At 40.7% G+C, this 144,179-nt stretch overlaps 1 long non-coding RNA gene across 1 annotated transcript; it reads right to left on the bottom strand.

Annotated features, from left to right (window-relative positions):
* Positions 1-23,611: 23,611 nt before the first annotated feature.
* On the bottom strand, positions 23,612-134,837 carry LOC124168215. The gene is made up of 3 exons (XR_006866870.1): positions 134,490-134,837; positions 85,421-85,514; positions 23,612-23,771 (listed from the first exon to the last, which is right to left on the bottom strand). It is a non-coding gene; the product is annotated as an uncharacterized LOC124168215 (long non-coding RNA).
* Positions 134,838-144,179: the final 9,342 nt, after the last annotated feature.

Below are 144,179 nucleotides of genomic sequence, written 5' to 3'. Positions count from 1 at the left end.
TCATAAGAATAGATAGTCTTTTAAGACTGTGCAATGGGACGTTTATGAATGAATGTGAATGCATTTTGAAGTGTAAAAATATTTTGAATGAATTGCCAATTAAATGATTAAATTATATAAATTGCTAGGAAGAATTAGGCTCTATTACAAAGTACCCAGGAAATAAAAGCTGAGAAAATGGAAGGCAAAATAAGACACGCGTGAGCCAGACCTATTCTTAGAGAGCTATTGGAGAATAGCATGCTTCGAGGAAGGTTCAAGAATCTCTCTATCCTCTAGCAACCGTGCTCCTACTGCCTAGACATCTGCTTCGTCGGTCATCGAACCCTTCCACATTATCCGAGTGCATCCTTCCGGCTGGAGCCCAGAAATATTCCAGAAAACAACAACTGCTACCGACACCTTGAGCTGGGGGAATAATAACCTCTAACCACCTTTGCCAAAGCCCACCTCGTCCCCAACCCTGTCGGCAAGGAAAATTTCCTTCGCGAAGAAAAGGGAAAGGGTTTCCTGGACCAGACGAACCCTAACTTAACGCTATCAGGTCAGCCCTACTCTTAGCACCCTGTTTTCACGAACCTTTTCACCAAAGATAGGACCCAGCTGTTACCGCGGTGTAAAAGAGAACCCTTTTCTGGCATGATGGAAAAGCCTTGAAGGAGGTTTTTGCGCAGGGGTGTCTGTCATCTTGCGAAAAACAAAATCTGCTCGAGTCTTGTCCACATCTCCCACCTGAGGTTGCTGACCCCGAGCCGGCTGTGAAGGAAAGGGTTCTCCCAAGACTTATGAGAGAATCTCAGATTTTACCTGGCCGAAGGGTTATCCTATTCTTCAACGGCCTCACCTTCTTGCCCGGGTAGGGCAGGTGGAAGATTAGTGTGCAAACCTTTAAGACGAGGCCTTTCTCACGAACCCTTCCCATCAGTAATGGGAGCATACGGGTTGAAAGATTCGGCTGGACTGAATGGCATTATTTTTCTGCCGTGGAAAAGGAGATTTCCTTCCACCTTGAGGGATGGAGACGTCTTCAAGGCATCCTATACCTTACGTTGGAGTGAGGAAAGGCTGGTCACCACCGAAGTGTCCTCATGTGGGTTGGGAGGTCGGGGGTATGATGACGGGTGTCTTATCCCGAAGAACCTTCCCACGAGAAAATAAGAAGAGGGCGTAAATGCGGGCGAGATAGAATTATAACAGAGTAGGTTTCGGCATCCGCATAAAGGCCGTATCACACTAGCGACTGCGACCGCCGCTGCGACCGCGACTGCGGCTGCGACTACACCCCATCACACATTGCGGCCGACGCCACGATCGCGCATGCGCACGTATGAACGTTTCTGCTTGTGGATTGTTTGTTTACGAAAGCCCAAAGAATGGATGGAGAGCAGCAATTGTTGAAATTGTTCCTAAAATATGTTAAAACGTACTTCATTTTCATTCACCTGTGTACTCGGGTGCAATATCCAATATACTGGGCTTCCATCTTCACTTTAAAAATCCGAAATTATCTCAGCGTTATCTTATAACCTTCTTGAACTTCCCTCGCTACGGTAACCAAAACAAACAAACACGTCTGCCGCCAGCGCGCGAGATTGAAATGGAGCTCTCTGATTGGCTGCGACTGCGACTGCGACTCTGAAGAATAGCCGGTCGGCTATTCTTCGGAGTCGCAGTCGCAGCGTCGACTGCCTCGCTCTGATTGGTCGACGGGCCAGTCGCAGTCGCGGTCGCAGCCGCAGCGCCGGCCGCAGTCGCTAGTGTGATACGGCCTTAAGACCTTGTGCATTGGCTTGCTTGAGAAACGCCAGGCATCAAATTTGCCACGGTGAGACTAAAAGTGTATTTATAATTTCTTTTAAGCGATAAAAGATGAAAAAGGACAAAAAAACTTGAGGAGAAGAAGGATTAAGGCGGTGCCGCAAAAGAGACACAGGATTGTTTAATTATTTCTTAAATCGTAATCCCGGACGAAAAGATTCATTTTCCTTGACTATTTCACGCTACCGTTTTTATAGCTACATGAAGTATCAGCTAAGGTACAGTAAAAATAAAATAAAAAATATACTTGAATCATTAGAAAAAAATATGACGTGTTTTCAAAGCAAAATTTACCACGCCTGCCCGTTTAGCAGACGCAAGCCACAGTCAACCGACAATGATGCGATTCTAATTATTCGCGCATCTTAGTACTAATTTTCCCTACTCCAATGGCGAGATTTTTCACTGATTTCCCTGACCTGTAACAACCCCATAGAAGCTCACGTTCTGGGTCGAAGGCGAAGATACGGAGGGAGACAAATGAATGGCGTGGAACGCCCCACAGGAGACAGAGGCGCCACTTTTTCGGCGAGGAGGTGGCGGAAAATCGTACTGGTACCCTCGTCCGTTAAAAAAAATCGCAACCCCTTCGCTCATCCCCTTAATGGATGACAAGACTTCCATTTCTTCCCACCCATTCGGGGCATCTGAAGGGGAGCGTGTGGGCAGGTTCTTATGGGAAAGAGAGGGGAGGATGGAAATTCATTCCATTTTTTTTCTCAACCATGGAAGAACCCCTTACGTTCTTTTCCCCGTCGGCTTGTCTGAAAGAATAAGTAAGAGACAGAAAGAGGGAGGTGACGTTGAAGGCGTGGTTTTTCACGTTTTGCGGAGGCGAAGGAGGCGTAATTGAAGGACCTCGCGAAAGCTGGCAAGCGGAAAAAAGGGAGTTGAGAATAGAAAAAAAATCGCGAACCTTCGCGCGTGCATTTTTTTATTCATCTTTTTTTTTCATTCTTGTTTTTCCGACTCCTCACCGAATCTCTTAACACCACGCCCACAGGGATAGGTGAGTGGCTAACTGGGCGGACGAGTAAGGGAGGAAAAGAGGGTTGGGAAGTGAAGAAGACAAAGCTCTCTTGGAAGAGACATAGCGTATGAGAGAGATGTAGAGTGCATTTTAATTTTTTCAAAAAAAAAATTAACTCTCCTGAAAGATTGCGCGAAAGAATCTTTTTTGAAGGCACGTGGATGGACGACAATGAACGACCAAGGGGTTGGATAAGACGAACTAAAATCAAAGGATTTTCATGAAGGGAAGTGTGCATCCCGCATAATCACCGGAGCTCATTGGCCACAGTATAGTTGATGGAAGAAACACCCTCGGATGATGCTTAAGAAACGAGCAAAGACAGTTTCTCCTGACTGCTTGACCTCGAGATGCAGGTGATACTTTTCCCCCGTGAACACCGCTTTTAGTCTCTAAGAAAGAAGGCTTGATTGAAATTGCACATAATCATAAGTACGCAGGTGCACTAGTTTAACATGCACGGAAAGGTGGATTTATGACAAAAATTCATTCCAAACGTGATACCTTCACAGTTATTTATACAGTATAACGAGTTCAAAATAAGTAATAGATGTTAAAATTGTAGACTCCTCATCTGAATTATCATATATAAAATTACAAATTTACACAACACTTTTATTTCCTGTGAAGAGATCATTCGCGGCCCGTGTCACATTAATAAAATACTTCTCACAAGTGGTCTCACTACTTGTCAATGGTAACAACATGATGAAGTTATTCATTCTCATAGTTAATTAATTGATAATTGCACTTAATAGTTAGTCCACTATATGACTATTACATGTGCATACATTCTGTGTGAAGAGGTCAGGAAAGATTAAATTCTGCTGCTTTCATCGGGAAAATTGAAGTGGCTTTTCAAATATTACATGGACTGAATACCTTCGTAAACAAGAGTGAGATAAAAGAGACATTTAGAGACTCAAGCAACAAATTTTAGAGCTATATTTTTCAGCTGTTTTTAATCCCCAAAGAAATTCTTCCGCCGGTAAAATTAGCTGTCATTATAAATAACTAATATTGGAATTTAAGATATATTTAAGGACTTAAGTTACAAATTTAAGAAAGCTTTCTTCAGGTGTTTTTACACCCCAAAGAAATTTTCGTGACGTGGAATTAGCACTCACAATATCCCCCTTCTCAACCAAGCATTCTTGGAACTTGCTTTTTTTAGCTCATTCCTGGTATGCTTGAAATGCCTTAAGAACTTCTCCAAGGCTGCTACTTAAAATTCTCACGTCCCGCCATTCACGTCTCTTCAAGAAGCGCGACCGGAATTCTCCTCTCAATTTAAGCCAGCCTCCTTCACGCCGCCTCCCTAATTTCTTGGGCATTTACCCGCGACCCTTCCGAACTCCACAACGCCCACCAGTCAGCCAGCCTCTCTGCACCCCACGCAGTTACCCGCGAAAAGGACGTGATGTTGAGAAAAAATATGAAAACGCCGCAGTACCTTCTACAGCCCACACCCTCTGGACTCCTGCAGAGCTCTTGCAACCCAAAAAAAATTCGTCTCACACGCTGATTACTTGCTGAGTTCGCCACGATGGAGAAAGGAAATGTCTTAATTGCCAGGAGGGAAGAGAGATAATTAAGAATTCCCCTCGAGACTCCTTGGGAAGGTTTTCCACGTAAGCTACATTTTATTTCACGAAAAATCAAGCCTTGTTACTTAAAGGATGTTAATTACTTAAAGACGTTAATTGAAAAAAAATCGCTCCGCCCTCCTCCAGCCCCTTAAGAGGTGGTACTCTTGGGTTTTCACCCAAGCAATATTTTAGGCAGGAAAACGTTGAGTAGTTTTGACTTAATTTGAATTCTAGTGGCAAGGAGAATTTTTATCCTCAAAGAAAACGTAATCCCAAGAACATTTTTGAGGAAATGAGGGGCTGAATTGCTTCACAGAAACAATTGGGTGTATGAGCAAAGACCCTTTCTATTGCTTTCGACGCCATCTTGTAATTATAAGTGGCGTTAATTTACAAGAATTGCCTCTTCAACTCGGAATTTCTACCTCCTTAAGCTTCATAAATAAATCCTAAGACATTTATGTAACTGTAAGACTGATTATTTTCATGAAAAAGAAACCAGGCTGGCAACAACATAACGAGGCCATTCGTAAAGTTAATTAAATACAAGACGAGGAAAAGTTATAAAAAAAGGATTTTTTTGTTTATACTATTAACTAGACATTTAGCTCAACATTTTGACGAAGACGTTATACATTTGATCAAAATATTTCTTCTTAGTTATATTATATCTTTGAAGTATTAATTTTGAAAACTAACATGTGCTTCTTTTTAAGTCAAGGAAATAAAAAATTACTTAAGAGGCTTTTATCGGATGTGAAAGTGAACCACATGAATAAAAACTTTTTCATAAATAAACACAGGAACTAGGTGACTTTTTCATTACAAGAATCCGAATTCATAGGTGAAGGACTGGTAGTATCTCAGAGATGTGAGTCTTGTAAATGCCTTAATGAAAATTTGCATTGGGTTTCTCACTAAATTTCCAGTACAGAAATTCATTTCTATAATCATCTTCGTCCCCCTCCTTATTTCACTAAAAGAGGTCACATTTCCAGGTTGCAGAGTTCTAATTAAGTCGTCAGCCGCTCTTAATTCTGAGACATCATCTCAGGAGGCTTTGTACGGCACGTTGACTTGAGGGTTAAAAAAATACGAGACTAGTCCCTCTGAAAAATCAAGATAAGTTACGTGGCCATTAGTAGCGACCCCAAGCGGTCACGAATAACCCTTAAACTCTCAAACCTTTTCAGTAAATACACTGAGGTCGTAATGAAACGATATTTCCGAGCGAACGCTTGAAGCTTAATGTCCATGTTGAAAAAAATATGTATTCGTATGACTGACGATATTCGCTTTCTTCAGTCGGGAAAACTCCTTACAGGAGGAAATTGCGTGTTTATTTATTTTTCATGCAGATTGAAGGGAATTTGTTTTTAATTCGGATTTCGCCCTTTTCTTCCCTCCAACGGCAAGAGGTTCAAACCTTAATGCTGGAGGTGAAAAAAGAGCACTTTCTTTTTCGTATTTTGTCCCCCTCTGGGTTGCGCAAATGCGGATAACTTGGGAGGAATATTTCTCGATCCCCTACCTCGTTGCCCACCTGAAAGGTTGAAAAAAATAAAGTGTTCTCACTGAGAAGCGCAGGGTGGAAAGGAGTAGATGTCTTTTTTTATTTTTACTTGAACTTTAACAAGACTAATTTTCTCGGTTTCGCAAAGTAACGCTGTGGTGGGAATGTGGACGCGAAGCGGGGGTGAGACGGGCTCTTTTTCCCAAGGCAAGGGTTCGCGGAGAAGCTGGATGACTTCGAATAAAACTCCGCCCGCATTATTTTTTTTCCTTCCGCGCTAGACGTCGGGTCGTTTTCTTGGAGAACACTTGACTCACGTCCCTAATTGGACACGAGAGCGACCACGCAGGGACGTGGTTGAAACGTACGGAAAGCTATTTGGCGGATTTAAAACCTCGAGGTAGGGTTCTGCGATCTATTACAAGATTCTAGGAGCTAGGGGAAGTGCGTTAATCCGATTGCATCGTGGATTACGCTTTGTGCAGTGAAAATTAAAATAGAGCATTTTTCTCATGGGAATAGGCATGGAAAGATGTTTTGCTGATCGGAAAGCTCCAATCATGCACCCCCCCCATTGAGGTCTAGAATGCACGCTTTGCAGAAATATTTCCAAAATAGGAGACGGCAACAAGGTAAAAACGAGATTTTGTATAGGAAATACCTAAAAAGAATAATCACCTCGAAGATTAAAAAAAAAAAAATAACTTAAAAATTTACAGCATTATATGTAAACATTTTTGAACGTACACTAACTACCAATCCGTCCAAAGCTACGCATATTGTGAGGATTGAAGTTAGTAAAAACTTGGATCAATTTTAGTGGATACCACATGTAACTTTAGGCCAAAAAATGCGAGATATTTCTAAGAAACAAGGAAAATAGCAATAAAATTCGAATGATTGCAATCAACACCATCCAAAAGTATTTAGTTTTTCAAAATTATCCATCTTATTTCTGGTCTCTTCAAATTACTGCCACGATAAAGTGAATAGGTTGGCAGAGGAAACACTAAATTAATAATATAACAGGTATTTGAAGCAGAGTTCCAGTCTAAAGAAACCTAATGGGGCACTTGAAAAACGAATACAATCTTGGAAGGCGTGCACATTTTAGACTTGGAGAGCTGAATAAGCCTGCGACGAAACGCCAGGGGGAGGAATTCATGACGAGTGCACATGCTCATTGGACAAGAGTGAGTGAAAATGATGGTTACTTAGGAAAAAAATGATTTTTTTAACCTCTCCTGGAGATTTGCCCGTTATGACCGCGGTGCTAAGAGGTTCGTCTCTCCTCTTGGTACTTTTTGGGGCGCATAATCAGCGCTAATTGCTGCGAGCCCTTTACCCCCCTCCTGAGTCTAGCGGAGTGGCCTTTAAGAAATAAGCTGGGATTGGTACGGAGATTGGTGGGGGTAATGAGAAGGGAATCCAGTGACATAAGGGGTGGGTTGAACGAGACATACCTACCATCAAAACAGTGGAAGAACCCCTCCCGTAGTGGTAAACGAACGGGAAATTCGTGCTCGTTTTTCTCTCTCTCTCTCTCTGACTCCCTCGATATGGCAATGCTTACATGCCTCCTTCCAGGACTGCGATAATTACCGCTTGACGATCAAAGGCACGGGGGAAGAAAAGTGTGCACGTTTGTAGGTAACTCCATCTCCCGACGAGTTTGGTAAAAATTAAGGATGGAGACGGATTGCTGGTCTTTCAATTTTTTTATTTCGCAAAAGGCGCGGATAAGTTCCTCTCAGATGTATCTGAACGGATTGAAATTCTGGAATAAATAAAAAATAAGGCGACAAAGGTGTAAGGAAGGTCGAAATCCACAACCGAGGGCTCAGAAAAGGTTATTTTCTGCCCGGAAATTTTGCGAGAGCAAGATTTTTAATGGGACTAGAACGTGTTTTCTGTGGTTTGTTTTGAAAAAAGGTTACGAATTCCCCAAGTTATACCTTCGGCAGGTCGACTTCGTGGGTATTAGTGAAGGAAAAATAATCATAGCATGATTTTTAAATCATCCTTTGATCATCAACTGCCGTCTTTGGTCAGAACGTATCCCGAAATATTTCGGAAGAAGGCCTGAATATCCTCAGAAGAGATATTACATGTAATGCCACTCAATGGCAAGTTACAGGAAAACTGTACTGCTTCATAAATAGTATATATGTGTAAATATCACTGATTAAGCTAATCGCAACACTCCATTTATGAGTGAGACACCTTAATGTCAGCTTAGAATCAAACTTGGGTTGCACCAGAACTTACGCAGAGGTAAGCTGAGTCACGGGCAGAAAAAATGTTGGCTAGTTAGAACCACAAAAAAATGGTCTGAAAGTTCTTTGGACAAGCCAGCAGACAGAACCGCTGGCCTCGTGTCATGTGGTTAGGCGTCGTGAATTAACTATGGACCCAGGAGACAAAGAAGATACCAAAAGAGAGCGAAAGCTTCTCTCTAACGCAGAAATAATAGATTGGCGAAGAAACAGGATAGGGTCGAACTGAAGTACATTGTTCCGAGGCGGACAAAAGGGAAGTCTGGTAAGGGCCGAGGAAATCGATAGGCAAGAATAAGCCGGCGGAGTTGTTTTTAAGTCTCTGGGATGGCATAGGTTGCTATTTTGGAAAGGCAATTTAGTTTGGTCTATGCCAGCGGTCAACCTAACCTTCGCCAGGAGACATCGGCTTGGGTGAGGAAGGTTAGCCGTGGCAAGAGGTCGAATTATCTTTGGTGAGTCCACGCCAAAACAAAGTGAGAGTCAAATTACATCCAAGGGATCGCAGATGGCCTCTGCTTGCGTGTCTTATATGCAGCGGCGTAAAGCAGTTAACCACGAAGATAGAGTTAATTAACTATCAACACTATGAATAACACGTGAAAAAAATAAAGATTTTTTTTCGCATACTTTCAACCAATCTAAATATAAGACAAAGCGCTTTATGGATCTCTTTCAATTATTTAAACTGGATTAAAATTGCTGTTTTTGATTTAATCAAGTAACTCCTGCAATTTAATCCAGAAAGATGCTATTTTATGCCGAATCTCTGGTAGTTCATGAATTGATTAATCGTGAAGAAAAGTTTTTAGAAAGAGAGAGAAAAATACACAAATAATAAAATATACGAAAATTATGCGTATTGCAAACAAAAAATGAATGAAAAAAACATCGAAGATACTCCAAAAATTTCAAGCTGGCGTTGATTCACAAGAGCAACAGCTGCTTGCAGGTGACAGCCGCACTCGTATTTGAGGACAGATATTAAAGTTGTGAGCAGTAAGTGAAAGACACGCAAGGAGTGCGTAGAACGTGGGAAAATATCAGATCGTGACCCGTGAGAAAAGTTCATCAAAGCAAGTCTTCAAGGGTTCCGTGCCGTATGGCCAGCGAAAGGAAGCCACGTAACCAGAACGACACCTTGACCTCTGATTCCCTTAGCCGTCAGGGAGCCTTGTTCTTGTACGCGCCACTAGTGATACAATCGGGCTTTGACAATAAGAAACAGGTGTTCTTGCGGTGCCCTATTGTCTTCAGCACTTCCCCTGCGAAAAGTTCTGCCGCTTCCAATCAGAAAGACTCCGTGCATTGCTCCCCAAGTCAGCACATGGCGCGGCATCTACCGGAAGCAAAAAGGAGCTAAACTCACGCAAAGGATTCTGAAAGCGAGAGACTTAGGGAAGTGAAAAAAAATATAGGAAGCGAGGGTGGCCGAGCGTTATCGTGCTGAGGAATCGACTGTGAATAAAGCTTAAATAGCAGACGCGAAGAGTTTGTGGAGACTTTTTTCGGTGGGGGAGAAGAGGGGTACGAAATGCGTTGGAAGATAGCTGTCGGGGGAGGATAAAACCATAAGGACACAAGAAGGAAAAGGTGATAGACTGTTCCCCTTTTCCGTTGAGATCGCTGAAGCATTGACGGCAAAAATTGCCGGGAGATTGAGGATGTTACCCGAGAGTCAGCTGTTCGCTAATGCCCGAGCATTCGACGTAGTTGTTCCTTTTTTTTTGACGGTGCTCAAACTGTTCCCTGACGCGGGAGAAATTGAAAGCTGGCGGGAAAAAATTAGGGTTGCCCCTCTAATTCGTTTCGCTATCACTCAATCCACCCCCGCATGCAATTAATAATGAGATTTATGGTGAAGAGGTTAAGTATCGAGTGAGAGTAGGATTACCGGTCGTCTTTCGAACTTCCTAATGGCATGTAAATCCAAAAAAATTTAAGAGTTACGAGGGAATTTTCTACGAGTTGATTTCAGTTCCACCAAGCGTACTTCCCTACGATTTTCTAAAAGTTTTTTAAGCGGAGGAATCCTCGGAATCATATAAGTGTACATACTACCCCACAAGCCACCTCAATAAACGTGTGGCGGGGAAATATTAGAAAATCAGCCATTTACACGCAAAAAGGAGTTGCTCATAGCCTGATGACGCCTAGTACATTAAAGTCTGTTATCATGCCGGGGAAAAATAGGGTTAGATTTACCTAAAAGTAATGTAAGTTAACCTGGAGGATGTGCTAGTTTTAATATGGGATAATCGCCGCAAGGATGCCTTCACGTTTCAACTTGATGTGATAACTTCATCATAAAAACGAGTAGAATGCAAATATTACACTTTGAGTTCATACCTCTCATTCATTTGAATCTCGACGAGTATTTAGAGAAATTCCAATGCATATTTTTTAAAATTTAAGAATTGAAAAATAATTTTAATTTTAATTAAGTCCTTCCAGGTGGCTTATTATCCGCCTAAATACCATTGACTTTATTAGTAGTATTTCGTAGTCCGAAATATCTCTACAGTATGTCCGTAAAATTTTTAATAACTCCGTGCGTTATTGAGAAAAATTCGCTTACCGAGGCCAGCAGATTTACCTTCCTCATCAGCAAAAATGACCTTAGTTGACGGTCGCTTCCTATATGCCATCACTAAACAGACGCTAGTAGTGATACAAGGTGGGAGAGTACGTAGCTGTAGGTATGTTACGGGGTAGGAAAGAGTGAATTTCAGGCGAGGTGGCATGGGCACGGTTCCGTGCGAGGCGGTCCTCGTGAAACCGGAAGTGAGGAAGTCCTCGGAGGCGGAAAGGAGGGGCGGGGGGGTGAGGGGGCATCCCTCAAAAATTCACCACCCTCCCTCCACTGGCAACACACCCCCGCTTCCCTTAACCACGCGGCCCACCCTCTTGGAGTGGAGCAGCGAAAGGGACGACACAATGAGAAGTAGTTCCGGTGTGTCGTCACGGACCGGAGGACATCGTCCCATAGGGCACGCAGACGGGAGGATGGGGCGCTAGAGGAAGGTGCGTAGAAACTGACGCAGTTGGGGAGTAATGAATAAGTACACCACGCACCACAAATAAGTACATCATATGAGGATAATACCGCGGATAAAATACTCGCCAATAAGAAATGTTTACCAACCGTGCGTAATATTTATTTGTTTATTTATTCCCATACCGCCGAAAACAGCACGTGTTGGATTTTTACATCAAATTTAACTAAATATTTCAATAATTACACGTGCGCTAACAACCATGCCCTAGATAGGAGGAACCTGCCTAGACGGGACTCGAACCTGCAACCTCGTGATTGGCAGGCGAGGACTTCCCCCCACCGCCAACCGAATATTACATTTTTGCGTGATGGAATTCTGGTGACATTTTGTCTGCAGTCAAAAAATCTTAGCTTAAATAACGGAGAGGTTTGTTTCAGAGAACTTAAACAAATAACTATGTCATTATTTAATATTACTAGGTAAAACGGCGACAAAAAAACGAAATTGTGTACTAAGTATGAAGGATTGGTAACTATAGATAAAACTAAGAAAAGCATGAAACATATGCAACGTATTTTAAGGATAAAAAACCAAGAAAGGCTTAAGGGAACTATAAAACAGGAATATATGATAAAAATAAGGCTGAAGAACAAAATTGAATGTTTAGTATTTGTGATTAAATATTTAGCATAAAAGTCGGCATGGCGTTTCTAACGCAGTGGGAATCCGGGGAGAAATTTATACATCTAGTAATATACCTGTATGAAACAAATATGATAGAAATTGCTCAAGTACATCCGCAGTTAATATTATCTCTTCGTTGCATTTTATAATACTCCGCTAAGTAAAAAAAAACCACCAACCTCCGCCTCCGTGAACTGCGGCAGCTGTTAATCCAAGGAAAAATATAGATACGATCATCGTTACGAGACACCTGAATTGTTGAGAAAACGTAAATGTATCAATCTGCCACCTCAATAGGGTCTGCAGCTCAACAAGATGTCAAACATACTCTAAAAGCACGCGACAACGGTCTTGATATCGAAAAAGGGAAAAATGGGAAGCAAGGATAGGGGAATGAAAGAGATATTAATCGAAGCATTCTCTACTCTTTCCACATCACATGTCGAAATGCTTTACTCTCATACGAGGACGAACCTTATCGAAAGAGCATGGGGAAAAAAATACAAAGACTGATCTAAAAAAATATGTATTGAAAGAAAAGAAACCGCAGACGCAATGAAACTTGCCTTTTTTTCTAAGCGGTCCCGCCACAATGAAGAAACTCCCATCTTTCAGAACGCTTCGCTACCGAAACCGCCCCCATTGAGGCAGGCGAATGAATACCTTTGCAAGGGCCATAACGTTCCTATTCACGTAATCTCCTTTGGAGAACACCCACGCATATTCTTCATCCAGGTGAAACGATTCCGTTGGCAGACACGAGCCAGCAAAGGATGAGATACAAAAAAAATACATATTGTATCCGTCCATTTTGTGACCACTTTTCAATTTTTTTTCTCTCCCTGTTCGCGTGGTGGGGAGTGTATTTTTTTACGTTTCCCTTGACGGGCAAAAGAACGCCATAAGGTGCATATAAGAGTGCAGACGCGTGCTTTATGTCATAGTTCACCGACGAAGGACGTTTTTGACGATCGAGTGAGGTTAAGGTGAAATTTTCTCCACACACAGCCACGTGAAACAAATTTTTTTCCGTCACGGAAAGATGGAAGGAAATTAGGTTGAAGAGAAATACCAGCAGGCGGTAGAGGGGAGCAGGGAAAACGGCACGAAACGCCAGCTCCGATGATCCATTTTTTTTTTGCCTTTGCGTTGAGGGTGGCTTTCTTGAAACGGTGCGCTCACTTCGCTCAGTCGCCGGTGTCGTATCGTTTACGACCGGTGAATTATGGTTAAATTGGCGGGAAAGAGGCTGAGAGGCCGAGAAAAAATTCAAGAATGAACGAGGAACTGAAAATGTCGTTAGACACTTTTCAAAAGAGCATCCTTAACGGTCAACACCTTCCTGCAGATAACGACAAAATTTTAGGCTACACCTTTCCATAATCGCAGAAAATGATATGAAAGGTATAAACAGAATAATGAAACATGTCAAGCTCGAAATTACTTTTTAAATATAATAGCGAAACTTATAAGCTTTAGATACTAATACACACGTTTTATACCCAAAATACAGGAGGATATATATTAAATTTGATCAGCGAGAAATCCTTCGTAGCAAAAGGCTCGTAATAAGTATTGCCAATCCAAGCAGTGAAATCTACCGGCTTGAGTATATTATTCGCAGAAAATTAAGTCTTAAAAATAGTGATTCCACATAAATTCCCTAATAATTCCGTGATGGAAAACACTCGGGTTTCCCATTGGATGGTCTTGACATCACTGCCCATGTTTCGGAAACCGATTCGATTCCAATCTTCCGGACAAATTAACACCACTTGATTACCTTATCCCTGAAGGAGGCAACAAACTCAGTTTACGAAACGTCGGATGCAATATCAAAAATTACCCGGTGGAAAACCATACCTAGTAGCTTTCAATGACGTTGTGCGCTGTAAAAATACGAGAGACTACTTCATTACCTTGATAATGATAGAAAAGTATCGGTACCGAAGTAGGTTTTAATAAATTTTAAGCGGGAACATATTCAGTGATCTTAATTTCCTCAAAAAGGGGAAGCATCGAACGATTTTGGCGCGAAAATAACTAGCGCTAGACACCCACGAAGATGACGGAGTACTTCTGTCTCAGCACAACGCGCGCAGTGGCAGGGTTAGAGGGGAGAATAGGACGGAGTAATTTCCAGCGATGATAGTGAATTTCATTAAACCCGTACCCATCGCCTCCCAACCCTTCCGCCTCACAATACCCTTTCAATTCCTGTCAACCCACACCCGCACTCCGTCGCTTCCTTTTGACGGCGGAAGACACCAGAGGACGAATGGCCGCACGGCACGAGCCGGGATAAACACCCGGCCCCCCCACGCAGGGGAAAGGGGCTGCCCCCCTAGGAAAACGCATGCAAAAAAAACAAACGAATTACAAAGGCGCACAGAGCCTTTTTTTCCTAGACACTTCCACAGTTCACAAGTTTTCAACTTCGTCCCCTGCCCATAGATGAGTTCCAATACGCTTTGGAGTAGTCTTCGAAAATTTAAAAGAATTGGTGCTTAAAGACGATAATGATGCAAGAGGCCGAGCAATCAATATCAGAAATATCTCACCTTAATTAAATTCCAGCAGTTTAGGCTGATTTGGGTCTAATATATACTCAGGAGGACGAAGATTGTTCAGCCAAAACTCTCAATAAGTAGGTATCTACGGAAAATTTAATGTAGTCCCACAAATACGCACAAAATTGTGAGCAGCTATTAAAATAACCAACTGCTGTGGCCATAAGAAAATACATAGGAGAGCCTGGCAAGGCCAAATTCGTCCCGAATAATCTAACATAAAAGACGAGGAAAGTGATGAATTTATTAACCACCTGTCTGCCATATTCATCTGGAGGCAATGTAATCAACGTATTTAATTTTAATTTAAATAATTTATACAGATTTAAATTTTTATTAGAATAGAGGGCAACAAGGATGAATCTTCTGAGAGTGTTACTGTAGATCTCAAATAAATTTTTCGAATCTAACTTGAATTTTCAATTAAAACAGAGATCAAGTTCACTTAAAGAATAATAATTCGTAGCATAATTTCAATGATGTATTTGTTCACTAGCTCATAGCTCCAAGTTATGTACTAATATCACCATTGAATGGGAAGATATATCTCAAACCAGATACGAAAACGATTTTGTGTTTGACTTCCCGCACGACTGTAAATGTGTTCGGCTTGATCGTATAGAAACAACGAAGAACACGATCAAGCGTCTGCGTCTGGGCTGTCGAGTCAAGTCGGCGCCAGAAGGTGCCACTAATGGAATCAACAAGACTCGTACAAGAGGGTCTGGAATCGGCGGCAAGGAGACACGGCCTTCTTTGAAGAACACTTCTGAATGAGAAAAAAAAATATATACACCAAACCCCTCTTTCCCCCACTACTTATATCACTCGCAGAAATAAAAAATTAACGAAAGTGAACCGCAAGGGAGTCCGTGAAGGGGGGGGGGGGGGAGTGGAAACAATCGAAATACGATTGCGGAGAGTGAAGTACGCACGTATTCTTCCCGCGAAACTCCTTCCTCATACCCAGCATGCACGCCGAAACCATTCTGATCACTCATCTTCTTCCCTAAAATACTCCCCTTTCACATTATAAAAAAAATCAACCCTTCCCTTACGCCTTGGCACACGGTATAGCTGTAAAAAAAACAACAACATCAACCCTCTTTTCCCACACCCTTGCATATATCTTCCGCAATCCTTTTCCCCATCTTTTTCTCTGTTGCGAATCGTCTCCCGCTAAAAACCTTCCCGTTTCTTCAATCCCGAAAAATAAACCCTTTTCTCGTATGAAAAAAGAACACGAACGAAAAGACAGGAGATACCATCAAACCCCCCCCCCCAAAGCTCGGTACAGATCTCAAGCACACCCTCACCCCTCCACAATAGCAATCCAAAAAAGTCGTTTCCTCTCCAACAAATTCATAATAATCACTCCCGGTTCCTATTAAAAAAAAACCTCATACCGGCGCCGCAGATGCATTCGATACATCTTCGATCAATTTTTACCCCTTTTTTTCATCCACCCGATCAAACACAAGTCTTCATACACCCTCGCTCACACCATAAACCGTCTCCCCCCTAGCGTTCAAACCCCGATATGCCCTCAAAAGTCTTCCGCTATATCGTCTTTTCTCCCAATTCAGCACCAAATTCCTTCATTCCCGTGAGACGGCTTCTCCGCATTTTCTTCATCTTTCTTTTATTTTCGTTCGTATCGATCATTTGGATGCGTTTTTTTCTCCTTCAAAGTGAGTAGTATCCTTAAAGGTAAAACGCACGTTATTGGATAAATGTTAAAAAAAAAAGAAAATAATGCCTTGTAGCTCTTTGATACATCGTAAATACCGCATACTTAAGCGCTCGACTCCCCTTGCTATACCGTAGCGATTCGTTTGGCTTTACAAAGGTGTATTCTCTGTGATACTTCAGCTTAATTACAAGTTTGCCAGCTCAATTGTATTCACCACAAAAGAATAATTCAATTCCCAAAGGAAAATTTTCATGCATATATATACTCTGAATAACATATCTAAAATGGTAATGATATGATGCCTACAAATGAGAGAAAACACAAACACTACAAAATGGAACTAATTCGTTTGAATTGCAGCAACAGCATATGAAGAGTAACTAAGTTTAGCGTATTTAAAAGCAAATTTCAAGAGGCAAAACTGCGTCACTACAACCCAGCCAAGGTATAAATAAATAATACATAGAATATTGGAGAAATTTCTGAGAATTTTTCTGGTCTACCGCGTTTCATCTAAGAAAACTGAACTATTCTCAGTCACGCGAGAAGCGAATATACAAACTAAGATCATTGAAAATCATAAGAAAATCATTGTTATCATTGTAACCGCAATATATAAAGATTTGAATGACATTTGCAAAAAGTATAATTATTTGATTTTTATACATATAAAAGCAAGTTTAAGGTTTTCTTGATTCAATCCTGCCTTGATGTTTTTTCCGCACGAAAAGAAATAGAAATAAATATTAACCTCGCGTATTAAAGGGGAAAAAAGTGACGCACGAGCATCCCCTACCTTGATTGAAACCCCCGCAAGCTTCCATTCGAAAACACCCTTTTTCAAAGAAAATGCGAAGCTTTCAGGAAATTTCTCCAGATACCGATTCCTTCCCCACGAAAACCACTCTCTTTTCTCGGCGATGCGATCAGGGATTGTGACAATGAGACGTTTTAAGACGTTTCCCCTCCCCGAACGTCAATCACTTCAGGAGAAGATGTGTATGAGGGGAAAAAAACGAGACAATAATGCGGAAAAAGATTCGAAACAAATCGAAAACACGTTCGCATCCGTGCGAGATGAAGGAGGATCTTTAGTGAGGGGAAAGGAGTGAAAAAAATGATAAACAAGTAAAAGCCATTGGGCGGAACTGAAATCCTTGGCGGAACACCCTGTATATATCCCTTCTCATCCCAAAACGATGCCGGCAAAGACAACCCCATCTCCCTTGCCAAGAGCACTGAGTCCGTACGTCACAATTACAAAAAAATAAAGAAGTGAGCCTTCGCATAAAAACCCGTTCACTCTTGCTAAGACCATCTTTCTCCCTTTCTCTATACATCCTACCAAACCACCAACCTTTTCCCTTCAGCGATGAAGGAAAAAAAAAACAGACAATAATACGTTCGGACGAAAAATAATCAAATACATACACTTTTCCCTCCCCCCTCACAGAATCTCAACCCCTTGCCTTGCCTGGAAGGGGTGGGAAAAAAACCAGCGCCAAGGGAGGAAGATTGAAAGACGGAGAAGATGGGAACAAAAGACGAGCGATTTCCGCCATAAAGAGCGTGCGATCGTGAGGATGTTTACACCGGGACCCAAATCGCTCTAGCCAAAATTGCTCGGAAAGATCTTTGAGATGGGGTTTACGGATGCCTTTACCTGTAAGCGAACCGCCTTCTTTTCCTTAACACTTTCGAAATGGCCGCATTGTGACACCGATCGAGAGACAGACGACACTCATTAGAAAACCCAGTCGACACAACGCAGACGTAATGCGTTCACATAGACAATGTTTGAATCAATAGTTATCCCATTTGAGGAATGGTAATATGGAGAAAAATATATATCAATAGTCGCGTATCAGAGGAAGGATGGCGTTATTGCTCACCATTGGCGAAATTATACAGCTACTAGCATAAATAATAATGATAAAAATGTTAATTTGTTCATTAGGATGCTCAGGTAAGACAATATAATCAAAATTGAAATAGAATGTCATTGTGTCGTTCACAAAAAACGCTGTCGTTATGACCGTTACAAAAATCTTATGACGGAACGTTAAGCATCTCATAGAAATTGCAAACAAATTGGTTAACGTGAAACTCCTAGGATACCAGTTGTAAAGGATGAAACGATTTCAGGGTTATCATATTCACTCCCTACCCCTATAATTTATGCATACTAAAAATAACAGTTACTACGCAAGCTTATTCAAATGAAAGAGGACTACGACACAGCTCATGTATACATCATCACGGATCGCAGATAATTATGTGACAGCTGCACTCCAATGATCTTAGCGGTAGCCGAGAGTAATATGGAAAGCACACCTCTTTGCATTGGAAGCCTGGATCCAGAGAATACTCCTGTATTTAATCCAGTCGATGAGGCAAAGATGAGATGTATCGGACCAAGGATGACGCGATACCAATTCGCGAGCTTGCCGCCGCGGCTTAGGCCGAGTTCACATGTCAAGAACAAATGAATGCGACGTGAAATAACAGAAAAAAATACAAGGGCGCTGTCTTCCTTATTTCGAGACCCGAGTATCGCTGGTGAAATTCCCCAAGCTCGAGTGCTCGAACATGAAACCTACAAAACTTGAATTTTTTTGCGTTCCATCTCGGCGTCAATTCATCTTCGATAACGCGTCGCATTTTCGAGCAATTCGAACGCGCTAAAGTTTCTGCTCTCGATATTAATACTTGGCTGTGTTTGAAAGCAGGGCGAGGTATGATTTTTTTATGGAAAAGGTAAGTTTTGAGAGGTGCTGTAGGTGGAAGGCATTAGAGTATCACCGGCTCCATCGGCACCAGTAATTTCTTTCCAACATTGATTCAGGAGCTCTTTCAATCAACGAAATGCCTACGTCATTATCGAGAAAGAAAGAGAAATTTCGAAGAAATGGTAAATGGAACAAGTATTTTTTTAAATAAGAATTCAGTCAAATTCTTTACCTAAGAGTCTCATTACTTATGAATCATTTCACTTTTGAATACATAGCAGCGTAACAGGGGCAAAAGAAAAGACGTGGGTATTTACGGCTTAATGAGGATTACAACGACCAAAGAGAAATAGTCATATTTAGCCAAGCATCGATATTATCCATTTAAAGTACACAATTATTTAAAGAGATATTACGGAAAATGCCTATTTTAGGAAATATTTGACAAAGATAATGTCCTGAAAACAATATATATGATCGCAACCAACATGCACACGAAGGGAAAATACATTCGAAAGAATAAATAACTAAACTGCCATTGTGTATCTACTAAGCTAATGTGCATCCCTGTTTCTTAGGCAAGGAAGTCCAAGAATCAACTTGGGTAGAATAAAAGAGTAGGACAGATTGAAGCGTGAAGTGACTTCGACGTGCGAAAAAAAAGACTCCATGAAATATAAAACATCGGAAAGTAACACACTCCCGCATCTTTCCGCTCAATGTTCTCGGACAAATGTTTTCCTTCGGACGCGAGGAAAAATACAAATTTCCCAACACCCTTAAACACTTGAAAAATCAGAGCGCTATCCGAGATGAGGCTACGATGAGGGGGAAGGCTTAGTAAAACGCGCATGACGCTAACCTAGTTCCTTTCGGGAAGGAATAACTTGAAAATGAAAAACTTTTCCCTCGTTTCCCCTAAATACTTTAACTCAAGCAAAAACCACCACACGTACCCCACTCTACCGCACGTAACGTACATACATTCCGGCGTCCGCGAGGATTACATATTTCTTTTTTATCATCCCCGTCAACACTCTTTATTCCTTTCTTCGGAGAGGCGTCGAAAATCTGCAAGGCACGTCCGTTGTGCGCGCCGCGAAGCCTTCTCATTGCACGGGATTCTCCGACGGTCTCGCCGGCGATAGTGTGCGCGCGCTCAAAACCTTAGAGTGATTGAGCTGGGAGTGTCGATTCAATCTTTGGCGAGGCGTGCTTTTAGCCCGACGCCTCCGTTGTCATTGCGCTGCTCGAGAAAGAGGCTGTGGGTAGAGGGGTTGGGGCGGGTAAAAAGGGTGGTGACAAGGGAGAATAGGGACAGATAAGTCCCTGGCACGATGGTGATGGGAGGGGGTGTTGGGTTGAGGGATGGGAACGACTGATGAGTGTAAATGTGAGCTCTTACCTCTGTTTTTTCCCACGACAATGTCACCGACTGACGTGTCTCGGTAAAAGTGTTCGGCAAGGGTGTTGCGTTATTATTTTTTTCAAAAATTATTTTAGTCGAAGCGTCACATTTCTCTGTGGCCTACCTCACGTGCTTTTAATCTACCAGGATATGAGATTCTTCAGTTTTTTCCGATCTTATATTTATTAGTAACGAAAGATGATGAAACGTGTGACGGAAAATGAAGACGGGAAGTTAAGTTCTGGAGGAGAGGAGCTATATGCTGCTGCGCAACGACATGTTGCAGTAATTTACGCTGACTTCAAGGAGTAATTTTACTTTGAGATGGGTGGAAATATTGTATTGTAAGAGTAGATTATTAAATAAAAAATAGAAATTCAAATAGACATTATCATTCAGGCATACAGGTGATGCATTTCTGCGTACATGCATATAAGAAAAATGGATATCGTGATTCTGATTAAAGAAATAGATGGAATTTCTCCACGTGCCGAAATGATAAAATGGTGAATAAAACGCAATTACTTTTACAATGGCAAGTTATTACTATACCTCTATTTCTCGTATAAAACAATGGAAAAATTACGAAATAATTGAGGAAAAAGGCTCCTATAAAAAGGCTTGACGGCTACAATCAATTTCATTGCACGTAATTGGTGGAAATCAAAGCTTTGAAGTCAAAAGTAATGTAAAGTCTTTAAATCTCTGAACAAGGAGGAAGGAATACTTCATTCCAAGTCTAAGATTTCTGGTAGTATATGATTGCTCTCCAATGAACATTACGATTCCCACCATGAACCTGGGGTCTTTCCGGAGGCACGCGTTAATATTCTACGAATATGAACACAAAATTTGTTCCCCATACCTCATCATCGCCCCCATACCATCATCAGGAGATTGATGATAGATATTAAATCCCTTCATTCCTTAAAAAAAATGATTCCGGAAGACAGGCATTGTACGAGATCCGGAGATGGAGAATCCGAATGGACGGAGATTCAGGAATTGCGTGTGAGATGATTTGAAGACGTCACACAGAGATGCATTTTCAAGCTGCAACCCAAGTCAGTCGTGCATGGCTTTAGTCATTTAATATCTCATTTCCTGACATTTTTCCCACACCCCATTCATATTCTTCGCAAGGAATTCCCGGGGCCTTCCTCGAGGGCGTAAGGAAACATTAAAATCGCTCGTTTCGATTGTATGCATCGTTCACTTCATTTTCTCACCAATCTCAACTCTCACGAAGTATGAAATCTCCGCAATTTCATTCTTAATACTGCCACGTCGCATCTTTTTCCACCTCAAAATTGAGAAATCGGTAGCGTTACCTATTTCGCCATTGCGGAGGACTTCAGTTATCAGATTTTCAAAACGAAGTTCAGATAGGCAAAAGAGATTCATAAAGAATTTTTCATTTAAGGCATTCTATCCTTCTTTTTTTGTAATTATACAGAGAAAATAGGATTAAAACCTAATTGTAAAATATAACTGACCTTTAAAGAGGAATATTTACCTCAATTGTACTATGGTAACGGTGTCTTTATATACTTTTTGTGTGCATTTAAGCGTTTCGAATGATAAAAGTTTTCTAAAAGGATCACAGAAAGTCTTAGGAGGAATAAATTTTTAAACTCGAATTGAAACAAAATAATCGTAGATAAAAAGGGGAGAAAACAAGGTCTCAATTTATAAAAAAATGAAATAAGATTGTTAGATAAATGTAAACAGTAAGACCGATTTAAATTATATTCATGGTACACCTGCTAAGAACTCTTCCACATTTATCGGAAAATATCTTACGGGTAAAAATGAACGCCTTAATTCTAGAATGGCAAAATTCCTTCGCCGTCAAGCTGAGAATTAACATTACTGCGTGGATCCGAATAAATATTCGGAGGCTGGAAGAGTTTGCGAAAAGCAAAGAGCTGAGAGATAGAGACACAAAAACCCCTTGGAGACGACACATTGTTATATGACGCGACCTGACGACTACGACGTCACAACTAACGCACGCGTTCTCTTGATGAAAAAAATCCCTTTTATAACACGCCAACTTTCTCGGGCATTCGCCCGAATAATAATGAAAAGGACTGCAAAGGAAGGGAACGAAAGATAGCGGGGAGATACAGAGCGGGGGTGGTTCCAGACAACAGCAGCTCCGAACCGGAATATAATTAAAATTTTTCGGAAAAAAAATCGTTCCGCGAACACGTAAATACGTAAGAAACAAAGGAGAAATGAACTGGATAGTGATGCGACGAGATCTGAGACAAAGAGGAGCGCCTGGAGAATGACGGGGGAGGCTTAAAATTATTCCCGAAGGAGGAGATAATGGCTGAGAGATAGTTTCGTTACGTTCGTGCGACGAGGCCGCTCCTGACGAGCCCATCGAGGAGAAAAACAAATGCGAAACGACGGATTTTTAAGAAGAGGATAAAAAAAAATCACGTCGGAGTAGACGTGCTTTTCGGTTTGATGCTCCGTGTGCGATGTTGCTTTATATTTTTCCCTCCATCCCGTGAGTAATATATGATGCGTAGGCGCGCTTGGGTACCGAGAAAGGAGAGGAAACTGAAAGAGGCAGAAAAACGCAAGGAGAAGTACGTGTAGGTGGTCGAGGACAAGTCACCGGATAACTTGCTCCCACAGTTATCATGCACTCAAAAAAATCCTTGAATATATAACGTATAAAGGTGTCATCTGTCGTTGGGAATAAAAACTAACTCCAACACTCACCTTGTTCACAGGGCGACGGTGGACGAACCAAACTTCTCAGCGCATGAATAAACATAATTATAAGTATGAGAATGGCATGCATCGGAGCGCGAAAACTTACACAGGGTTGTCATTTGTGCCCAGCGCGGAGGAAGTAAACGTCAGCGTTGTGACGAATGAAAGGCAAGTTGGTCGATGGGGATGATTCTTTATGAGCAAAAGGCGACACGTAGAATATATAAAAAATGAAGATAACGTATCGAGATGCAGAAAACGAAAGTCTACTTCCTCTCACGAATATTGAGATATAAAAGCAAAGTTGACACGTGACCGACTGTAAGAATATGTTTAGATTCAGAACCTCATATTTAATCAGGTTAGGTAGATTTTTCAGCTATTTCCAGTGACTGACTGCTCCCATCTATAGAAACTTTGTGTCTTACCACATTTATTGCGTCTTAATCAAGAATAATTTCATTTGGTTAAGCAAACGAAGTCAAAATACCTATCAATATGTGAAAAGCAATTAATGACATTCGATGAATTGACTGGACATTGAAAATTAGACCAAAGATGTTTTAGGATGATTTGCAGCGGACGGAATACAAACTGCGCATAGAAATTGGCAGTGACAGCAAACAGGCATGCAGTTATTATTTTAAAGTGAGAGTTTTACACGCTACACAGAGATATGAGACTTACCAGAAAATAATAGTTGATTCCTCCCTCCTCAATCGCCATGAACTGTGAAAGAAGGAAAATGAAAAAATTAGGGCGAGTTTGTGATATTTAAGCATAGAAGTCAATTAAAACAATTGATGATCAGATTATGGCCCAAGAATTTTTTTATTCGAATTAGATAAATATCATACTCAAAAACTCATGTTTTATCATTTTTGCCTGACTTGCAAAGTCAGATTTTTAAGTGCCAAAGTCTAATTTGAGAAGAAAAAACTCCTTATTTTCATACAGTTTATGCATTATTTGTTTACAGGGAATGTAATTCACTCAACTTAATGCGAAATAAATCACACTGAAAGCCCATTCTTGAGGGAAGAGAATATTCAGGTATAATTTGACACATCCCAGTCTCAAAGAAAAAAGTAATTTGGGGGATTACTCACAAATCTGAAATCAAAGCACCTAAGCCCAAAGGTGCACCTTACATGCTAATTTGCGACGAGTCTCGAGACCCAAGCGGCTTAAAGGAATGGGAGAACATTTCTCTACTACCCCCGTGCACTGGAAACAGGGGTGCTACGAGACTTTGGGGAGATTGGGCCTTAAGCGGTATTTGCAACACCAAACTACTTAATCGACTCGACAAACTTTGCACAGGTACCAAGTGGAATCCATGCCTGAGAAAAACCATTAAATGAAAATGTTTTAACAAGAGATTTCACAAAAAAATTAAAATATATTTTAAATAAAACGATTTGGACATTTCAAAACTTCAAACAATATCCATTCGAAATTAATTGTGCAATCAATTTATTCTTAATTGAGACACATGTAAAAAACCGGTGATATATTTCGTCTTAAATATGTATTAATCATAGCTTTTAGAATTATATCCATTGTTCGTATTGTCAGTTAATTTTTTCTGGTGATTATCAGAACTACAATTAAGAGATACTTGTGGGACACTGCAGCAATCGACAATATTAGAGAAAAAGCTGGTTAGGATAAGGATAGATCCTAAGATGCCACTGCAATAAAGACGACGGTGAGATTCTTGATACCTCACACATCAAAGTTTGAGCTATCAATCATGCTTCAGGACAAAGGGAAAGAGTCAAGATTCACGCCACAAAGTTCCTACGAAGTTCATCCATCTCGCGAGAGTTTATGAGAGGGTTATTGCATAGTTCAAGTAAACTGAGAATTTCACAAGAATGGCAATCTTACCTTAATTTTCAGCGCAAACATACAATGCAAATTTGTAGTGGAGTGCTAATGCTGGTTGTCTAAAGATTTCTTTTTTGCAAAAAGTACTCTCTCGTGAGCAATAAGATCGGAAAGTAATTCCGCAACGGTAATTATTGCAAAGTTTATGTGAATTGAGAAACTCATAAGAATTACAATCGTACCTAAATCTTCAGCGCATGTATATAAGGAAAATTTGAAACGGAGTGGTGATGCTGGTGGTTTAAAAACTTTTTTCGTAAAGTACTTTCACGTGAATAATAAGATCGGCAAGTAATTCAACCATGATACTCGGCACTGCTCCTCGTAGCAGGCTTATGGGAATGTCGCAAAAGGGGTCCACACGGTTTTTGAAGGAGTATGAAAGTTGAGAAGAGGGCAGAGGCTAAAAGGTTTGGGGAAACGTCACTGGCTGGGTTGGAGGATATTCCAAAACTCCTTTAACGAGGGTTGGGGGAAGGAACAATGGGAAAACTTGTTCTGCATCATCACCGTCAACTCCTCCGCCATAATATCGGGCAGATACTAAGTACCCTAATCTCTCGAAGGTTTGGTCTACTTCCCACCTATCTCTATTCAGCCTTAATACCCCCTTCCCAAACTTTCTTCCCTCACTATTATCCATGCATAATGGTCTGATTCCTTTCCATGGTCTTGTGTTCCAACTTTTATGAGCTCGGAAAACAACATTCCGCCACGCCTTTACATGCTATACTTGAAAAGTCATTCATATTCCTAGCATCAGCGCGAGCTATCGAAAAAGACTTCCTCATTATTAAATGAGATTTTAATAAATCAACTCCGAAAACTTTATAAAAGATGTCTTTGAATATATTAACAAATATTCCACACAGGAATCTTCATGATTCATTTAGAAGATGAGTTACACTTAAGTCAAATAAACCTTTAGCTGAGTAAGTATTTTTAATCTTTCAGTGATAATATTGTTCTTAAAAATACATTTGAACCTGTGAAAGAATGAGAAAGGAAATTCAGCGTAACATTAGGACTTTTTTTACCCTAATTTAGTAAAATATTATTTACTTATCTCCTAATGTGCCAATTATAGTCTACAAAGGACTGAAAAAACATTTTTAAACCTTCTGCGATGCACGCAAAAAAGTACGATGCGTTACTCGGTGCACGTGTTATTTTTATAAAAAATACAGTATTCTCAGAAAAAATACATACGCCAACACCTCTAAGGAGCTTTGACAACAGATTTATACTCGCCACAAATTCCACGGTAGTATTCGTTAGCATCTCCGAAAACATTCCTCCCGTGTGACTTCTCAAACGGCACGTTATTCTCCTTGTAATGTCGAATATAATCTCAAGCACGCTTCCAAGTTGAGACCTGAAAATGAAACCTGAGACAGGAGTCAAATGGAGAGTGAGGACTTGAATGCAGCGACAGATTAAGGTCCTTTGGAATGATAATGCGGCATACGATTCCCTAAGACGCCGAAAACCTCGCATGGGAAGATGAGAGGGCACGGTGGCAGATGAGTATAAGATGACAAGGAAGGTAACCCTTTTGGAAATGCAAACAAGATAACAAGTGACGTTACAATAACTCGACTCAAGTCAAGGTTCGCCTCCACTCCCCACCCTTATGTGGTTCTTGCCACGATAAAGCCGCCCTCTGCGTATCTCATTACCTTAATCTCGCGAGGATATCAAGGGTTACTTAAAGAGAACGACGCTTAGGTGGCAAAAACACGATTCAACCAAAGTTTCGAGCAAGATGGGTGACGCAACGGTGCCGTTTTCACGTCTCCGAATGTATGTTGGCTAATTGTGCGGTTGGATTTCAGGGAAATTCGCATGCAAGTTCCTTCTTTCCTTCATCATGCAAATCTTATCCCTGGTAACTGGAGAGACATAGATATGCATCGTTGGCTGGATGCACGCTCGCAATGTGATGAGGATATCAGAAGATGATTATCCCGGTGGACAAAATGATGCACATAGGCAGAGGGATAATAATAAACTATTTAAAAAATTACATTCAAACCTTCGCACCTTAAGGGCACTTGTTTGAACACGAAAAATATAAAAATCGCTTCGAGAAGAAAAGTACATCGAAATAAATCAAAATTCACTCACTCAATGATTCAATCCGGGGGTTGGCAACGGTTGTGTGAGAGTAGAGCTCACCTCAGGTTAAGCTTTAGGCGTGTGAATATCATACATATTCCATAAATAAATCTGATCATGGAAAACATTTAGATGGGACTTCGACGAGATACTTAAAAAAGTAGACGCGATGGCATAATCGCCATTCATGGTTGCAGTTGAATTATACTGACACGGATTCGGATACCAAAACTACTTCCGATTTCGGAATTACAGAAGAATTTCTGGCATCGCATTTACAAAATCTTGAACCATACTCCGGAACATATTTTCTTTAACGAGTATACTTGTCTGCATCTATTCCTAATTCAAACACTCCTATCTTTTAGAACAGTCAAATGAAAAGTTAGCACAGGGAATGATGAAGTTAACAATTGTTATTCCTCTCGGTCGCCACTTCTCAGAAAGAGCAATGAGCATGACCAAGGAGTAGAAAAATGACGATTCATCCAGTATTTCCGGTTACAATACGGCCATACTCGTATCTGGCTGGAATGGTAAGTTTGTGCCTAATGGGCGTAATACGCCCAAGATGCATGTGACCGGATAAGAAGTATTTCTGCGCCCAAGGGCAAAGGGGAAAAGAGGGCGCAGGACCGAGGGACGTGCGACCTACTGGGCCAAGTTTTAGGGCTGGCGAACATCATATAGGGCTTTTGAAATGAGGGCGAAACTTCCTATCAGTGGAGGCGACCCTTCCTCCGGCCGGATATCTTCTCCTCGCTCCACTGACTCCAACGCCGAAGTTTCTCCTCTAGGGGCGCTTAAGATTTGCCGGCTCACGAGGGAACAGTGGCTCAAGACTCCATCCTAAACGATTTTTTACAATAAGTCTTCATAAAAATGGGCTGACCATGAGATGTGTAAAAAACTAACTACAATTTATGGAACTGACAAAAACCTCCCAAATTCGCTTGATTAGGAGGTCTTGCCTAAACATAGAACATACAGAATACTGTAACATTGTATCCCCTAATTTAACAGACTACCATGAAATTCCGATGAATTATTTCTCAAATTAAACATCACCATTTAAATACATGAAACTGCAATAATATATAACTACCGCAGTTATAATATCAATTTATTTTAAGAATCTTCATTCGATAAGAAGTACCTTTCAAGAGTTCCTATCAATAAAAAGCTCATTAAACGCAAATGCGGTTAGATAAGCTAAAAACTAAAGTTGTAGTGGATTATTTGAAAGCATACCTAAAGAAAAGAAAGTTGAAAAAATATAAGGGGGAGATTATAGTTCAGTTATGTGATACAATGAGAGTAAATGGAATAATCATTCACTTTCAGCAGTTTTTCTTTAAGTCGGCTTGAACAATTGTCTGATTATGCAAGATGTCGTAAAGATAAAAGGAAACCTTTCTACTCTTGTTTCCTGGTGTTACAGGTCGTTTCCTTGCATTAAAGCCAAGACAGAGGTGGGGAGTCAAGAGGCAAGGTCTTTTCGGATTGCAACGAGGGTGAATAAATATTCTCCAACCCTTGCGTGAGATAAGATGAAACAAACCCGCAGGCCATACCCCTCTCCAAACAACTGAAAGGAGAGGGATTGAGTGTGAGAGGAGGGCATGAACGTAAGCGAAGGCGTCGGATGACGAAACAATAAAAATATCTCGAAACAAAACACGAGTGAAATGGAAAAAAATGAGCATCTCGCTCACCAACAAGGGTTAAGGGGAACGGCTTGGAAGAAGGGTTGAACCCTTTACGACGCCACCCTTACAGCACTTTACCCTTAGAGCAAGGACGGTGATTTTTTTAAAGACCCACCACCTTTTTTAATCCCACGACCTTCCCATGGATTTCAAACAGAAAAATTTTCTCCTCCATCATCTAATGTACCCACATCTTAAACACCAGCCTTCGCGCAAAGGAAGACATGTTCCACACGATTGCCCAACCTTATAACACCATCTCAGGAGCGGTGGTGGAATTGATGAAAAAAAGAAAACACAAGCAAGTGCTCTCCTTCATCTGAATAAAATTGCTGGAGCAATTTTCTTTTACTCCAGACCTTTTAACCATCTGAACTTTACAAGCGCAATCATTTTACGAAAAACCCTAAGGAGAATCTTCGAAGATTGCACAAACTCCCGGCAGGCAAAAAAGGGTTTGGACGTTTCAAAAGATCCTTTTCAAAGACCGCCGCTCCTTGTCTCAGGATCCTTTCTTCCATTGTTCCGAGAATAAGAACAATCTTCCCTGAAGATTCCACTGCATACTTCTTCGTTCTAATCCACTGGGAAACCTTTCCTGACTTATCTCTGGGTCCCCCCACAAGATTCTGCTAAAAAAATGAGAATAAGAAAAGCAGATTTTTTTCACTCCTTCATCTGCATTCAAAAAGCAAGTAAAAAAATGAGACCGGGGATTCTCCTAAAGAACCAAGCCTTAAGGGGGAAAAGAATAATGAAAAATCTCTTATAAATATCTTGCTGAGGGTAAAATCTTTGAATATGTACGGAGATTTAAGGAAAAAGTGTGGATGAAAGGATAAGAAAAGGAGATCTTTTTAAATTGCCATACCTTGAGTAGGAGAGATAATTATTTACAATCCTTATCCCCTCAAAAAGAACCTTGCTGCCGGTAAAATCTGAATACGGTTGGAGATTTAAGGAAAAAACAATCTCAGTAGATGCAAAAAATGAGACACTTTCAACCACCAACAACCGTACCTTGAGAGTTGTGATAATTAAGTTCATTCTTTTCTCTCCCTCAAATATAAAATAAAGGACCTTCCAGAGTATAAATCTTTGAATGCGTGACGAGATGCAAGGGTTATGTGTAATAAAGAAATCGAGAAAAATGCGGCGTAAAAATTATTTTTCTTTTCCCACACGGCGTAAAAAATTTTCTACCACCCTTTCAAAAGATTTTCTTGAGAAATTCTTCCCTTCCGTTGGGAACGCGTGAGAGTTATTCAAGAATTTCCTTCTCTCTCCCCCTTTCTTTCCTTTTCAGGGGAGCAAATGAGATGAGATATTCCCCCATACTCCGCGGTTATTTTTCTCCATCGGCCACACCCCTTACACCGAACTCAGGAAAGCTTTCCGGCTTCTTTTTCGCTCGAGTTACGCCGGGGAAGATGGAGCAACAGGTTGAGGGAGCGCTCCAAAGGGGTGGTTTTCAGATCCCAACCCCATTCCCTCTCTTAAGATTTACCCTCCACAATCTTTTCGTGTTTCTTCCAGATGGAAAGAGGGTGCGACCAGTGACGGGGGAGGGTTGAAAACGGCAAAGAGGGTTGAAAAAGGGGATGTTGTGAGAAATGACCCTTCTTTCACCCCATTTTCCACGTAAACGACTTCAACCTTCTTCTCCATCTTCCCCCAACTCGCTTTTCTTGCAAAGTTTTCTTACATTTTTTCCTTTGCCGCACCCCTTCAAGATATATCCGTGTTCTTTATCGGCTCAGAGGGTAATCACATATTTCATAAGCCCCTTACACTTCTCCTTTCAACCTTTTCCACCCCTTAAGATCGTTCATAATTTCTTCACTTGAGAAAATGACTCCCATGGGTGCTATAATTATATTAACTAGTGTTTCTTCAGTGATCTATCTTATATAAATTCTCACCAACAAAGAAATATACATTGGAAGAAGGATTAAATTCCTAAAGAACTTAGTACGACGGAAACGAACGTGCATCGTAGAAAAATATATCAAAATATATAATCTTGAAATACTATTTTCTTTCGTAAGAAATACAGCGATAGATCAAACCTTAATCGATCAATACAGTTTTTAGTTAATTTTAATCTACTGCTACCTAATTTTTAACAGAATTTATGTGAATTATACTCACCTAAACTCTAGTTGGAAGCATGTTAATTTAAAATGAGGAGAATAAGATATATTACCAGTGGTATCAATTATACAGCTTATGTTAGAATGTTTAAGGTAATGGAAGAAAAACTTCGAATGAATGAAAAATTCTAAGCTCTTTAAAAATGATTCATATCCTACAATATTGATCATAATCTGCCCAATATTGAATATTTAAAATCGATAACCGTCTAAAATCTCTAACTTACTCGCGATGAATTGTGGATACAGGTTTTAAATATAAGCAAATAGTCTTTTAATCAAAAAAACAACCAAAAATTTCAGGGATCTATCAGTTTACGAGTACACAAATTTTTGCGCAAGAAGACATATTGTCCCTACGATCTAAATATTGGTACTGCCTCCTTTAGAAATTGAGACACTGAATGCGGAAGCCCTCAACTCTCTGCAGTAACCACTCATAGCCGGATTCTTAGGCGAAAATTGACCCTCTTGGTCGAGTCAACACTCTAATTTGCCTCCTTGACAAGCCGACATCCTTCAACCCCTCCAATCCCTAACGAGGGAAGCATTTTGCGGCCCCTCCAAGACTTCCGTGAACCTCCGTGGGGAAGATTGGCCAGAAGAAAGCAGAAGTACGGGGATAGCGTCTTAATTACTTTCAGGAAAGCCACCGAGGCTAGTAAAGGGGGAAAACCACATCCCCGCCCCTTCAAGGCGCCACTTACACCAACAGTCCGTTGTGTTTTCTCCCTCCCCCATAACCTCAGGCAGAACGAACACCCCGTTTCCTCGCAAGACGGCGTAAGAGCAACCGGTGGCTGCTTTAGCACCGCTTTCGGAATGTCTTGAGGGATGGGAGATAGAGAAGTTGGGAGAAGGGTGCCATACAGCGGGGGGATGAGATAAGTTTGGCTTTCTTCCTCCTCAGTCGTTTGCGGAGAAGGGTAAAATTTGCTATGAGGAGGGGAGAAAGCTTGTAAGGTTAAGAAGTCGGCTATAGGCGAGAAAATCCTCCGGGACATGGAAACATCGTTAAGGGTTGGCACTTTGTGGGGTGAAGATGAGGGTCTTCGTTATCCCACTTAAGGAAGTGATTCATCAACTCGTCCTTCCATCGAAAACTGACGTTCGATTTTGTACTGAAGAGATTATGAAGATAATGAATTTCGTATTAAAGAGTAAAAAGATTATTCTCGCCCTTATTTTTCTACAAGGGAGTGAAATAAAATGTAAATCGTCACCTTCTATCCTTTGAAAAATGCTTGGAAAGGATACGATTCCATTACAATTCTATGCAAAGAATATGCAATATTGCGGAATTAGAGATTCATATTTTTTTAAATGTTTTTTTTTTATGGTCCAGAGAAAGGTCAGATACATTTATTCAATATTACGGAAAGAGGATATGCTAGCTGAAAAACGATTATTCGAATAAAAGAAATTTTCTGCGGATTTAAAATTTAGCTATAAAACGGAAATGAATAATAAAAAAATATGATATGCATATGCCATATGGCTATTCAAAAATTATGCCATGGATCAGTTTGGTGAGGTTTGGAGAAAATTTACTTTTAGATCTTTATCGTATACTTAGAGATTACTATAACATTTTACTTTCCCTCGACGTTATTTCAACTACAGCCAATTTCAGCTCAGCATGAGTATTTCAAGTCGAACAATAAAATTAAAAGCCAGACGAAATGCATCACTTGGCCATAACTATTGAGATATTCTGCACTCTGAAAAGGTCACTAGCCTAACCCACCGCTCAAGTGCCGATAAGCAAAACGCACAGGTAATCCACCACACCCCTCCCCTTATACTGAAGTCACCCTACCGCATGCTTATTCCCGCTTCCCTAAACACGCTTGTGGAAAGCCCCCCCCCCCCCCCTCACAAGCTAATGTCATGCCACGACCGGGTTTCTGACTTGGAAGACCCCGCGACACGTGTTGCCTGTTGCAGCCTGTTTGCCACGGATGGCACCTGGTGGACGCTCACCCCGTGCATTGACGAAAGGGGTAGGTACGCGGTAGGCGGGAAAAGTCTGCAGGGGGTATAGAGGAAAAGAATGCACCTTCGGGGGTTTCTTTATCAATTCAACAATATGCAAAACTATTCTTTGCTTGCGTTATATGATTCCGATGGTCCCAAATTTCATATTACATGAAAAAAACAGTAAAAAGCTTGAGCAGGTTTAAAGAGCTTGGATGGTGTTATTTGGGACGATAATAAATGTTTTTCCACTCAATAAGAAATAAAAGAGAAATCAACTTGACCCCAACCAAGCGCAGAACAACGAAGACTGCCAATGAAGCTCTCCGAATAAATGCAATACTTTCAGGGTTACTACAAATAGAAACGAATGAATTTTATAGGAAAACGACTTTGAAAACATATGTTAAACAGAAGTGGTTTCCATTACCTCATACTACATATTATCTCCTTAATCTAGGCCCAAAACCTATTCCCGAAAGGAGTGGTAAAAGTATATCTTCAATAGCTCTTACAGAAAAATTGGCTATGATAACAATTTTTACTGACAGAAATATTAGCTACACCTGTTATCGAACAATTCACTTCGTTTTAGTTATGCAGACTGATAATCTTCACAATAAACGCGAAAATAAAACCTCTTGAAGTTCATAATTAACTTGCGCCCTAAAAAAATGTCTGCCTCAATAGACGCCAGTCGAGAAAAATAAAAACCACCATTTATGGGATTCATAGAATGAAATTTATAGCCCTAAATTGTTGGCGGCCCATAAAAACACGTCGAGGAAATATATTTTGATGATCTTTCAGCAAACTAAACTACGTTCGTTAAACGCTCGAAGGAGACAGAAGGTTCAAAAGATTTGGGTTTTAGGCGAGAAATAAGCAATAATTTTTATGCTTTTCGGACGGTAATTATAGTGGTGAGGCCAAGGTGGTGTCGTGGAGTGTGCTTGCCGAAGGGAAAGAGGATGAATCTGTAAACTATGAAGCGTGACGTACAGAAGGCACGCTTCTGGCGGCAGTCGCCCGGGGCACAAGAACGATTTCAGTGGTCCGTAAAATGAACGCGGAGCGGCGAATTTTGGGGTTGGTTTGTCGTGGAGGCACAAGTCTACTTTACGGTTTTACTTGAGGGGGAGCGCGGAGAATTAAGTATATACACATCGCTGTATTTCGGCAGTGGGAGGAGGAAACAGCTGAAGGCAGATATGCGGGCGCACGCGTCTTTCTTCCCACCCACCTACTCCCACCCAACACACACAAAACCAAAAAGGCCCTCCAACATCAATGGTATGACTATCCACACGCCTTGGCAGAAAACCACCCTCACATTTCCCTTATGAATCCGACGGACGAAAGAGCAGTCACGTGCCCAGAACTGCTTACCGATCCCACTTTTTTTTAAACGCTTTTCATCTCTCACACCAATCATCTTGGGGTTTCGCACACGAGAGCTATCCTGGTTACGACAGTTCAACGAAGGTATTTTCTTTTTTATTTAGGAGGCATGAAGTTTCAAAGATTTTTTTCTTCCTCCGTCGTAAAATTTTATATGCAGCTTCTTCTTAAAAATTACGATCATGTCTTCACTAGGTGAGAGAATTTAACGATGACAATTATCGGGGCGGGGATCGTAAATGCCAGCTTTTTTGTTCAAAATCCAACCCTTGACACCGTAAGGGATCATCAAAATCCTATCGCCTTTTCATTTCGGCAAACTCACTGAAATACACGAGGCTACAGCTTTAAGTGCATTCTTTTTTTTACTTGAGTTATCTTAATTTGAAATATAAATGTCATATTCTACGTCTAAATCCAGCTTTCTTATGAAAGGAAAGCGATAAATTCTTTGTGAAGGCTAAAATGAACTGTTTTGCGATCCAGATGAACACCCTTGGCTATGACGACTTAAGTAAAATAGTAAAGTACATTCATAGAAATTCATTTTATGAGTAGATACCTCAAGTTAAGAACGGATTTTAAAAAAATATTTTTGAACTGTACTATTACTCAGAGGCATTTGAGAGGGGAAAAAATCCAACATAATTCAGTTCACCCGAGTACGTTACGATTACTAATAATAAATAATATCTAATGAATAAGTAATATGGATGATTATTAAACTTTTCCATAACGTAGACGTATTTAAGAGGAAAATAAATCGAAATTAGTTCAATTCACCCGACTAACGGTGATACTTTCTAATATAAAATCAATATTATTGCTTCCTGATTTTATCCAAATCCTAATCCGGCCTTGTCCAATTAAAAGCAACTACTGATTTCACATACAGATACATTGAACTGATAACTGAGAGCGCAACACATACAAGATAATTCGTGCGCGCGTTGGGGAGGGAATTTACGATCACAACGAAGCAACAAATCCACTTACTCTTTACTATTTCCTTCCACACCTCTTCATCCCATCTTCGCCAGTCGTCAACACCAGCACCCACACATTCATTTCCTACCATATCCAACGATTTCTGAGCGACCAGGTTCCAAGCATCCACAGGATAAACCACGACGCCAACCATATACGTTCCCGTGTCTGATGACCTGCGGCATTTATCCATCGAAGGGAAGCGTGCCGCCAGTCCCCTTATTAACGCGCCCATCCCGGCCCAGGGAAACGCACGCGACCGCCGAGAGGAGTCGAGAAAAGCATTTCTCCTCATAGCTTCGACCCCACACTCCGACAAGACTTGCAGACACCCTCATCCTAGGACTTCCCCCCTGGTCGTACTTCCCTGGCGTCGGGACGCGGGGGTACCCCACCTTTTTCCCCCCTGCACAGCACATTGGGGAAGTTAACAAAGAGAAAGCCTCTTTCCCCTCAGGCGCACCTGGCTAAAAATGAAAGAAAAAAATGCATGTGTTCTGCGCTCATGCTTGTGTGTGTGTTGCTGTGTGGTGCCGGTGAGTGTCTATGACTGGGGTGGGACGTGGAATTGTTGGGGTACTGTACACTTCCGTGGAGAAAGTGGATTGTTTCCGGAGGTACTAGCAAAATTCAGGGATGCAAGCTATGTGACGTGCTGAGATGAGATTGAACCGTATCCCATAACTTAGCATCCGCGCCGCTATCTAGCTGTGCAGCGTTCGCATTATTATCGAGATAGCTTTCATTGTGAAAAAATTTCATAGCGAATGCAAAAAATGTCAAAGGTATCTTTCCAAAATTAGCTTAGGTACTTTCTGCGACCGCGGGTTATTCGCATGCCAATGTTCAACAGGGTATCAACCTTATCAGTTATTACAAACTGTAAAAAATGAATAAGATTAGGATAAAATTAATTTTTTTAAATATTTATCAGGATTTGATGAGACCTGCGGTTTTCTTAAAATAATATTCGACGTCATTTCATTCAGAGAAAAATAATGTCAACAATAGATGACTAACCGCTCAAGCGCATTTGGATTAGGTTTGAATAAAACCCTCAAATATTTCACTTTTGTAAGAACGTAGAAAGATTACTTACATATTAGACGAATGTGGACTTAAATAAGCAATCTAAGCCTTCGGATAATATGAGCCATAGAGATCCGCAAAAGTGATGAGGAAATGTCCCACCAGATTCGGGTTAGCGGGGGAAAAAGAGGAAAAACGCCATAAGCAGGCCAGAAAATAGCCCATGGCATCTTCTCATACTCATAAAAAGAGGAAAATAAGAAATCATGAGAAGAAATAACAAGAAAAGCCCTCGGTCCATTGAATTCAATTCAGAAATCTGAGGAGGCATTTTTTTCTGGGACGCCATCTTATCACCATCGCTCTTCCTTATTCGCTGGCGTGAATGTGAAGAAAAAAATAAAACATTGGCCTTTTTTTCGTCGAGATATTCGCCCCTTATCCACACATCCATACTCATGCTTGGGGAGCTTCGTCCAGCAATCCTTTCTCTTGCCTTGCCATGGAAAAACTCCTACGTTCCGGAGAAATAAAAAATCTCTTTCGCGTGACTTATTCCGGGGGTAACAATGGGGTCTTTTGGGGATCTCCCGGACAAGAGGGAAAAGGAGTAGCAGAGAAGGAGAAGAAAGAGGAATTGTTTAAAGCAGAGGAGGTCTGGGACAATAGTTTCGGTGTCGAGCAAGTCCGAAATCTCTGGGGGAAACAATGCATGAATTGATGAAAGGAAAGAGAATGGAGAAAGATGTCGCTGGACGAAAATATGGGAGGCCTACAAGAAGGTATATGCAAGATGAGACGGCGTCTGGAAGAGTTGATGGGGGATATAAGATGCTTTTGCGGGTATATGGGGTACATTAATTAATATTCAGATCGCTGCTGTTGTAAGATTATCCTAAAAACATATTGTCTTGGCCATTAGGTAATTGCAAAAAAAAAAACTCTTGCAAAATAGAATTTCCTATGGTTTGTATCGTATAAAACAAAGACTAACTCAGGATGAGGATGGCATTATAGCAGTAATTATAAAAACGATTTTAATCCATACGAATAAAAAAATAATAAGCTTTTTACAGCATTAAAGTGGATTCATCTATCTTTTCTTCTAATCGATTTTTTACAGCGTGCATATTATTTATGAGCTTATATTTATCTTCCTATAAAGTATTTAGAAGATTCTTAACGTATGCATACTTTCTTATAAATTATTAAGAAGATTATTGACTTACATATCCTTGTATGATTGATCATAATTAATTTTCAGCGAAGGAAGCCAATCATTAACATCTGCCTTCAAGAAAGATAGAAGGAGGAAGAAACGGTAGGAATGAATATCAAAGTTGCTGAATAATGCGGTGTAAACGGTCGGCTATCAGGAAACGATCATGATATCCATCGGCGCTTGTGTTGGCGCACCTTCACCATCAAAAACATTCTTCAAAGGATATAATGTGAAAAAATAGTCACATCACCGACACCTGAAAACCACACTAGCCAAACCATCGTCAATTAAATCCTATTGAAACCCATTCCTTGCGGTCGGGTAGCACACAAGCTGCACCCTTTGACTTTCAATGCGCCCTACCCCCGTCCGTGAATCAAGTTTGAAGAGAGAAAATGAAGTATGGAGATGGATTGAAGAAAAATACAAGAAGACACGAGGTTGGGGATGACTTCTCATTCTCAGGGGTCTTGGTCGGGTAAAGTAAAGGGGTCAAATTCACCGTGGAAGGCGGTGGAAGGATTGGGAGGGTTGTTTTAGCTGAGGGCATAAGAGCAGTGGGTGAAGCAGGAATTTTTGAGCGGAGGGGATGTAAGAAAGGGTGGTCCGTCTCCCTAGGGAGAGGGTAGATGTTGACTGAAAAGAAAAGAGGACGAACAATAGTGGGGGAGGGGGCAGATGGGTATATCCACACCCATTCTTTTTCCCCAGCCCTGGACCAGGGAGGCTGGAACTTTTTGACCCCTCCGAGCCAGATGAATGAGGGTATCTTGGGCACGTCTTCTGTCGAGTACCCCCGCAGCAGCAGCAGACCTCTCCCCCCTCCCCGTGGTTGTCATTCTGGATATCACGCCAAGGCCATTGAGTCACGAAACGAAGCGAGGCCCGTGCGGAAAACGAGGATATGATCAATTGTTAAACCCTGGACACGCTCACCCTCGAGGTGCACGTTCTGGAGGGCTGAAATAATTGGTTTGACTCCTCGCTTCCTGAGACTAATGCGGAGTGCCAGAAATAATGCCTTCGAGAAGCGAGAACGAAGTAATAAATAATGGCAAACGCGAGGAAAAATTATGGAACAGACCTGATGTCAAAGGGTGCTACCACGCGTAATATATATTCTGGATACTTGCTTCGAATTATCTAACATTGTTTTCGTTTGTCCCTCATTTAAAGTAGGTCATAATCTGTATAACTAATGACTATATTGGGCTTGAAAACATATTTCCAATGAAAAATTACTAATTAGGGGTTTATTCAAAAGATCTACGAATTTATATCCACATTGAGTATGAGAGAAGGATACAAAAACCATGCACCATTTGCGCAGAGTGGGATCGATAGATAGTAGGTTAATAAATCTTAGGCACAGGCACATCACCAAAGATGCATTTGCTTCCCATTTCAAGACTCTCCGATAAGTTAAATACGGAAAATTATAACGCAAGGAGTACTAATGAGATGAGAGGAACAGTGATATCAAGCATGTAGATGAGATGACGCGGATTACCTTATATTTTGTATGCACAATGTCACTGGGGGGAAGTTTGGTTGAACGAAAAAGTATTGGCTTGTCAGGGAAAGTAATTCAATGGGTAAACTGATGTATTAGCTTGTAGAATGAGGATAGAAATATTCTCCTAGATCCAAGAAAAGAAAAGGAGAGACCTACATAAGTCGTCTTCGCAAGGCGATAAGAGGGGAGAGACCCCTGCTGGAAAAACTATGGTTTTCCTGGAGAGGGCAAGAGGTTTATCCACTCCCCGGTTGACTTCCCAGGAGAGGGACATCCGCCAGCCTTGCAAGTCCACGACCGCTGTCTTAATGTTCCCTCTGGATTTCCCCCTACCATCGCAGGACTTGGAAGGCGGAGAGGGCAGCTGTTTACACACGCGAGGGGACATCCTCTGCCTCACCCTCCCATAGTCACTATTCGGGTGCATCATTCTTTGCCTCCTGCCTCGCTTACAGCAGCGGGGTCACACTGTGCGCATGGCATCTCAGGAGGCCGGGTTCGACAAGGGAGTTAAACATCCCGTTGACTGACTACTTTAGGGAATCATCGCAAGATGACTTATTCTGTGGCTATGTTTGGGTGAGATATAGGCATCAGATAATAGACAAAGGTCATGTTTTGGGTAGCACTAATTTTATGGAAAAAATCGACCAAATTCAGAGGTTTCACAAATTATCCGAAAATAACAAATTGTAATGGTGTAAGATTTCAAAAAAGTACCTAAAATACGCCAATTACTCCATTTTTCAATTTAAAATTGCTAACATCTTAATTGGTTTGATAATTACTCCAATTACTTCCAACAATAAATCGGTGAATGGCCCAAAACAAATAGTATTACAAGTTAGAGACTGACATCAAAATTATTGTCCACTCCTTTTTTCCAATTCGTCTCATCTTCATCTTCCTTCCCAACATTTCTCGTCTTCTTTTCGCTCCCCACGTCCTTTCCCTTCCCAGAATTCCCTGCGCTTCGCTCTCTTCCTATCTCTTTCTCTCAAGGGTCCGCTGCTGCTCGCAAAGATTTGATGGACGTGTCCTTTATCTCGCGCGCAGCATTGTGGGAGACTTAATCAGTGGGAGGGGTTTTTCCTCGACCGTCTCCCTCCAAGCGGAAAGCGTTTCCTCCTCGTGTTTACTTAACGTTATTGCGTGGAGATTCACCACGGACGCATCGGCAGGCGCAGTTTCTTCTTTCCAAGGGCTCATGCTCATTTCTTCTCATTGCCTCCTCTCCTCAGTCTAAGAGCATTCGCGTGGAGATGAGTACGTCTTTTGAGACTCATCGGACAGATTCCACAACGAGTTCTAATTTGTCTCATGTTAATGTGCATAAATATTTGTCTAAGGTGCCCGAGAGATGCTGATTAAGTTTCGAAAAAGCCTTATTTTTTTCTCCAAGCAGCGGATTGGAGAGCGTTTTTCTAGCCTGGAAAACTGCTTTCTTTTCACCAATCACAACAATCCCGAATCGTAAGTTTTCATTCTTAAAATTTGCTCATTGATCCGAAAAGAAATTAATACATCGGCGTTCCTCATTAATTTGTCAGAAAAGAAAAAGAGAAACTGTTATTGCGGAGAAGAAAAGGAAATTAGGTACACTTTATGAAAATAACGTAAAAATAATGACTTGAAAGAAGTGATTCATCATTAGTAGTTATGAGGTTAACTATGAGGTTTTTAAATGCTGTTTTAAGAATTTTACGAGAGAAATCTCATACACAAAATACGAGGAATGAGTGTTACGGTATTTTTATCCCGACATTAAATACAACTGAGATAAGTGAAAAAGGAGAATAATACATTAGCCATCATAAAGCCACTCTTTCGCGCTCAGAATCTTTGACATTGTCCACACGGATAAAATACAAAACAATCTTGAATAAGAGGTGTTGTGTTAAGCTATCGTCTCAAGTGTGCCTCATGAAAAGGGGGCCATTTTTAAATCCCCACCTCCTCAAGAACGACTGTGACGTAACTTTTAAAGGGATAAAGTCACTTATGATGCACACTGTGTGGTTGTTTACGATGAATGGTGACACCCACCATGCTCAAAAGATTTTCAACCCGCCTGGTTGAAAGGAAGGGAAGTTAAGAGAACAGGGGAGGTAAGGTTAGTGAGGCTAAGGAAGCAAAGGCAGTCGAAGACATGAATGGAACTCGTAAGGTGGGTTTTTCCATGCTATCTCGAGCGCAAGGATGAGAAAAACCTTTTTCTTCCAACAAAGCCACGCGCACGCCTTACTACGTGTCCCCCTATCCCACCATTTCCTTTTAAATGACTTCTCCTCTTCCTTCTTTCCTCTCAACCTTCCCCAACTCCCTCACATTCGCGAACAAAAGCACGCATCTTACATCACATAACCTCAAGCTTCCTTCCCTCGGAGACACAAAAGAGAATGCTTTCCATGCCGAAAAAAACTAAACTTTCCCTACCTCAACCCTGGTTTCTCTGAGCTAGTCATCTCTGCATCCCCGGCTTTACTAGCCTAAGTCGCTTCTTTTAACATTTTCCACCCGCTTTTTCTCATTCTGAAATTATCCAGACCGTTACCCGCTTCTTGCACGCATATAAAAAAATTGGTGACTCAGTAGGCCTCGGCAACTCTTGGAGGAAGAGCTTGAACATGCCATAAAGCGTACTTTCCTTTTTTTTACATGGTGAAATTAGGGTTAATTTTAAGGTTTTAAAATGGATGCATTGGCTTTGGATAACTTTGATAAAACAACAGATGTGCATATTTAGGGAAAATCTCAATTTTGCGATATATGTTCGTTTAATTGAACCCTATGCGAAGCACGTAAATAACTTATTGTAAAGCTGTTACCAAATGCAGGCATTAAGAAGGTAAATGTACCTTGTATATAAGTTCCACACTGTAGCTTATTTAGGGATGTTGCTAATGTGGATTTGACTACTTAAAAACGTCGAAAGATAATAAAGATCCCTTTAATGCTATGAAATTACTCCACGCTAATATTGCTTGCAAATAATGAATACATGCTTATAGTCCAAAGATTTTATGCAATGGCAGTAAAAAAAACTACAGCCTAACACGAAATTTCGAAAATAGCAAACCTAAGTTTTCCCTCGGATTCACCAACGATACCCTATTTCTTGCTTGCTCATCCTAGGATGAAACTTGTGAGATGAGGATTCTTTATTCGACCGAAAACGACAGGGTTGACCTCAATCCCATTCGTAAAGAAATAGGATTTGGGTTACACTCATGGGCACGCGAGCAAAGGTTCTGTGACCTACTTTGGTGCACACATAAGGCAGCATGTGGCTAACTCATCGGAACCCTGTTCCTATGTCTTCGAATGATTTAATGGACATGAACGTGAAGAAAATGATTCTGGGTTTCTTTTTTTTCAGCCAGAAGCTACCAGCATACATATTTTCTGCAATTCACTCCCGTTATATATTTTCAGAAAAAAGAAAAGCCTAATTAACCCAAACACAATTTATCACTGTTTTCTAGGGAAACCTGGACGAACAGGAAGTAAACAGGAAAGATGTCTAACGGCTTTAGACATATGCTTGACTGGTAGGGGTATCTATCTGCTAAACGCACACAAGGGTACTGTGGCTTAGGCAATGTAACATAGTATGATATAAAATACGTAGGAACTATTCTTTGATTGTGATATAATCGTGAATCCATTATTCAAATTATAAAGGAGAAATTTATCATGTAACATTATAATGTACATACGCAACCAGAAATACGTTTTAAACAGGAGCCGAAAAGGCACGTGGGTTCTCATAAATAAATTAGAGGATAAGTAATTATCATATTGTCCATTTTTTCCTTTTGACTAATTAGATAGTTATATTAGCTGATAAAAACTACGCCCATTTGGAAGGATGACCTCGTAGCCACATGATTTTACACACATTAGAATCATTTCAATTTAACGAGTAAGTAGATATCTATGCTCAATATAATTTAGTTAACTAGTAATTTAGAGCGAGATGTGTTTGTAAATTCTAATTCTAGACAAAACCTCAAAGCTGAGGGGTTTGAGGTAAATATTTCTGGCAAGACCCAATGTCCAAGGCGTCAAATTAGTGTTTAAGTGATATGGACGCTTGAGGCAATAGCTAAAGAATCCATGTCGTCCCATGTTCTTGGACGAGATTTGGGAATAACTCACCACCACTCAAGAGAACGCACCGGCCCACTTTGCGTAGAGATTTGAACCTAAACATCACCTATCTTCACGTGCAACAAAAAAAAACTTAAAAGAGAGCGTAGCTCAATCTAAAACTCCCTCGAGGAGAACTTCACACCATTCCAAAGGCTTATCTCCATCGATGTAAGGCACTGTGCTTCCCCTTGGCTCGAAAAGACAGCTGATCGCTTACCCAAACCCAAACCAAATCTTAACCACTTAGACTTCTCCCGAGAGCCCTCATAATAAAAAAAACCTTTCCTCCTCCCAGACCCCGATCAGCTGGGTGCGTAGGAGTCCCTCCCCAAACAAGGATATGGGGGAAGAGAAAAAAAAACTGAAGGAGCAGATGCGCTTTCTCAGTAGGCACGCACCCCCGTAGACTTCATTCCTTACTTTACGGCGGCACGCTTCAACCTTGCCGCAGACTTCCTCCTCCCCCTTCTCCTCACACCCCCGTCTCCTTGAGAACCTTGAGAGGGGGCGGGCAGGGGTCTTTTCGGTGTCGGAGGATCAAAACACCTGTAGTTCGGTCAGGTAGGAGGAGCTGCCAAATTTTTTTCCTCCCTTCTCCCGACCGTATCCTCAAGCAACGCTGCACCCCCTCGCTACGGAAGACCTCCAACCTCTCCGCAGTTTTCAAAACGACCCTTAAACAACCCTCGGAGCAGCCCAAACCTCACACCCATGTAACACACCCACCCAAGACCATGCGTGCCTGGCCCAATTTCCTTTCGGGGCCTTTAAAAATTCTGTTCGCAAGCCAACAAGACCCTTTTTTTTTTCTTGCGGGAGGGCTTCCAAGAACTGGGTTGTCTTATGACTTGAAAGTCCTACCCCTCTTCAAGAAAGGGTTACAGATTTTGCCCGAGGACCTTAATTATTATGGAAGGAGATAGTTAAAATCACCTTGACTGTAACGCGGGGGGTTATGGGTGTTTCTCACCTCGCTGATATGCAATTATGCAGCACTCATCATATATAATTTTCCAATAAAATGGGAAACGAATAGATTCATGATAAGTGGCTTGTTTCATGTAAAAAAGGTAACGTAAGCAAAAAGGTGAAGATTGCCTCTGGGCCTTTAACTTTACTGCTTAACCTTCCTCAAACCTAACTTAAAACCTAAAACTTAACTTTCCTACCAATGAAAAACATTTTAGAGTCCAACTTAAAATGTAAAACGATCAAAATTTCGTTTAAGGAAAAGACTTCTAGCTGCCAATTCCACATTTTAAGTTAGCAAAACGCGGAGCGAACTAAGAGCGAAATGATGAAATGAATGAAATCCGAATGATGGCTCGGATAATGCCATTTAAAAGCTTGAAAACACGAAAAAATTGAGTGCGGGGAAAAAGGCTCCCTTTTTATACATTTGTCGGCCTCGCGACGAAATTAAATTAATTTGGCCGGATCGATGAAAAAGTCATCGGAATTCTAAAAATAATAAAATATGCAAGAGGGGAAGCGAGAATATTCCTTCCAATTAATTGGAATTACGCATATTTATTCATTAACTGATGCCGTGAATCACGAATCAGAGGAGAAAAAAAACTCGTTAATAAAAAAGGCATATGGAGTTTATCCCAAATTCAGCGACCCATTGTTTTTTCCGTTTTTTTGGGGGGAACTTATTAAGAACGGACTGGAAATGCAGAAAAAATATATTTTAATTGCTGCAATTGTAGTCGAGACTTTCCATCTTGATCATATATTTTCTTTTCGGTAACGAAAATGAAAACTTTCCAGAGATTAGGAAAAGCAAGAATTAAACTTTCTCCCCCGAATATAGGAAATAATTTCCACAATGAGAATCACTGTGACATTTTCCGAATGCGTTCGCTTTCTGTAAATAATAGGCGGACGTGAGCATTCATATCAGAGTAATTATTGTGATATTGTAACGATCGATGATCTGTTATCCATGCGAAGAATGTTTGATTTTTCTTCCGTAGCAGAAAAATGAAAGTACCCACGACCGTGATGAAAAAATTATGCCGAAAATAGTTGTCAACAATGGAATCAAATAGCGATAACACGGGGTATAGTGGATCGGATTTCGATAATTAGTTTGAAAAACTCCGGCCATTCTTAACGGATGTTCCTTGTTTCCTTACCTTTCCGATCATTTTATTTGAATACGAAAGTCTGGGGAGTGAAACTTAGTTTGGGAAGGAAAGAAAACTCCATCACAATAAAAACCTTTTGGATAATATATTATTCTTGGAGAAATTGTTTCGCTTTCTTTTGTTCGGCTGATTTAAATCTGAGCCAAGATTCATCAAGATGGAAGTAAAACTGCTTCAAATACCGATATAATTGACAGGAAAAACTAATTAGCCGGAAACGAGGGGATAACTTAGAACGAATCTTAAACTTTCACGGCATTGTTAACGTCGGCATTCATAGCGTATATCGATTGGCTCCCTGCTTCGGGAAACATAACTTCCCTAGCAGAACACAAAAGAAACAAAAATCATTGGAATGCGTCTTTGTAGAACAGCACAATGCTGCGAAAACTTGAGCAAATATTTTACACGACAAAACAACTGCTCAACTTCGCCATTCACCAACGGTGCTCACTCGTCTTTCGATTTTTTTCAAGCTATCATTCTTTTCTCTCTTCCAAACAGGAATTACCCCACGGCCCATTAAAACCTCTGCCGAGTTTCTCCAAAAACGTCCTTTCCAAAATATCCGAATTCTCAAAACATGTGAACAAAACACCTCGCATAATAGTGTCCATCTTTTTCAGCAGAACTTTGATACATCCATATTGTAAACGGAGTTGCAAAAATAACCTCGGGCTCCTCCTGAGTTAGGCAAAGAATTCATCGCAGTAAGCTACGTACAATGGAAACAGGGGTAAAAATATTGCATTGCAGATGGAGCAAGGATCCAATTTGCCCTTCAAGACAGCATATCAAGTAAATAGTAGCTGCTAATTCTTTCTTAAATGATGATGATTTCCGTATGTTTTATTCCCGTTTATTTAAAGAGCCGCTCCAAGGTTAGATGTAAGAAAATGCATTACTTTTCAACGAAGCCAGTATTTTCAGCTGTCACATCCGATAAAAAAAGTAAATGTGTTTTTCCTCGATAAATTCTTCGAAACTTTTTAGTCGGCTAATCCTATTAGAATTTGGATTTCCCCATTCGGTAACAGTCATAACTCCATATTTTAAGGGAATAAATTGTATGAATATGTCAATAATTACCATTTTTTCTCTTATTGGTTTCCTATATGAGTTAGACAATAGAAGAAGAAAGTAAGCGACTTGAGTTTATGTAGAGTGGAGTGCTTTCAAACTCATTAAAATTTATTTTCTGCATTTTGAAAGACGCAAATGAAAAAAGTGAAGAAGAGTTTGGGCTGGAGGGACATGATAATGGAGGAAAGAAGTCGAGACTTCTCGTAAGTGGCCCCTGGGTCTTAAAAGGAAAGAGAAAGGGGCTGGGCACTCATGCAAGGGATGAGAATGTAAAGAGGGCTTAGGTCATCCGTCTTGAATCTTAATGAAGACGAATGGGAATGCTAAAAATGACAAACTAACTCTCGGCGTATGATCCGATGAGCAATGAAAAGAGAGATGGGGGCACATTCCAAGAAAATGCTCAAATGTTTGAAAGGACCGAGATAATGACAAGAATCTTCGTAATAGAGTGAAAAACTTAAGAAAAAGTACACAAAATATCAGAAAGAGATTATGAGACATTTAAGTGAGGCTAACATCACATTTCTCTCACCGATGAGTATGAGACAGACCTCATCAACCTTTTTGGTTAGTACTGAATATTATTTAACATAGCTGCTGTAACTTATGTAGAAAAGGACATGATATAAAACCAACTTAAAGGTCAGCTTTCATAACTACCACGAAGTTGATAAAAAAAACATTCAAATCCCAATATTAAAGGCTAGAACTAAAGAAATAAGAGTTCTGCGATTCTGCAATGGAGCTTTCTTACGTACTTATTATCTTCGACCAAGATAATGGTTTCAGCTAAATAAGCTAGCCTCAATGAAAATAAATTTCTAGGTGAACATTTGATGGTCTAAAATAAAACTAGCAATTTCCGGTACGACTAAATAAGAACTTTTTTTTTAATTCTTCAGTTTTACAAATATGACGCTGAATTTACTCGTCCGTTACCTACATCTTTATTTACATACTGAGTTGAGGATTTAAGTTAGGTATGTATTTCGAGTGAATCGTCTCGTTCTTTGAGGCACGTGGACTGCACTTAGCTCCATGGAGAGCATTTCACTTTTGTGACGTAAAAATGAAGATGGAAAGCGAAGCGAGTTGGTGGAGAAGGAAAAACGGTGGCCTAAAACACCGCTCCCACACCTTAACACTATTCCACGATCCTCAACCGCCCATCTGAAAGAGATGCAACACCAGAAGCCGGCAAGTGATATCACAAAAGGAAGGCCATCCTGCCCCTGCAAGCAATTGACACCACTTTATTTCCTCGCGGACGAAACGTGAGATTTCAGGGACAGAAAGCTCACTCACCACTCCAACGCTTGCTACAGAATATTAAGAAAAGTGTACACTCAGTTTGCCGGCAAGGAGTCATTCGCGGACAAAATATCCCTTTCCCCAACCCACCGCATCCGTAAAATCTCTGCCGCTTCGCCAAAAGATGAGGATGAAAATACCACGGGAACAAAAAATAAAACTCGCGACCGGACCTGAAGAGACAAAGAGGATCTAAAATGCTTGCATTATTTTGCATGTCAACATTTTCCGTGCAAAACTCTCGCGACCGTGGAAGAAAAAGCTCTAAAAATGAGGGAAAGAGCATCGAGAAACCCTGTGATATTTTCCGCTCGGGGGGCATTAAAATAAGTAAAGGAATCGTCCAACGTTAGGGCAATCCAGAAAATAGAAGCCCACACGGATCGTTTCTGCGCTCTACTAACATACGGTAAGAGCTACAGTAAGATGTGCACGTGACTAAGATTCCATTGCAGAGCATGAAAAAACATACGTGCATCAAACACCCCGGCCAGATTAAAATGAAAATCCATTATTTTATCCCATAATCCGATCGTTTGTTGCACCTTTTGATGCTTTATCTAGCTCTCCGCCCCATCGTCACCGGAATGCCGCAAGGACACCCAAAAGCTCACAGATCCCGTGAATCAAGGGTCTTTCCCTTTTATTCCCTCCACTCGTCGTATCCCGAACCCTGTTCGCTGCATGCACCCCGTCCGAAAAAACCTTTTTTCTCACTCACGTACCCTTGACGACACCCTTCAGAATCCGAGATAGGAGATCGCGCGACAAAAACACACCCACTGCTCCATACAGGGTTCCTCTGACGGGCTGATGTGTCATCTTGTCGTGGATTGATCGAGAATGAAGCGAAAAAAATAATGTAAACGGCATCACAAGGGAGCCGCAAACTGCCGATGCACCGGATGGAAGTGATGCATTCTGGGGGGAAATAATACGAGTGAGTATGGTAACGTGTTCGGTTTACAATCGGCAGGAACATACGCGATTCCAAGAGGGCAGCTCTTAAACACCCGTCTAACGACTTGCGCGTATAGCGTGGACCAGAGGCAGAACGCGGTGGTCCTTGTCTACCGTCACACTCCAACCCAACGTTCACACCCCCGCACTATCCCTTACCGTGAAACAGTAGCGGCTTGACATAGAGAGCGACAGAGGACGTAAGTTCCCTCAAACATCCCTGCCGCTACATTTTAAACCCCGTCCGACAGACCGGTACACCCTTGAAGCACTCTTCTCGAGAGAGTCCACTTCAACAACTTCGCGGCTTCGACACAAAGTCTCCCAAACCCCATTCCAACACCTCTTTGATATTTTTCATGTTTTTTTTTGTTTCTCCCAGCCATATAGGCGCAGGAAATTTTATTGAGCATGTATGGACGAGAAAGCTGAACGTTTGAAATTTCGAAGGCGTTAAATGGAGAACTTGCTGAGGAAATTAAGTGGGTGGAAGAGATAATCCACCGGGTAAATGGCCCCTGATCCGTTTCCTTTCAATCGTTTCAGCAATATTCACAGATGTGCATCCATTCAAATCCCGGGAAAATGCTTTCCTTCGGTCACAATTGAATTTTCTACTTGGGTACTAATTCTAGGCTTCTAGAAAAAGGGTAAGTCAGGTAATAGTCATTGTTGCGAGTCCATGATTGATGTGTTGATTGATGCGTTCATGTATGAAACTGCAAATGACTTATGAAAGGAGCTCTAAATAAAATAATAAAGAGCAAACTTGCGATGATAATCAAGACGCTAAGAGTTAGATGATATTAAATTTCATGTAAGAAAATATTTAATTTCTTTAGTACCTGAATGAGGTGGCATAATAATATATTTCGTACGATCTCCAAGAACTGAGTATGGAATGAAAACCAAAATTCAATTAAAAAAATATATATTTCGCTTCGTTGCAGACAAACGCGTTTAAAACTAGCGCCATGCAGCGGTATAAAACCAGTGGTATTTGGGTTTTACTTAAATATGTAAGCATGAATTTTCACGTGTTAAATTTCCTACTTGCAACGTTAAGTAAGAAAGTGTCCGGAATATTGTGTAGCTACGAAAGTAGGAATGAAGGTTTGATAAATAAAACAAATTCTCATCAATCGAGAATTCACTCTGTCCGTTACATTTCTAAAGAGTAACCTATCCTTAAGTATGGCCAAGCTCTTCCATAATGACTTCGTGAACCCCCTTAGGTCCTTTCTTATCTGCCATGCTCCCTCCAGCGACAAGACACTACCGAGCGTCCATACATTATGGCTCAGAGTATATATTTTTTACTTCCAAGTTCCGAGGGATGGAAACATTGTCTCCGTTTTCCGAATCCTTCTTTTTTGAAATGCATCAACCACCAATCGATTTTTCTGGCGACCAGTCCCCAAACCAACCCCCTATCGATGCCCTAAGTGTAATAAAAAAATAAACCCTTTTTCCATCCTTCTCCGCATTACATGAATTCGTGATGCAAAAAAAAAATGACGCGGATCCCTCACAAAAACGTAAATATATATGTATTTATACTCACGCCCCCTATTTTTTCACACCTCCTCACAATGATCTCCGGTATAAAAAAAATATCCTCACCCCTTTTTTCACACCCTTTGGCGTGAATATTCACACCCCAGGCCGAGAGTGACTCGTCGCCATTCGCGGCATGGGGACACTCAATTCCGCCCAACCCGACCCCCTACCAACGCATTACTTTACACCCTTGGCGAATGGTGGAGGAAAATAACAATGAAGTGATCTGACGCTCTTCAGGGCAGAAGAAAAAAAGAAGATCAGTGAGCGAAAAAAATATATAAATACATACAGACAAACACTGCGGACTAGTAGAAGGGTATGTGTTCGACTCTTCCCAAAACCCTTTTTTGCCGTACTTCCACCCAGAACCTCACATTCTTTTATGTCCATCTCCGTCACGTCTTCCCAAACCCCGACAAACAGACCCTGCCATGCTCCCAACCCTACCTCGCAAAAATACGTCGTCTTTCCCCTTCCCACCCTCCACACTCGAAGCGTTCAGGGTGTGATTTTCGGTATCATTTTTTTAATATATTTTTTCTTTCAAAAAAAACCGACTCGTCTACCTCTTTTCGCGAAAATGAGAAAAAAAAGTTCTACTCTGCTGTTTTGGGAGAGGGTGTAACGGTTGCTTTTGATCCAAGTCTCTTTTTTCTCCGGGAACACTTTACCGGTGGACTTCTCATCAAAACCTACAGCAGTCTTTCCTCCAACTCAGCCAAATGTCCCAACGCTTTCCTTCGAGTTCAGAGGCATTTGTAGATAACATAGCTAAAAACAACTTGCGGGAGATTTGTAGTCGAAGAAAGTAAATTACTCAAACTTATTACTTCCATATTCTGGGTACGTTCAAAGAAAGTTGTAACTTTATTTGACTTATGCAAATGAAATAAAATATAATAAATCCTTTCCTTACATCTAATGACAATGTTATGTCTTTTCAATGTGGTGAATCTACGAGAATTCGTCCCAACTAAACTTTAGGCAATAATATTACTCAAACTTTTCAATTCCATATTCTCGGAATGGTCCAGAGCAATTTGTTACTGCAAATGGCCTTGAATACAATTAAAACAAAATATAATCATTTCGCTACATTTCTCAAATATGTATTGCCTGATTAATCTGGTGAATCTATGGAAATATTCAACAAATCTATACAAGCAACTAAATTTTCGGGAAATATTTCCCAATGTGAAACTAATATGAATTTCAACGGCAATAAAATAATACGTTCCACGAAAATATTTTAAAATGCAAGGTTGGATCCTAAATGGAAGGCAGTCAGTTTATACAAAGCCTTTAATTAAGAAAATGAGGGAGAAAAAGATATTGATGCAATTATCAATCCTTTCAGCGAGAATGATACATAAGAATATTACGCATTATAACGCTTTTCCTTGAGGGCGTTTCTCCCACTAAACAGGTGATGTGGAGACGTACCGCACGGGCCAACCCATAAAGTTCGATCATTACTTATTCTAAACCCAACCCTTTCCATAAAAAGAACCAAATTTTTATCCCTTTTCTTAAGTGCGGACGATATTCACACCTTTAGGCCCATCCCACGCCTCGATCCCCAGCCTCAAACAATCAAAGCCGATAGGAACTAGGAGGGAAGCGAAACCCCAAAAGGGCCGACCTATAATCTCAATCAATCGGAAAATTCCTTTCATTACCAACAGATGGTGGGCGGCTCGTGCTCTTATAGCCGCGGAGGAGATATCTTTTAAGAGGGGTGTATACTGGAGGCGTTACGGTTCTCTTTTTGGAATGGGGTTGAAATAGAAGGCGTCCGTGATAGATAGGAAAGGTGAGAGATATGACCGCGGATATCGAAAGTGTGGAATAAAATTGGATGAAAAAATTCACCCCAAAGGTAGGAGGGAACAGTAACCACTTCGGAGGACTCGTAGAGGGTTATACGGTGGGGAACAACCCGGGTAGATATATCTCCGAAGGTGGGGAAAGGACAGCTGCTGTTAGATTGCCAAAAGGTGCGTGGCTTGCGCTGCACATATCGGAAGGCCTAACAGTTCTTCCCCGCCTATCTAGTAGGTGGGTGCACGCGCTAAACTACCCCACATTCTCCCCCCACGCAAGACCAGACACTCCAATAAACTCGGGAAAGTCTTCAACCCTACCGCCTCGGACTACCTCATACCAACTCCAGTCCCTCACGCTCCGACTCAAAAACCTTCCCCCCTCCCTCAACACTCATTATATACCATCACGGGAAGGCGTCCCTCCTCTGGTGCTAGTTCCTCACTCCACCGACCTCCGTCGCACCTGGCATCGGCACCACTAGTCGCCCAAGCCACTCTTCCCCATCCCACTGCCCCGTAGCGAAAGACGGGCTCCCCCTCCCCCCCGATCACACTCCCCTATCTGGTTCTACAAAAGCACACTTCCCCTCATGCACGGGACGATTCCTCAAGCAGGAGTGCCTCCCTCCTTTCGTGTATAGCAGCATCTGCCTTACGCCCCGACGCCGCTCCGTTTAAAACCACTGAATGAAAATCCAAGGGGGAGGTTGGAGGAGGAGGAACGCGTGCATGGGAGTGAGGGGGGGCAAGGGGTCTTCCCCCGAATTTCTCCCCGCAGCAGGCCCGCGAGAGACTCCCTCTCAGAGGTGACTCATCGTCGTCTCCAATGCATTTCTCGATTTGTTTCGCAACCTTCGCAGAAGTGGAGTCGAACCTTGGGGTAGGCTCTATTCAAGCGATTAAGAGGACGTATGTATCACTGCTTCTCTATTTCTTGTTCTTAATTTATTTATTTCTCTGACACAAAAAACAACACTGAGCCATTTACACTGGTTAACATAAAAAATAATAAATTATGTGTATAAGATTAAACAAATATAAAAGAGAATCTCATGAATAAGAATTATGATTATTTTTCCTTACCAGATTAATTATCGTATTAATACACTAAGAACTCAAGTCATTTTTGCAATTCCAAGAATAAACAGAATTTTTAAGTTTAAATTACAAGTAAATGTGGTACTACGGTCTACTCGATACACAAATAGAATATCATGATGACTGCATAACGTTTAAACTAGGAATACGCAGCCAAAAATATGAATTAAGCATAAGTGATGCGTCCTCATAATGCTTGGATAATTTTCGCAAATTATTTTCGAATGCTAAATTATAATAAATAAACTTCGTATGCAGATATGTGAATAAAATAGCATGCTGAAATAATGCTCATCTAGGGATTTTCATAATAAGACGAAGTGTTTTGCTAAAATCCGTAAATAGAGTAAGCAGGTATGGGACAGGATATCCCTGGCTACAAAAAAAATAATTAATTTGGTTGTACTAGAGAAGAGGTATATTGCTTCCTAAGAAATAGGAGCAGATAATGTTTGCGTAACCTCGATCTTTGGGCCACAGAATCTTGACAAAGAAATGAGTTACCTTTTGAGGTCAACCCTTCACGACCTAGATCTTATACCTACGTCAAGGCGGAATGGATCCATTCATAGATCACCTCGGAGAGATAATGGTTAGTTGGGAATACTAAGTCGTAGATACATACTGACAGAGTGCTATCCGAGACATTTTAAGCCTCTCGTAGTCAGACTTAATTTCATTTGCAATCTTTAAAAGCACAAGAAACTTGATAGGAAATTATAAATATCCGTACGATAATTTTATTTGGATTACAGAATATCTAGGGGTTCATTCAAGCTCCAATTTGATAATAACTTTCAGCAGCAAGAAGATCTTTCACACTATAGTATTATATATAGTAAATAAAGTATTATATATCAACGAACTTAACACTTATTTCATAAGAAACTTCACTAGCATTATCAACTTCTACCCAGTACGTAATTATAACTAGTGATGCTGATGATTTTTTTTAAATAAAGTAAATTGTTTTGTTTTTGGAATTATTCTTTGCTACACTTTTGTATCAACTTATCTCATAAGCATGGAATGAACCTCACTACTCCTAATTGGAATTTTTTGCTATGGACCATAATATAATATGTTATTCCAGCTATCTCATCATTTTAACATACAACCATTGCTGCAATTACGCCCATTACCGATAGCAGGTTCACATGATAATCTAGGAGTAATATACTTCCTTGAAAGATATAAAACTGATGCTCTCGTTCCTTAATGGAGCTGTTTTAATAACTCAAGTACCTAGCTCATTATGCCAAATATGCCAGCTAATGATTAACGTAAATAGCAGGGCAACGACAGGGGGAAACGTACTAATGCCCAATTCCAATCATGCATATTTTCCGCACCAATTATAGCAGGCTAGATATAGTCTTGCAGAGGGGTTAAGTAATGCATGAGCCAACTCCTTCACTCCCATGAAATTTCTCTTTAAAAAATAAGGCAAAAATTTTCTCGCCCCAACTACCGAAGTCTTTATATTTTATTCGCGCGAGATCCCTCTTTGTCCGGGGGAAACATCTCCAGCTCGCCAATAACGTCTCCATGCCTAATGAACGCGATCCGACTTGTGAATCACAAGTGGAATTAAGATGAACCGGGAGGGGTTCGGAGGAGGAGGCGAGCGAGGGGTATCGCGGGAGTGTTCTCTCTAATATCCGCGAAGAACACTCAGGCGAAAATGGGATTCTTTTGACGCTCTCTGCGAGTTTCTATCCGCGGGGGCAGCAGAGATGTCCGTATCCGCGCGGTGCTGGCGCTGATGTAAGTGGAAAGGTTATGCCCTTTAGGAAAAGGGTTAGATTGGCAGGGGGGTTGGGGAAAATAAGGGCTCGAGGAATTAATGCACGTTGGATGGTTGGTCGCGCGGGGGAGCGGGTAAGGGCAGCGGGAGGTCTTCCTCCACGGCAGTGTTTTAATGCGCGCGATTTTTAATTGAAACATGGCTTATTTGCAAGCCAATTCCTCCTCCACTTACCTCCGCTTCCATCCACCGATTTTCATCTCCTTCAAAAAACGGTCTCTCACTTGGAAATGAGGGGTAGGAAAAAAAATATTGAAAAGAAAAAAAAATACGCCAGCAACTTAATGAGTCTGGTCCTAATGATAACGCCTCGTCACCTTAACGACGAAAGCAAAAATAAAAAATGGAGCCACACGCGTGTGCGTATACAGACGACGTATGTATATAAATTCGTTGTTCTTTGGTCTCTTATGGATCAAGGCTTCCCGATTTATCGCGAAGAGAAGCGAAGATTTTAGCGCTGGTTGACCCGTTCCTCGTTCTTTACTTATGAATATGCATTTTCTACTCTTAGCGGGTTTGATACAAGCAAGGGAGGAGAGACTTCATACATGTAAGGACCCCACGTCATACGCTTCGTTAATGCACGTGTGACTTGAAGGGAAGGAGAGAAAGGGAATATGGGATACATATTCATTGGACACCATAAAGGTTTATTTTATTCGCCAGCGAGAATTTTTCCGCAAGATGTCGCAAAAAATTTATGGTGAGAGTTAAAGTGTATGACGAGGAGGAACACCTCAAAAGAATTCATATGTTAACTTGATCAAAACGGCTGTGTTCACGTCACTATCGAATTTTTTTATTTATCCCATAGCTTCAACATAGGGGTTCAAAGCCTTTACTATCTTCATGCCGAGGCGTAAATTTAACCGCACACTTTTGTGTATGCTTGATACTGAGTTTAAAAGTGGAGAAAAGCTTCCTTAATGAGTTGAAGACCTTTCAAACTCAGATATGCAAAACATGGCCACCTTAGGTGTGCATTAAATTAGCAACGCTGAGGTAAAGGGATATTTACGATTATTCAAAAACCTATAACCTCCCTCTAAGTAATAAATTTTTCCAGCGAAATTTAGGAAAAGGAAAAAGTGCCATTTGCAAATTTTTTATAGCGTGAATGGTACGCATATTTGGTTTAAATTATTGAGTAATGGACAATAACTCCAAGAAAAAATAATAACGCTGTCCTTCAAGGTTTATAATAATAATCGAAGCTGGTGGTAATTTCTATTTAAAAGTTAAGTAAAACTTTTTATAAATTCGACGCGAGATGAGGACTACATTTGAAATGAAAATATACTGAGTAAAGATTTAAGGGGCACCATTGTTGAAGATAAGTGTTTGCGATGGCCATTATTGATAGATCTTGGTTACTGGAAGAGGCATCTAGAACATGCAAGTATCTACGCCATACACAGCCATCGTAATTCACCATGCAACGACAGTATAAAAGTACTAATAGCCCGCACCTACATTGGCAAGGCGCTGGGCCGTAAGAAGGGCGGGAAGTAAGGAACAATACGAACCGACGCTCCTGAAGGGACCCACGAGCTTCAGGAGTCCACCGTCAACCCCTAGGGCAGGCGCTGCCGAACGGTGTACGACAAAAAGGCGGGAAGGCTGGGGAGGAAAAGACGGGCATAGCAGCGGGGCATGGGGAGGGAGAGGGAAAGGAAAGCGACGGAGGAAAGCGGAAATAAAACTGGGCTTCCTGGAGATTCCAATGCTTGCCCCTGGCTCGCGAAATAATAATAATCAGGAAGAAAGAATCGAGAGGAGAGAAATGCAGAGAGGGAAGCTTGGAAGCGGACATACTCACGTGGCCTCTGGATAAAAAAATAAAACAAAAGCAAATCGAACTGCGATCCTTCGTGAGGGAGGATATTTTTCCCCCTCTCTCAACCTATTTCAACTCTGTCTTCTCCTCACCCCTGAACATGGACGGCTCTATAACACGTCGTATTCTTTCGCCACACGACTCCCATTCGCCACATGGGTCTCTCACGCTCTAAGCTCATCTCTTTACCCATACGCCTCCAAGCAGGACCCAACACCATTTTCATCTGGTCTGTGACTTCGCCGCTTATGTAGCCTCTGCTCAATCCTACTGCTCCTCCTTTGTTTATAAAGGTTCCTTCTGTTTTTCTCTCGCGCATCTCTCCTTTCTCCAATCCACTGAACCCTTTTTCTCATCCCATCCCAGCAGAAAAACCCCCACTGTCTCCCCGTTTTTTTATTTACACCGTCTCCTTTTCCTGTGCCTCTTTATACGTTCAGCCTCCCTCTTTCAACCAACTCCTCCAGCCCTGCCAACTCCCTCTCTCTTCATATATCTCGTTTCCTCACTCGGGGATTTTTTTCCCTCGTTCCTTTTTTTCAGAGAGAATGCGAAAGGGGTGGAAAGGGAGCGAGAAAAAATATACATTTCGCAAAAAATAATGTGGAAAAGAAAACATTCGATTCTTCTCTAGCGAGGCTTGGTTGTATCCCTGTCGTTTGTTTTTTTTTTCTTCTCATTCTGTTCTTTTTCTCATTTGTGTCCGGCGCCATCTCCGACTTGGAGTCTATTACGGAGACCGCCTCGTAGGGATGAAGTATTCTTTGAACTGTTTTCTACCGAATACATTCCAAATTGAGAGGTTTCAAGACGTCGTTTTTTTACGAATCACTTTTTGTGGCTAAAAATTTTAAATTAACTCCACAGTTCTTCTCCTCAGACTTTTGATGAATGTCATTCATTAGAACATGGGACAGAAGCTTAGTCGCTTACGGTAACTGAATAATGCGACGTATTTTTCCAAATGGTGGTTTTTACCTCATAATTCTCGATTAATGACATAATCGGAAGCTCTGGCATAATCAGTGCGGTTATAATTTGCAGATTATTAAAATTTGAGAGGGAAGAATCAAAGACAGCAATATTTTTTCAGGAAAACAATGACAGACAAACGCTAACTAAGATATTCAAAGGCAAAAAATCTGAGAAAGAAAATAAAACTGGAAAGGTTACTTTACAAAAATATTAATTACAAGTAAAAGTATCAGTGAGGTATACATATGGGCACAAGATTGGTACTTCGTTTGAGTGGTAAGCTCTTTTCATTGGTTTTCACAATAATGTGACTTTTTAATGTGACTTTTGCAGATATGAGAAGTATCCATATCAATATATATCCCTCGACACCCAGTTATGATCATACCTATGGCAAATAAGTATATGATTTTAGAGAAAAGGCTGGAATCGTCCTAATTCCGCAGAACTAGTAATGAGCATACGTCGCGAATCTCGGAAAATGTATCATCTTCTGGGATTAGAAGCGTACAAAAATTCTTTAAAAGGTCTCTTACGGTAAACCCTGAACGCTAAAATCTTTGTTCTAAAAAGCGGGTCTTTTATCTTCGGAAAAAAAGGAACTAAATACGAATTTTAATATTTAGTCTTATTTCTCAAGGGACAACGAAAACGCTCCTACCACGGACAGGCTTGCTGCCGCTATTTATTTTAGAATATGGAACGCCCCTCGCTTATGAGTAATATGCGTGAGTTAGCGTATTAAACACATTTAGCCGCAGTTAACGTAATTTCTCCAGGGCATATGGAAAAACAATGTCCTCTTCCCTCGGCTAACCTATTGAATTCAAGAAAAGGCAATAAAAAAATCGTCACTTGCAAGAGAAGAATAGCCTGAATTCCCAGGCGTAGGAAGAGCTGGAGATAATAAAATAAAAACTCCCGATTGGTAATGGGAAAACGGAAAAAATGACCGTTTGAATGGGATAAGAAGAAAAAGAAAAATAAGCATTCCGAGAAAAAGAAAGACGGATATGCCAAGACCCGTTCTCATCTCACCGTCTGCATAAAGGATTGCGATTTCAATCAACAGGAAGAGAAAATCTAATAGGCTCTGGACAAAGAGAATGTGCGCTTAGTCCAAGAACTTCTCTTGATAACCCGGAGACAATGGCTAAGGATAAACTTCTGCATCCGTATCGTTTGGTGGAAGAAAACGAAAAGGTGGATATTCTGAAGGGAGAGATTTCCCCGATACTTTTGTCTCCTGAAGGCTGGAAGCATTTATCGTTTTATTGATTGATCCCGATATTCTTTTTTTTTTATCCACGGATTTCAAGGCATCACGCCCGTTTGACTTTGGGGATGATGAGGAGTTTGTGGATTTGAAGACTTTTCGAGTAGATGAAGAGCGGTCGGGGATTGGAAGCGAGGAGAAAGGTGGATTTTCTGAAAAAAAAAAGAGAGTATTTCATGGCGAAATCAAACTTCCGGGGCCTTGAGATGCTTTTACTGCTCAGGAATCAATATTTCTCAGCTTTGATGCCGGCGCTTCGTAATTATCACGGGGATTGAAGAGAGACTGAGACCCTTGAGGCGACCGGGAGGGGATCGACTTTATCAAGAAAGCTATCAATACTTCATTCAGGTCCTTGGAAGAGCGTCAAAAGTACATACTAATGCGCGGGGGACAACGATATTTTCTGACAGGTTAATATGTAAGTAAATACTTATTTAGGCATCAAGCAGGAGGCGCTTTCGTAAAATAAACTTTCTATATTAGATTAAGATAAGAAATATTTATATTTGGAGATACGTAGGTGAAAGTAAGGCAAAAAATCAATATTTTTCGGCAAACAAATATTTTTCTGTCTAAATAACTAGTAAAAAGAGGCAATGATTTAAAATTTCTCCTAGCCTTTCTTATTAATTTAATATATGAATGAAGGATAATTGTCTTCTTTTTGCATGACCGAAAGTACATTATATTGATCAAGCTCTATAGCTAAATGAAGACAAATCAAAAACACAGCCAGATATGATACATCTCTTCATCGGAAAAATGCGAAGGTAGCATAAATACAGAGGCTGGATATACTGTAGCAGATAAGAGGTATCACCTAGCTAGCATACATTATACAAATGGCGAGAGCAAACAAATTAATTAGAGCCATTAGAAAGCTATATCACCATTTTGAAGCCGCAGTATATAGCCATATTACCTTCATGAATACAAGACGAACGGCGAGGTCAGATGAGCAGTGTTCACCTAAGCTTTCCCACTGCTTACGTGGTCACACCAATGGCACCGCCCCACACAACGACTGGACCGTGAACGAATAATGCATGTCTTCCCTCAATCTAGCCCCGCATGCCTACGATCTGACAACGGCAGCCATTGAATCGGTTCACGCTACGGAACGGCGGCGTAGGGTGGTACAGGTGGAAGAGTGGACTATGGCGAAAGTGAAGAGCCGGAGACTTGTTTATAGAGTCTATTCATGTGTCCGCAAAGGCATTCAGAGTCGCGGAGGCGTAACCTTGGCTAAATCGTGGGAGATTTTCACTCCGTTCGGTCACGCTGACCTTATCTCCTCTGACACATTCGGTCACTGTTCTGACAGCCGTATGTTTCCTCGATTTCCATAATTCGATTTAGGGGTAACCTGCATCCGTGAATGAAAAAGCAGACGTACCTCAAATTAGCATGATTGGAGATGAGTTCTGTTTTACTATTTTCAATAGGTATCTAAACTGGCAACAATAATGAAGAAGTTACCACAGGAATTACCTTTACTAACTGATACTAGAGCCACTAATTTTAAGGCTGATGAAAAGAGTTTAATACAAAATGCAGTCATGATTCATCGACATTGATAAACGATGGATGATGAGTATGAATAGGTGTTGAATAAATGAAATATAAATTTAAAATGGAAACGCCAATAAAATATGACTAGAAGATTTATTATCTACCGAAAGTGGTTTAGAGAAACATGCAAGTGAAAATTTCTCAGGCATGAACAAGTCTATAGATTGGAATCGGATGGGAATAATCAATACAAATTTTCCCCGAAAGGCTAATAATAAGCAAGCAGCTACTTAAATAAGTCAAGAGCACATTCTAGACAGAATGAAGAAAGGAAGAGGGGATAAATGTAGAGGAATAATTTTCCTTAGTCTTAAAACAGCATGACGCAGTTTGTCACCTAGCAGAATAACATTATAAATTCAGGAAGATATTCTTAAAAAATGCACAACATATTAAATACATGTGCACTTATAACTCAACATACTAAAAGGCACGACAGAGCTTCACAAATAAGCGAAATATTTCTCAGTCCAAACTAAGATAGCGCACGTCGCAGTATTTCCCTTTGTTCTCGTCATAAATAGGCGGAGAATTCATTTTCCGCATACCGTCTAACTGCTCCGCAATCTCGAGTCGTTCAGGGCGGCAAATGACCAGCCGAACTCGAGAAACAGAGAAGGGTGCTATATGGACGATTTTTTTTCAAAGGCGACAGAAACATAAAAAAATGGGACTCACAATGGCAAATCGTGGGGATGGCGAGAATGAAGGAAGAGAAGCTATTGGATGAGGAAAAGATGAGAGACTGTCGGAGGGGTTTTGTATGAGAAAAATGTTAGCCGGAGAAATTAGCTAAATTATCATCAATGCCGAAGGAGAAAGCTTCGCGAGGCCGGGCCGGTTCTTTTATTCAGACAAGAGGAGAAGGGGAAACTGCTTGAGAGATAAAGGCTTTTCCAAAAGAGGAAGGCGGATTCCAGTGAGAGAGAGAATCCAGAAACAAAAGCTCGTGAAAGGGTAAATTTGCGACTCCCGGCCGGAAGAAGATACAAGCTACTGGGAGGTTCGGGTTGAGAGGGTCGAATCTCCCCTTTGCAAAAAGGATATGAGAAAAGGGGATAGCTAGGCGCTTATAAGGGGCTCCTAATGTGGGAACCCCCCCACCCCTTCTCTCTTCCGACGCGTGCGATAAGGGGTAGATATATCCATCCTTGGCATCAAAAAGCGTTAACGAGAAGTCTGTATGTGTGAGGATACGAACATGCTCGCGGAACTGAAGCCGTATCTCTTGCTAAAACGGGGGGGGGGGGGGGGGGGGGGGGGTACCCCTGGTGTTAAGGGACTGAGGAAGGTGGAAGAGTGTGGATTGAGGGTATTAAGGAGAACGTGGAAAAGGGGTCGGAAAAATACGAGATAATGGAGGCGATCATTTTTTTTTAATTTTCTTCCCTTCATCGGACGACAAATTAAGCGCCCATTTGCAAGAGAGGAAGGACGTTATAGCTTCGGATTGTTTGGAGGAGGGTCGTAATATGATGACTTCTCCCCCCCACCACCTTTCCATTCGCTCCTTTATACTTTTCCTCGCGTCACCATTGGCTGAGCCACCGCTGGGAGATCCCACGGGCCGAACAATAAAGTAATGCGGGAGAACGAACGAAATAAAAAAAGATGATGAACAAATAAATATCGAAGCTTCGAAAGCGTTCCTTTCCCTACATCCGGCACATCCATCTCTCCTGCCGTAATATTTATCGCTTGGGCAAGAAAAACTAAAAAAAATAATAATTCAAACGTAATAATAAACACATACTTTCCGAGCATCCGTGATAGGACCTTGGCTTTGTCTTCGCCAGCGCTCTCTTGCACATAATTTTTTAAACGTGGGGAATGAGAGGTGATTTTTGATTTTTTTTTCTTTTTGCAGGGGAAGGAGTTTTGTACGAAGTTAAGGCGGGGGTTGGGTCCCGCTACCACTTATTATTAGGCAAACATTCATTCGCGCTTTTTTATTTTCTGTCCTCGCATTTTTTTTCCAATTGGACTCATCCTCCAGGAACTCCTTCCTGACGCGATAACTTCGCTGTCTCCCCAGTAGGTGGCACGGCGAGCGCTCGCGAGGGCACATACACACGTGAGTGTGTGTGTGTACGTGTGTATTCGCATCTCATCCGTATTTTGTTTCTCTAATTTGCTCAGATAACGGAGCGCCGGAGTGATGCTCAATTTTTCTTTTTACTCCCCAACCTCCATCCATTCCCAAGCTTACATTTTCCCTACCTTTTTCCCTCTCAGTCATTCCTCTTCTAATGTTATTATTTTTTTCCTTCCACGAACTACAAGACGGGCTTCGGATGTAAGGACGAGAAAGTGGTGAGGAGGAGGTACAGATAATGAGGCAGTTGGACAAAAATCCGTTCGTACGTAGGGGACTCACGAGGGGAAAAGGAGGTGTGGAAAAGGAGATCAGTAATTGCGCATTTTCTACACGGCAACTCAACGGTAGGCAGCTCGCTCAGAGCAGGAAATATAATAGAGGCAGCGAAGCCGGTGGATCCGTGTAAGATAATTAACATTATTTGCGCGAGGGGATATGAGGCAAGATGAGCGCAACCCCTGATACACTCTTCACGACACAATATCGTTAGGTATTTTAGTTTACGCCTGTAACCAGGTCGTCTTCATCTCACCAGGAAGAAAAATTATCGTACAGGGTTTCAGAGCTTTTATAAGTTAATATGCCCTGACATGGATTACAATTCTAGATTGCAGAGTTATCATGACTTGAATGGGATGCAATAAATATCTGATCATTACATCATAAGTCTTGTTAGCTTGTTTATTTTGGGAATTCAAGTATATATTTATTAAACTTTATCACGATTTGAGTTCATTATAAATGATGAAATAGCAACTTTGTGTCTTAAATCCAGAACTCAATCCGACATTTTAGCATTGTTTTTGTGATATACAGAACAGAAACTGAAGGAGAGCTTGTATCCTTTCATCCCATAAATTATTTGGTAAAAGCAGTTGAGGTTTACCCAGTCTTTCAAAAGCCTTCAATTACGCATACGATATATGAAAGGTAATTGACTGATGGGCTAAAGGTTTCAAAATATGGAATACATGAATACAACTTGCCTGAAAGTTGGTGAAATGTTAGTTTTACCCGAGTCTCACGATCCTATACATCAAGGTGAATCTGACTGCCTAAACTATCCATTAGGTCAAGTTGCTTTACTTAAAATTTTCAAGAAGATAAGAAACCTTACGCATATCCTTACTGCTGTGGGTAAAATTGATTTCTATAACTTCCGCTGCATCAATGTTTTAAAAATTTCCGCTCTTAATTTTTCCCGTCTTCTATTAACCCCTATGCTTTTTACGTCTCACTTCCTGAATGAGAGCTGATTCCCACCACCTATCAAAACAGTGCTGGCAGATACTTAAATAGTTCTTTCACTCGCACCGTGTTGTGGGGCCAAAATTCTAGCTGGCAAATTCCAATTAAGGGCGACAAGGGGTGTCGGGAGAGGTTTGTAGAAGGTTGAGCTGGGGCGAGTGGTAGGAAAGAGCTTGAAAGGAGATTAGGGGAGTGTTTGTAAATTCTCACACTGCGTGTTGCCTATTCATTCGGGCACTATACCGAGATGTATTGCCACGTGGTCGTCACATACGCGTATTGGTCCTGTACCGGAATTTTTTGATGTTTTCACACAAATATTCACATTAAATGCCCAAGTGATAATAAAAATTTCGGTTACGGTTATTTCGAAATGCTAATATTCTGGTACTACTCTTTTATTCGTACACTATATTCAGAAAGCATTTTAACCCAATCTTCGATGGACAAATAAAGTATTCAATTGGAATTGAGCTCAGTAATATGAACTATATTAAAGTCGAATACTTTTAATACATTCCAAGTCCTCATTTGAAAAAAAAACTACAAACATTATTTTTAATTGGTTTATTGAAGCAAGTTTATGATGTGACGAATAATTTCATGGTATGATAATCTTATAAAAAATCATTAACTAATCTTACTGCTAATACGCTTTTGACATCATGATCATTTCCTTCAATTATATGCATATTTTGTTAAAATTTGAATTTCCTTAGTTTGCGTAGATTCTTAACTTTCATGGAATGGTTAAAAGCGGGAATGCCTGAAGACATCATACGATTTCAAAGACGTCAATCTACGCACTAATATTTGAGAAATTTACGTGGACCCGACGTGATTATTTTTTTTAAATTTTCAATAGAGGCCTCTTTGAGTACTACTCCTCTCCTTTGCATTCGGTCGGAGAAATAAATCAAAGCTCGGAAGTAGAAAATCAAGAAATTCAGTGCACATGGCAAACAACCCCAATGGCGGGTGTCATTAAAGGGAGACCCTCCCTTTTCACGAATATGTCCCCGCTAATCAAGACGCGGTGAAGATAAATCAAAGCATTTCTACCTCATACCCGTGCAACCCCCTTCTGACGAAAAAAATAAATAAGTTGAAATCGTTCGAGATTAAAATCATTTCCACTCCCTTTCCTACTTTCTTTCCATCCCTTCCCAAAATATTTCCCCCCTAGGGCCTTGCATTAACTTACTCATATAACCAACACACACGTATGAGAGACGTATGTGCACTTGCATCCCTTAGGGTGGGGACTTTGAAAAGGACCCTTCCTGCCTTGCCTCTCTTAGGACTGCTGCAACCGGTCGGTAGAGTCCGTCGCGACCCTCAAAACGCAGGGTGAGCCCGGAAATCTTTTACCAGGAATAAAATTTATATACACATGACTCTTCTCCCTTCGCTAACTTTCTCCCCTAAAAGTTCCCCGAGACCCTGTGGTGAGGGTTGTGGCAAATAAAAATGAAGACCCGTCTCTTTCCTTTTCAATTACGTCCTCTCTTTCACCCCTTCCCAGAATTCCTTGGCTTGGGTAAGGATTGCCAGCGATTTGAGCAAACGTATGAGAGGCAGTTGGCCTCCCTTATGTTTCACCTGAGTATGTACTTTCATGTGTTAACGCATGCATACCTATATGGTTAAAAAAAATTGTGGATGTTTGCGAAATAAATAGATTAAAAAGCCGTTAAGGGGTGAGATACTAACTCAAGCAAGAGGTCGGAGGGTTATCTCAATGATATCCTCTCGGGCGAATATCATAAAACGGATTCTAATTACGTCGCTGGTCGCCGCTAATACATGAAATAAGGGGAGAGGTTCTTTACGTGGTCGGGCATTGAAATATTTGTGAGGAAAATTCAAAAAAATATATTATATATAGAGGAAAAAAAACTGGACGTGTTTAAAAACGCGAGAGTGAATTTTTTTCGCTGGTAACTCCCTGTCTACATCCATAGCCAGTAGAGAGAAGTGAACAGTCATGTGATGTTTATGTGAGATTTGAGGAGTTGGAAACGTCATCATTTAAATACTTCAAACGAAAGTATATCCGTGGTTGCATGAAGAAATTCTAGACCAAAAAAAATTTAAGGATCAGAGGATAGATCGCAAGTAAAAGATTGAGTATTTTTGGGATATGTAAACTAGCAGAAAATACGATGATGGGATACAAGACTTTTCGGGTGGAGTTAGCTAGGTGGAGTTGGAGCTAGCCTGGAAGTGCAGCGCTATCGGATCCTGTAAAGGCTTTGCATGTGGGATTTAGATAAGTTTTCGCGAAAAATCTCTTTTAAAATCCTCAGTACTGGCTCTTTTTGAAGTCGCCAAATTGCGCCGTCCATAGAAACATTTACTCCCTTTCAGAAACCTTGTGATCACGATATGACGCTACCCCTTTCCCTAAGTTTACCTTTCATGACTTTTTCGAATATATAAGATGAAGGAGGAGAGCATGATATTCCGCGTGGAAAGTTTAAAATTTATTGGGGTGTAATGAAAGCTTCTACGGTGCACATACCAGTTATTTTCTTAGCGAGAACCTTCGCAAAGAACTCTCCGGCTTCTAAAGAAAAAGTAGGTTAGCCTGTATGTAAAATAATTATTCGCTCATAAGTATAAGCCCCTAAAAGAAGCCAATTAAGAAAACCTTCCTCGAGACGTAGGCATGTTTCCAAACGAGTCATTCTTTCCTTAGAAATGAGTCTATATCAGCTATATCGTGCGCCTTAGAATTAGTGTAAAAATAAGCCACCCCATTTTGCACCCCTTAAATATTTTTGAAAGGCTATAATAACACGATTAGTTGAGTCTACAATTTAAATAATATGTTGGAAGTAAATTTGAGTACGTGCCGAAAAATGACTTGGAAAAGACACATTCTTCCACTAAGGACTTATCATCACAGAGAGTAGAAAAGGAGCTATCTAGGACGGAGGAAGTCGTAAAGAAAATTCTGTAATATAAATCTTCGTATGATGAAAAAAATTGGATCAAGAAATGCTGTTTTTTTAAATAAAACCTCCGCTGCATAGAGAATATTTTTTCTCGTCTCGAGCCGTTCCCAACCTAAGGGTAATGCAACCCCATCACCCTGTTTGTGCTTATGAAACCGTAAGGGTCCGAGAGATCAGTCACTGTCCACTGCCTCATCCGGGTAAGTACCTTCGTACAACTCTGGAAGGGAAAAAATACGGCAAATACCAACCTCTTTGCCGTCCGCTCACTCTCAGAGGCAGTACAAATTTAATGGGCCGCCGATTACCTAAAGGACTTACGCACTACCCGCAGGGAAGGTTCGTGGCAGCGGGTCACTCAAGGGCTGCAAATGAATGCGATTGAATTACGATGATTGCTAAGATATAAAAATTTCAGGCCTCCTGAGACAGTTTCATTTTGGTAATGTATTTCTCATTTGCTATATTTTTGTTTTTCTTTTTATTTTGTATAACCTGTTACCACCTGGCAAATAGCCAACTTGTAACTTGTACTATAATAATAATAATAAAAACGATGACTGAAATCGCATCCGTGGCGCTGCGAGTAAAATATGGGGGTATCATGCCGTTCTTACTAGTACTATCTCCCAAGATAAGATTTGCTAGTTTTTACCACAAACGAAGGTTATATTGAAAAATGTATGACTAAAATAATCAAATTTCCATCCCACTGATTACAATTGAAAGTATGTTCTTCAAGTTAGTGACAGGCCTTCTGTGAAAAAATATGATCTTTTTCCTAGGGAATTCTATGATAAGGGGAACATTCAAGTGGAATTTCTGGTCAGATTTCATCCAATATGCAAATAAAAATCATTTTAAAAAATTTTCGCTATTGACGAGGGTATATGTTATGTTTTTGTGAACCAGTATGATTATTACACATGCTCTGTCAATTTTTTGCTTTGGATTCATCTTAAATCTAGATTTGACACATGGCTATAAGGAAACGATCCCAAACCTTCAGAATGACATTGAACATGATTTGGAAAACCTAAAAAATCACGATAAATTGATAAATTTTAGGGGGAAAGGTTTAAATTATCAAAAAACCTAATGAAGCCAGGAAGAACTAATAATAGTCTTAAGGCAGCCATTGAAATCTCCACAAAGCTTTTCCATAGATTTTTCTCTACTGCTATGTATCCGCATTAACAACTTGCAACTGAGAGAATAAAGAATCTTTAGTATACGTCCATAGTAAATATTGTCCCAAATTTGTAGAAACTTGATGAAAATGGCTATCTTACGGTACATTGATTTGACTCGAATCATCAATTTTAGCACTTTTTCAACACTAATAACGATGTATAAAATCAATTTTTTTCCTATCATGGCTATTTCCGCACGTAAAACGTGCCGAGAACATATCAAACCAAGCCGCAGAAGAGTGAAACATTCTCCGTGGCAACACGCCTAGCTTTTTTCCCCGCGAGGCCCTCACGAAAGCGCATCTGAAGGCCACGACCATCCCACTCAGCCAGGGGAAGTTGCACCTCCCACCCAAAGATTATACGCCTCGAGCCGTCCCCATTGGTCGAGAGTGGGAAACAAACCGGTGCACTTGGCTCTGACGGACTGGAGATGAGATGTCCTCGTCCGATTGGTCGTTGCCTTCCCACCCACGAGTCGCGGGAGAGAGAGCCGGATGACCCCGCGGGCGACGGAGCGCGACCCGGCGACTCTTTTCCACGCCCGCTGGCGACGATGAAAAGCCCCCAGGGCCCCGATGGGATGGGAGTGAATTTAAACACAATGGTGAAAAAAAGAGAGGAGATATTTTGACCGAAAAGCAATCTGCAAAGGAATCACGGACCGATTCTTCTCTCGCTCTCATTCGTTCACCCGCCAATGGCCGGCGAGACACGAGATGAGAACCAGGAGACCGTGGACGGAGCTAAACCTCCCACAGAACACAATGGCGGGCGGCTAAAGTGTGGATGCAGGGAAAAGAGGGAGCGGGTTGGCTGGCCTTGGGCACTGGGCGGAGACAAACCCATGGTATAAGGTGGAGCTGATACAATTAAATAACCAGTTGATGTATCCAAATAACAGTAAAAAAATTCATTACTACCGTTAATTAGATCTAATCTATCATAAACACTCATTCATTAAGAACAGAACATCAGACTGGAATAATCATGAACAAAAACGGATTTACATTAAAAAGTGAAGGATAAAGGCAAATAATAAAGGCAAATGATAAAGGTAAAGGATAAATGTAAAGACTAGAGGTAAATAATCTAAATTTATAACCTACAAAAAATATTCAATCAGGTAACAATAGTTTTCGACCGGAGTCAGTGAGAAATACGAAAATAGACAATCTTAGGCCTTGATGGACATACCATTTGTAAAATCAACAGCAACCAACGTTTTTTGCACCAGTAGCCATTCAATAGAAGCTAGCTATGTATGTTAGAGTCCATACATAACTTCTAGAAGTCTAAACTGGTATAACAAAGCGGATTTCGAGGAAACTTAGGTGATAGGGTCAGAGTTTAGATCCGGCTTCTACGTATTTATTCCGGCCACAGGAGGACATTACCCTTTTCCTTCCCACCCACTTCTAAGAGGAGCACCTGCCGGAAATGGCGCCAACACCCATGCAAGACCACCTCCCACATCAGCGCATCAGGAGTGACCGACTAATTTTCCTTTATTCAACTCTATCCCTTCCATGCTCACCTTATCCGCGACCACCCATTCCGTCATGCGAGGCAACTCCGCGGAATTCGAAAACGAAGCCTATTCTTTCCCCCACGACTGTCGGGCACGCAAGCTTTGCCTGGATCTAGGTTCAACGATTGCAAAATGGGAAAGGATAGCCACAATGCATTCTCCGCGAATAGCAACTGTATATACAATGAAATCAAAGATTTTGAGCCACGCAGAGATCCTTAACAAAATTGAATCATCGTTCCACAAACGACAAATGATTTGGTTAAGCACGGTACTACGCCCAAAATAACTAGTTGTTTCAATTCACCGGATTTAATAGCTATAAATTGATTTTGAAGTCCCAAATATAAGTGCTATTAAAAGTTGTTTGGTTTTGATACCTGATATTCTCCCTGATATCTACTTTAAATATACTCTGGAACACTTGAGTGGTTACATTTATTTTCACGAAATATCTTCAAGAAAGAAAGTCTTAAGCATCAGAGGCCTTCTCCCTCTATATTACTAATCATGTTAAATGAATTTCGTTTGCTATAAAAGCAAAACTTGAAAAGGCCGATTTGAAAATTATGAAGGATAAACTATAATGGGATCCGGTTAGGATAACTTTCATTCCATAGTCGTAGATAGACATAAAAACTAGAATCGCAATTCAATGACGCTGTTTGTTAAAATATGTATGTTTAGCGCCATCAATCCCTCAAAGCGAGTGCATGAATTTTCAATTGCTCTTGGAAGCGGTCAATATTCCTTGATTTATTTTCATGAACCGTTTTAAAAACTAGTGTTGACCACATAAGACTAAATGGGACGAAAGAGACCCTTCAGACATACCCCATCAGAGAACAAGATCGTGCGGGAAATACGCTTTAGCGGAATAGTTCGTCATTTTTTTTTCACTCCATCGTCCTTGCCGCAGTTCTCATGGGGAGAGTGGAGAAAAAATGACGAGCGAAATCAGTGACGCTTTGCCAGAGAGACGCGGTTGGGAAAGAGTAAGAAAAAAATGAACGATGAAATTGAAGGACAAACGAGTTTCGACGAGCTAATGCTGACATCCTATCTGTCCCCGCGCCGTTTTAACTCAATCTCTCCCTCCACCGCGACTATAGAGATCTCATGCGCTACCATTTGTTCCACTTCAAGGAATATGAGAAAAAGATGGGTGACGGGAATAAATCTGTGTATTGCGCAGAACGTCGAGACTCACATGCGTCAGCATACGACTTCAAAGATAACGTCGCTGTGTTCCTAGCTCACAGTAACATGAAAATAACATAAGCACTTGAACGTGAAGAATATTTGGTCAAGTAAATAGTAATTCACAGTCTAACATGAGTATTTCTATTCTGAAATGCCCATTTCTTAAATCCTTAATGGTAGTAAACATATAAGTAGTCAATCTTACACCTCCCGTGCACCGATATAAATATTACACATATTTGATACTGACTACTAAATAATATTCTGAATTTCTGTCATGCTTATAACACATGTAATAAATCTAAGTTTTTAGTTTCTGTAAATAAACTCAAATTCAGCCCATATTCAAAGAGATCATCGATTGAATTCAACTTAGTTTAGATGCCATAATATTCTAATGCGAGCACAGATATGCCATTTACGTAACTCATCTGAATAGACTCTTCAAAATATTGAATTCTCGCATAAAAATATTTATTAATGAGACTACCAATCGTAATTTTGGTGTCACAGACTGCATTGTACAAAATAACATCAAAATTGACATTAAGAGAAAACCTACGAAAAGCTATTATACTTGATTTTGAAGAAAATCGGCGAAAGCCTTTCTTTGTTTGAATGGTATAAAAAAGTTTATCTTCTAAGCTGGCTGAAAGTAATCTTTTTTAACTTTGATGTGAAATACCCCGTACATTCACATTGCTAGGAACACCAAATTGAAAAAAACTGAACCCTATAAGTAGGTTTGGGTGATGTTTCAGTCGAAGAGGCCGATAAGCATGACGAGGAAGTACCCGTAGGACCCTCCACGTTACTTGACTTCCTCCACAATCTCAGTTTCTGTGACCTTACAGCGTCCTCCATGCACCACTTAGAATCAATCCTCGTTCCCGTAGTCTGCCTTCGCGTTCCATCGCGGGCCATTAACGACCCTGCGGTGCAGGGTAAAAGGAAGTTCCCAGTTTATTCCGCACAGAAGTTCAATCCTCATCTCACGAGGTCCCAAACACATCTCCGCTCCACATCCTTTCATACGACCAATTCCCACGGCGTTCCGCCATCTCTAAACGCGTCCATCCGCGGAGTTTAAAGTTAAAAAAATAAAAGAATGTCGCTCCCTCTCTCCCCAAACGCCATCCGCATCCTCCTTCCTCTTGAATTTATAGCCTATCGACTTAGATGCGAGACGAATTTAGGACATTATGTTCCCGATGTTAATATATCCCGTCGGAATTGATCCAAGGGTGGATATAATGGGATATCGCTTGTACCGCATCTAAATAGGGATACTATCTACTTGGCAGGGATCTGTTAGTCCAATACTCGTACAAAAACTATCTATATGAATTATATATTAAGAATAAACAGTATTATCTGCACAGTATGGGTATTTATTAAGTATTTATAGATATATTGATTTCTTGTACACAAAATATCGATATGTATCATGAAGAAATAGTTTATCTGCGCAGAACGGAGTTCTTATTCATAATGCGTTGTTCAAGAAAAGTGAAACTCATAACAATATTACACAACAAAACACTTTTTTAAACATTAATGCTACAAAGGTATATAATTAAGTAATAAAATAATGTTGCCACATAACTCAAACATGCTGTAACCGAAGTAGTGGATAAAACACGTTATTAATCTCAAATTATTATATGTTTTAAAGTGGATGCTCCTAAAAATCAGACAAACTGACGAAATACGCCCTATGAAAATGCTTGAAATAAAAATATAAAGCCGCCGGTATCCTCTAGAATGAAAATCCAGACTCCAGACAGACGTTTAGATGAGCAAGTATTTTTAGATTAAAAATGCCAATTCTTGATGAAAGAATAATGAATAATCTATAGGAAAGGCTCATTAACTAGTATTTTTAGATTAAAAAAATGCCAATTTCTGATGAAATACCTTAAAAAATTTCCTCAGACATCATTGGACACATGAAAGAAAACACATTTTATTAGGATTTCGTTATCGACACAAAAAATAATAGAGGTAATAAGTGAGTGAGAGAATGTCCCGAAATAAATACTAAGGCCGGATGCGCAAACTCAAGCAAATTCTTCTGGAAGCTTCTGACATCGTACAAAACTATATCCAAAGTCACACTCTCCAGCCTCCGTTGCGATATTAATATAAAATACGAAAAAAATAATGCACGCTCTCTTTTCACGATCCGAGGTTAGAAAAGGAGCGGGAATAAAAATAATGATAATAAAAAAATGAAGAGCAGGCCCCACGCTCAAAAATATAATCGCGAGAAATCCCTTATGCGACACACTCCTCACAGTTTCCGGTCGCGAGTCTTCCACGTGATAAGCGTGGGGTCGCAATCCTAAAAAAATGGCCTCTTCACTGTTCTTCCGTTCATTTGTCATTTTTTTTTCATTTATTTCTGTCCTCTCGGGTGTTATCACCAACTTGGCGCGCGCCTTGGTCGGAAGTAGTAGGAGGCAGCGGGCTTACTTATGGCGCCGGAGTGGGCGGCTTTGAGATACGACACTCGCGAACGTCTAGATGTGCTAGAAGCATTGGAGAGGCACAGAAATGTTTTATAGAACAATCTGGATTCACGATTGTGAAAAAATACATGGGCAGAACTCTTGAAGACCTTTTGGTGACTTGAGAACCGTTCCATGATCGCGGGGGTCATAGTTTTAATCTAAGAACCACAGATAATTTTCTCTGACGGAGTAAAATTGGCATTGAACTGAAGAAAATAACGGCTGCAGGCGTTAGTTTGTGAAATATATACATTATCATGATATCTATAGTATCATTGCGTCTTCTTCAGGACTCCAAATACTAATCGCAAGGTTGTGGCCTCATCAGGTACACATGAAGAATGTGTCTGATTATGCCGTAACCTGCGAAATTGATTGTGCTCTCAGGAAAAAAAAATCTTGTGGAAGACCAAAATCTACTTTTTTTATTATCATACACTCATAGTCTCTTCTAGATAGGTATCCCAAATCTTGTCTGAAAGTTGTGAAGAGGTGGAGGTCGCCTCAAGTACAGAACTCCGTCCATTGTATAGGACGTTGAGCGGCGGTCTTTTCCACTTAGGTACCCTTATCCAGCAAGGAGAGGAAGTACATTAGTGAGGAATGTAGCAAATTTGAAACATTTTAACGTCCAAACCAGGTTTCTCTCCGCTTACCACACACTAAATGAAAGTAATTACTTTGGCTGTCGGTCACTTTCTCCAAGTACTTAGACCATCTATTCCCATACCTACTTCACGCGATGGCCTGATTATCATCCTATCCTCGATGACACCGATATTTCAGCATGTGTCTCTTTCCTATCAACAATCAAACAGGAGGTTGGTGGCTGGGGTGAGGATGTCATACGATATTAGAATTTCGTTTCATTTAGCAAATGTGCTCGCATTAAATGAATGGCGTGATGCACGAGCCATGTCGAGTTGGAGGGAGGGATAAAGGATAAGGCGAGACATTCAGAATTTCCTCTGCGAACGCTTATATATTCGCGCATTCCATAATTTTCAATTTATAAGTCAGGTGCATGGCACGCGACTTATCTCCCGCGGGTATATCTTGCATGTCTCGCGTCCTCAGAGGGTTCACCTTACACTCTTCTCCATGTTTTTCACATATAATAATGTCATTTTCCTAACCAGTGCATGATAATAAACGCTTCCCCACATTACTGCGACCAGTAGGGATAGTAATATTGTATGCACACTACTTCCAGGATCCCTGGAGATAACATTTAAAAATCTCAGTGCGATCAAACGCTTTTGACGACCTAATCACCATATCATCACATACCCAAGGGTCGTGATAATTATGAAGGTGCCTGGAGAGGAACTTGTTTTTTTCAGCCAATCTTTTGTACTCATCAGTTAGCTTGTCAGTTAGCAAGCATTGAATCAAATTCCTTTCAGGCCACGATTGCGTGGTACTAAAAGCAAGTTTACGTTAATATTTCTCGTAAATGAGGAGAAGGCGTGTTATTTGAAGTGGTTGCTATATCCCTTCTGCCATTTAGTTTATTTTTTAGATGTAGAAATTGAAAATAATGCCATTATCTTGGATTACCCGTTACTTTTACGATTGCCTGTAAGTCCTGAAGGAAAACGAGTTGCTGAAATACATATACGAATGCATAGCATTGAAGATAAGTTACGGATAAAAGTAAGAATGAAATTGATTTTGACGCAGCAAATGATCAAATTTGGCAGCTGGAAGACTGAAAAAATAATGAAAAGACCTATCTTTCAGCAAGATTCGCTGACGGAAAACTTGAGGCAGGAAACACGCGCAGAGAACATGGCGCATGATAAGCCGGCAATCAGAGACCCCAGCAGACGGAAAGAGGAAAAGCAGTTACGAAAATACCGAATTAAGCCTTGCTGAGGAAGAAAACACTATTCTAAGGATAAAGGAAGGTCACTATCATAACGATGGGACTCTAATATTATAATTTATGCTGGAAATAAATCATAACGTACAGCTATCTAGATACCTCTTATACTCATTGATAGCAGTTCAACTCAAATAAAATTGAAAATTTAAGTAAACACGATGAAGATGATGCTGTTCACTTATACCAATGATACTACGTTGGAGGCGGGTTTACTTATAATAAAATTTTAATATATGGTGCTACGATTCCAGGGTAATAGGTGAATCTACTAAAATATTTATCGTGAAACGAAATTCATTCCTAGGGCGATGGTCATATGCCTAAGAAAACTAGACCATTTTCCGCTCATAAATAATAGGCTGCGATTCAGTTATTCTTTCGAATATCTTTTGAAAATTTTTTGGATACATAAAATAGTTACAAGAGAAAAATTACCTGAAAATCCCGAGAATACATCAAATACATATAACTCCAACGTTTCTTTACTTTACTGCTGGACTTCGTAGTAATGAAAACATGTTTCTGAATTCGACATGCGTCTTCTAGACACTACATCAGCTTCAGCAACGTAAGGCCATTTTTAAGAGTGCCTCGCTACTACGTGCATGTCAGGAAAAGAATTTAATACGTAAATCTGCTCTGAGTACTTCTAATGACATGCTTTTGCTTTTACGAAACAGATAGATTGTCTAACAAATACTTCTTGAACATAACGACGTATTTCTATATAATAATGAACATATACAAACCTTCAATTAATGTTCATGAATCAAAATTCACGAAAATTAATAATATCTTTCAGATGCGAAATGTTAATGTTTTGAGAGCTTAGTGGAGAGAGAATTTCTGATCGAAATCGAAGAAATGGCGCAGGGGAGTTGTAAATGAAAAGAACCGTTCAATTTTTTTAGTCATCATCTCTCTTTCTTTCTTTCTCGCCAACTCGAAGTCTCGACGGCATTCGAGAGGGAAAGAATATGTGTGTGCGCATGTGTTTGGAAGATAGGAACGGAGGGATAGGTGGGAAAAAAGTAATCACCACCCAGACGAACTCGAAAAGATTCCCAATGACTGTCATCCTTGGGGAAGGTGAAGCGGCTGACTTCTCCTCATTTGTTGCTTTTTTTCTCTTCTTTTGGCGAAAGGGAGAAAGGACGTACAGGGAGGCAGGAATGGGGAAAATGAGAGGTGTGTGGAGAGGGTGACGAACGACGTTTTGGAAAGATATAAAGGAGAGACAGAGAAAGAGATGCACGATGAAATGTAGATAGAGAGGGTGATGGTAGGATGACAACAGGGACAAAGAACGGAGGAGAAGGAAAACAGATTTTAAAAACATGAAGAGCCGAACAAAGTCACTGAAACGCATGCTGAACGACGACTCAAGTCATTCTACACACTCCCTACGTAGAAACTAAGTCACTGAAACCGGAACTAAGTCGCGAACTAAGTCACTGAAATGGCTGCTGAACTACGACTGAAGTCATTCTAAATACTCCCACCATGGAAACTAAGTCACTGAAATCGAAACTATTTGTAAGTCACGAACTAAGTCACTGAAATGGCTGCTAAACGACGACTTAAGTCATTCTAAATACTCCCCGCATAGAAACAAAGTCACTGAAATCGCAACTAAGTCGTGAACTAAGTCACTGAAATGGCTGCTAAACGACGACTGTTATTCTACATATATTCCCAGCATAGAAACAAAGTCACTGAAACGGTTGCTGAGGGACGACTTAAGTCGTTCTTCATACTCAAAGCATAGACAATGCTCACGACAGTCTATTTTCAATACAATATTCACCGAATTATTACGATTGGCCAGTTTGAGAAACGATTTCAGCTAGTATTTAGATAAAATTGGATTACAAACATTGAAGCTGAAAAGGTTTAAAAGAGACAAAAAAATTGTTGGCACCACGGCGGGACACTTTTTCTAAGAAATGATCAGTCTAGGATTCAAGCCATGACATTAAAAGATGATGAGGGCCCAGTCATTATAATGATAAAGTATACTTTAAGTTAGGTTCATAAATACTACAAAAATTCCAAGAAATTAGATATGCTATTGAACTCAATATCAGGAGGATGCTATGTAAGCATCTTTCCTTACGCATCGCCATTAAAAAAAGAAAGTCGCAAAAATGAGATAAGAGACGAGTCATGGCTTGAAATATTTTACCCAATCAAGAAGAGAGAAGGAATTTCGATACGGTTCGTCGCTTCCCAAAGCAAAGCTTACACATGTAGCTGGTTAAGGTTGAGTCAAATACGAGGATGTGAGACACATCGGATCCAATATATTCGATATATTCATAATGAAGACGTAAATGAAAGATCTATATCCGGATCGGTATTGAGAGTAAGCAATGTGAAAACGGGAACGCAATAAAGCGAAGAAGCCTCATCAATTTTCCACGGGAGATGAAACCAATTAATTAACACTGGGGAAAGGACAACGCAACTCCAGACATGTACGGATCATACCTGATTCCCAAACCAAGAGGTGAATAAAAAGGAGAAATGACACGAAACGAACTCCGCCATGCATGAGCTTTCTTTATATGGATTTCGGATCGAAGAACAAGAAATAATGGGAAATAATAACGAGCGGGGAAGACGAGCCTCGGATGTAGCGGGCGAAGAAAAAATCCGGAAGACTCCACTCTTCATAATTTTTTTATTTTGAAAAGGAAACGACATCCGCGACATCGGTCGCTGGTGTGGCTGGAAGGAGAAGCTCGAAGGGAAAAAAAAGACTGTCGCCGATGCATCACAAAAAGGAACATCAACTTCTGCGCAAATGGAAAAGGGTAATAAGACCTTGGCAGCTTTTTGTTTATGCCTGTATACGTGTGTGTGTGTACCTTCGCGTACATATCTTGCCTGGATTCTTGAATACGCCCCGCGCGAGTCGACTGTCTTTTTGTGGCCCCTGTGTATGTTTCAATGTTTTTTCAATCCCGGCTCCCTTCCCTTACATGCTATCGTGCATGTGTCACACTCTCCAGCTGATGTCCTCTTTTTAACTTCCACCAAACCGACTAACCTTTCTCCTTTACCTATTGACATCTTCCACTTGCAGGAGCAATCTTCCTTTCAAATTCTCATCCAGGAGGGGTGTGGAGACCTCCCCGTCCCCTTTTTCTCCACCCAAAATCTTTTTTTTTTATACCCTTCCCCACACACATATCCCTGTGAGGTGTCGCAGCTTCCTTCCTTACCCCCTCCACCGATGAATCCCTTCAAAATAATTAAAAAAGAAAAAATATAAACAAACACACGGCTAAGCCAACTTCCCCTTTTCCGTCTCATCTTTCTTCAACCCCCCCTCCTTTGCCTCCCCTTAAGCCAGAAGGGAAAATTTCTTTTTTTTTCTTCCTCCACGAGCCTTCTTTTTACCTTTCCCATTCGAGAGAGAAATGCAAAAAAAATAAAAATAAATAAAATAGCTTCATACCTTCACCCCATCTTTCGGGCGCCCAAGCTTCACCTTCGGAGGAAAAAAATAAATGTATATATATGACTCGCAATCCTTTCCTTCCTCGCATTTCCAGAATAAGCCCTCTCTCATTCCATATACCTCCTGCTCTTCTTCAGTTAAACCCCCCCCCCCTTACTACTCCACACATATCCTTACCCCTCCTCGCCACGCCCATACGCGAGTCACCCCCCGCCATACACACCGCGACCTCCTCCCGTTAATGTACACCTTCGCCACCCGCCATCTCATAACAGCGGGAGACGACGACGAACCCATCCTACCCTACCTGACTTCTCGGGAGGCAGAAAAAAATGCGAAACGAGAAGGATGGAATACAGGTTTATTATTTTTTTCATCCCTTCATACTACCATGCATTCTCCACCTTAGTCCCTCATCCCCCTATCTTCCTCTCTCTCTCCTTCACGTCCTTCAGCACTTCTCCACCAATTCAAAATTCCGTCACGAGTGTGTCCCCTACTCCCGCTAATCTTTCCGTTTCCCCCCGGTAGTTTTTCTCAATACGACGAACACACACATACATGTACAGAGACACACATCGTCTCCTACTGCTTCCTCTTTTCTGATGCTCCTTTCTCCGTCTCATCAAGGTAGGGTTATGTTTTTTTTTCTTTTAACAGAATGGCAGGAGAAGGCATGTGCCTTTTCTCGGCCCCGAACGACGAAGAGGTAGGCAGAGGTGGAAAAAATGGAATTTTTTTAAGAGAAATAGAAAGAGATTAATAAAAGTTTTTGACGAGAGCAGGTTGGAAGGGACATGGAGGAGCGCATGAAAGCCGTCGGACCCTCGGAAGAGACGGGAAAAGATCCTCCGAGCAGCAAGCGAAACCTTTTCCTCCTGCGACATCGTCGAGAGTGACTTGTTTATGTTTTTTTTTCTTTCGTCCTGCCTCCCTTCACGTTGATGCGAAATCGTAGTCGCTTTCTTTATTAATTTTTGCCCCTTTTTTCCCTACGTCTCATCTCTTCCCCTCGCAAATGGATAAAAAAAATTGCTCCCATGACCTGAGGAAAAGGAATGGAGTAAGGGGACTTAGCTCCGGACGAGAGAGGCACTTTCCTCGTTTTAGGGGAAAAGGGCCGGAGATGACGGTTCTTCTATCTCACCGTAGGGTGAAAATGGAGATTAATTTTATTCGAAGAAAGATCCAAGTCGGAAACATTACTCATCTCCTGACACGATATGATTCACTAGGTTTTAGATTTAAAAAATACCTATTGGTTTAATGCCGTAGAGATTGTTCAGATAAATCATTGTATTATTTACTGTTAAGAAAACTGAGTAAGTAGTCAGACTTATCGTAGGACTGAAATTAATGTTTACAAGTAAAATGGAATCTGGGCAACAATTGTTGACATAATTATATTATAAATTATGATACCAAAACTATTTTTTTAAATGCATTTTTCATTGCATTCAATAACTTCAATCAAGAATTTAATTAACTATCATAAAAATAAGTATAATTTCATTACATTTTACAATTCTCTTTTCAACTCCAAGAAATTATTAAACAAGATGAAAATTTCTCTACAACCGAAAACCTCTTATAATTTTAAAATTGAAGCGTGATATTTTTGAAGAAATATTGAGATATTTATCTTCAAGATCCTCTAATCGATACAAGAACTCCACATTTATCTGGTCACTAATTAAGAGACGGGGAGCTTAAGAGCTCACTAAAATAAACAGCTTCAAGTAGGAGGAAACAAGGACCTTTAAATGGGAAATTGAATGAGAGGACGGTAATAGAGGAAAGATGACTGCAGGCTTTCATCACATTAATTTACGCGAATTTCCGATGACCTTATTTTTTCAGCTCTCATGACTAGGGCTTGCTCTGCATTTTTATCCTTCATTAACTGGAAGGAAAGGCCGAGAAAAAAAATTAACGCGACCTATTTCTTTCCGTCTTACCCAAAGAAATTCTCCCCAACGTCCCGGTATTCTCTTTTCTTCCTTTGCAAAAGCTTCTGTTAACAAGAGCCCCGCGCGCTAGCTTCGGCCAAGTGGTAGCCCGTGAGTGGACGTTCTGAAAGTCAGCATACTTCCACGTAGGATATATGAAGTCCAAATGAGAGCAAATAATAATTTGAAAGAAGGAAAACACACTTCACTGCCCCTTAAGCATTAAAATAATGAAGTCGTAATATCGTGATTTGTCTAACATATTTGAAAGTTCCTCTAGAATGCCAGAAAAAAACTCAAGTCAAAAATATTTTGTTATTCCTTATTCTAAAACAAGTATACACGGATAACAGCCATGAAAACAAATACCTTTATATTTCTAAGAAAATACTAATATTTTCTTGTCACAGGACGTGGCCCTATTTACAGAAAAGCAGTTTAAGGCGAAAGATTAATACATTTCAATATACTGGAGGACATTTAATAATTTTCCTATGCTAAAAAAATTAAATATCTCTCATGATAAGAATTACCACATAGACCATCAAAGGGTTTAGTTAACAATATAAGGAAACTTGGCAAGTAACAAGACTGTACATAATTTATTAAATGCTTTTTATAATGAGCTCTTGGATCAATTTTTAAACTTCATGATATCATTAGAGTTAAGCAGCAGAACTATATTAAGCTTTCAAATGCACGATCAGTCCCAATGGCATGAATGATCATCCCGAATAAAAAACTCTAAACTTGATAATGGCATAACAGGCAATGTTATTACGATAATATGTTTACGCAAGGAGCAACATCGGATGTTTTCCTCCTCCAAGTACGGAAAGGATCGCAATTCTCAATTATATCTGTACCTTTGGAGCTACGCCCGAGGCTCACCATAGCTCCAGCTGACCCCTCCCCACTCCACTCAACTCTTTCTCCAGCTCCAGTTCTGGAGTATCACCCGTTTACCCGTTCCCCTCGAGGCGAGAGAGACTTGGGCGCCAACCCTCGGCCTCTGCGCGGACTAAGGAGGTCACGTGACTCGTCTCCCTTGCTCCGGGAAAGAAAAGAATACACATCCTACAGCCATTCCTTTTTGCGAGCGAGGCTGTGATTCAATGGCTGCAGAAATTTCTTATTTTTCTGTCCACATTCAGCATGAGGACGGTGGAGCGTCGAAACAGGGAAGTACGTTTGTCTTCCAGGTGATGTCGCTGCATTCGGGCCATTTCCATCGATGAAAGGCCAGGGGAGAGCCAGGATTCGTCAAAGAAAAAATAAGTACCCCAGCTTCTTTCGGTAGAGTTGTCCGTTGCAAAAATTTGTAGTTCGACCGGACATGATTGAACCCTCTAAGATGCAACGCTAATTGAAAACGAAGTGAATGAACGATGAAGTGTGTAAAAATTCTAATTTAATATGCTAATTCTTTTTTAAACAGTGAATATGTAGCCAAAATTACTGTTAATACTAAAATATTGCATATCAGACCCAAAATTTTAATGTTATTTACTACTTCAACGCCGAAAACAATCCTAGAAAGCATGAAGGAAGCCTAAATTACTTTTACAATGAAATATGCGGAAATAATTTGAACGAAACTCGTTAATAACGACTAGGTTTCATTCGAAATTGAAAATAGACCATTAATAGAGTTTTCTACACCATTCCAGAATAAAATCTTCGCCTCTATGTTTTCATATTGCAGGTAAACTATCTTACACTACTTTTTGTAAGTATGGAATACCGCTATGGACGGCCTTTACGAAAAATAATATTTCCCCTCGATCATGTGCACAATATTCGCAAAGAGCAAGGAGGAACTTTCCACAACCCATCGCTCGGTCGACCGATATCACTAGTCGCTCTCTCCCCGATACCGCGGACGTGGGGATACATTCCCTTACAAGCATAAGCCAACGTTGGCAAACCAGCAATTCACCCTCACAGGTACACTTCCTTCCAACCACTAATTGCCTGATTAAGGGCCGTCTCCCCATCATTGTACCTAGAGTGTAAGGGGACATTTTTGCTGATGGATGGCAAGAATGTGTGGAGTGAGGAAATATTCTAGTTCAAAAACGACTTGCCGACCTCGGTGGCGCTAGGGTGAAGTCCCCCGACTGCTAACCTAGAGGTCGCGGGTTCGAATCCCGCCTGGGTGATTTGACCACCATCCAGGGCATGGATGTATGTGATTGTCAAACAAGTTAATTGTAAGAGAGGACTATTTAGTCCTAAATTCGCTTGTGAAATAAAGACGACATTATTATTATTCATAAATATGAAATAAGGGTGAAACTGAAGCTCCTTTTCCTTTTCATTCCTTGGATGAAAAAGTACAATTGTAAAATTTCGTTTATTAAATTCGCTCTCAGATAATATTCATTGATTGATGTGAGGCTGAAGCGGAATATTACTACTAAAAATTTCGATATTAAAAAATATTTTTGTGATCAGAAAATTACTTTTCGTATCGACAGACGTCTTAGTTGTCAATGAACAAATAGGCACATTAAAATTAATATCTCCAGCTATAAAATGAATGGTTTAAGTAAATATACATAGAAGTATTTACATCTAAACCTAATCAGCACCAAATCATTATTCTCCGGGCGATGAAAATATAGTATTTTACTTTTTAGTTAATTTTTTTACTGTTTTTGGAAAAATCGCTCATATTTTTTTGTTTATTAGAAGATTTTTTACTGTTTTCATCTTTTTTATTTTATTTTCATTTTCACCTTTTTGGTGGTGACACACTAGCGGACAGAATTCGAAGCAAGTTTAGATAAAGTGATTAAAAAAACGAAAGAAAACCTGGAAGTTATATTTTGCCTTTTCGTAAGAATGGCTGGAAGTTCTCCTTTGAAAAGATCGGAGAGTAGGGGAAGACATCGCTGTTCGAGAGGAAGTCTCCTTTGGAAGGTAAAGGACGGATGACAGAACACTTATTCAGGAGCTCAGGCGGAAGGAATCATCATGGAAAGGGTCAGGGGGAGAAATATGATGCATCGGGGGTACGAGAGCAAGTATACGAGATGTCAGGGTCTGTTCGACACGGAAGAGATTCAAGGAAACGATGAGAGAAGAAGAAAGACAGGTTACGGGACCACAAGGAAGGGGTTTTGACTTTTCCGTCTCACTTCCACCCTCGTGGTTTTCCTTATTCCCGCGATTTTTTCTTTGTTTTTCGCCTGCGGTACGTATTAATGAAAAGGCTGGTAGGGGCGCGAGGCAAGGAAGTGGATGCATGCATGGGGGTTGAGATGTAAGAGGTTGTCCTTGAAGGAGTCAGGGGTTGGTTGAATGCGGGGGAGATTTTACGAGGGTATAGGGGTTCAATGAAGACGGGGGGAGCTGGTGCGCGGAGCATATATACGTGTCGCGGGCACAAGGGGGCGTCAGAAGGGGTCTTGGAACATCAGTGGGGTCGATTGAAAGAACTCGGTACGCTTCAGAGGAGCACCATGCGTCTCAAGAAAGTGAGTGGAAAGATATTTTCTTCTTTTTTTCCACACCATACGATCGTCGAGTTCCCATCCCTTCTTCTTTATACTTGCTGACAAAGCACATCCTCGTGCACGCAATACATAATTCTTCAAAACGCAGCAGTCGCAAGCATTTCGATTACATTCATCATTATCGATACAACGCGATGATTATTATCACATGTTTATGTATCGCACCAAAAAGGGCAGAGTAATTTGTTTTGCAACTCTTTAATTTCTAACATGGTAGGCATATTATTCTTATAGAGGTAGGCTCTATATTGGTGGCATAGTCCTCAATGTTTTGTTTCTTAAACCCTTCTGCTCACACCTTGTCAGAAATAGCCATTGACACATTTTAAATGGTACATTTTAATCGTTTAAAAGATAGCTGGTAGGTTCAACACTGACGTAAAACATTTGAGTCCACCTAAACCCCCTCAGTTGAATGGCTTAACATTTTCATTACATTCATTTTGAAGAGGAGAAATAAATATCCATAAATCTGCTGCTAGGCTTCAAAGCTTTCCTAAATAATAGTTGTACATTAGCATTTTTAGCTTTCTTTACAGTTTTCCAGCACAAAAGATATCACACCTAGGATGAGATAAAAATGAATCTTTCATAAAACTTCAATGAGAGAGCTTATTGCATTTACTGCAGTAATAACGAAGTTCGTAGGAGTAATTTTGTCTTAAAGGACCTCACGAAGAAATGAGCGAGAAAATAATTAGTGAGGCTTAGCGGTCTCTTCCAATAAGGCTACACAGCGATTGGATTCTCTTTGAGAAAACTTCTGATGAAGCAGACATAGGGGCGGGTATTGAGAAGGTAAAGAGGAAAAAGCGCTAAGAAGGTGGCTGTTCCTCGCGTCTGGCAAGCAATTTAAGCTTTGACTCCTTACGGTGTTTCCAGAAAGCTCCTTTTACCACGAAAATTGGTTCTTTAGCTCCCACAGCAAAAGGAGAGAGATATATGAAGTTGGAAAAGAAGGGTAATGGATGATATTCATTAGGAAATTTATTCCAAACTTCAAACAGCAGAGTATAGAGGGATTGGTGACTAATTTATCCATGAGAAAATTTGTTTCATGAGGTGTTGCATTACCAGATGGGAATCAATAAGAATTTCTTGCATTAAAACGTTTTCAAAAAAAAAAAAAAAAAAAATATTGAACAGTACCAAATGATAAAAACTTGTTCTTTACATACCTGGGTATCTCGAATCTGCAACCTCGTATTTTGGAAGATACTCGAAGATGCCAGGATGCTGAGTAGCTGGACAGCTGTACCTTCAGGGAGATCCCTGCAAAGAAAAATCAAAATATTAAGTCAATTTATCCAAATGTGAATCTCATCATCTGCATCTGGTATGAATGCAAATTTTGAATAAAAATTATCACAATATATAATTTTAAAAAATATCCAATTATGTACTTATGATTAAAAAAAGGTTCTCTGGAAGGGAAAAAATGAGCCCAATTGTAAGTTTAGCCTTCAAACAGTAGCATAGTCCTTTCAGTCAAAAAAGATTTCTACTATAATGCTAAAAATTGCTTCGATTTGAAATTTTATTTGCAAAGTAAAATAAATTAATTAATACCGAAATATTCGATTTTTCACAGGGTAATGCACTTTCATATCAACCTAACAACAATACTGATTACATTAGTTACTGTAAATAAATATTTGGAATTAAAGAAAATGCATCAGTTCTTTTTTGAAGGTGACTGAGTCTTTTACCTTCAATATATGGATGATTTCAAAGGTTTTTTTCCTAGTATTAATGAAGGGGTAGTTTAAAAAAAACTTCCTGAAAACATAGCTTAAAATGCATTCATTTTATAGCCAATTATGAATTGAAGAATTATTACTTGATGATAAAATGAATCCAATCATACAAAATAAATGCTGCTGATGATGGAAATAATCTTTTCAGTTCGTTAATAAATGATTAATGACTATTTTGGTTGAATGCACTCAATCCATTAGGACAGGGCTCAATAAATTTTAAGAGCACAAGAAAAACGTTTGCTACCATACACCTAACGACCTGAATTTGTGGTATCGCAATGAAGACTTATTTTATGGAGAAGTATTCACGGAATATTGCCAAACATCATTTAGGTACACCCCATTCTGCTTTATTGGCTGTTTAAAATCAAAGATATCTTAAGGATCGACTTCCCTCTCTCCTATAACCGATCGTGCCGCAGACTTTTCATCTCCCACTCCTTTCTCCTCATTTATGGTGCTATGTAACACCCGGTACACACTGGAGCGACTGGAATAAAAAGAAAAGAGCTGCAAGAGCACGATTTCTCCTCGTAGGCGTTTATTTCTTCCCCTTTCGACGAAGAATACTCGTTTCCAAAGAAGCAAGGAGGAGGACGATACCGCGATTCTGCAGGAATATTCTCCCCAGCGGCGTGGGCGATATACCCGCAGAGGAGGATCTTAAGCGAGATGGCGCGTGGGCGACCAATGAGGAGATCTGCCTCAAGGGGAGAAAAATTGACAGTCGGCAAGCGAGAGCCGTTCTGAGAAGCGAACTCTTCAAGACCGCCCACGGTGACCCCATCTCGTGAGGAAGTGCCCCTTTTATCCTTACTCCTAGGGTGCCATGCCCTCTCTCCTCCATTCATTAATTATTTTCCGTTAACGCGTCCAAAATTTTCGCTTCTTTTCAGAAAGGAAAAGAATGAGAAAGGCTCTCGTATGCTCAATCGTGTGTACACATATGTGTTCCTTGACTCAGCTCTAACGCTTCTGAATCTATTACATACACCCTAAATGATTATGCCCCATTTAGGACAGAAAACGGTATTTTACACGTCAGTTATGATGATTTAAAATATCATATGGTGTTTAAGTGATTGAATTAAACCTTCATGAACATTTCAGTCAAGTAAACTTATAAAAATGAAAAAAGTAAAGTAAATTCATTTAAAAAACTGGAGATGAATCATTGATGAAAAGTTAACTGATCGATAAAACATTAATTACGACGAAAAGTGTTTTTTTACCTATCTCGGTTTCTATTTTTTACCATGCCAATCAAGAGAAAAGCCTGAATAATTAAATTCGGATCCATACTTGTTATTAGAACTATTGCGGGCGGTTTTTTTTTAATCAGCAGTTAAAAATACCGGAAAATGGTGCGTAGATCATTTAGATCTGTTACAGTAACGGGACCCGGATGAAACCTTTAGTAGACATAAATAAAAGAAAAAAATGCCTCCAGAGAATGAAACATTATTAATAAAAATATTCAATACGATAAAAAATATTACGAAGTAAAATAACCAAAATACTTGAGTTGTTACTTAAACTATAATAATATACGATATGCCTACCCAAGAAGGGCTCCATGATAAACTGAGGATAGTGTTTACGCACTTTTGTCTGAGTCAGGTTTGAGAACTGTAGGGAAAATCACACTATGCTCCTGAACGTACGTTGGAGATGGCAATATTGTACCTAACGGAGGTATCAGCGATGAGTTTGGGAGGTTTATAATCGCGAGAGAGATCACGATTTCCAATGCGTACGAGATGATGACAGACGATGGAACTCGGACATCAACTGATTTGGACACGGGCCAACCTATGTTCGGTGGACGTGAGAACAGACGAAATGATTCGGATTATGCCCCCCACCCCCACAGAATTCCCATGGAAACAACAACCAATCCAACCCCCACCCCTCCAATTTGCTCATCCCATAACATCGTCCAGTCGGACTAAACAATGCCATTATCATCGACCGGGGTCGGGCGCGCGATTTTAACGGCAATCTCATAAAAGGGCCAATAAAACGGTCGACGCCCGTAACACGTCACACGCGAGACCGCAGCCGTAATGCAGTGCCCTCTGGCGGAAATATTATCACACTCGATGGACGCGCACAGCATTGGCCCGGAGTGGGAGGTATTTGTCACTCCCAGTTAATTGTCCGACACTCGCGCCGAGCTTGTGTGTTTTTTTTTCGCCGATGGACAAACGAGACCGCATTTGAGTTAGCAGAGATCGCGTGGGCTTTTCGACTCTCCACAGCTAACCAGACCATACCTCGCTTTCGCTACCGATTGATTTTTCATTCTTTTTTTTTAACTTTGCAACGATTCTGATAATTACTTTATCTCAGTGGGAGGACGAAATTTTTTGAGTGAACGTAAAATGATGTAGGGCTGAAGGAGTATTACGGTTTATTCCACTCAGCAAATATTTCTATAAAAGAGGATAAAGCTAAGGTAAGGAAAGAGTAATTAAATCTGCTAAATTAAATGTGAATTTGCAATTAAAATCTTGATGGTATTAAACCATTACTTAACAGGAAAAAACCTTAAGAATTACAAATCAAAATTACAAAGTGAAAATTAACACGAAATCGATTCACGGAAACGAATGCCATAGTTGATTTCAATACAGTTGAATATGCCACATGGCCCACAAACAAAGGGAACTTTATCGATATAGTTAGAAGGGAAAGTGTGACATTAATCTTCAGTGCATCATTGCGCTTAGGAGGTACTTACACAATAAAGTCAACGACACATGTCAGATGTGTAGATTGAATGCCGAGAAATCTTAAGGGGGCAAAGGTTTGTTTCACAAGCATCCGTAAGTGAAGAGAGTGGCGCTCTCATCGACAGAGCGACAAATTCATAATTCGGGGAGCGGGGGGACTTCCCACTCACATCCCACCCACCATCTTACGAAATATAATTCTGGCGGGCGACTAAGGTTACAGCCGCAAGTCGATGAGAGACAGAGGCACCCGGAGAAGGCACGTGGTCCCATATCAAGTTACCGAACGGCGACGCACTCATCTCAGTGGGAGAGACTGTCTATCTCAGCCGGGCGGGTGATACATCCACCCCCACTGCCATCTATCTTTATCTCCCGAAACCACCCACACTGCTCCTTGGTGTCACCGCGTTCTCTCCTTGTCATTGCTCTCATGCACATGGCCCACAACTCATACCCTCGCCCCTTTCTAATCACGCTCGATTCGACCTCAACATTCAACTGTCTGTATCTCCTGCGGCTGCAAGGATATACACGATTTTCATACCTTGAGGAATGTTCTTAATTAAATAAAAAATACTGATCGCTCAGAGAAGACAATTCACAGTGGACATTCTAGACGATATTCCGCTCTGGATCAAGGTAAGCTTGGATGTAATTAATTATAAGAAACCATATGGCGAAGTGCCTTGAGTATTGAAAGATAAGAATTAATTCAATTCATATGCAAAGCGCACAAGTTCTACCTACCTTTCAAATTAATGCGGAATCACAAGGTTAGGGGATGAAGAATAACTAGTTAAAACAAGTATTATTAGATGAATTTATAATCGAGATGATGGCCAAATGCATCAATAAACATGAAAATCTCTCAACGACTTTACAAGTTCGCGTCACCGCGAAGTCACATATTAATAAAAGCGTTCTTTTAGCATGATGATTGAATCATGAATTATAAATTACTATTGATTTTGTGCAAATTTGCATCACTGATCTGTAGTAGTACTCAATATTAAATGCCAAATGATATATATGGTGAAATTAACATTTTATATATCTTAATTTTATCATTGTATCGATTCAATTTTATTTGTTTAACGTCCAATAAATACAATAAGAAAGGATTTACTAAATGGCCAATTTTGGCCAAAAACACACCACTTTTTGACCATTAAACCTATTTTGAACCACATGAAAATGGCTGTCAAATTTGGTTCTTTCTCTTTGCGAACCTTAACTAGCATTCTCTCACCCATGAAATGCGACTATCTTTCCCTACTGTTTCACTTTCACCCGTCTGTACCCTCCTTATGAAATCTCAAGCTCCTAATGCGTCTCGCCTTGCTAATTCCACTTACCCTCTCTTACGGAGACAGTTACACGCATCTCGTCACAATTGGCACCGCGAGTTTCTCACGCTTACGCCCATGCCTCCTTCGCGGGAGAGAAAATAAGCCACTCTCCAGCACGCTGAGTCCTCATCTTTCGCGCGCGTCACTGTGGATCCACTTGGAAATCTCAACGCCCCAGGGGCGTTATCAGAGACTTGATGTGTAACATTTGCCTTCTGGCACACGCCGAGGAGTTTACACCACCCTAACCACTCTCCCTTGAAAAAGATAAGGAAGGTTGAGGGGAAGGGGCAGGAAGGGAGTGATCTGGCTCGTGGAGGAAGGGAGTCGCAAATGGTTTATCTTCGCGAGCTCGGATCCCCCCAACCGACTCCTGCAAACAGGAGCTCGTGGCCAGTAGCGTAGGGTGGGTTGCTACAGCATTGGGGAGATACATACTAAATATGGCAGCTTAGCCCCATGGAAATGGATTATTGTAATCAGAACAAAACTTTCTATACCAAAGTATACCATTAAGGTTGCTGCCGTATGGGGAAGGTCTAAAAATTCAGAACTAGTCCCGTATAAATAATTTAACTTAATCAGAAGATTTTCTAAAAATTTTTGGATAAAGCAAAATAGTTTTTTCAGCTATATCATTTAAATAGCTATTAATATAAAATAATGACAAAATTTTATGCCTTTTAATGCATTTTATAATTACTTACAACATAATTATCAATAATAAAGTTGTGAATAAATGATGTTGAAAGGCATTCCTCGTTTAAACAAATCTAAACATTTCAACTTAAAAATCTCATTTTGCATCAGTTGCAATACATAATATACAAATTTGAACAGAAATGGAAATAGAGGACCTTCATGTGGATTTCGTTCACCATATTCCTATAAATCTTTGTGAGGGAGAGGTACTGCCTCTGCATAAAAATTTCGAACACTTAAAGACAAGAAATGGAAATGCTATTCGTCGAGCGAATATAAATCATAACTAGAGTTCCGCGAATTCATGGATGGGTTTCTTGCGAGAACCTGATAATGGCAACATACAGAAACCAAGGCTTGTCTTCCAATGCCAGATACACTTAGAGAGAAAGGCACTCTAAAACTGGATTCCTTCTTATGACACCTCTCCATGAGGATTCTCAAGGAGCGTTAACATCTCGGTGTCATGTTCCCCGGAAGAGTGAAAAAGCGGAGATTCCACAGCGCGAACTCCTATTCATACTGCTTTTATTTGGCAGCGCTGAAAAGGATTATGAGTTCTTTAAGATGGTTCCAAACTAAGTTTACATGAAAAATATAAAAAAATTTAAATCACATTCAATTGATATCTGTCCTTAAACTTGAGCACATAAAGTCTCAAAAATTACTTTCCTTTTAACTATGAACTAATATGTCAACACCGCAGAAAAAATCGAAGATTTTCAATCGTTCAATTTATATCATATAACATAATAGTGAACAACGAATTCGCATTGGAATGTCTCTCCTCTGACATGTAATGGAATGTATTTTAAACATATTGATAAGCTAGTGATGAATTGATTCATAAAAAACAAGAAAAAAAGAAACTAAAAGATATTCGTGAGGTGAGGAGATTCTTCTCTCAGAAAAGCTGTGCGGCAATAATAATTTTTCGGTATGTTATTAAATTAATGGTATCGAATGGCATTCTGTAATGCTATGTGTATCACTAAAATTGACTACAAAGATCCACTCTCGTTGCAATTTTATGCACACTTACATATATTATATATTCGGAAAAGTGATTTAGCTCGTGAGAGGTTGATTGCAAAAAAACCCACCTAATACTGTATTAAGGTATTCGTTTCTCCGATTTAAATATGTTTGACTTAAAAATAAGATCAATTTTCCCGCCTCGGGCACTCAATTCAATTTCAAAAGAGACGAGTTGCCCACGTGAGGGCTTCCGGCCAGGTGCTAAGCTCTCCTCTAGTAGTTACCTCATCTGGCCGCCTGACCGAGGCGTGGAGCTAGCAGTTGAGGTCTCGACACGCGATGTTTCCTCTGAGGAACAATTGACAAGCGAGATAGCGCGCCGATATACCCCCCCTTCCTCCCTTTCTATCCCATCAAACACGTACAGTGTGTGTGCACTCATTTACACGTTTGATTGAGTGGATTAGTTCCCCGCCGTTCAACCGGGCTCATTGCCAGTTCGCGAGACCGCTCGATAAACGTCATTCTGACCCCATCCCCATGAGCGCCGCCACGTGGCAGGATTCAGAGCTACGATTAGGACTCGGCGAGTATTACAATCACTGTGAACGTGTTTGTCTTGCCGCGCTTCAGAGAGGTGTAAATGAATGCAAAGCATGCCGTGTCTTCTGAAAATGTAGTTCAGCCGAAGAAAGACTTCGTCACGACTGATGCATGATCTCCTTTCAGAAATAAATAGTAACTGAATGTGCATTCAGCTTTGCAAATGAATAAAAAGCAATAAAATTTAGCATATATTCATCGCTAAGGCGTGTCATACACTGGGTTGTATTTTATAGTGTCTTCATTTACGACGAATAGTTTTGTCTCCTTTCCTGAAGAATGAATCGGAAAGTAAGGCTTAGGGGATTACTGGGTGCCGATAGAGACTATTAGTGAAGGATGATTACGGATTGAGGGATAAATCAAGTGCAGGGAAAGCATAGGAAGAGAAAAATGACTATGAGAGAGAAAAGGAGAAAGAGAGAATCAAGCCATAAGACTCGACCACAGTGTGGGTAGATGGATGAATAATGAAAAAGAGATGGAAAGGTTTGAATGGCTCTTGCGAGACGTGTTGGAGGAGGGAGTGCATAAAAGGAGCATGGCAGGGGATGAGGTTTGCTGAAGAGTGCACGAAGGGGGAACGTAGGTGTGGGTAACCGTAAGCCAACCAATATGTGCGGCAGGATCAATATGAGGCAAGGATGAATGAAAGGTTGGATGGGCTGGAGTGATTTTTTTCCCATGCGATGGAAGAAAGGTTGCTATACTGCAGTTTGAGGGGTGGTGGAGCTGAAGGCATTATTTAAAGGGGTGGGAGGGTAGATAGTGGAAGGGAAAACGATTAACCCTAACTGCATGAATTTCTAAATACATGCCAGCAATTTTTTTTCTTTATGAAATTTATTCAGAAACGTTTCAATTTTACACTTAAATAACTTTTTTACTATATTTTTAATTTCTGTGGAAACATTTTAATGTGTATCGCATATGATTATGCATAGAAGATTTTTACAGTAAATGGATATGTCTCCCAGATTTGGCAATTTTCCACAAAAGGTTTTTAATTTCACGTGCTCATTCAAAACTTCTCATTGGCACCCGTACCTTTACTAATAGCATAAGGGGTTGGACGGTAGATAATGTTAAGGAAAACGATTAACCAAAGTGCCAAAAAAAATTTTCTTTCTAAAATATATCCAGAAACGCTTCAATTACTTGTTAGATATCACTCTGGTAAATCCTCTTACTCGAATTCCTTGCGGGTAGCTGACTTACTCCAACATAATTAGAACCTTTGGTACTTACTCACTGCTTCGAGAACCACATAGTATAACGATGGGGTGTAGTATACGTCATACACCATGCGTTAAGGCCTGATTACATGGTACATTAATACGTACAAGTTTGTGTACGTTTGCGTGAATGATTTTGGTCGACAGGAACGGAATATGTACGAATGCATAGACCAAATTAGAACAGGTTCTATTTCCCGTTCATACGTTCGCACAAGTTGGGTGGCCACACGGTGCATGTTCGTTTTCGCTCACGTGTTCATAAATTTAGACACTACCTTGTACGTGTTAATTTATCGTGTAACCAGGCCTCTAGAGAGGAAGAATTGAGCCCTTCAAAAATAACCGGGAATGAGTGTAGTGTATCATATATGATACAAAATGCAGTGAAGGCTTAAATCGGGGAGTGGGGGGAGGCTACCATCCATTGGATGCTGGAGGAGGAGGTACGGAAGAGGATTATGGAGATGTTCAGTGCACCCACGACATCTCCACTGCACTGTTGATGCTGGCAGACTGAAGGAGAGGACCCCGAGTCAATTATTCATTTAACCTCTCCATTCCACTTGGGGAGTGTTTCTTATCGAAACTTTTACTCTCTCCATTCCCGGGGTACATCTCTACCGCAAGTCTCGAGGATCGGCGCAAAGATTTTTTTTTAATTGGTCGCCGGGGAAAATAATGAACTGAAACTTGAGAATGTCGAGTTTTGATGCCTCTTCAGAGACGAACACGGAACTTAGGCTGGGAATCGCGGATAATGTAATCGACGAGATTGAAAAAAAAATAGGGAAAGAACTCAACGAGTCGCTTAAATTGAACACGACAGGCTAAAAAGTTGCATCTCCAAGATGGAAGATTCATCATTTGGACGAGGGGAGGAATGAATCATGCTTTACTTAATAGCAGAAATTCACTCTTGGAAAACATTTTCCTTCACGATGCTGAAAGATGTTCGTAAAAATATTTTGAAGTGTAAAATGGTAAGCAAAAAATTTTAGAACTGGTACATACTTAGTCATTCACCGATAATTATTATGCCCCAAGCCTCTCACTGCAATCTGGAGTTTTAAGATTCAAGCATTGCATTACTGAAACGCAGAGTAAACTATTTTAACTAGGACAAGGCCCTTGAACAAAAGAATTACGTCTGGAAGAAAATAAAACTGATTGTATTGGAGAGGCTAGATAATTGAACATAGTGATGCAATGAAATATTTTCACTTTTGCGTAAATTACTCGGGATAAACTTAAATAGGGAATTGTATGCCTTCACTGGTGAGTTTTTCGAGTCGATAAACATGGTCGCATATGATGCTTAACATAACGAACTGGCAACGGAATCTTTTCTCGCGACGACATCCAACCGTGCATCGTTACAAAGGCAAGGTGCACCTATCTGCTGGGAGTCCCTCGCACATGGGAATCCAGCTAGGGTAGGAGGAATATATAAAAAAAACAGAAACTGTAAAATCCTCCACCGCAAACGCCAACGGCATTCTTCAGCAAAAACATACGATGGCAACCGTTGGAGGTAGGTACTTGTTTCATTTCCTCGTCCCAAAGGAAGTCGTTGCGCGCGAGAGATATAAACTACTCGTTCCGTCAAGTTTCGGGCGAGGAAGAGCCTTTTGTTAAAGATGCAATTTGAGCGTCCCCATATCCAAATCCCTTATATAAAAAAACAAACGAAAAACAAAAACCGCACGAACTCCCCAAGGTCTTCACAGACGTGGAAGCTTAAAGTGTGTGCACACATGACATGCTGCAGATGAGAAGTGAAACGTGAACAAATAGCAGCCCCAGTTCGTGCGGATACGGTTTAACATCGGTCTCCCGTTATCTTCATTGGTCCCGCGACTTGACGGAATGCGCGCGTCAATGGTTTGTCTTCTCCGGCACAACTTCAGCCACCATCTACTTGTGGCGCCACTGAGGGAAGCGCTCGGATATATACGTTTAAATAATGGTGAATCTCTCGCCATCTCTTCTCGCCCTGTCTTTTTATTTCCTGTTCTCTTTTAAGCAAAAGCTGGTGCGAGAAAACACACGCGTTACAGTGCATGAGGGACCTCGTTCTGCTGTCTTTTAATATAACTCTCGGGAGAGGACGAAAATGACGAAGCAGCTACCTCGTTTACTCTCCCGTCTGCTCGTCGGGAAGCATGGAAATGAATTGAAAACGCTTCCATCCTTATGGTTTAAAAAAGACGCAATCACAAGAGAAACCTTGCGACAGATTGATTCTGCGAGTAAATGTTAATGTTTATTAATCCCATCCAAATTGGTTGTCCCAATTTTTCCACCTACCCGAACAAAATCAGGTACTATTTTTGATTATAAGTTCTCATTTTTGCTGAGCCATTCGGTTGGAGAAAAAATTTGATGCGATTGAAGTAATCCCCAACACCTTTTAATGTGAGCATATATGCTGAAAAGATATATCTAATGACTGTGTTTATAAAAACCTCAAGAGGTTAAAAGATTGAGGACGAACAAGGTGTAGGTAAGGGCAGGTTCCTACACTCTCTCTCCAGGAATCGCTACTCGAGTCTACAGCGATATCTGGCTGGCTGTTGCACGAGATGCCGTAATGGCCACCGAGACTTGGAGAGAATCGTCCAGATTTTTTTTTTCGCACAAGAGGGAAAAAAAGACCTAAAAAAATGGGCAAATTTTCGCCACGCGACGTATTTAAGTCTCGATCCTTATACGAGATGCTTCCACAGGGACGGAAAAAAATATATATATTCGTGAGAACGGGGAGGAAGAATTTGAAATATCGTCCTTATACATGTAAATATCCGCACACGAGAGAACACGTTCAGAAGCGGAATATATAAAAAAAAAAAACTTAAAATATACACATATGGATACGAATTCCCTCGTCACTGCTTTCCTGCCTTAAGTCCCCGGATCTACCTACTCTTCCCGCTTCACGTGTACGTGGGAGAGGAAACCAGCAACTTCCTCCTTCCATTTCGTTACTCTTTTTTTTTATTTTCGCTCAGGAGTCCATTCTACCACCTCTCACTTCCCAACACAAGAGATACCTACCTACCCTCCGTCTCCACACGCCATCAGCTCTGGGGTACAAAAAAAAGAAATATTTCCCTCACACTTTATACATCCGTACAAGTGAGAGATAAATATTGCCTCCGTCCCTCCCCTTCTCTTTACCGGGCCATTTTATAATAACACCATTTTCGCTTCCCTCTTCAGTTTCCCATCCATTTGAGTAGCCCCGTGACTGAAGTGACGACACGTCAATGCAGGATGGGGAAGAAGGCACGACAGTAAAAAAAAAGCATTAAAATCTTTTGCTTGAAAACCTGGGAGGGAATCTTCCTTTTTACTTATGTTGCACGAGGTGGGTGTGAGTAAACGTCTGTGTTTTAGAATACGAATGATAAGCTGCACCGGGAGAGGAATAATATCCAGGCGACCACATTCACATGTGAAAAGCTTTCATTGTTCCTGGGGATGCAAACTTTGAAGGAAAAAAATAAATAAATGCGTTTTGATAGTTTCTTCAATACATGTATGTGAGGATAATATTATAACCTTACTTAAAATACATTATAAAATTCAGTAACCATGTCTTACCTCCACGCATGATTATTGCTTTGAAAATAACCCAAATTACGTCGGCGGTTTTAGTAAATGCATTAACACTTCAATAATAATCTCTTATGACTACGATGCTTGGCAATCTTGTGAAATTTATATTCAATTATTTACGCTGACACATCATATTCTCTCATTGAGTAATTCCGATTCAAAACTTAGTTGATTGCGAGTCACTACGGTATTAAAAAGTTCAATTCCTTAGCTTGGAAATTATGATCTTATTCGATGTTGTCTTCAGTAAAGAAAATTAATAATATTGCCCGAAACTACCTTTATTTTAAATGCTGATCTGTGGATGACAAAAGTGCATGGAATAATTGCCCGTTCCTATGCATTGTAATGCAAACTAAACAACCCAATGCTCAGAGATTCAGGTGATCACAACTTTCTTGTATCTTTCTTGTACTATTATCGACAGGTAGGATTATTTATGAAGGAAGTTTTTTGCAAGCAAAGGAAGGCTAAACGCAGTCAAAAAATATTCTAAAGAGGGCATTAGCTGCTTTTTGCTTCTTTTCATCGCCATTCCGAAAGCTCTTTATCCAGAAATGGTTTCAAATAATTCCCGCAATGGAGATGGATGTATCCGCGGTTGACTGACCACTTTCTTTGCGTCTGTTCTTCGCCGTACCGCCTCCGTTGGCTGAAAAACCGTGCGTCTTTCACGAGGATAAGTAATTTCTCTGGAATTCGGACCCAACGCTCAGCTCAGCTTCCGAAAGCCCATCCCAAAACACGGTGCACACAACGTCTCCTTCCCGCCCATGTGCTTAGCCTGCCGTAGTTGCTCCTCCAGCCGCTCAGGGCGCTACCGTCGAGTGGCATATTTTTCCTTCCCGAATGTCCGTCCACATAATTTTTACGGCGTCTAAAATCCACCCGTCTCGCACTCAAAAATATATAACAGTTTCTCTCATCTTCGCATGACTCATTTTTCTTTTCTGCCATCACTCTCACCGTAAAAGACTCGGTTTAAGTTACCAAATGATTCCTTCTATCTTTTTAAAGGTATTTATCATTTTTTTCTTTACTTGCGCATGCACACGTTAACGGATAGCAGTGTGTACAACGTTTCAGCTTTTGTCCGAGAAGGCAGTGCGGGTTCCAGCATGCTTACAAACGTTCCATCTCGGGGAAAATATGTACGATATTTTTTTCTATACCCTCATCCCAAACCATACAATATAGTACACCCCCTTCCTCCTCCCCATCCCCTCCCCCCACAGATCTCTCAGTCACGTGTCATTTTCGTAAAAAAGCACACTTACGACGGACAAGAGGAGTGGAAGGTAAAAATGCTCAGTCGTGCAGTGGAAAGGAAATGACGTGCATGAAGTGGGGAACGAGAAATATCTGGTCCGTAGCCGGGGGTAGGGGACAGAGTAGATGGTTTGGGGACACGCGAAAAATCTCCGTCCCCAGAGGAAAAGGGTGGGATATAAGCAATTGGACTTATTTTCGCGGGAAGTAACGAGCCGGCCCGAGGAAAAATACAGACACAGCCGCTCGTTTTTCAATGTGTTCGCTACGCTAATAATGACAGCGCAAGGCACTTTACAATGACCAAAAATAACTCGGCAGAAAAAAAAGTGGAAGAAGGCAAGAGGAAACTTGGTGAATTTTCCTCCAATTCGCGCTACTTTCCCTCGAAAAAAACAAACTATAAAACGGGAAAACAATGTGAGTATTCTAAATGAGTTTCGTAAACAATCGAAGCATGCAGCGAGCTTATCCCAAGGATACATCACGATGAAATGATAGAGTCCAACCTTTAGAGACGTACACCACCAGCGAAAATCGTGTGAGGCCGCAGTGATTCAAATACGAAAGAGAGTGAATTTTCTGTTGTCTCAGAAGTGGGTATGTAGGCCACATCTAAAATGTTTATCGCGCCATTTTCATGACCATGGATAGCTGGGATATGCTCGGGAGAAAGACTTAGGGTTCTAAACCAATAGAAAACGATATACCGTGACGGACGTTTACGATATATATTTTCTTTCGTTTCTCTGACGACAAAAGCCTCCACGTTCCCATGCCTTTCACTCCAAGCAGCTATTACTTTCGCTAGAGAGGTAGGGTGAATTATAAGTTTGCATCGATATGAAAGGGAAATGAGTCGTTTTTATATGCACCCCATCAAGAAAAGCATGTAACTTGGATTTATTGCCTCACTGAAGGAGAGAAAATGAATTTAACCTCCAGCAAGTATGTTTGTTCCTGAAAATACTCAAGCCAGCAAGCTAAATCCCTTGCGATGTCGTCTAAGCGATCTGAAGTTCAACTAAATAGAAAGATTCGTAAGAATGTGGTACAAAGTTCATATTTCCTTCATTTCACCCGCGAGTAAAAAATATGACGAAACTTTGTAATAAATGTGTAAGTGGGCAATGGAATCCAACATTAAATTCAGTTTTTGTATTTTCACAGTTGTAGGAGAATCAATAATGATAGTAAAGAATTTCAGCTACTTGCATAGAGAAACAAACATTATGTCAAACAATCTCAAGCTTTTCCGGAATTTATAATATACTGTTCCCGAGCTTCCCACCAGGTGTGCGGTTGAAACTATACGGACGTTTTGATGACGCAGTATGCCATCATCTTCTGGTATAATATTAATATAACCCTAAATGGGGAAGCCGAGGGCAGTTTATGATAACAAGCAGTTAATTGAAAGGCTACAATAAAGCTTGTGCCAAGGCAAAAAATGATCACCCTACATTAAACGCTTCATCTCAGGCTGAAGAATTCCAGTTATCTACAGCCAAGACATTTACTCCCAATTACTAGGCGGGAATGTTTGCTAAATAGGTGAGATGAGAGGGTTTCTTTCACATACTTTCTTTCTCTACCTACTAGTTTGGGTCCACTTTTGCATTGCCTCCCCCTGCGCTCGAGGCAAAGTCGCAAATGGACATGACGCGACAACCATTTCACCTCCTCAACTCCTTTGTTCGCGACCTGCAACAGCACGGAGAGGTCCGAGACAGACTTCGCACGAGAGTCCTCATAAAAAGAGGGTTAAGGGTTTCGGGGGACCGTTTCACGTGTAAAGGAACACACACGTTCACGACGTAACACAACGAGGCGCACTGGGTAAGCATATACACGCCCAGGAGACATTCGTTCTCTTATGAGGACGCTGTATAAGAGGCGTGCATGACTGGACAACAAGGCAGAAAGAGAAGAGAAACTGAGGGGAGTAGCGGAAAAATAGGGATGGGAAGTTTTCTTTCGTTTGACAAGGATGTGCGGAGACAATGGAATCCCCTTGCAAAGCCTCTAGACTAGAAAGAAGCTTCAGAATTTCTCCCTTGTCCGATGTGTCATTGTGCGAGACCAATAGGTGCAGATCTGCCGAAATATCTGCGAGATATACTCTTCCTTCTTTCATCCCTTCCTTACACTATCTTTCCGCTAAAGCACTTCGCCGAAATGAGTTGCATGTACAGCTATAAAATGGATTAGTTTTTCCTTCATGGCCACGCCGAAATTAAAATTAGATTTCTCAATTTACAGGTGAAAAATTGATTAGCTTCGTAATTATTTAGAAATATAAAGGTGTAAAATGGATAAGCGTTCTCTTCGTGGCTGTGTTCTTAATTTTTAGTAAAGAAATGTATTTTTCTGCCGACCAATCGGTCTCAAGATTGCGATTATTTTAATACTTAAAGAGTCATTTGTGATAAAAAATAAACCTTGGGCAACAACAATAGCTAAGTGGGTAGAGCGCTAATCTACCCACCATAATATGCGGAGTGAAACCTTTGGATACCCTCAAATAAAAGTCCTCATAGCACGAGATGGCTATGGAGAGGAACTAGCCAAATAACCCTTGATAATTGAAATTCACACGTCTTGGCTTTGAGTCACCTCTATTATCACTAACTCATAACAGTCTGCGGGTTTAATCTCTCAGTAAATGATCTGATTAACATGACATAGTTCGGAAAAAAACGAGCTAACCTATTTCTACACAAAATTTAAAATTCTACACAGAAAAGACATATTTTTAGCAAGAGCTGAGAAGTCTCATAAAGTCTCTTTGAATGAGATTCATATCTTTAGCATAAAAATCTTGAAACATATAAAAGTTCCGCGAATTTTTCGATAACTCCAAAACGTGATAGAATAAGGCAAATGCTTGAATGTCAAAAAATAGTAAAGAAGACATTAATTACAAATAAAGGCATGTTCCTTGGCATCCTACCCTCGCAATGGTTCCCGTTTTTAATTAGATCATCGAGTTTTATTGCATGTCAAAGTTTATAAAAAAAATTAAGTCGCTTATAGCAGGAATTTTTAAAATTAATTCGAGAAGCAAAATTTAAGGACACAAGCAAAAAATGATCAAAGACAGAAATGAACGCAAGCCCAAGTTTTAGTACAGCTAATTCACACTTCTTCCAACTATTTCCTTTTGAATGATTGCAGAACTTATCGCCTTTTGGGGGAGAGGTGCTTTCGAATGCGCACAAAAGTTTTTAGAATGTAACTTTCCTGCACTTCGTAATGGCTAATTAGCTCCAAAACATATTCATAAGGCAACAATTTCAAAGGATTGAGTGATGTAAAGAGGAAAAGACTAGATACGAAAGGCAAGGAAGACATGCCAGCTCTGATGAAAAGGGGATACCGTCAAATAAAAAATAAAATTAAAAATAAATCGCCTTTCCTTAAAATTCACTTGAGCGAACAAAAAACCGACATTGCTTTATGAAGGTAGAGAGGAGGGAAATTTTAATTACCAATTTTCCCTGAGCAAACAATGATCACGCAACATCCACGTCTTGAATTATGAAAAAAAAGGAAAAGACATGAACGCGATCTCCCAAACATTTCTCCAAATTGAAAAGGCCGCTTATAAATAGGGTTCCCAACTTTTTCTTCTCTTTCGAAGGGATTACGTCTCAAACTGCTCCTTCTTGCACCTTTTCTCACTCTCTTGGAATTTAATTTCTCTTTGCCACCAAGGAGTAGAGATCCCTCTTCGATTCTTTGACAACGTCATGGAAAAAGGTAAGCAAACATCCGTAACATTCCGGAAGGAAGAATAAATCCCCGACCAAAATGACTTAACTTTACTTAAATTAGGAAAAATATGGATTGATAACCTCAAAAGGTGTGCATGTTAGGTTTCCAACTAAAAATGGCGAATATTCACTAAGAGATCCACTTTTTCTAGGAGAGACACATTTATATAGAAAGAAATCTAATTTCTCCTTAAATCAACCTACATCAGTCATGATAGTTCCGTATATCAAGACGATTAAGAACTATCGACCTCTAAAATGAAATCCACGATTGATAAGGCGTGATTGAATAAATATGTCAATTTCTGGTGTAATTCATGATAAGTTAAGATAAGCCAAGTTAACCGGATGTGTTAAGTGACGCGGGAAGGTAACGAGAAAACGCACGTAGGCGGGCCCAACTCCTTTGAGGCAGAAAAGGGACACAAGCGGCCGGAAAATTCTCAAAACAACCACCACTCCACCGGGAATAGTGGTGATTTTTATTCACTTTTTACTTCTTCCCGCCAATAAGGAACTGGAGGACAAAAGACGAACGCAGAAAGGGGCTGAATTGAGACTAAAAAAAGTGAACGAGGATAAAAAAACCAGGAGGGAAGTAGAAAAAAAATATTCCCTCTTAAAGACTACGTCTCCAAGGCGGTGGCAATTACAAGAATGAACAAGGGACGGTGAGTTGAGTGTATACACGATGCATTCATTGATGGAACGAGGGTGGGGACGTAAGAGAGAAAGGGGTACTGAGACAAGTCCGGAAAGAAAATGGTAATTGCAAATGCCCGGTAGTAGACAAGAGGAGTGAGAAGGAGGGGGAAAAGAAGTATACTGGAAATAATAATGGGAAGGGAGTACGAAAGAAGAAGGGAGCCTGCTTGAAAATAAAGCAGGATGTGGAGGAAAGGCTTGAGGGGTGGCAAAAGTGGTATTTTGAGATGGGAAGGCACGGAAGAGATGGATGGCAAAGGGAAGATTTCAAACTGAAAGGGACGGCGAGAGAAAAAGGAGGTAAATATGAAGAAGAGGAATTTAAAAAATGCGAAAAAACATCTCAAAGATCATAAAGATCTCTCCCCAGTTCTCTGACAGGCACTTTTACGATGAACATCCTTGAGGGATCCCTCTTCCTTTTATTTATTTTGAAGTGATTTCGTGAGAGAGAAAAACTGTAAATCTCGTATCTTCACTCCTTAGTCTCGCAAAAGGATCCCACATAAATTAGGACACAAGCTATTTTCGGTTGAAAGTATTGCGTAGTGAAAATTTCTTGCTGAATAATGTCCTAAATTGTATGCCCCAAATATGAATTAGCAACCAATTCAGGAATAATAATAGGATACCAAATATCGACGGAATTTAATATTAACGAATTAACGAAATAATTTACACGTTAAATGGTTTTTATCATATACTATTTCTGTAATCCATATATTCCATTTTAACTTGGCACTTTGTGACATGACTGATAATAAATTGATATAAAGACTATTCATCTTCAGGAGCTGAGTACCTACCTAGCAAAAACGATTACCGACGTACCTAGGAAAATTGATAGACTAAGATATTCAGTGAGCATAAATTATGAAGAACATATGCTTCCATGGACGTGGAAAAGCTATCAAAAATATTTTTCAGCGCAGAACTTTGCCTAAGTACACAAGTTTTAAAAGGAAAGATATTGAAGTCCGGTAGTGAATTTTATCCTTCACATTAGGTTTTACCTTTGACATTGAGAGACTTATTTTCTTCGACTAATAACGAAAGAGGAATTCAATATAAGGTCACCTTGAATATAAAAAGAATGCTATCATTTATCATTTTAAGGGTGCTTTCAAGTTTATGAGACTGACTGATAATTGCAAAAGGGTGAAGGAAAGATTTCGTCCACGAAAATGACGGAATCTCAAAGATGAAATATTTTTTTCAAGGAAATCTTAAAAAAAAAGACAATTAAAAAGCATCCTATCTTCGTAAGAACATGGGATGCTATTGTTGTGCTTTCACGTGAAAAGAAAAGAAAAACAATAAATACCACTTAAGATGAAAGCATCCATTTGTGCTCCGTGAATCTCTTCCCCTTCATTTTCCCGAAACTCAAGCGTCTTTATACGTCAAGAGCCTCAGAATAAAAGCGATCATTGTCATCGTCTTACAGTCTTTGTGACAGAGGATATGCGTGCTTCAAAATGAAACAGGCTAAGAACTCAACCCACCACAATTTTTCGGTAAAATTTAATGTAAAAATAGCTAACATTCTTTAACGTTAAGATTTATTATTTCAAAATAATTTCTTTTGATCTCATTAACAACGTGCTAAGACAGAAAAGTAGCACGGTAGAATTTAAAAGAACAATCATTGGCGTAACTTATTACTCAGAAGTCAATTTTAGTATGTTTTTAGAAAATAATTTATGGGCGAATAGCCACATATAACCTAAAGAAGCTCTGCAGCTTCACGGCTAGCAATCCTTTACGCTGCTCAAATTTAAAATACAATCTACTTCAAAATTCAAAGTAATAAATAAAATAATGGGATGAAAGTCAATATATATGGCACTCTGTAATGATCATAATGTTTTTTATTTGAGACACGTCGCAGAAGAATTCACAAATTGGTAATATTGATCAAATATCAGGGCGACAAAATTATCTCAAAAAGGAAAAAAATAAGTCTGAATTTTTGGGTCAGGCATAGGAAGAGGTTTTACAGTTAACCATTGAGGTTATTGGGTGTTTTAAAAGAGAGGCAATTCTAAAAGCTAAAGAAATAGCGTAGAAGAGCTTGTGTCGTGGGTTTACCACTAGAAAGGATATTAAAATATGGAACATTGTGTAAGACTTCACTCATAAAGTTACTGTTAGAGAAAATATTGAAAAGAGACTTAATAATATGGGTATTGGGTATTGGAATGAGGAATAAAGGCAGCTGAGGCACAAAATAATGATTGAGAGCATAAAATAAAAGTGGAAAGCCACTTTGAAGATTGGAAAGAGTGACGTGATAAATTGCGGGGTTGTTGCATAAGAAACAGGGCTGCAAGGCGAGAAGAGAGAAAAAAGAAGCAAAAAGCAGTTTTCCTTCTGCATATTCAAAAATGGCAGGAGAGACCCTAAAGGGTATGCAAATGAAGGGGAGATACTCCAGTTAGATGGTGTGGAAGGAGAACTCTTCGTTGGTGGGAAATGTGAGTGGAGAATAAAAGTGTTTTGGAAGGGAGAAAGCGAGGTGCCCCACTAATAGGAAGTCGTATCCAAAAAGTGATAAGGCTTTTCATTATTCTCCCTTCCTCTGAAGGTTGTATAAGGCAAGGCTTTGGGTCGGTGTAAGCCCGCCACGTGAAGCTGGGAAGGAGGTTACGAACGTGCATGAGTTTTCTGTGGGAGTGAGTGTGGAAAACTTGCGGGAAAGATACTTTCTACACGCGCTCCGTCGGGCGGGAAGGAACGAAAATGAAGATTAGGTCGCCCTGGATGGGAAAGGAAAATGAGAAAGATGGAGCCGAAAAAAAAGGAGTCATTTTCCCCCTCTTTTGTGAGAGCTTTTGGAGGAAAGAAATGAAATACGGAAACGAGAAAAGCGATCTGGTTCGCGAGAGAAAGTACGGAGGATATACGTGAGATGTGGTGTACTGAGACCCGATACAAAGACCACGGTTTTGGAAGGAGAGAGAATTCATTTGTCATTTTACCCTATTCTTCTCCCCCCAAAAGAGGAAAATGGAAGTAATTTGAGGGTGTAAGGACTGAGTTGTTTGAGAACTTTATGGAAAGAGGCCACAGTTTGCGGCGGAGGCCCACAGTTGGGTGGGAGGATGGGAAAGAGATGGAAAAGGTCCATTCCAAAGAACTACTTTGTGATTTCCATGCCTCGCTCTCTTTCCCAGCGTCCAGGAAACTCTTCTTCATTTTCCCAACGCTTTCCAACACCCACTCTCCAGAAAACTTCGGCACCCGACGACTATTCTTTTCCACCCCTACCCAATCCTTTACAGAACGGCCTTAATGTATCTTCGTGCTCGATATGACGCTCCATATTACCCGCTGTGTGGCACGCAGCACAAACCCCCAGTCCAGTTCCAACCCTTATCAAAGTCTCAGCTCGCCGCTGCAAAACCGTTTCCTCTCTTTGTATTTCACAATCTCCGCCGTCTCTTGGGCGATTCTTTCATCTCTATACACGGAGAGCCGACATGGAAGTCTGAGGATATGCATTCCTTCATTTTTTATACTCCTTCAATTATCTTCACCGCAGCTAATTGACTTGATATTGTGCTCAGGAAAACCATCGGAATTACGAAGAGTAAGTTCCTGGATACTTAGACTCTTCCGTGGCTAATTTTGGAACATAATGCTGAGACTTACTTGAGATACAGGGAAAATATTAAGAGTAGGACAGTCCTATTTTTATTCATTCAATAATGGCAGATCAATATGGCATCAAACTAAGTTAGATCATCATTTAAACACAGGTTTTATTATTATTATTTAACTCACGATAGTACAGAACCTAGCACGAAAAATTAGCTGTTTTTCTGTGCCATAGAAAAGTTTCTTAAAATAACCTTAATGTTTTAAATCGCAATGAGAAAATATTTATAACCATCCCGTAATTATTAATTCTGTCCCTTCAAACTAATAGTGTTCTTCATGTTAGCAACGATTCCTGCCGATCCTGGCTTAGATTATGGATGGAAGCCACCGGGTTAAGATAAAAAATATTCCCTTAGACACGTGCACCTATTTTGCTTGTGCAGCATTTCATAGCCTCAGCTCAAAATTTTGCTATCCTTTGCTAAAAGTATAGGAAACGAAGGAGGGAACCAACTACCATTAAAATGCTAAGGAATGCAACCTTGAAAGGATATGGATTAGATAATGCTGAGTGCCAGATTGTGGAAACCCTCTTATAACCCGTCCATTACTCATCACCTGTCTGAAGTGAGCAAATGGATGCAAATCAAGTCGAAGTGAAGCCGCCGGCATCTTGGGTGGAGCTCGAGGAGTTCTGAATTGGCTCAAGTGTCGAGATGGGGGAATCTTAATTTGTGGTGTTCATTGATTTTTCATGACTGAAGTAGAAGAAAAGGTGTTCCGTATAAATTGAGAAGAAAAGGTGAAGTCAAGATCAACTTGGGCAAATCTCTCCGCATTCATTACAAGGAAGAGTGCATCATTATTGATTCAGAAACGGTTAAAAACTGGATTATCTTATGCTAACTGGAAGGAAAGCATTGTATTTCTTCAACTGTTGATGAAGTGTGCAAGTAAAGAGCTTACAACTTTCAATAAGAAATAGTTAAACATCATGAAGAGTTTTCATAGCTCAGAATGAATAAAACATTAAATTAATCCAAAAATAAATATCATTAATTTAAAGCACTGCATGAAACAAGTCACTTTGTACGAGTCACGTGCACGGATACAAAGTGGTAGAAACCAATATGATGTTAGCCATGAAAAATTATTTGCTATAGGCGGGATTCAAACCCGGTTAATTTAGCCTATCTTACGAAAGCATTTGACCAAATATTTTGCGATATGATTACGTCATTTAGCAGTAAAAAATAAAGTCTGATAATTAATATTAATAAGGATAGTGTCGAAGGGATTGATATGTCTTTCAAATGCAGTTATTAGGGCATATCTTATATCATGCTTTACATAAAATATGAAAAATCAGGCAACCCTTGAAGATGACCCGGAAAATTTATGTGCCTCCGAAGTTTGTGACATAAGAAAAGACAATCGCCTGGTGCATGTATGTCAGCGCGGAGGTCACGGTAATTAGTCGCGAGCTCTCGTTGAGGGACGCGAGACAATTAGTTAAGAAACGACAACACGAGTCTGTCCGTTAACGACAGACTGCCACCTACCTTTTGGGGGAGAGTGGAAAAAGAAGGGTCTCCAGGAACACTACTGCCTTCATTAGCGCCACGCGGGGCGAAGGGAGGAATTAAAAAGGAAGGGTACAAAAAAAGATGAAGAACGCAAAAGAGCGCTCTACCACGATTCTTTCGCGCGCCCTTGTGAAACACTTTTTTTTTGGCTCGCCAAAACAAATGCTTGCGATCAGCGGTGCGAGAATGATATATCCACTGAGCAAGAACGCGACTCCCGTGACAAAGACGTCGTCGGAATTTTTGGAGGAGTTTGATAAAAAGACCTTGCGCGGGAGAATGGAGGCGGGAAATAAAATTGAAACAAAAGAGCGGGAAAAGCGAGGTGCTACCCCAAGTCGTGAAAAACAAATACTTGCCGGGGAAGTACGTTAAACACAGCATACCTACGTTGGCACACGTATCCCGCTCGCGTGCAATAGTGCCTCCCGTTGGGACTTCTCATTTCGCGTCACCACCGCGCGTACATACATACATGCATATTTTTTCCCCGCAGTGCCCCTCCCGCCGCTCCCTAACCCCCTCTTGCGACACTTCAACGCACTACTGAGCCCGAGAAACCATAGCAGGACTTCACGCTGTCATGATTCGCGAACCACTTGATTGCGAGGAAGAATGGAAACTGCCGAGGAAAACAAAAACTCGACGCCATCTCTCGCCGGTATCACCACCTACTCCTTACGTATCGTGGGCTGCTATATTTTCAAACTGTTTTTTATTATATTTTAACGTCACTTCCCTTGAGATTTTTCTTCTTTCCTTGGTCGCTGGAGCGAATGGGGAGCAAGACAAAATGCCAGAACAGGTCAGCGCAACAATATAACTCTCCTCTTCGCGGGAGCACGGAACGTAAGAATGAATCCTTTTCGGTTTGTCCACGTAGGCGTGAATTTCGTTGTCGTAATGACAAAGATGACCTATACCAGTCAACCTCAGCTGGTTTCCAACATTTCGCGTGATGCGACAAGCATTCTTGTGCTCTCGTATCTTCCCAGTCGTAAACAGGAAGGCAGGCAGGAAATAATCATGTCCTCCTAGGAAATAATTCATCTGCAAAACTATATTTACGGTAAGTTAAAAATATCATGCTATCTTTGAATACCACATATGAGACCTATGCTTTTACTACGGATATTAATGAACGAGTTACGAACTTCACAGTCACGAAATTGACAAATTAATAGGTAACACCAGTTACATAATTATAATTTCCTCCCCTAAAAATGACTTCCACCTTGGAATGAATAAAAATTTTAATAACATGTGACACAAAATGTAATACAAGGTAGCAGTCTCACCTTTAGTGATTCAAATCGAAAGTTGATTTTGATAGGTGAGGGTAGAGCTCGCGCCGAACTAAGCCGCAGGGGTGTGAATACCACCCATTCGGGGTAGGGAGGTCAATTACTTTCCCTAACCCATCTCGCACTACGAATATTCTGGTTGAGTTGAGGAAGGCTTCAACCGGGATGTGAACCGAGGACCCCTCAATCATCAGCCAAGCGCTTTACCCACTAAGCTACCGCACTCCCAAGGTAACAATAACTAAGTCTATGAGCACCTGAAAACGTCACTGTCAGAAATAATTTCATTTGAAAGCAATTTGACAGAAGTAGAGACGCATACCTTCCTTTCCGCTGACTAAGATGTCCAACGTGTAATAGGCAGAAGCAAATTTGAGAGCAGCCATATGGCTTGTAATCACACCATTTTCAGAAAATTGGTAGCAATTTTCCGAACACTTAGTTGGAATCGAAGGACACATATTTGTGAAGATTGACGATTAGTGACAATTTTGATCAATCAAGCCGCTAAAATGTCTTCCTATGCCATTTCTACAAACCTCTAACATGCTATCTCATTCACCCTAATTCCCAAAAGCCATTATATTTCCCAAGACAACACAGGAAAACAGAGAGAAAGCTGAAAATAATTCATAACCAAGGCACCCAAGACATTTCATAAGCAACTTAAAAAGACAGGACGTGCAAGTTACTTTCTGATATTGAAAAAAGAAGAAATTAAATGTAATTAAAGTTTCTACACTTTGAAGCGACTATCAAGAGAGCGAAGGACGTGCTAGTTATTCTACGATATAAAAAATTCAGAGAAAAGAAATTCTATTAATTATCTAATTAAATCTAATTAAAATCTTTACACTTTGAGACTGCCACAATTCAGGAGATTTTTAGACGAAAATTCTACTTAAGAAATATTAATTACAATGTTATTGTTGACGAAATATAATAGGAGTGACAGAGGTATTGATTGAAAAATATACATCTTTTAGCCCTCAATGAACAGAACGGACTCATCATACCTCCTGGCGATGCATGGTTGAAACACTCTCCTGACTGGACACCTAACTTTCCCATTCTCATCCACTTCCCCAATGTTTAAGTTCCCTCCAAAATTCCGCTGGGTTCCCGACCTCTTACCCCACCTCTTCCAAATTCATTCCGCTCGACCGAACCAACAACCCCCTCTAACCTTCCAATATAAGGACTCGGGAAAACCCTCTATCCCCAACAACTCCGTAGCCAAAAACAAAAAGCCATTAGTTTCATTCGCTCTCAGTTAAGCTTTCGTACCCATAATCCTTTTCGGCACCGACGCCTTCCTTCTTATAATGCACGCGGAAGGCGGGTTTTGGTAGAGAGGCTGGTAAATTAGTCTCCCGGTTCTTACGCCGATATCTTTTTAATTCCCTTCCTTCAAAATAGCTTGGGCAAAATTAATTACCGCGTATCGTCCCAATTAGGGAATGGATGGGGGAGAACCAATCAGAGTTCTTCTCTCTTTACGCTGGACTTAACCTCAGAATTTCATTATCCGATCGCAAACTTGAAAGTCACTATAATACTATGTGCAATTAAGGTTGAGTTTACTCCCCTCGAAGGCTGTATGCAGCGTGAAAATAATACGCATTTTAACGCAAACTATGCGTCTGTGTCGAAATGCGAGGTAAATATAGTGCACATTTTCAATCAGCTTTGCTATTTTATGAAAAATACCTTAAGTATAATAATGGTGTAGCTATTTTTACGTCAAAGAATATTTTTAAACTAAACAAGGAAATCAGAAAAAAATTGAAACATTAGTAATGGAACAATATTTTTTATGAAACACCTAAAATATAGGTTAAAAATTCGAATATAGCGTTTGTTAATGTTGTAAAAAAACTAAGATTCGCTGATTTATTTATACATTTTTAAGTGATTTGGTTTCTTACGTACTCAATAGAGTCATCTATATTAGCTTGTATTGCATCCCTAAAATTCAGCTCTGTTTGTGGTGAAATAATTAGTCATCTATTTAATGAGAAGTTATAGCAGAATATTATACTAGTTAAGTAGTGAGCGATTGCTTTTCAAAATAAACAATGCAGCATACGAAAAAAGATACAATTTCCCATGAATGGAAACCATGGCATCATAGTTATCCTACATACAAAAGAATGAAGCATGACGAAAAATGGAACGCAGCGTCGAGTATAAGGAAACGTGAAAAGCAAAGTTGATAATGCAAAGTGGACGAGAAAGGAGATCACGGATGAGTGATAACGAATCACGGTAAGAAAGGGACGATGATGAATGTCCCACGCGGACAAATCCTAAGCAAGCGAGAAGTCGTCCAACTGAAAAATTCACCGCAAGACTCGACGTGGTTTTTCGTATGTCCATTCATGCTCAACCGGGCAGAGAAGTCATCATGGTTACAGCGCCGGCGATTCTAGGCCGAGGATCCGCAGTGAAAGCGTCATAACTCGCGTCTCAAAGAGTTATTTGTAAAGCTGTATCGTCCTAATAAATTCGTGCTGATTAGCTTTATTGATATATCAAAACTATTGATAGAATCCATTACATATTACCTTCGAACATAATGCATAAATTAAGCCCTCGAAAGGCGATATCAAAATCTTAACTAAGCAAGACTGGGCAATAAAACACGTTATATTTTAATCTCTGAATAACGTTATGCATAATTTATCTTTTGTTATTATATGTGATATTAATATATAATTGAAAATTACGTTCAATTTATAAAACATGAGCTTATAAAATATTGATATTTGGTCTCCATCATTAATGTTCTCATATTCACCAATTTTTATCAGAGTTAGCTTTTGAAATCTCATTGAAGGAGTGATGTTTGAGATATCTTCTGACGACTATTAATAGGAAAAAATGGCGAGAAAACACTACGAATATATAATTTTAATTGGACGAATTTTTATAGCCAAGGAAGTAAGCCCATTGATTTCTCAAGCGGCTACCCTTTTAAATGGATATACACAATTGAAAAGAACACTCGCAGAAAAAGATATTAAGGAAGAAAACATCAAGATTTTACATAAGAATCATTGAGCCTACAAGAATGGTTCTGTTAGATGAGATAATGCTTGGTATAAGTGGCGAAGGATGAGGTATAGTTCCTCACCTCCCCCTAGGCAGATGTACACGACCGCAGGACTAGACCGCGGATGCAGCCGACACCTCAGCTACCGCCAACACCAGCACCATCTAGCGTCCCCTGCCCCGATTACACAGCCCGCAACAACCCAAGGTAAATCAGGTAAGCGGTTGACTGCGTAAGGAGAAGGCGTCTATCTTTTGCAGTTTTAATGGTAGCTGTATAAAATGCAGAAATCCTCATTAAATCGAATAACCGATATGGAATTAGGATAAACATGAAAATTAATAACAATGGCCTTACAAAAATATTAATGCTTTACAGAAATTTATAATGCGAATGACTGATTAAGAGCATGGAAATATAATAAAATTTAGGCAAATATGTCGAGCTTAACTGCTAAAGAATGACTTTGATTCTGCAAATATATTGGTTTTTATCGTGTAAATATCTATCTTTAGTCCATTTAATTCCCATTAAAATTGTGCAAACATACATGATAACTCGAGCAAGAGAAGAATATTTCTATTGGCTCGCAAGCACAAAATAAATGGACGCAGGGAAATTAATTGAAAACATCCCATTACGAACATCTCCAGTTCCAACAAGGGAATGGTGATATCCATTCTTCCCTGCATCTGTTAGCGGAACATCCGCAGTCAATACTAGGCGAGATAGACGGTTTCCCTATTAACACGCGCAGCGCCTTCCACGGCAGAAACATTTCCTCGGTTGCAAATGCGGTGCTTACCTCGCGGGCACAATGGTAAAAGCGGCTGGTTGTCTGAGACCGACAGTCCGCGGCTAATACGACTTGCCTATACGCAGGCAACGGCGGAGCCACACCCCACTGTTCAGATAGCACGTAGAGCATAACTCTGAAGCAATGCGTGCGCTTCGAGGCCGCTGTTAATAAGTCTCCCATTCGAACAGTTCAACATGATCGGCTCTAGATTAATGACTCAAGTGAACATCTAAGTCTAAAAACTACCCAGTAAGTCATCTCAATAGGCGTTTGGCGAGAGGCGTTGTAAAACCAGTAGTCAAAAAAATTAGTACGAGTGTCTAAAATGTGTGACTTCTGAATCCCACCTATCATTTCCTCAAGTCTTTTGTTGTTCGAGAGAAAAACAATTCTTATAACTTTTCCTTGCATTGAATACGTTGAAATTGATGGAAGCTCTTACTGGAATTATGACTATTTTTAGTATGCATTGGCTCACCTATTAGTTAATTGCGCTGCTATTCTCAACGGATAACTTGAATTTATCAGAGTAAGAGGATATATTGAAAGGGCGTTATTATATACATAAAATATGCGAGTAAAATTTATTATCCCTCTTGCAAGTAAGCAAATGGTAATTTTTAAATAAATAATGTAAAATGTTGCGAATTTAGCTCTTACGCATAAATTTATCGGTAAGAGATGAATGTGCAATGCAATAAAGAGAAGCCTTGTCTCAATGAAGAGATTATATTACCAAAACTTCACTGTTAATTACTTTCCTACACATCCAACACCCCTCCGAAAATGAAAGAGACGTCAATAATATGGAGTCGTCATCGATGACGCCGTCAAACAAAACAACAAAACCCGACACTGGGCTCGATTCTCCGTTCAGAAACACAGTGTTGCCAAGTCTAACCACGTCCCCGAATTTTTTTCCACAATTTATTGATGAACCGCGGCTCAAATATCGTACGCGATTCGGTTGACTGAAAAAATTACAAAACCTGGACGCCCTGTATAAAAAACGAGCGTAAAAATGAGGGAGGGGAGGGGTAGGAGTGAGAAATTTGGTGGAGGGAGGTGGATTTGAAGGTAGGGGAAAGAAATATGGGGAGGAGGAGTTAGTAGGGGAGTGGGGTTACAGAATGAAAACAACGAAAACTGTTTTGCGAATCACCGGGAATTGATGCATTACGAGCTAGCCTCAATATCTAAATTTTTTTCCGGGTGAAAATCAAAGAGATTAAAAAAAAGTGTCTTGGTGTGAGATGCTCTCAATTGGTGGGGAATAAAACGGGAGTGAATTTGATTTTTTTTTCCATTTCGAATAAAATGACCGCTATGGATTAGGCGAACGCAGCGGAACGCTGATGGCGCGATGGATATAGAGCAATACATTGACCCTTAAACTAGACACATTGAAGATGTAGTTATTTATAATGCCGTCATGCCCACTCCAAAGTATAGTTATTTCTTTGCAAACAGCTAAGAGACGACAAAATGATCAGTTAAGTAGTATGATCCTGATGAATAAGTAAATCATGACCAAAATAGGCAAGACAGAAAGGATAAATTTGACCGATATGGCTAATGCTTTCAGTTGCGAGTATTCTACACTAAATTGGGTAATGAATAATTTTAAATAATGAAGAACAAAGAGATGGTAGATGCTATTTTATAATTTAAAATTGCAAAGAATGTTTGAAAAATGGGCTCAAAACAATGTAAATCAAAACGGCTTTTTAATATGGAATCTTTGCTTCAACAATCGCATGCCCTATGGCTCAATGGAATGGTCACTGTGGGTAACTATAAAATTACTTAAATGCATTTTTAGTACCTGCTACATGCTCAAGCGTAAGGGAAATTTGGTAACATTAGGAGAATTCCAGTCAAAACCTAATAACAGTTTGCAAGTACGTAGATATAACCACTGTGAATTAGTTATAGACGATTGATGGAAGTTATAGGAATGGAATAAATAATAAGAGCAATCGTAAGTACGCATAATAATAGGTTCGATGTCAAAGTCTCTGTTTCGGCTTAGGACTTACCGGAGTGCCCTCCTGTGGCTAACTGACGCACTTCCCGCCCCTTTTGCGCCTTAATCCTTTGCATACCCCCCCTATCTTCTCACCCCTTTACCTCTTACCCCTCCCCTGGCATCAACCCTTAAGCAACAACTCCCCTCCCCTACACTGGAGACCCCTATCGTTGGTTCCCCTCACCACCTTCTCAAGCGTCCACTACGAGACGCCGGACACCCACTTCAGCGCCACAAGGCGGCGAAGAGGCGAAGCTTCATGGGTTCTCCCACGTATCGACGAAGAGACTTAATTGGACAAGATTACGCGTAAATACGTTTAGTTTAATTGGAAGCGGTCTCGCAATTATTTCGTGTTGGATTGATTCTACAGATGCTTGGATTTGGAGACGACAGGTTAGGAAGACAATATTAGGCATCTATTTTCCGCTAAAATATTCGCGATTCTGATAGAAAACTGAGGATTTAAAATTCATCAAAAAGGACTGATTACTTTCATCTTTCCTGCCAATTATTTAAGTGTCATTCTAGAACTACAATCTAATGTAATATAGCCATCGAAAATATTTAAGTAATTCATGCCAACGACAATTTATAGAAATGCGATAAGCTAGTTCCCTGCCTACTTTTTGTTTCGAAAAATACGCAGCAATAATTAGTATGAGCATGGCCCTTACCAAAATATAAAGCAATGAAAATTAATAAATGACAACAAAAACAAGTTCGTAATCAATCAAAGAAAAACCGAATGGAAAAGGGTTATTGAATACGTTTATTACCATTCACTTGGCCATAATTTTCTTATGCCTTCTCATTTTCATCTCAATCTTCACTTCAAATACTATATACATACGTCACTAAAGTCCTTACGGTGTATTTGCCTTGACTACAAGAGAATACCTCATGATTTGAAAATGTAAACAAATGCGAGCGATAAACGGGAAATCATTAGTCAAAGTTAATTAATCTCAGTATTCACTCCGAATACTGCAGACATACTTCTCTACGATCCTGATAGTGTATTAACTCGACGACAGAGAATAACTAATATGGAAAATGTAATTATGATTTGAATAGGTGAAGAAAAGCGACAGATAAGCACAAAATAATTAATAATTATAACGGAACTGGTACTTTGTTGTGAAATTACTTTTATGTATTTTGCATGACGAGATGCGATTTATAAGTAACTAAGAAAGTCCTTTTCAAAGTTTTAGTTTCAATAGATGCCTGTACTTGTACAGCATACTATGGGTGGATAATTCCATGTCCATATAACACGAAAGGAATGGAAATTGTACTAAGGATATTACGTACAAGAGGATACAATTGGAAGGAATACATATACGAGGCAACTTTTTCACGGAGAGAGATACTCTGTCTCGCCATTCAAGTGTACTGGGATGAGGAATAAAAACTCATCTTCTGGAAAGGGAAGTTTTAGTTTGAGAGAAAGATTGGATTGAGTGCGGGAGTATGAGCTACACTCATCGCTAAAATTCCCCGTTCAGGCCCTCGGAATATCATTCCAAATCCTCAGAAAACCTTTATACGGGCAATTTCGACGATTTTTCCTAAGATTCACAAGCGGGCAACGTGCATTACCCTAATTTCCTCGTGTTATTTTGTTTTCACCGGAGTGGCCAGCGTTATCTCACTGAGTGATACCAACGGACATTTCCGCTCCATTAACTAGGTAACTTTCTTTTCTTTTAAATCTCCTCCGCGTCATTAAACTCTCCAAACGATTCACTCATTTCGTCATGCCTGGTTTAAATCCCATTGCAAAAATGTTGTCTCTCGATTCTACAAAACTCTAAGTGATGTAGTTTGGCTAATTTTGGCTCACTTTCATGTAGTACTAATTTTAAGTAGAAGTAAATGTCAATCGACTTGGGCATCATGTAGCGAGAATTCTCAGCGCTCGCTGCAAGCAACTCGGTGTCCACCATTAATAAAAAATTTCGATTATTTTATTTAGTTAGATACTTAGTTTTCATTTCCCACATTAATCAAAATATGCTTTTAATTAATATAGTGCCAACCAAAGGTCAGAGAGGAAAATCTCACATCAAGGCGCATAAATGCAAGATTTCTTTAAAAAATCTCCAAGGTTTTTGGCTGCTTAACCGATAAAAATACTAAAAGTAGCATATTTTTTTTAAAACATAAAGTCCTACAGTAAAAAATGAAGACAACTAATCCGCTTGTTATACACATATTACTCACAAAAACATTGATAAAAAATGAAAGAATATTTTTTTATGAGATTGCAATACAAACTCAGCACTCTCAATTCGAAATCCAATAATGTCAAATAAATTAAATGATTTGATGGGTGAAATATTTGATTGAAAAGAAAAAAACATAGGAAGGTAAGAATTAATTCATGGGGTCTCAAAAAGTAAAAATTATAGATGAGCAATGCCAAAGGATAGGTATGGCGACCATTCTAGTTTAACCAGATCTGTTCATCTACCACGAACTAGTCTTGTCCCAAGCATCTAGCGTTGAAAAATTATCCTATCCGGTGGAGGGAGAGGCTAGGAAAGTCCTTTTCAAAGACTCAACCCTCTCCTTTCTGTCCCGTAAAAGGACACACACCTGGACTTGGGATCTCCCTAACGGTCAAAGCTACGAATATTTCACCCCGTGGAGTAAGAATACATGTTTATAAGCGTATGTCCCCCTTTTAAGCGGGAAGGCATTTGAAACCTTACCAAGGACTAGACCTTAAAAAAACACGGGGGAAGGGAGGCCTAGCATTCGGGGTATTATAAAATTCCGGTCAACCAGCTGGGGGCCCTGCGTGGACGCTGGCTTTCAGATTGGGATGAGGTCACAGGACACCTCAAGGTAGGAAGGGTAAGGGTCCATTTGTGAGGCAGGGGTATGAGTTGAGGACTAATGATGAGGTAGGGATGAAAACCGGTACGGTTTGAGCAACGCAATCTTTTGCGTCACATCGAAATGGCCTTCAGTTTCTCTTCGCCGACCGCTTAGTTGACAATTCAGTTCCTCTTCGGATCTCAGCGGACTCGTGCGTGTATATTTGGGTATTCTAGGTGGCTACGATGGACAGTGTTGCTGACGAAGGACAAGGAATCTACCGGACAGAGGAATGCTGCCTAGGCGGAGATGGCGTCACAACCTCGGGCCAGGAAGAATATCTATTCCTTGTAAGTATGAACTATGTAATTAGGCGGCATGTATCTAACGCCATTTAAAAGTATAGGTTTCATGTCAATAATGGAGGATTCCACTTCAGGTTATCGATTAAGTGCCACAAATTATTGAGATAAGTTGATTTTTCTTTGTTGTAGACTAACTAAGAGGATAGAGAGCCTACTTGCAGTGCAGAATGAACAATCATCATATTAAAATACTCATTTGAATAATTGTTTTGCTATTAATTCGTGAAGATCACATTATGCTGCAATAGTGATGTAATAGTGTTGTATTAGTGTGGAAAGTTTGATTGATATACTTATAATTTTAACCAAAACCCTTGGGAACAAATATCAACAGTGGTTATTTAATGATTTACATGTTAGGTTAGTTGTAATTATAAAAGACAGTCAAGTGAATACGTCTGTCAATTCATGATTTGCGTATTTTTGAGCATTGGCATTATCATACTGGTGGGAAAGCCATCAAGACAAATTATTAAACAAAAACGAAAGCAAAACAGAACATTTACCGGCATTAGAACTAAAAAATCTATCTCAAACATTTAGCATTATTTTTTAACCTTCATTCAGATGGCAGAAAATGATATAAACTTATGTCTACCCGTAAAAAAATAGTATCAGCATCGATTTACCATAAAAAAAGCCTATCACATACGCACGAAATAAATTACCTTAACTCCATAAATTTGGTCATTAAAAGCAGTAAATTAAGCACAAATATGATCAAATACATGGAAAAACAAAGCGAGAAAGAGAGGTGAATTCTTCAAAGACGATTTTTTCATTAAATATGGCATTAATTAAAATAGTCACAGTAGTATTGGGGACACATTTGACTTGCAAGGTTTAGACCATCTTATGAGCATGCACAGAAAGTCATTAACGTTACAATTGCGCAGTATAATTATGATGGAAATTTGGACGCATGATAATCAGAAATAGAAAGCCTTTGGCGAAAGAAAGCCGGATATCGTTACCAGTGGCAAGGAGTGAGAGATCAGGGGAATGCGTGCTGATTGGCGGGATCTCTGAGACCGCGGCAGATAGCGATACGGATTAGGAGAAAGGGGATGAGGCGCTGTCGTGGAGGTATAACTACCGGAAACCCGATTGTTAACACGTCTCCCCTGGATACGCCCGCGCGCGTGCGAAGCGCTGAACACAATCACGCCTCAAACCGTCTACTCTACCGCCCCTAGACCACTCTCTCACGCAGACAAACGCGTGCTCACGCCCGTCATGAGAGCACAACCCACGCACACCCCCGCACTGGTCCACACAAACACATGAATGGCGTCTAGTTTACCCACTCCAGCGCCCTCCAACGCGCACTGCGATTGTCCGAACTACCTCGACCCAAACCACACACACTTTGAGCAACCGGTAGCGTCAAAATTCAAGCGACTGGATCAGTAAATCCAAACATCTGATATTTGATGAATTGAGAAAATGGACTTGTTAATTTCTTCCGCCGAAAACATTGACAAATTTAGTTAATAACGGAACAGACTGTCCATTTACCGTAAAAACTTAAAAAAGGGGTGAAAATTCACCAATCTCTTTCATTATAAAGTAAGACTCCTGCCAACTCATTCCTAACAATACACACAATGAAATTATAACTATACTGAATCCTTGTTTTCTAACTGAATTATGTATATTCTTCTGAATAATGTGGATGAGATTATGCAATTGTGAAATGAATCTTATCTGAGTTTGTCAACGAAATATTGAGGGCACAATGCCGAGTTCATGCATGTAAGTACTTTTCATACAATTGCCGTGCAAAACAAAGATATTGAAAATACTGCTTGGAAAATTTTGACACGGAAAACCTCTGCGCTTTATATACTTTTGTATAATTATCCCTTATTCTAACGTTTCCTTAACGTAGCCAACCGTCCCTAGTATAGAACTTTGTAGAAGCTCATATGATTGGACGCAATGAAGCTAAGTAACTACTCTTTACCTATCGAGCACGTGAGTTGGGTATGGGCCTATTTTTACCAACTGAAGCGTGGAGTTCATGGGCCACTAAGCCCCGATCACCACAACTCAACTTGGCGTATCTCGACTTAGTATCAAGCAGAGCTATAAGTGAAGTATTCCACCAATTGAAGGTCAGAACGTGATTCAAACATGTAATTAACCCATTATGACCCACTGTTGCTTCTTAGTTACATCAATAATGTACAAATTTTCAGCTCTATTCATCTAGGAAATATTTAAAATACGTGCAATTTTGTCCTGTGAAGTTTAATGATAAAAATATGTTGCCACCTCATTAATAACGATTGAGTAGAAAATTTTCACATTTTTAATGAGAACTCTGGAAAATTAATCTCTCCCCGAAGCAGCTCTGGGCTAGCAAGGGTTAAGTCGAGTTAAGATTTTGCGAAGGGGTCTTCATTATGCGTTGCCACCCAAGCCGTCTGTTTGTGTATCTCACCCCGGGTTTGTGCGTTGGTTCTTCTTTACCACACGTCGCGACACCTCTGCGGCCACATGCAAAATCACACACGCGGACGCAAAATCACACACACGCACACAAGTCCAGCCAAGCCCTCCCTCACCCCCCTCCTCTCCTCATACACTTCCTACCCTCTCACCCCCGTATCCGGACTTACTAATGCACCATCCCCACTTCTGCCCCCCCCCCAGCGCCTCACCCCACCTTAACTCAAGCCCGACGCGGTATGCGTACATATCCACACGGCAGCGTACATACGACGGCGAGACGGCGGAGGAAATCGTCACTTCCGAACTGAGTCGTCCGCTGCAAGCACAAATCGCAACACCGACAAACCTCCGTTCCATGATCGAATTCTATAGGCGCGGCAGTTCCCAGCCCTAGGAGTACGACAGCAACCTCCGCTCATATTAAAACCTATCATTAACCTAAAATAGTCACATACTTATCCATCCGCGGCGGCTATCTAACGTTTAAATTCAGTCTCAGGAAATGGAATGAATGAGTCTACCTCTTTTAGTGCGTAAAGCTTAAGAAAAAAATGATCAGTCAATTCCAGAGCGTGTTCTAAGCACGCTTAATATACAAGTTCCACGTTGATGAACGAAGTACGAAAATCTGTTGAAAATACTTAAGTACAAAGCAGACGCTACAAAAATGGGTGTACTAAGGGTACGTAGCGGCGAATGATTTGAAGAAAGTGAAATAAAACCAGGAATGGATTCAGAAATGAAATAAAATTCAATGCTATAGAATACGCCACGAAAAAATATTTGAACATGTGTATAATGATAAAATTTTCTAAGTCTTCAATTCAGTAAAAATAAATGCAGAAAATGGCAGAAATTGCGTAGTCACATTCCGTGGAAAAATAAATGTACTTTTCTGTGCACGCGAGGTAATTCCAGCATAAGGATAGAATTGCAAAATTAAGAAGGCATGTCTCATTGAGGAGAACTTCTGAACAACAGCAACGCAACTAGGGATCCATAGTCCAACTAACTGATGAGCCCATTTTCCAGTACCTACTCGAAGGATAACTGACAACCTAAGCTCCTATCTATCCGTGTGGAGCTTTAGAAAACGATGAAAAACTATTTAGCAAATCACTTGAAGCAGTGGGCGAGGGTTTCACAACAGCAAAGCGATAGCGAGTGAGCGTAGAGTACACTAACGGGTAGTCGGCGTCTCTTTCCCCCATCATGGGGAGAACGGACAGGTCGAGCCCCCTAAGGTGTCCCACGGATTCCTCGGCCCGAAAAGGTCCAGGAAGCCACAAAAAATGACCAAGTCGTCCAAAAGAGTTAAAAGCCCGTCGAAGAATTTCAGGTAGCGCGAAGTTACAGGGAAAAGGTTGAAAACCGTTGGCTATCAGTTACTTCCAATGCTTCCTATCCCTAAGTCAAATGTGTGTGGGATAACCCTCAGCCAAGGGGTGATGACCGCTAAGGTTGACGGCGATCGCCCCGGCGGATGCCGGCAAGGCCCGGGCCAAAAGGGCGGACTCAATCAAGTGGACAGGATAACTACCCGCAGCGGCTGGGGCTCCCTGCGGGAACATCGACGGATATCGACGGCATCCGGCACAATCATCCTCGCTGAATTAATATTTCCTTCCGAGATATGATCACCACGGTGTCTAGATTTTAAAATATCTTAGCACAATTCAAACTCTACTTGCAATTTTCAATACCTGCAAGCAGAATTCGAAAAGAAAACCACCCGCGCCTCATAACGTTACATTTAAAAAAAGACTAGACAAAAATTAGCTACTTAAGTTCAGCTCAGGCAAAATAAATCATTAGAAAGCATAACTACAGCCAATAATATGTACAAAAGGCTATTTTAATGTATAAGTATTGCAAACATGCAGAGTTATGATTCCGGCAAGCCGTGAATCGCTATGTTACACACCATGAAAACTCTATCACTTGAACGCTTTCGCGTCCACCACAATACATCTACGAGATAACTTTTTTCGAATGAAATCACACATTCCTTCCCTTTGGATGAGACTATTTCTCACGAGAGAACTTATAGATCAAGAAATTATTTCAGTGAGAAGTTTAGCGTGAGAGAAATTAATGAATGAGAGCACCAAAAAAAACTGAAAAAGAAGTCACCGATAAGGCCTCAAGTGGACGGTTTTTTAAAATATTGCGAATGCTTAAGTTAAGTTTTTCCGTAAACGCGAAAACAAAAATATTACGAACGCATAGGTCTAGAAAATTTAGTTTTGAAATAATGTTGCGAATGAGATGATAAAGTCAAATCCTCAGACAGAACACGGAGTGGAATGACAGTTACCATGCAGAGGAACACCGACTGTCATTAACCGGGCGATGACCGAGCTTTTCCGCGGAGAAGGATTGGCTTAGTGCCGGGACGTTTCTAAGTCACACTAAAGCGAACAAATGAAGCGTTTATTCTAAATTATTTGGTGAAATTAACATTATTTTGAAGGAAAAGCGGAATAAAGATAAAACTAGAAATTGACGGATTTAATCATTACTCACTTCGCAGTTGAAATGAACTTCATGTTCAAGTAAATCTTAATTTCAAATTATGTTAGTTACATCAGAGCTCGGATCAAATATTGATATTATAAAGCCTCGCTCTTCCAAGACCAGTGCAAAAATATTGAGAATGATAGAAACTGTGCATATATCCCATCACCGCCAGCGTTATGACAGGTGCAGTGGTGAATCAGGAGAAGCACCCTGAAAAAAATTCTAAGTCCGCAAACCCTCCTACGTTAATTTAGAATCAAAAGCTGGAAAAAATAGAGTTTTTGCAAAGAAGCAGAGTAAAATTGATGAGCGTCCGTTGGTAAAGAGTTCACAGAACTCTACGTTGTGATTACCTTGAGAGGATCAACGAGTCCGGTGCTATTGTTGGGAAGTTGCCGGGGAGGGAGTGGGGTCTTGCAGGCGGGCGGTCAAGCGCCGGACCCCCTCCGAGTAAGGACCAGACCCGGGTCAGCGCCTAGCCGGCCAGCGGTTTGGTCCTGCCCGGCGTCGCGGCGCCCATGTTCGCGGGGAAAATCTCTAGCACGTAACGTGAAGCAAGTCTCTCCTCCAACGCCAGAAAAAGTACTCTCAATTCAACGCCACACACCCACCGAAACAAAAATTTTCTCCTCACGTCCAACACCTTTTGTCCACAATCACCTCACAGAACACATTTAGAAAAACTTGTGGTCTCTCTTTGACACCAAGATCACGAATTTCAGCAAGTCCCTCAGCGGGAAAAGATCTGGGTAAAAAAATTGACCCAAGTCTCAACTTGACGACATAGTCGTAGTTAGTTCGACACTACGCGGCATTCAGATCAACTTTCATGTCACCGTAAGAAATCCATCAAACTTTGCATGCGAGAAAGAAGTGGCTTGCTGAAATCCCGTGTATGATAGTGATCGTCTTAGCCATCAACAATTTGCCTCGGATTCTGACACTGCCGTTTTTCGCTTACGCACTGGAAATTTCTCTAAAGAGAGTGCAAAACTGAGAAACCTCCGATCACAAATTTTCCGAGAGCAAGCTCACGTATGAACTTCAAATATTTATTCTTACAAGTAAAGGGTGGAAACCACAAAGTCACTTCGCGTGCTTCGTACACTTCCGTTCAATGTATGTCTGCTTTCAGAAAAATCTGACGATGAGGCCAAAATAACTGGCAAAATTCCGTCATAGGAACAGAGGAAAAACTGAGTTACTGGGATGAAGTCCTACTTCGATGATACAGCTTTGCTGGAAAAACTGCACACTAGCACAAAATATTTAGCGTCGACTCCTGAAAAAAGCACCAAGTTCCGTCAAAGCTGGGAGAAATTCCACGTTAAAAATTAGGGAAAACTCCACAAAAGCAGGAACAAGTCCAGATCGCATGAAGCAAATCAGAAACTATTCGTCCCTGCACTGGAAACAGGAGATACTGCCACAACTGGAAAAAATCCAAGTCCCCAAAGCCGAAAAATTCTCCGCCCGATGCCCACTACGTCCGGCGGGAGCAATGCCCGCAGCTTCCCTCAACCTGCCCGAACCGGCACAACACACGACAAAGTCCGCAGAATGCGGCCAGGATACGCGGGCGAGATCAAGGGTTAGACGGCGGTGAGGTCAGTCCAAAGTCGCCGGCAAAACTGCACCCGGAGAGAGGTGTGTATATTTTGGGGGGGTTTTGCGAGCGGGGGCGGTCTCCGTTGAACTGCTATGGCTGTACCGGGGTGCCGGAATCGTTGCCTGCCCCCCGTGGGTAAAGCGGGAGGCCACGTCCAAGGTGTGTGTTATGGACAGTGCCAAAGAGAGGAGATGTTAGCAGGTCCGAACTTCCCCACACTTGGGACCCGACTGAAAGAACGTTTTTGAGAGGTGCGTGGCTGGGAATGGAGTAAAGTGCAGGGATGCTGTGCCGGAGGAGTAGATGCGGAGGGGGAGGGTGGGGGTAGTGGGAGGGATACGAGTCCAGAGAGGGTAAATGGAAAGACCCATAGAGAGAGAGGAATGTGAGGATGGTCCAGGGGCGGTGGGGGTGTATGGCGGGGGGTCCCAAACTCCTGAAGCTACGGGGTTGGAGCATCAGAAGACCTGCGCCGTAGACCTTTTACTCGCCGTATTCCCTCACACCCCTCCCTATTCGACGTACCCCCAACCCCTCCTTAACCCTTCCAGCGTGACCACCCCCACTCCACCTTCCTGAAACTTTCCCCACCTCAAAAAACACCCCCACTCTTTCCCTTTTTATTCCCACACCCCCTCACAAAAATCCGTCCCCGTTCCAAATCCTCAACTCAACCCTGTGCTCAAACCCCACCGCTTCCCCCTATCGTTACCCCCTCCACGATAGTTAAAAACCTCCCACTTTTCGTTTTTTTGTGTACTTTTCGGTGCAAAAAAAATTGTAGCACCCTCCCTTTCTCTACTCTCTCCGCGAATTTTATTCGTTCGAATTTTTTTTGGGAAATAGTTCGGTTACGCCCCCTCGAAATACCTTCCTCCGTCCGTTCGCATCGTTTTCTCCAACACACGCGAGCCGGTCGCGCTTGAGACCACGTTCTCGGTCCGCGAATTACTTTAGTTCATGTGGATGCGCGGCACGCAAAACTGGACGTAATTTGGTGTGCGAAGCCACGTAAAATTTATAGAGGGATCGATAATATTTGATAACTTTCAAATTAGGTACTCGATCACTACGGGTGCCATCCAGATGTTTCAATTAAAGTCTGTGTAGATTTCGACTTCCTCCTCCTATTATTCCTTGCCTATCCTTGGCGATCCTCGGCTAAGAAAACCTTTCAGTAAAGTACACTTCAATTCCTGACCACTTCAGTATTCCCAGGTGCACCTAATCATTCCTAAGATTATCTTTCAATAAAAATTTGGCCAATGACAGCATTTATCTTGTCACCATCGACAAGGATACAGTATAAATTAGCAATAACGGATAAAGAGTTAACTACAATAATTTGATATCGACTTTATACAGAATACCTAAGTAAATACCATGGAGGTTGGACTCGGGATCCAAAAGTAAAGAACAAGGCATGAAATGCAACTTTATTTAACAGGCGGTTTAACAATAATGGCTAAAATACCGCGATGAAAAATGCTAAATCAAACTAAACAAAATCCGTAAGAGAAGGAAGGACGAGGCGCGAAAAAATAAGTAATGTTTATAATTAAATCCATCACTTTGAAAAAAACTCAGCATTCTCCCCGCCGAGAAGAGAATAAGTTTATCGTCGAAGAAGAAAAACTTCGGTATAATTTGAAAGCATAAAACAGTGAAAATTTTAATAGCACTTACATATCCCTTAAAAAACCCACCCGACCACCATCTGGGCGTTAAATTCACTCCCCATCAAAAATCTTGGGCACAAAAACTACTTCCGCTAAACGCCGGAGAACCTCAAGCGAAACCTTCTTCCTCGCCTGCCCTCTCCGCGGGAGAAACTTGCGGCACAATATACCGATTGCCACTCCCAAAGACCGGAATCACCTCCCACCGAACGCGTTCGTGAGTGGGAGCAGGAGAAACATCCGATTTTTTCCCCATGTGCGGCCAAACGGTCGTCAATTGGACTCTGCGTGCGAGAGATATCGAGATAGAAATCAAGGAGAAAGGTGGAGGCAGTATAAGGGAGGGAGAATGTAAATACACCAATCCAACGGGAAAACAGGAAAAAAATAACGAATATGTATCGGAGGACGCCTCCCCACTCTCTTTCTTCGGCTTCCCGGGTCCTTTTTTCCCAGTCCCCAATGCCGCCTCTTACCCCCAACGGAGGAGTTCTCGACCCACCGCGACGTGCGATGTACAACAGTGAGATTCGGAACACCGACGAGTGGGGAAGAGCCGGGAGGGTCAGCGGGGATGGCCGGCGAGTTTTTACGTCCGGCGGAAAAATCGCGAGTTTTTGCCGGCCGCTCGGTCGCGCATTTCGCGGCTGCTGGTCGCGAGGTATCCCGGTTGATTTCGAAGATCCGCCGAGGCCCACGTTGAGGCAGATAAAACCGCGAGAGATCCACAAAAAACCGTCGATAAGAGAGTAAGGGAGTATTTTAAAGATATAAACGTAAGAATTAGGATATGGTAGGTAAGCACACGCTAAGAGTCTCTTGCGATGGTGGTAAAAATATTCTAAGTTTGCAGTAAATGGCATTATGCCTTTCAAAGCGGAATCAGAAAAATGCGGAACGTTGAGATGGGCATTCATAGGTTAAATATTCCAATTATAACGCTCTGATTTCACATTCATGCTACACGAAGGTTAAGGGCTTGGGTAATAACTATTTTATGAATTTCTGATTCTAAAAAGTCAAGTAAATTAGAGCGTTATTCTAGAGTTAGTAAAACTCTAATGTTAGACAGCTTTTGTAAAATAATAAAAAAACTGTAGGTACATATTTTCCCTCTGTTTCCCGACCATTTCAGAGTTAACGTAGTGCACTGAAGTCTCATACTTCGTAAAGCACGATGGATTCTGTCACTACCTTTCATACTGAAGGGAATACATTTTCTTAATCATTCTATAAGTGAACACACCCTATATATGTAGCGAAAAAGTAATAGAGGAAATTCTATAATATCATTCGCCGATGTTGTAAACGGAGGAGGGAGAAAAGAACCGGGCATCGAAGGCTTCCACGGCGCATTGTTTCCAGACAGGTTAACGTTGAAAAAGCCGTAGGGGGCGCAAGAAGATTTATCATTCGTCAATTCCGTGATTCTCTGTCACTACGCAAAGAAAAACCTCGTCGAATCCTATTCGAGATTATAAACTACTCTGAACGAGAAAAATTTTTCTTTCAGTTATACAATAAATAGAAAAATAGGTTCTTTATCCATAACACGCCTACTTAATAATACTTTTATCGCTCTATGCTTTGAAATTTTCTTTAAAAAACAATTTGATTGTCAAAGCTATCGTAAGCCGTCCTAGCATAAAGTGTTTTCTAAAGACAGTGATTTCTGCGTGGTCCGACTATGCAGCTTGTGTAAATAGCGTTTGCCTGACGAAGACACGACATTTAATATGTGTATATTTTTATAATTTCAGAGGAGCCCGTAAAAGATAATGGTGAAACATGGACGAAGGAAAGGAAACAATACAAGGAAAGACTTTGTTGGAAAAAACAAGCAATGTGGATAGAAAAAGTCGGAATAATCTTAGTCCGTTGTAAGAGGTATGTATACATTACAGCAAGTAAATTATTGACACCACATTATATTTGTGGAAAAATACTATTTATTGAAGACCCCAGTCACGACGGGATCTTTCCTCACCCTCCATTCTATAATCCATAGGTTTAAACCTCCCTTCATTGGATTTTATTATTATCCAGGGAAAATTTTTTCTATTTTTTCAATTAGTTCTAAGATAGAACCAGCTAGGCTATAACCTCACCGGTGTAATGTAGCAGGATTTATTTTCATCTCTAAGGAATGCTACTTCGATTGAATTTCATCCGCGATGTAAAATACTTACGAGCATCAAATTCCTGTTGAAATTTCTTCCTGGATTGATTCACGAGTACCGCACGTCCGTTTAGGGACTCATAGCCAATATCGACACGCGACCACGCCAAAACGTTTGGCGCCCCGTTAACTACCGAGGCTTCCTCAACGCACCCACACAAACTCACGGCCGCACAACGGGTTTGGTCGTGCATTTGGCGGTGGACCACCGATGCAACGTACAACCTCATCGAAACCACAGAACAAGCGACAAGACCGTCACCCTGCCCACCCAAACCCACGATCGGGCTTGGATCGGCCGCGAACTCACACCACCGTCAGCGTCCCGATTAGAACGCCCAACCCCCTCCTCCGCCACCGGAGTGATTCCTAACCCGCGGTGTCCGTTATGTGTGAATGGTATGCCATACCTACAACCGAAACCCCTCCCTGTGTGACGTATCCACCCACCTGTCAAGCGGTCCCGCCAAAACGTTTACCCTCTGTGTGTCCCGCAGTCCAGAGAACGTCCCATACACGGAGACAGGGCAGTGTGCGAAGTGGTGTAGTGGAGAAGGGGTAGCTTTCGGAGCGTCGCGTTGCATTGTGGGAGAGTGTGAGAGGGGGGGAAACTGCATCACTATAGCGAGGACATCGTGCATTCTAGCCACGTGAATGACCGTGAAGCTTACACACACACACACACGAAGACACTTCAGTTAGCACCCCCCTCCCCTGACCACTCCGCGGACAACAACAATACGCCAGTCGCGACAGGAACACCTCCTCCTCCCTACTCTTCCCTATCCCTTCCCCCATCTATTCATCTCCTCACGGTCCTGTCTGATCGTGGGGACACATTCAGCTATGCGACCTTGCCGATTTCGACCTGTCCGGTCACCTTAATGACAATTTGATGCCTCATTGATATGTCTAACATTCGCATATCCCAGGGAAACCTTCAGTTGATGCAGCAGTAACGACTCTGTCTTTTACTTACAATTATATTCGTAGCACAACTTCAATCTCTGAATGCAAACGCATATATAATATAAATTTTTATGAATTTTATAATTATGAGCACCATTGAAATAGTGCACAAAATGTTTCTATGAAGCCCGAAAGCGTTCATAGCTCTGATTGTTCCAAGAAATCTTCCAGTTATAAGTTTCAATGAAAGATGACAGCCACCAGATTCACAGATTATTTCATTAGCAAAAAATGCATGAAATATGCACACCGCTCATCCTATTCTTTCATGGTAGGATGAAATAATAGTGCAGGACACTAATTTTTCGAGGCCAAATTTGGGAGCAATGATCGCCACTTGCAAGTGATAAAATTGTATACAAATTGTAAACAAAACATTCTCACTGGGGCAGAGAAACAAAAACATGTCGGAATCCGAGCCCATCTGTCCCATTACCCCGCGCCACATCGCGACCGCGAATCAAGGGGGAAGGGAGGTGGAGAACACACCCCTGACTACATAATGACACCCACTCCAGTCTGGCCCGCTACTCCGCCCCTCCCCTGACACCAAATGCAATCAAATGCACGTATTAACCAACTCCCTTCCCTTGCGATCCCGATGACCTCCCACCTCCAAAACCGATCCATCCGCGGGAGCCTTCGATGAATGAATGAATGAGATCTTCACGCCCTTCCCCTCAAATGAACACATTTCCCTCCCTCCTCCCCCAACTCCTCTCCCCATTAAAGCATTAGCTTGCTATTAACAATCACCGCGGTATAAAGAGGAGGTGGGGTAGGCGGTCGGAATTTTGGGAAGTGGTGGGAATTCGGTTGGAGACAGAGTGGCGGCTACGAGCGTGCATGTATGTATGTATGTGAGTATAGATACGTTGACCCCGAAAAGCCTAAACAGTTCACCCATCCCACTCCATACACGCCGTGATCCAAATAACTCGTTACGATTCATCGAGTGGGCGTAATGTTTGGGCCATTCGCGTGAGCGTCACCGTTTTCAGTGTGTCGATGAACTTGGCAGGCGTGGATAGAATGCGTGGTCATGAGTATATATCAATCCCGCTAGATCGGTCGTATTTTCTCTGTTCTTGTAACGCATCATTTTTACATAAATTAAGCTATCGTCTCAGTAAATTTTCATGGCTATTTGAGTGGGTGTACCAAAAAAATTACTGCATCTCAAGTCTGAAAATTTTACAACTGAGAAAATAACTATATAAAAATTTTGAAATTTGAGGTACGGCCGAATGATGGACACAGGGAAGAATATGGGTGTTCTCTATGCTCCATGAAAATTTCAAAATGATATCTTGAGTTTTGCGTCACGGAAAAAGACCGGTCGAGTTGGAGTGATTAGCTCTCATGACCACGTTACTACGCATTGGATGGCCGCACCCAACCCCTTTTTGCTCGGATAGGACTACGTGGATAAGAGAGCTAAATTGTGAATACGGTTTTATGATAAAGTTGCGCAACTATAGTATAAATGAGAAATGCATAACCTTTCTCTTCATGGGATTAGTTGTCAAGTGGCTATTTCGCCTGAGTTATTCTTTGCTTGTTGCGATTGTGCAAATGAGGATAAAATTCTCTGGTTGGGAAAATTTGCTGATTTGCTCATTTCTTGAGAGACAAGATGCTTAGGGATAGGGTTACGGTATCGATAAATGACCGAAAAAGTTATAGAATAGAATTTCCGTTTGCTGCTGTACCCACACGACGCCGAAGAAAAATGGTATTCTTTTATCAAGGAAAAATTTTTTTCTTCAAAATTTTACTTATACAGAAAATTTTGAACTCGAAGACGCTCATTTTACTCTAACGTGCATTTACAATGCTAAAAAGAAGAATGTTTCTTAGTGCCCTAAGGAAATCAATGGTTGATATTTGCACAATGATGCCGCTAAAACTGATGCAGGAACTCTTTTTCGTTTTGAAAGTGACAAGTTTCTTAGTGTACGTTCACGGGAGAGGCCGGATAGTAAGCCAGATTGGCCGGTAGTCAGTGGTGTAGACGTTTAGGTACGCACTGATGTAGTTAGGACACCTGTCTGCACCCACATGACTGACCGTTGTTCATCGCTTCCATCTCCCAACCCATCCCGGCCCCAGACTCCGTCCCTACCACCTCCCACGTTTCCGCAACCTCATCCCGGAGATGCCGAGCGATGATCAGCACGACCCCAGCCAGCCTCGCTGACGTAACCGCGCGATGCCGCATTACACCGATAAGCGAGTCACATCGGACGGAAACACATGCTCTTCGACACTAAAAACCACACGACCTTCCCTCTCTACATACGACCTCACCTCACCTGACTGGCCTATTGCACTATCCGTCTCATTCACGAGAAGGGGCACGAATGGGCAACACTCTGTGCTTAAGCAAGTCGGTATGCAAGTCGAAGCCGCTGAGTATTCCACGAAAGTCTAGAACCGATTCGTACGAGTATTTTATGGGGAACTGTTTCCCGTATCAATAACAAAGCTGATCCGTACGTGACTATGGTAAAAGTCTATGTTACCGCCCCTAGAGAAACCTACCCGCCACTATATTATCTTACCCACATAAATGTGACATACAGAGAGCTCTGTAAAAATATCTGTACTCCAGGTTGATTTTAGACACCTTCAACACTATTACCGTTATCAGGGTCCCAAATCATGTAAAATGAGAACCCTAGATCTGTAGGGAACTGGCCTAAGCCTCAGCCCAGACCAACCAACCACATCCACCTTTAGAGAATTATACTGTTTTGATACCGAGTTTTTGAAGCGCATATCCCACAAAACTACAACGAAACTTATGATGATTTTGAAAAAAAATTATAATTTACACTACAAAAGTGACCACTAAGCCAGACTTCAAATCCGCACAGATGAGTTTGTCTCCCTAAAGAAGAAATAAATGAAAAAGAATCACGAGTATGAACCTAGGATATACTATATACCCAACTGTAACAGCGCAAAGAATACCCTTTGATAGTGTACATGTGGATCAGTAAAAACCTTATTCCAGACTGCTAAAGTTGTCAAAGTATTGTCAAACTGCCATTCAAAGCAGAGACTTAGCAGTGGATTACGTTAATTTAATTATATTTTCAATTATTTTAAGAAATGAAAAGATTATTTCACATATTTTAAAGCAGAGGAGGAAGTTTACTAGGAAGATCGTAATCAATCCAATGCCTACACTCGATGGATGGTCAAGGAAGTAGCCGCGCCTCATCCGGCAAAAGTGCGGGTGGATACCGCGCCTGTTGGCGGTCAGCCGAAGGGGGTCCGGCCGGGCGCCGAGGAGCAAGGCACACCCGGCTATGCAGGCGCCCAGAATAACAGCAAATCCTCATGCACATTCCAAAAAGACTTTCACGGTGAAAAAGTGAGTTTAACCCTTTCTTGAGATAAAACCTTCTTTGAAACAAGAGTACTACCTAAATAAGACTAAAAAAATTATCGCAAACTATAAACGCCTCATATCGTTCATTAGCGAATTGATTGAGTCTCTTCTGTCACCAACTTAAAAGGTTCCAATTTATAATTTGAGGTTACGATAGCATAACTGGGTTCGAAAATGCAGAATACAAAGCCAGGCAACTCACTCTAAACTAATATATAATTACCGATATTTAAAAAACTACGACGACAATTGAATGTATTAATCATTTAAGTTTTGTTGAGATACAATTTTAATGATTGCCTTTAACGACGTTCTCCTATAAATGTGCGGGATCCAGACTTGGATAGCATTCTAGCACACGCATAAATCACAAAAAAATATTCAATGCATACTAAGCCTTAGGGAAAAACCTAGAAAGGCAGAATAGTTTCAATACAAAATCCTAAAAATTACAACGAATATTCCGTTAACTAAACTGCGCTTTGGAATTCCGATTATATTCATCCTTTCAAAATGGGAATTCCCAAGGTAAATCTCGGCTGTTTTTCAAATGGAAATTAAAATTTATATGAAATAAGATAGGTGCAATAAATAAAGTATGGTATGGCATTCCTTGCTCGCTAAGAGGGAGAGGTGATAAACTTGCTTGATCATATGAGTACCATACCGCAAAGAGCACTTCGAAGAGCCTAAGCAGGGAGACGCAATGATGGGGAACCCCCGTCAGAGGGGCGTCTGTCGCCGGGAACGAATACGGCCGAGGCTCGGTCATCAGACCGGGGGCTGGCGGATCCGACATCAGATGCCGGTGACGCGGTCTCCCGCCCCGGGAAAGCCGGCAAACCCGCCCGGCGCGGAAGTAACGCAAATCCTCCAACTACCTTGCGTTGCACCTGTTCTGCAGATAAAGCTTTTTTCCAAGCTATTCACTGTTGACGAACGAAGGCACGAAAACATCTCAGCGAAGCACTGATGAGGAAATGTCAAGGCTCGGGCTTTAGATAAGTCCTATACTATTCTTGGTATAACCATTCATCTAAGCAAGTTTTTACGGATAAATAATCCTTCACGAAAGCCAAGAATTTAAGCCGCCAAAGCAGAAAGAAAAAATTACGTGTTCACACTTACCTTGCTGGTACGCGACGAACGTGTTATTCTATATGTTGCTCACGTTGATCGTGAAGAAGTGCGGTCTCGAGGAAGATTGTCGGTACAGGTGAAGAAGATAATGTAGGATTACTCCTACAAAAATGTTCCGGGGAACCGTTTCACCCAAGGAAAAAAAAAGATTTTGAAGAAGTTCTCCTTCACAGACTTAAATCGTGGACCAAAATCACAAGTTCACATCGCTCAAAAGAGTCAATGTTCTTGGCGAAATGAACGAGATACGACACATGTCTGTAGATGAATTTGTCACACACAAATGTTTACGCCTGAGTATATGACGGGGAAGCGATGCAAAATATCCAGAAAAACACCTTCAATACGTCCAACACATCACTGACTTCGGGAGGGAAAAATTGTCACTGCACAGTCTCCGGGACAGATTTCTCTTCGAAACTCCCGAGACGAAAAAGTCGCTTAAAAAATCCTCATTCACAAACTGTAAGCCGAAAAAATGTCACAACACGCGCCGATCATGGCGAGAGTACGGGCACCCCGATGGGGAAGCATGACCGGGATGGTCAGGCCCCGATCGCCGGGGAAAAAATTTGCTCCACCCCCGCGGGCTGAACTCGGGCCGCGGACACAAAAACTGAAAAGTGCCCGTTTTTCCCCACCGGTATCTGTGTTGGAGTGAGAGAAGCGAGAGAGAACCCCAGGACCAGACCTCCGAACTCGCTTGCCTCTCCTCCCGTTCTTTGCATCAACGTGGCTCGCCGACGAACCATCCTGGACGGTACGAGGGGGCGTGGAGGGGCGGGAGGTGGGGACGGCGGGGGAGGGGGAGAAGGGGTAAGAGAAGTCTCTGTGTATATGTGGGAGGAAGTATTGAGGAAGAGATAGAAGTGGGAGAGGGGATAGGAGCTAAGCTAGGGAGAAGAGAGAAGCTTGGGGAACGACCCCTACCCTATTTCGCCGACAGAGGGGCGCGGGCCTGAGGGTGGGGGAACCTTATTAAAACCCATACAGTCGCTGGTGTGGGGGGGTAGAGCGAAAAAATTAAAAAAAAAATAAAAGCGAAACGCCCCCCGAAAAAGTTTTTCTTTTTGTGCCTTTTCCCCCCGTGCGCTCGTATCGTTGGACGTGCCGTAGCGAAAAAGGGGTAGGGGTATCCCGTTCGCATCCCACGGGCCGTGGTAGGGGGGGCCGGCAATGGAGACAGGCGCATGTCAAGTAGATAGGGCGGTAAGTTAAATCCCCTCTTTCTATTGGTATATACGGAGGAGGGTAGGAAAAGGTGGCTACGTCATCTTCAGGGAAAATCGAGAACCATGGGGGCCCTGTTGGGAAGGCGGACTAAGGATGGGTGGTGTGGGAGGAAGTAGGGGATGGGTAGAAGGGATAAGGGTGTGAGGAGACGGGCTAAAACATTGGGATAGTGGGGTGGGGAGACTCGTAAAGTGGTATGGGGAAAGGGTACGGCGCTCGCTTGGGCCAGGGGAGGCTTATATGAGTTCTAAGGGGAAGGAGCCGGCTTGCCAAAGACGCAAAGGGTGTACGGTGCGAGTGATACAAAGAGGGATATATACTGTGCGAGAGAGAGGGCGAATACTGGGCCGGCAAGTGGCGCCACCGCGTTCAGGAATGGTGCGGTGGCGATTGGAAGCTGCGTCTCGTTCCCCTACCCTGCTCCGTTTCCCCTCTCGTTGCGAAAGAGTTTGATGTGGGAGTTGAGCGTCGGGTGCCGTGGTGTGCTCTACCGCGCTCGGCGCCACACGGAGCGGGCGGCGGCGTGGATGCCGGGAGATGCGGCTCCGACGGCCGGCGTCTCGTAAAGGTCCCTGCCGCCGCGATCCGAGACTCATACGGTCCAAGACTACGATTTCGTTGAAAGTCAACATGATTTTCATCCCTAAATTTGTTGCATTTAACAACTATATAATTTATCCATTTTAGGATATAAACTGCCAATATTAATTTTCAAACTTAAAGTATTCCATGACTAGCCACGGTGAAAACTTTACGGAGGCAACGGCAATGCATAAAATTGTGCAAAAATTCAACATAGAGAAAAGTCATTTGGCTTGACCGGGAATGCGATCAATGCGAATGATTTTTTCTCCGTGGAATTTTCGCATAATTTCCACACTTTTCTTGAAAATGACATAGACTGTCGAAAATATAGTTTTTTTAATAGGAATGTGGAAATTACCGTTTGTAATTTATATTTTATCATGGGTATATCGTATTTCGTCCAAGTCAAGCCTAAAATGATCTTACACGCGCATAATTTAGATCCATTCGATTTTTTTATCCGGAAAATTAGCCACCGATCGAAAAGTATCTAGTATAATTTGCGTTCAATAACCTTCCAGGAAAGAATTCAAAATTTATCAACTACCACTATAATTAATAAATTAATAATGCAAGGCAAACGAAAAGCTTGTTTGAGATTACAATAAAAAATTGCTATTTTTTAGAACTAATACGCAAACTTGTGCTAAATTTTGCATATAGAGTGAAACTGAAAAGTAAAAAGCAAATAAACACTATTGCATTTGATTCACAGTGAATACCTATACTTATGAAAGATTTTGAGAAAAAATAATTTTTGTGAAACTACTGCAACATGCTTACGCTAGGCCTGGTCAAACCCCTTATCATCGTGACGCACTCTTTCAATCCCAAGTTTCACTTCTGCAGTAATAAGTACCTTCCAACAAAAATAAATAAATAAATAAATGATATACCTTACGAGATTATTGGCAATATTTATAATTAATTAGTCTTATGGATGTTATAGTCGATATTAAAAATTAGTTTGGCAATTCTACGAAGAATTCCGGGATTCCACCGAAAAACTCCGAGTCCCACACACTACTATTGGAAACTCAAACCAGTGGTAGCTTCCCTAGTTTGTTCTTCCTACCGAAATTTTTTCCATTTAAGTACTCAACATCAATCTGATTTCTCATTTCCGAAAATCATGAAGTACCTCAGAATTTTAAATTATGAGGTATCATGTCGTATAACTCGTATCAAACAACATTAAACAATTAATTTTTAATGAAGATATATCAATTTTTTTACTTGATATGACGCGTTTCAAAGCAAAGATGTCATTCTCGAGTACGCGTCGTAACAAATAAAAAAATCTTTGAAAATTTATACAGGTTTTATATCTTCATTAAACATAAATATTTAACCAAATGAAAGCCGAATCGATCGCTTCTAAGACAGTTCAATATTTTTTCAGATTTCAATTTCCTTCGCACTTAATCTAATCCTCAATCTTACGTTAATTGCTAAATTACATTTTTAGGGCATTATGGGCACAATTTCCACATAAAACCATGCTTAAACATTTGCTACTGCTGTTTTAATGCTTGAAACTTCAAAATCCTTTGTAGCGCAAATATACGAGTGACTGTCAGCACATATATATTGTCAAAATAGCTGTCAGGTTTTATCAATTTTTAGATAAAAATGTGGATTCATTTCCGTCGTAAAAAATATATACCGAACGTAATGCATGCATACTTAATTTTTTCACGCAGTTTGCTTTACGGACCCTTCGAGTAACCAGTATATTTACTAGGAGGTGAGAATTGAAGCCTAACACTCAGATTTCTTCATAATAAAGTGCGATCGTAACATAGAGGCTAGTTAAAATAATTTAAGTGATTCAGTCTAAAATTGCGTACAATGCCTGGTTTTAGAGAGCTGGTCTGTTTGGGAGCGCTGCACGCCAAGACCAGCAACACAGTCCTCTTCGTGTTGAAATCATTCGCGGGCTAACCCTACCGCGCGAATTCGTTCCGTAATCGAAGCTATCTTTTTTAAACTTTTCTACAGTATATCCCATCTTAAACAAAGAATTTGTTCTGTAAAAAATAGTACTTCCTACATAAAACGACGATGATACTTGAAAAGCACAACTCTTCCACAGAAATTGCGAGTAATTTATTCCATGTCATATGAATGTCTCCTACAATGTGAACTTTTTTATTTTTATGCGTTCATTTTCATGGTTTAAATTTAAGTTATCAAGGAACATTTTCAAATTTTCACTTATTGTACCCGTAATTAGCTGACTGCATTCCCCTTTCCTATTCCAGATGAACAAATGAGAAGAGCAAGTGGGAAATCGCGTTCCCATATCACCATGGATACCTGGATTGTGTGGTCTTCAGGTTGAGCTAGCATTTAGTTCGACTTTTGATAATGGTGCGATAAAAATGGCCTCCTATCACCACTGCAACCGCCGCACGAAACCGTTATAAGGCTTCGGCTATCACAGCGAGGTCCAACTTCAAAGTACAGCACGTGTAAACCGCTAATGGAACAAAAGGTGGGTATTGTAATGCCTATAAAGCTTTTGAAAATTTAACATCTTTTTATCCCGCTTTTGTTAATTAATTTTACAGGGAAGAAATAATTCTACTGACTGCTCCAAAAAACCATACTCGAATGAATGGAAAAATTAAATACCATCGGAAGACTTTCCTTGGAAAAAATTATGCCTCGTAATGTTATTTAATAAAATGAAAAGCAATGGCCAGCACTTTACTGCAGTACCTCATCCTTTTAGCACTCTGCATTCAGTTCGCAAAATTATATTCCAATAAAAAGCTTCTAAGAAAAAAGTGTGTGGTAAGTATGCGTCCGTAATTAAAAAAAAGTTTATCAATGATGAATCAGATACCTATAAAATGCTATTTTTAGATGCAACTTGGTAACTATTACTCATCAGACTTAGTATGGGCACCAGAAACTCACTAACTAAGGTAAGTTTCAGATTAAGGAAGTGGGGTGGGAATGAGTTATAGAACATTAATTATTCCAAATTATTCTCTGTTACTACTAAGTCATTTCAAATATACTACCTAGTATGTCTATTAAACAGGATGTTAATGGATTAAAAAAGACGAGAAATATCCATATAAGAGGTACCGTGCAAGCCACCACCAAGGTGTGTGGCACGGGGTGATTCCACATCAGGCATGCAGCACTCTTCCTAGCCTTTGTCATAAACGCGCTCACTTCCCGGAGAAAGGCCAAGCACACAGGACAACGACGCGTGGTCAGACCAGAAACTAGGATAAAGCTAAGGAAACGGAAACGCTACCATTCAAATAAAACAAATACAAAACGTTAGAACGCTGAAATTCAATCATTAGTATAAAATTATACCGAAGCTCCATAGGGTCGTGTAATGTATCGTTACACTAATTGTTTATTCGACTACAACAATGGATTCTAATATCAATAGTATATTTATTATTTGAATTAAAACAAAATTAAAATTATTTAGACGCCTTATTAAATTAACATTGATAAAATTGATTGTTTGAGGCGTAACTTAGTGAAAGCAATTCATTGTTAAAATTAAAAAGAAGAACGTTGTGTTTTCAGATGAATATTTATTCATACATTGACACGACCAAGGTATCAATGTTAGACGTAATCATTAGGTGAACTCTACAGAGGTCCATCACGTCCTTTTATACCAGGCTTGGAGGCGGAGGGAGGAAGGTAACTAGATTGAACGGATTGGTCAACAGAGAAGAGGGAGGGGGAAAAAACTTGGTCGTACCGTAGAAAAAAGCTAGTTACTTTCCTCCCTCCCCCTCCTAGCCTGGTATAAAAGGATGTGATGGACCTCTGTAGAGTTCACCTGATGATGACGTCTAACGTTGAAACTATGGTCGTGTAAATGTGTGAATAACTATTCATGTGAAAGTACAAAGTTCTTCTTTATAATTTTAATAACATTGATAAAAATAACTATTGTAAGATCACTATTTTAAATTTATCATGCCTATAGGAATTTCTTATAAACTTTCTCCTAACAGCCTTAATTAAGATAGACAAACTATTTATATAAAGGATAATGATGTTTCAATGCAATCATAGAGTCATTTTGTGACTACTCTGGTGCCTTATACACGTGCAATTCAGCAACCATCCCATGAATATTAACTTTCTCACTAGTCTATACGCCATCCAAATTATTCGATATTTTTTCTGAAATAATTTGGGCATTTAGAATTTGAATAATTTGTACTTTACTCATGCCATTGGGCAAAAAAATGTGAAGGGTAAAATAATTTAATCGGTCTTTCAGAAATGGAGTCCATATTTCGGCAACTGCATTTATTTATGAACTGACCGAATGCCACGCGGACCGAATGCTAGTCGGAGTTGCGCGTAAGGAGAAATCATCGGGGTTTTTAGACTCTTAAGCGAGAGTAAACGACAACAGCCCGACCGTGATGGGGTAATTACGCCCTGGACTCCGGAATCGATGACCATACGTCCGAGTTTTCAGCTTGGGGCGGAGGGGAAGGGACCAGCCTCGATGGAAATAAAAACTGGCAATCGCAAACGGCAGACGAAAAGGGGTTAGCTCGCGGGAGAGGATTGGCAGGGCATCGAAATGAAACTGGTTTGCGGCCGATAAAACCTTGACGCCTGACGCTCTTAGAACTCTTGTGAGTGTGCGGGAGGGGGAGATTTGAAGGGGAGGGGGAGATAGGGGAGGGAAGTTAGAGATTAGGGAAGCCTATTAGGGTTCGGATATGACCGCGAATCTATTTTAAATGCGAAAAGGAATGGATAGAGACAGTTTCCTGCGATGTATCATCTTAAATTATTTTTTCTTTACTTAATCACGTCAAAATATACGGTCATTCGATATATCGCTCCGATTGCACGTGATGGAAAAGAACGTTCAGTAGTGGCCACGACCCTCTCTTACATGCTAGAAGGGATAGCTCGGAACAGGATAAAGTGATACATTTACACATGAATAAAGTTGGATTAAATGGTCTAGGGTTGGTCAAGAGTTATTTTACATACTAGGAAGTATGGTTTAATAATAGCTTAGGGTAGTTTTTAGCGATTCATCAATTTAAATTATATTATTCTATACATTAATCACATTACTAAATGTATCAAACTATAGGGCGATTCGATATATAATTTCGATATTATGTGATGAATAAAAAGGCAAAAAGCGTTCAGTAGTGACCACGATCCTATTAAACATTCAAGAAGGGGTAGCTCGAGACAGGACAAGGCGATACAATAACGTCGTCACTTTACCTACATCATATAAATAGTTTTTTAGAAATATTGTGCTCTAAAGTGGACAATGATAAATAGGTATAAATAAAGTTGCAGAAAAAGGTCTAGGGGTGCAAGAATCTGTTTTACATGCCAGGAAGTACGGTTTGGGACGGTAGGAATACTGATATACCCACTCCGATGCTCAGTCGGTTGGAGAAAACCGCGCCTAAAATCTCTCTATCATAAAATATAGTGATTGATTTTATTATTTTATGTAAAAATTTTTATTATTATTGAATTATTTTCTTAATTGATACGTGAATTTTCGGTTGTTACATAATTTCACGGTAAGTTATATTAAATATACGGAGCAAAAAAGCCAAGGATGGCAATGAATTTAAATACGAAAAAGGATAACTTGGAATTATACTGCAGCTGATACTGTGATACCACGACCTCGACACTCAATAGATAAGTATAAGCGACACATTTAATATCAATTTTCTTTGCAATGAAATATTCATGAATTGTAATTTAATAATTAATCGGCGTCGTTGGCGACGTGAAGTTCTCGCTTACCAAAAAAGAGGTCGTGGATTCAAGTCCCGCCTGAGTAAGTTGCCCCTATCCAGGGCATGCCTGTTCGTTAACGATGACATTTTTAACATCTTGAAAACCCCGAAGTAAAAGGCAATATAGAGATGTTTTCGGTGGTATGGGAAAAAATTAAAACATAAAAAACACCTTACGTTCGTGAGTCATACTTGTATATGCAACGATATCTAAGGTAATGTGATATACCAGCATAAGATATCACGCGATAATACTGACGGATCCAGGATAGGGACAAGAGGGGACTAAATAGGAGGTCTGGGGGTAATCTCCCAGCAGTAGTGGGGGTCCGGGAGGTTACAAAAAATTTAAGAACTTCGAGGCATGCAAACACGCATTAAGGTTGTCTTGGTTCTCTCCTCTCCTGTGTATATTCAAGAACTGAACAAAATAACCATTTTATTTATTCTAGCCTAGATACCCCAGGGGGGGTGTCTACTGCCCCTTATCCCCCTATGGATCAGCGATATAATAGTGAGAGAGATATTCACGAATTAGCAGAGAAGGGTAGGGGAATAAGCGACCAATCTATTCTACATTCGGGAGCGGATCATATAGCACGGTAGGCATATAAATGGTACTATTTTACTCCGACATTGATACCCAATTGATAGGAAGAACACATCGAACTTCCTTCCGATAATGAGTAATTATTTAAAAAAAATTTTCCTTTGCATTTTATGTTATTCAAAGACATTTTGTTATTCAATACGTTAAGTTCAACACAAAAATTGTTAGATTTTATTAGGCATATTAATTGGGAAACAGAAGAGTTGCCCTTGCTACAAATCGATTTCACAAACTGTAAGATGGAACTCGATAATACTGGTAAAATTCTACTTTATAGCGATATCGATGCTATTGTCAGATCTTTTCAAGGCAAAACTAATTGCTATATCAAATCCGTCCGCCAGTATTTTAAGAAATTGATTTAATTATTCCTTATTTAGGGGCTTCATTATATAAAATTATCAGATTTCCCGATAAGATTAGAATGCATGCTTTATAAACCTGTGATGATCACATATCAGTGGTAGATTTAGAAGCATTCTTGATCACCTGAACATCTGATTTGCACAGGAGGCATGGAGAAATCGGAAGGTTGCTAAAATGAGTCGATTTCCCTCAGCCCTTCGCCATGTACTACCCCATCCTCACCCTCAGGGCGAAGAAAATCGAACGCTTAACTTTGCGTATTACTGGGTTTGTGCTACTGACCAAAAGTTTTGTGTTCAAAACCAGTGCAAAGCCTTCGAACATCTCCAACAATAATCCTCGTAGTTCAAGGGTAATAAATTGGCCCTCTTACACAGATAGTGTTACTTTCACACACCTGTGGTTTTATGAGAGTGATTTTTATCCTCGCCAATCTATTCAACTTCAGGTAAAATGACTGAGTGATTGAATATTTTTTTATATTAGATGTAGGAATAATTGAAATTCTTGTAGCCATATGCACAAAAGAGTTCATGCAATAAGAGCCGGTGTGTTCTTCCGTTGTATTTCATTGTGATCACTGAGTTAGTGTGCGATGGTGGGTGGCGTAACATGATGGGACTCCTTCATGATGCACAAAGGGTAAGAAAAAGACTTTGCTGTTCCACAAAATAAAATATATATGCGACCGGTTTCGATACGGCGTATTTTCATCTTGCAGATGATGATACGCCGTGACGAAACAGGTCGTAAATATATTTTATTATTGGAACAGCAAAGTCTTTTTCTTACCCTTTGTGCACTGATTTAGTCTTACTGCACCGAATCCCAATAGCTCACTACGTACTCAAGGTGCGACCAGACGAGTGCTAATTAGCATCTCTCTTTCAATATTTTACAAGAAAAACTTTCCACAACACCCTTGAAGAGACCGGACTTCATAAGGACTCCACACAAATATTTATGTATGCATGATATACAATTATATCTACTGCATGACGAAGTAAAATATGCCGTATTTGGATAATTTCGCGAGCCAGGCCATTTTATTAATTCTAAGTGTACATACGGCTGACAATAAGGTTGCAGTAAATA

Source organism: Ischnura elegans, chromosome 11 (assembly GCF_921293095.1).
Source record: "Ischnura elegans chromosome 11, ioIscEleg1.1, whole genome shotgun sequence".
NCBI lineage: Eukaryota > Metazoa > Arthropoda > Insecta > Odonata > Coenagrionidae > Ischnura > Ischnura elegans.
Note: the sequence above shows the minus strand (reverse complement) of the source record. Positions and strands in the feature narration are given on the sequence as shown.